This window comes from Hyla sarda, chromosome 1 (genome assembly GCF_029499605.1).
Source record: "Hyla sarda isolate aHylSar1 chromosome 1, aHylSar1.hap1, whole genome shotgun sequence".
NCBI lineage: Eukaryota > Metazoa > Chordata > Amphibia > Anura > Hylidae > Hyla > Hyla sarda.
In genome coordinates this window covers 288,989,971-289,134,149 of record NC_079189.1, presented here as the reverse complement: position 1 = coordinate 289,134,149, position 144,179 = coordinate 288,989,971, and the positions used below count along the sequence as shown (strand labels likewise).

General features: G+C 42.4%; 1 protein-coding gene and 1 long non-coding RNA gene across 3 annotated transcripts; one reads left to right on the top strand and one right to left on the bottom strand.

Annotated features, from left to right (window-relative positions):
- Positions 1-53,459: 53,459 nt before the first annotated feature.
- LOC130369621 (uncharacterized) lies at positions 53,460-64,724 on the bottom strand. Its single transcript, XR_008892842.1, has 3 exons — positions 64,632-64,724; positions 62,353-62,431; positions 53,460-53,844 (listed from the first exon to the last, which is right to left on the bottom strand). It is a non-coding gene; the product is annotated as an uncharacterized LOC130369621 (long non-coding RNA).
- A 757-nt stretch (positions 64,725-65,481) lies between these two features.
- Positions 65,482-137,818, top strand: GNG7 (G protein subunit gamma 7). Of its 2 annotated transcripts, none has more exons than XM_056575047.1 (3): positions 65,482-65,617; positions 127,446-127,566; positions 135,187-137,818. In XM_056575047.1, exons 2-3 carry the CDS (start codon positions 127,486-127,488, stop codon positions 135,310-135,312), a joined length of 207 nt encoding a protein of 68 aa, XP_056431022.1. In that variant the 5' UTR covers positions 65,482-65,617; positions 127,446-127,485; the 3' UTR covers positions 135,313-137,818. The 2 variants fall into 2 exon arrangements, with proteins under 2 accessions (XP_056431022.1, XP_056431028.1); XM_056575053.1 differs by lacking the exon at positions 65,482-65,617 and adding an exon at positions 110,796-110,945.
- The last annotated feature ends 6,361 nt before the right edge of the window (positions 137,819-144,179 follow it).

Genomic DNA, 144,179 nt, shown 5'->3' with positions numbered 1-144,179 from the left:
TATAGTGGTCACACTCTCACGGTTCTTAAGTTGTTCACATGTTCACCGCAGGGTTCATACGGTTCATACGCTCATGGCGGTTGTATTGGTTGCACGGTCATGGTTTTGTTGTTCACGCGTTCACCGCATTCATACACGCAGGTTTTATACGCTCATGGCAGTTACATTGGTCACACGGTTATGTTGTTCACACGTTCATCGCATTCATACAAGCAGGGTTCATACCCTCATGGCAGTTATATGGGTTACACGGTCATGGTTTTGTTGTTCACGCGTTCACCGCATTCATACACGCAGGTTTCATACGCTCATGGCAGTTACATCGGTCACACGATTATGGTTTAGTTGTTCACACGTTCATCGCATTCATACACGCAGGGTTCATACGCTCATGGCAGTTATATTGGTTACACGGTCATTGTTTTTTTGTTCACACGTTCATCGCATTCATACATGCCTAGTTCATACGCTCATGGCAGTTATATTGGTTACACTGTCATTGTTTTGTTGTTCACACGTTCACCGCATTCATACATGCAGGGTTCATACACTCATGGCAGTTATATTGGTTACACGGTCATGGTTTTGTTGTTCACATGTTCACCGCATTCATACACGCAGGTTTCCTATGGTTCTCACACATAGTGACATGCTGTTTCGGGCAGTTGTGGCCACGCGCTCATAGCATGTTCACAGCATTATACTGCTCATAGTACTCATACCTCATAGCGTCATACCACATATTAATTCGTAGCACATATGCTCGACGCTTATACTGCACATGTACTTGTAGCGTTTATACTGCACATACACATGGCCTACATCAGGCACATACGCTCTTAGCATTGATATCGCAAGTATACTCATAGCATTATACTGCTCATAGTATCATATCACTATACGCTCATAGCATTTATACCACATACACGCTCGTTGTATTCATACCACAGACATGTTCACGTCATGTATATTGCACATAGAATTGTAGCAATACACTACACGGACATTCGTAGCATTCATTCTGTACATACGATGGTAGTAATTATTATGCTGACACGTTGTAGTACTTCTGCGTACATGTAGCATTCATTCTGTTATGTTATCTGCACTAACATCCATAGCGTTTACTGTACATGGGTAATGGTATTTATTCTGCATGTTCATCCATAGCGTCTACACTACACACATGCTCCCGTAGCTTTTACTGTGCGTATGTTTATAGCATTCATTCTGTGTATTCGTGCATAGTCTTTTATACGGAAAGTTCACTCAGGTTTGTCAGGATGTAGCCCTATTGCCTGACTCCTCTTCAGGTTAAGGGGTCAATGTCGGTTGCTACTGACTTGTTCAGAGCAATCGCATTGTTGTTTATTGTCATGTCCTGCAAGTTCTCAGGTCAGATACAACCTCCTCTGTTGTATTTCACAACTAAGTTATCAGTTAGTTATAGAACACATATTCAACTATCCGGCACAGGTACTCGTTCAAGGGTGGTCATCATTTTAGTGGCACTAATCGGCTGTGCAATACCCGGTCACCTGACTCGTTCCTTCAGGGGTTGAATCGCGGTTGTTACTGACTCACATTCAGAGCAACCAATTTCAGGAATAGTCACAATGTTAACCTGTCGCCTGACTCCTCTTCAGGTTAAGGGGTAAAGTCGGTTGCTACTGACTCGTATTCAGAGCAATTTTGTCGTTTGTGTATTTGTTATGACCTGACACGTTTTCAGGTCAGATACAACCTCGTCTGTTGTATTTCTCGATTATGTTATTTCGTTATAGTACACAGATTCAACTCTCTGGCATAGTTGCACGTTACGCTCATAGTCTGGTGACGTTCATAGCTTTATTTTGTTGTACTGCACATGGGTAATAGTTTTTCTGCATTTCCATCCTTAGAGTCTACACTACACATATGCTCCCGTAGCTTTACTGTACTCATGCTCATAGCTTTCATACTGCATATTCGTGCATAATGTTTATACGGAAAGGTTATACAGCTTTGTTAGGATGTTGCCCTATTTGCCTGACTCCTTCAGCTTAAGGAGTTAATGTCGGTTGCTACCGACAAATTTTCAGAGCAATTACATTGTGGTTCATTGTCACGACCTGAGACATTCTCAGGACAGATACAGCCTCCTCCGTGGTATTTCATGACCACGTTATCAGTTACTTATAGTAGACATATTCAACTATCCGGCATAGTTGCACGTTGTCTATCTTTTTTAGATATATGTTTACACTTTATTTTCTAGGCATGTATGAGGTACTCATAATGATGTTAGAGCATAAATTCATAACGTTCCTTACGTTTTCACGGTACTTACGCTCCCAGCTTGTGTATGATACATGCACCAGTACACAGCATTTGTTGCATACTACCATAGTTGTATGCGGGTAGGTTATGTGCATTCGTTCCTAGTGTTGAATAGCAGTTGCACCTCTGGCTGTACATATATTTACAAGACACGATTACAGTATTCATATGGTGCTTACATTCATTGCAGATATATCGAGCACATATTCTTAAACCTCCTACGTCTGCAGGGGGGGATGCACCACATAGGTTATTGTTAGACATGTCTCAGAGCAATAACATATTGAGTAGCGACTTGTAGTTGGGTATACTGTTAGCAGGTTATGCCGCACATACGGTTAACATGTTTCATGTGGTGCACACAGGGGAGGTAGATCCTTTGCTTAGGGTATTGGACACAATTGGTCATTTTTGTTACTGACACGCCTTCAGAACAACACGCCAGCTTCATACAGGTATCTTGTCATGAATACTCATGATGTTACCCTGTTGCCTGACTCCTCTTCAGGTTAAAAGGGGTAATGCCAGTTGCTACTGACTCGTTTTCAGAGCAATTTTGTCGTGTGTTATATTTGTTATGACCTGACACGTTTTCAGGTCAGATACAACCTCGTCTGTTGTATTTCTCGATGACGTTATAATTTCGTTATAGTACACAGATTCAACTATCTGGCATAATTGCACGTTCTCTTTTAAGGAGGGCCAGCATTTAGTTGCAGATATATTCTGCATTTAATACACAGTTTCATGACTCATTTCTTTAGGATCGGGGATTGAATCATGGTTGCTGCTGTCTCATTTCAGAGCAATTGATTTGACATGGTTATGTAGGTAATCTGACACGTTTCAGATAGTATACAATCTCAATATGGCATTTCACACTTACGTATTTGAAAAAAAAAAAAAAAGTGGTTTACATAGACCTGTGACGTTTACAGGCACAATGATTTCACAAAGACTTGTCATGTCTACAGGCTCGATGGTTCCGCGGGGACCTGTGACGGGTTCAGGCACGACGGTGTCACAAAGACATGATGGTTCATCTAAACACTGGTCACGTCTACAGATACGTTGCTCTCGCAGGGAGCTGTCATCTGCAATGGGTCATCACTTCCAAGTCCAGTTGGGTCAGTACAGTGGCTAGTTAGGTATGTCTGTTACAGTCTCAATCAGGTAAGGTGCCTTCGTGAACCTTGTCATGCGACATGACCCACACGATCTATCAGGTAGATAGGTATTTCTTGTCATTTACCTGTCAGTTTAGTTTTTGCCTCTTAAATAGCAGGGGATTGGTGCTTGTCAGACCTGCCATGAAGTTAGCCTTTCCGTGTCCATTTGAAGTAATGTCACAAGTAGGGATGGTGATAGGTATAGTTCAGTTAGTATTTGGCAGGGAAGGTTATTCTCAGGTTGATTCTTTACAGATGGACGTTACTACCACGGTTTCAAAGGTATGGTTACCACCTCTAGTAGTCACTAGTTGGTCAGGGCTACTCTTTCAGCACATTAGGTATAGTCTACTTCAGGTATGTGAAGATTGATGCTGGATGTAGGATGTTTTATTTCAGGAATTGTATTCATCCTAGCATGGTTGCTTTTTGCCCTCTATAGGCGTGCCCTCATTGCGCGGTTATGGCACAACTCAGACCGCTATGCTAGGGTAAGATCTTGTATAGGTATGTAGGCAATCTTTCCTGTCACTAGTACACGTATGGAGCCCCGATCACAAGTATAAAGCCTGATGGGCTGTGTTTGTGCGAGGGGCGGAAGTAATTATCGCTCCCTGCACTTCCAGGTGGGGCTTATTGGGAACAGGTGGGGGCGTGTGTATATAACTTCCCCCTCTCCTACAGGGGCGGAGCACATGTCGTTTGTGGAACCCTCCCAACCCTCCCTTATCTTATTCCTTCACTATAGTGCATGCCCTCTATAGGCGTGCCCTCATTGCGCGGTTATGGCACAACTCAGACCGCTATGCTAGGGTAAGATCTTGTATAGGTATGTAGGCAATCTTTCCTGTCACTAGTACACGTATGGAGCCCCGATCACAAATTATATATAATCAGTTACCCAACTATATATATATATATATATATATATATATATATATTGTGATAAGGTGGCAAGGAAAGGGTGTATTTCCTTGGCTCACCCTGGAGAATTCTCTCACCTGCTTCTTAAGTGAGAAGGGAGGTGTATATGAGATGGAGACTCAGTCTAATCTGTGCTCTCCCTGGGAAACAGCGTGTTGCTGTAGGGGGAGACACTCAGACCCTGTTGAGGAAGCACACAGCTGGAATCTGTGAGTGGTCCAAGAAGTGGTGTGAACTGGGAGTAGCAGGTTGCAGGAGTCATATGTTTAACTAGCTGAGGGTAGCTCACCAGTTAGTAGTCAGGGCATGCTGATATGTGTAGTCAGTGACCAGACAGTCTAGGACTTTAATTTTGTTCCTGTTTATGTTTTGTTTTTACCTGCAACCTGTGGAAATAAAGCTGGCAAGGAGCCAGACTTGTATGAAGAACTGTGGTCTGCTGTGTTATTGTGAGGAACGTGTCCTGTGGCAAGTGACCAGGACGATCCTAATCCATGTGACAGTTCGTCACAATATATATATATATATATATATATATATATATTTTATTTTTTTTTCTCTATATTACATATAATCAGTTTTCCAACCTGGGTTCCTCCAGCTGTTGCAAAACTAAAACTCCCAGCATGCCCAGGCAACCAAAGGCTGTCCGGGCATGCTGGAAGTTGTAGTTTTGCAACAGCTAGAGGCACACTGGTTGGGAGTCACATCACAAAGGAGGCCTAGCTTACCAGAGAGATGCTGCAGTAAGCCAGGCACCAGAGCTAGTTGCAGGCTCCGAGGTCCCAGCCTCGGAGGTAGTATGGTCCAGGTCTCAGAGGTAACATAGCTGACTATGGCTCTGTTTCAAAAGAGACACAAACACACAGCTTTGCTCCATAAGAGACACACACACAGCTCTGCTTCATAAGAGACACACACACACAGCTCTGCTTCGAGAGACAGACACGCATAGCTCTGCTTCATGAGAGACAGACACACACACAGCTCTGCTTCATGAGAGACAGACACACACACAGCTCTGCTTCATAAGAGACAGACATACACACAGCTCTGCTTCATAAGAGACAGACACACACACAACTCTGCTTCATGAGACACACACGGCTCTGCTTCATGATACAGAAACACATACACAGCTCTGCTTCATGACACAAAGACACAGCTCTACTTCATGAGACACGCGCACACACACACACTACTTCATAAGAGACACAAGCACTAATACACACAGCTCTGCTTCATAAGACAGACAGACACACCTCTGCTTCATTAGAGACACAGTTTGTCTCATCACACATCAAGATCTCTCCTATTTCCCCCACATTTGACACAGTATTCTCTTCTGTCTCTCCCCTGCTCAGCTAAAGATTTCTGCAGCCAAGTCCCAAGCCTCTAAGCTTCCTCACTCCCTCAGAGTTGTCAGATCTTTCTTCTGTGCAGATGCTTCTAGGGGGCATGGCTTACACTAACCCAGAGACTGAACTGCAAGCCAGACCCCATAGACAGCACAAAAGTCACATGGTCTCTGTCTCCAAGGGTGGGGGCCAGAGGCAGTTAGGGGAAGAAAGGCGAGACAGAATGGATGCAGGATGGATCATTTTGCTGCATTTCACCTGATTAGTGCTTTATAAAGCTCTGCAATGGTGCATTACTTATAAATACTTGCTTGGTAAGATATATTTATCATTTCATGAGGAAATTAAATAAATTATATTTTACTTAACTGGACTACCCCTTTAAGGCCTCCAGTTCCAGAGGTAGCAAAGCATCCCACAACATTATGGATCCTAAGCCATGTTAAACTGTAAGAAGAGAGCCATCTTCTTTATAGGCTTAATTTAATCTTATAGAAACATCTTCTAAAAATACTGGTTTCATTTGCCCATAGAACATTTTTCCAGGAGGACTCTGATTTGTCTATATAACTTTTGGGAAATCCAGCCACTCTACCCAGTACTTATGGCTATGACTAAGGAAAATAATAGCAAACAGAGTTTGTATCAGCTCATCCTCGCATGCAGTGCACGGACCATGCGTGGACTCTGCCCTGGTAGGTATAGATGAGAAGAAAAGTCGTCCAGCACTTGACTCAGAGAACGGTAACTTTATTAATATATGCAAAAAGAAAAACAGCAGCACAGCACTCACCCTTCCAAAAAGGACGTGGTTTATTCGGGGTCCATACAGTACAGTGGGACGGGGAGAGGTGAAGGAAAGAGGGCTCACCTGAGCCCAGAAAGTACTGTATGGACCCCGAATAAACCACGTCCTTTTTGGAAGGGTGAGTGCTGTGCTGCCGCTTTTTGCATATTGTACACACATGTGTCTATAGCGTCCTGCACCACCATTCAATACAGTACAGACATCCCGATTTCTACAAGTGATTGCTCACGGGTTCCAGTGCCGGGTACTCATCTCTATTTTTGCAAAATAACTTTATTAAGATGCCATGGAGAACAAATATTGTATGACTGAGCCTTAGTCATACAATAAAATCCTTACAAATCTTGCTATTTATATGTGGGTTCGACAGGTGGAAAACACGCCCATTTGGGCCGCGGCACCTGTTCTGAACCACATATAATTACAACCGATCCACAGGTGAGTAACAAAGCATGCAGTATAGTGTGTCTTAACACACATGACTAGCGGAAAAAAACCGCAATGAATTTCTCCACTGTGGAACGAATGCTGCAATACAAAATCACAATTTAAAATATGTATACTTCAACACCGCACCAAAAACGTTGGATACAACATCAATATTAACAAGATGTATATAATGCATGTTACTAAGGTGCTATGGGGAAGTTACAATAATAAAAAATGAAGATGTTCTACATGGCATCTTAATAAAGTTACCGTTCCCTGAGTCAAGTGCTGGACGACTTTTCTTCTCATCTAAGGAAAATAATAATATGAAACATGCCAGCTAGCTAGTTAATGTAGCATGGCCCTGATTTACTACTGTAAATGTGCCAGACTTTTGGGTGGCTTTTCATCGCGATTTTTGAAGACTTTTAGGACTTTTCTTCCAAATCTTTAAAAAAGGGGGTGTGGTCTTATGATTCTGATTCTAAAAGTTGGTATAAACATGGAAGTCTACAGATTTATCAAATTTATCAGTCTGCAAAATAGGAATATAATACGTCCATATTTTTATGGCAAATATGTTTTTATTGATTTTAAAGAAAACAACAAACAAAACATACAGTAAAAGCATCAACAAGATGGTACATGGTAAAGCTTGTGTGAAGAGAAGCGTCCGAGTACCCCCCCCCCCCCCCCTAGACTAAGTGATCCTCCTCGGAGAGTCCGACGATGAAATATCCCACCAAGACAGTTGCCCCAGTTCGCAACAGGCACAAGATCAAATAGGATGCAGTACTAATGTGAAGGCAGGTTCTCCTATTAAGGAGATCTTGTGTATCAGATTCTAACACAGTCTTCCACGAAGCTAGAGCACCACGTAGTATTAATGAGACCCAGAGAAAGGACAAACAATAAGTAAGAAGAAAAGTAGAAAGCAAAGAACGAAAGAGGGGAAACACACAAGCCACAAAGGCAACAATAGAGGGAGATAAAGAAGGGTGAGGGGGAGGGAGGAAACAGGGAAGGAAAGAATATGGGAAGGGATAGGGAAAGGAAGTCATTATGGCATGAATACATCAAACTACTGTAGCCACACTAGAAACTCAGCTGATTCCCTATAATAGTCCCAAGACGCCCAAACTGCAGACAAGTTATCTATCTTATCCCTATCCGAGGCCACCATCTCCTCCATTCTGCGGATCTTATTCAAGGTTTCAACCAGCTCAACCCTCGAAGGCGTCACTGTGGTCTTCCAATGACGGGAAATAATTGACCTAGCAGCCCCAAGGAAATGTCTCAGTAGACCCTTTCTAGCTCTAGATAAGGACCCAGGCACTAAAGAAAGAAGAGCTATGGCGGGATCAGAAGAGACGGACCCCGACGTAACCCCATTATAGAGGTCAAAAACCTCCCTCCAGAAACCGTTAATCTGAGGGCAGCTCCACCATATATGCAAATATGTACCAGTCTCCTGTCCACAGCGCCAACATATCTCCGATGCCGAAGGGAAGATCCTATGTAAACGGTCAGGACATCTATACCACCTGGTCAATATTTTAAAAATTACATTCCTGGATCCTGGAAGAGAGGGAGGCCCTGTGGGTTAAAGTATAAATCTTTAAAAGTTCAGGTTCCGAAAAAACCCGAGCTAAGTCGTTCTCCCAATAAACGACATACGCAGGTTTCAGCGGTTCCTCAATAACCCCCCGCAGCATCTCGTAGACTAAAGAAATTGTATGTAGGGGGGAGACGAAAGAGTACATAAGGTTTCAAAGCTGGTTAGAGATCTGTGTATTTGTGTTTTAGGGTGTAAGGAGAGGTAATAGGATCTGAGGCGTTCATACGTGAACCACGCGCCTGGAGAACCAGCATTGAGGGAGTCTAGCGCGACTAGAGTAGAGGAGTCCACCACAGAGTGCAACCTGGGATGTGGATTAGGGCGGTCAGGGAGTAATGCAGCAACTGCAGTGTCCCGGCCCAATGTAAGGTTACTAAAATTGGAGTAAGTGGACCAGAGCGTGAAGAAATGTCCGGAGTTAGTAGGGGGGACTCCCATATGGGCAGCATAAGACGAGTCAGGTAAGGGAGGTCCACGCCCGACGGTCTACAACCCGGGGGTAACCAGGGCAATGCAGCTGGATGGACAGGAGATAAAACTACTTCAAGGGCAACCCACTGCTTCGAGGCGGTATGATGACAGAAATCCAAAATACGCAAACAGATGACCGCCTTGTAGTATAGGCGAAAATCAGGGAGTCCTGCTCCCCCCCTCTCCCTACTCCGGATCAAAATCTGGTGACGCATACGCGGCCCTCCAGAAGACCAAATGAATCGAGTCACCATAGTCGAGTCACGAAGCCGGGAGAAAAAGGAACCAGGAATCCTAAAGGGCAACATCTGCATGAGATATAGTAGACGCGGTAACATGTCCATCTTGATAGCTGCCATTCTACCAAACCACGAGAGCGTGATATTCCCCCAGGAGGACAGATCTCATTCTAGGGATCGCAACAGGGGGAGATAGTTGTGGTCAAATAGAGAGGACAAGTCAGGACCCAGTTGTATCCCCATGTATGAAATAGTAGTGCGTTGTACTTTAAAGGGAAAATGGGAGGAAATGGCGGGAAAGGTGTCGGGAGGGATAGTAATATTGAGGAGCTCCGACTTATGAGAATTAACTTTGAAATGGCTCAGAGCGCCATACTCCTCGAATTCAGATAATATGACAGGGATAGAGACATGGGGAGAGGATACATATAAGAGCAAATCATCAGCAAAAAGAGATAACTTATATGTGGACGAACCTAAGGCCAGTCCTTTGATAGAATCATTCTGTCTCAGTGCCACCGCCAAATACTCCATAGCTATGACATAAAGAAGTGGCGATAAAGGTCAACCTTGTCTGGGGCCGTTCCGAACATCGAATGGAGCAGACAAGGTACCATTAACTTTCACTTGGGCACTCGCACCCTCATACAGTGCCATTACATACCTATGAAATCTCGGACCCATGCCCATGTTTGTCAATGCCAGATCTAGGAAGTCCCACCCCACTCTATCAAAGGCCTTCTCGGCATCTATAGATAGGCACACGGGTAGGCACTTCGATTTGGCAGCAGCAATGAGAGAGAACGATTTCAGGGTGTTATCCCTTGCCTCCCGCCCTTTAACAAAACCCACTTGGTCCGTATGAATAATAGAGGGCAACAATGGGCCTAATCTCAGGGCCAGGATCTTGGAGTACAGTTTCAAATCCAAATTAAGGAGTGAGATAGGTCTATAATTACAGCAGCTAGAGGGATCTTTATTAGGTTTTGGTAACACCGTGATATGGGCAGCCAGAGCCTGGGGAGGGAAGCGAGCACCATCCACAATAGAATTAAAAGAGCAAAGCAGAGGTGGTGCCACCATCGACGCAAATAATTTATAGAAACGAGCCGTGAATCCATCGGGTCCAGGACTCTTACCATTCTTCAAAGCTTTGATGGCGTTGGTTACCTCCCCAAGCTCTACCGGCCGCTCAAGATGCTCCCATAAAGAGGGGGATAACATGGGGAGACTATGGCAGGGTAAGGTAACACTGAATTTTATCATGGAAAATAGAAGTCGGGAGATCCGAATATCTGCCTTTTATGCTGTACAGGGATTGATAATAAGATCGGAACTCCTCAATGATCTGTTGTGTGGTATGTAACTTACCCGAGGAAGAGGATGTCAGGGACAGAATGTAAGGTGTGGATAAACGTGGATGCAAGGCTCTAGACAGCCATGTACCCACCCTGTCAGCACACTCATAATATCCCCTATGTACCCTTTCCTGTAAGCAAAAAGATCGCCTGTCCAGGCAGGTAAGTATTTGCTGTCTAACCGACGAGATTTGAGCTCTGGTAGAATCCGTGTAAGATCTCTTGTTTGACGCTTCCAAGGAGGCTAAGGAGTCAAAGAGATCATGCAACTGTGATGCATGTTCTCTCTTAAGTCGAGCTCCATGAGCAATAAAATACCACAGACTGTACACTTCAGCGCCTCCCATTGGGTGGGCGCCGAGGTACAATCGGAGGCATGGATGTCAAGAAAGTCGGATATCACTTGTCTGACCTCCTGGACACAGAGAACGTCCTTAAGTAGATGATCATTCAGCGTCCAGGAATAAGCTCTGGGTGCACCCGGGGAGAGTTGTATGCTGACAAGGACAGGGGCATGGTCTGACCAAACAATTGGGGCGATAGAGGCCCGGGGTGAGAAGGAAAGGAGGGAGTGACTAATGAATACCATGTCTAGGCGACTATATGATTTATGTGTGGGTGAAAAAAAGTTGAAATCTTTGACCCCCCGGATGAGTCGTGCGCCATACGTCTACCATCCGGCGATCAACGAGCCCCCTTCTCAGTCTATGCAATGCTGCAAACGATAAAGAGGACCTACCGGTCGAAGTATCTACAAGAGGGTCCCAGACCCAGTTGAAGTCTCCACCCAGAATTAACTGTGAGGAACCTGCAAAGTTGTCCAGGAGTCGAAGGACCTTAGTAGCAAAAGAAACTTGTCCCTGGTTCGGAAAATAAACAGATGGAATAGTGAACAAGCAGCAGGAATGTGAAAATTGTAAAAATACATAACGACCCAGAGGGTCACAGGATGATTTCAGGATAGTAGGTTGAAATGATGGATGAAAAGCTATAGACACCCCTTTGGATTTGGAATCGGGAGACATAGAATGATACCAGACCGGATACAGCCGATCATTGATCACCGGGAATTCTGTGGATTTAAAGTGAGTCTCCTGGAAGAGAGCTATTAAAACCTTTTGCTTATGGAGGTATCTAGAGATTTGGCATCTTTTTTCAGGGACATTTAGACCTTTCACATTGAAGGAGCATAAAGACAATGTATCCATAACGACCTAAGGTGGGTAGGGGAAAGGGAAAAGGGAGGGGAGGGTAAGACAGGGAGGGACAGAAGGGGAAGGGAAGGAAGGGAAGGAGAAGAAGGGAGACAAACAGACAAAAGAAACAAAGAGAAAGAAGAGAAAAAACAAACTTAGGAACTGAGAAGACAGGAAACTTAACAAAAATAGGATCACGATGCCTCTAGTAGACACCGACATGCACGCTACCAACAGAGCAGCATTTGGCGGTATCCCACCCACCACCCTTGGCAGGCTAGGGCAATGCCAGCCCATCACAGCTAATGGCATAGGACAATCCAGGACCAAAGTGCAACTTATGAAATATAAACACCCTCCATATGTTGGCCCAGCTGCCGCATGTCCCCCTTAAGAAAATCCATCTCCCTTTTATAACTGACTTCCAGTCTATGCACACAAATATCAAAGTCCTTCTTAGTGGGTAAAGCTTTCAGATAAGACCTTATATCCCACTCACCCTCCTCATCCGATACATCAGAGCGGGAGCCGCGGGAGGCACGGGAAGGAGTAGGAGAGGGAGGACAGCCGAGCGCTGCGAAGATCTTGTACTTGTCACAGCCGTCATCTTAGGCCCCGGAGATCCTCGTCCCGCCGACCTCTGGCTGCCGAAAAAATGGGTAATGGAGCCTCCGTCCGATGGTGTGAGGGTAGGCTGCTTCTTCCCCCTCCTATTAGGCATCAGGGGAGCCGAAAATCAGCGTCAGTGCTTGTAAAGCGGGTCGAGGAGCGGAGACGAGGAGAAGTGTGTCCTCACGCCGCCATGAGCAAGCCATGCCCCTACGTCCATATTTTTACGTAAGTAATGTGCACAATGAAAGTCATCATAAAGGTAGCTGTCATTAAATGCACTGTTTATCAAAGCATCCGTAATACTAAGGTTGGAATTAACCATGAGACCGTTTTTTCGCAACATATTCTACTTTATGTAAGTGGTACATTTTCGTCAATACTTGCATCATTTCATTGTGAAAACTTCCAAAATTTCATGAGAAATTGGAAAATTTTGCATTTTTTTTTTACTTTGAAACTCTCTGCTTGTAAGGAAAATAGCCAATACATATAAATGATGTATTGATTCACATATACAATATGTCTACTTTATCTTTGCATCATGAAGTTGACATGTTTTTACTTTATGAAGATATTAGAGGGCTTTAAAGTTTAGCAGCAATTTTCCAATTTTTCATGAAAATTTCAAAGTCTGAATTTTTCAGGGACCAGTTCAATTTTTAAGTGAATTTAATGGTCTTGATTAGAGATGAGCAAACTTTTCAAAAATTCGATTCGGCCGATTCGCCGAATTTTCCGAAAAAGTTTGTTTCGATCCGAATTTTTTTGCGGCGAATCTATTAAAAAAGGTGGCTGATTTTACAGCGGTTTTGACATAAGCACAAAACAATAAATACCCACATGTGACCCCATTTTGGAAACTACACCCCTCACGGAATGTAACAAGGGGTATAGTGAGCATTTACACCCCACAGGTGTCTGACAGATCTTTGAAACAGGGATCTGTGAAAATGAAAAATAAAATTTTTAATTTGCACAGCCCACTGTTCCAAAGATCCGTCAAATGCCAATGGGGTGTAAATTCTCACTGCACCCCTTATTAAATTCCGTGAGGGGTGCAGTTTTAAAAATGGGGTCACATGTGGGGGGGGGGTCCACTGTTCTGGCACCACGGGGGACTTTGTAAATGCACAAAGGCCAAATTCTCTCTCCAAAAGCTCAATGATGCTCCTTCGCTTCTGAGCATTGTAGTTTGCCCCCAGTGCACTTCACGTCCACTTATGGGGTATTTCCATACTCAGAAGAGATGGGGTTACAAATTTTGGGGGGTATTTTCTGCTATTATCCATTGTAAAAATGTAAAAGTTGGGGGAAAACAAGCATTTTAGTGTAAAAAAAATATATATTTTTTTTACATATGCAAAAGTCGTGAAACACCTGTGGGGTATTAAGGTTCACTTTACCCCTTGTTACGTTCCCCAAGGGGTCTAGTTTCCAAAATTGTATGCCATGTGTTTTTTTTTTGCTGTCCTGGCACCATAGGGGCTTCCTAAATGCGACATGCCCCCCGAGCAAAATTTGCTCTCAAAAAGCCAAATATGACTCCTTCTCTTCTGAGCATTTTAGTTCGCCCGTAGTGCACTTCAGGTCAACTTATGGGGTACCTCCATACTCAGAAGAGATGGGGTTACACATTTTGGGGGGCATTTTCTGCTATTAATCCTTGCAAAAATGTGAAATTTGGGGGGGAAACACATTTTAGTGAAAAAAAATAATTTTTTTTTTACATATGCAAAAGTTGCGAAACACCTGTGGGGTATTAAGGCTCACTTAATTCCTTGTTACGTTCCTCAATGGGTCTAGTTTCCAAAATGGTATGCCATGTGTTTTTTTTTTGCTGTTCTGGCACCACAGGGGCTTCCTAAATGCAACATGCCCCCCAAAAACCATTTCAGAAAAACGTACTCTCCAAAATCCCCTTGTCGCTCCTTCGCTTCTGAGCCCTCCACTGCGCCCACTGAACAATTTACATAGACATATGAGGTATGTGCTCGAGAGAAATTGGGCTACAAATTCAAGTGTAAATTTTATCCTTTCACCACTTGTAAAAATTCAAAAATTGGGTCTACAAGAACGTGCAAGTGTAAAAAATTAATTTTGAATTTTCTCCTTCACTTTGCTGCTTTTCCTGTGAAACACCTAAAGGGTTAAAACACTTACTGAATGTCATTTTGAATACTTTGGGGGTGAAGTTTTTATAATGGGGTATTTATGGGGTATTTCTAATATGAAAACCCTTCAAATCCACTTCAAACCTGAACTGGTCCATGAAAAATAGCGAGTTTGAAAATTTTGTGAAAAATTGTAAAATTGCTGCTGAACTTTGAAGCCCTCTGATGTCTTCCAAAAGTAAAAACATGTCAATTTTATGATGCAATCATAAAGTAGACATTTTGTATATGTGAATCAAAAAAAAAATTATTTGGAATATCCATTTTCCTTACAAGCAGAGAGCTTCAAAGTTAGAAAAATGCTAAATTTTCAATTTTTTCATCAAATTTGGGGATTTTTCACCAAGAAAGGATGCAAGTTACCACAAAAATGTACCACTATGTTAAAGTAGAATATGTCACGAAAAAACAATCTTGGAATCAGATTGATAAGTAAAAGCATTCCAGAGTTATTAATGTTTAAAGTGACAGTGGTCAGATGTGCAAAAAAGGGCTGCGTCCTAGAGGTGAAAATGGGCTGTGTCCTTAAGGGGTTAAGCATGTATTTAGCTACTGCTAAACATCCAAAAATTTAAGGCCCAAGGCCTGAGGGCAGGGAGGCAAGTAGTTCCTGAAAGACACAGAATGAGTATGGAGCAGGCATTCGCAGTACCCAAGAGGGTTTCATAACCCCTTACATTTAAAGATCAATGTTGACATTTGCATTAAGCATATATTTAGCTACTGCTAAACATCCAAAAATTAAAGGCCCAAGACCAGAAGCATCAGTGAGGCAAGTAGTTCCTGAAAGACACAGGATGAGCCAGGAGCAGGCAATTGCAGTACCAAAGAGGGTTTCATAACCCTAATTGATAACCAAAGAGGGTTTCAGAACCAACCATAATTGGGAAATGTTGGTGTAGCAGCATGGTCAATCTACTCAGACCCATCTGTCATTGGTGGCTGGAAATCCTGGCTGATCCATCCCTGATTCATCTTGACAAACGTCAGTCTCTCCACATTTTTAGTGGACAGACTAGTTCGCCTTGGGGTGACTATGGCCCCGGCTGCACTGAACACCCGCTCTGATGGCACACTACTGGCCGGGCAGGACAGCTTTTCCAGGGCAAACTCTGCTAGTTGTGGCAATAAATCAAGTTTGGCTGCCCAGAAGTCCAGCAGATCTTCAATGGTTGTTGGCATGGCCATGTCAAGGTATGCCACCACCTGCTGGTTCAGGTCCTGCTCCATGTCTACCTGCTGCTGATGAGTTGCTTCACTATGCGGGTGAAGAAAGCTACTCATCAGCGACTGTAGACTCAGGCTGCTGGTGATTGAGCTGGTACTGCTCCTCCCACCCCTCCCCTCCCCAGCAGCTATGGCAGTGGAAGGTGAGTGCAGAGGGCCCCCCGAGTCAGACCTGCGAGTGGATGGACCATGTGGCCGATAGGCATCAGCCAACTGACTACGTAGAATCTCTCTGTAGTAGGTCAGTTTGTCCTCCTTCTCAGTGGGTGTAAAAAAGGCCCCCATTTTGGGACGGTAGCGAGGGTCTAATAAGGTGGAGATCCAGAAGTCATCCCGCTGACTAATTTTGACAATTCGGGGGTCACTACGCAAGCAACTGAGCATGCATCGTGCCATTTGCGCCAGCGACTCGGAGGGACTACCTGCCTCCATCTCCACTGCATACTGCCACGGTGTGTCTGGGTCCTCTGTCTCAACTTCCTCATAACCCTCCAGCTCCTCTGGCTGCTCCTGCTCCTCCTCTCCTTTCCAAAGACTAGAAACACCGGCCATCTCATCCAACCTAAACTGTGCTCCGCTCTGCTCCTCATCATCCTCCTGCTCCAGTTCAGCCCCCCACAGGGCTCATGTAGCCTTGAGATGTAGGCGCAACGTCTCCATTGCCGTGACCAGCCATGGTTTCAATCATTTGTTGTAGGAAATGTAGGAGTGGAATTACGTCATTCATGGCGTAATCCGGGCGACTCACAAATAATGTGGCTTCCTTAAAGGGCCTCAGCAAACGGCCACTGGTTCACATTGAAGTTACACAGGGGAGTACTCCTATCTGCTTGGATCATCAAGAAATCGGTGATGGCTTTTCTTTGTTCGTATAGTCTGTCCAACATATGGAGGGTGGAATTCCAACGTGTGGCAACGTCACAAATAAGACTATGTTGTGGGATACCGTTCTGACGCTGCAGCTCAAGGAAGGTGTGCTAGGCGGTGTACGAGTGGCTGAAGTGCATGCACAGTTTCCTTGCCATTTTCAGGATGTTTTGCAAATGGGGTGAAGACTTGAGAAAGTGCTTGACAACCAGATTCAACGCGTGTGCCATGCAGGGCACATGTTTCACACTTCCTTGTCGCAGCGCGGACACGATGTTCTTCCCGTTGTCGGTCACCATGGTTTCCATTTCCAGATTTCGTGGAGTAAGCCATACTCGGATTTCTTTACGAATGAACTTTAGCAGTTCCTCCCCTGTGTGACTCCGTTCACCAAGGCAAACCATGTGAAGAACAGCTTGACAAGAGTGTGCCCTACACACATGGTACGATGAAGGGCCACAGAGATTTGGACATGCAGTGGAGGATGAGGAGGCGGCGTCGCACTCTGTAACAGGACCAACTGCCTGGGAGCGAGAGCGTGGAGGAGGAAGCGGTGTGACCTTTCCAAGTTGCAGTTGTGGCTGTGCAGGAACCACATTTACCCAGTGAGCCGTAAAAGACAAGTATTGTCCCTGCCCGTAGTTACAGATCCACACATCGGCGCTGCCGTGCACTTTTGAACACACCGACAGGCTCAAGGACTGGCCCACCTTCTCTTGTACAAACTTATGCAGGGCTGGTACTGCCTTCTTCGCAAAGAAATGACAGCTTGGGACACTCCACCTCGGCTCGGCACAAGCCATCAATTCTCTGAAAGGTCCAGAGTCCACCACTTGAAAAGGGAGGGACTGCAACACCAGCAACTTGGACAGGAGCACATTCAACTTCTGCGCCGTTGGATGAGTGGGCGCATACTGTTGTCTCTTGGATATGGCTTCGCCGATGGATTGTTGGCGAAATGGCTGACTAAAAGCGGGAGAAGCAGGAGCGACAGAAAGAGGGTTTGACACACAGCCCCCTTCGGGTGAGGTGGTGGAGCCTTGGCTGGATGAAGGAGGGAGCGGATGGCCACTGGGTGATGCAGCAGGCTGGACCACTACATCGGAGCCACGTTTCTCCTAGGCCGCTTTATGGTGGCAAAGCATGTGTTGACGCAGGGCCGTGGTGCCGACATTGGGACCCTGGCCACGCTTCACCTTCTGCCGACAGATCTTGCATGTGGCTACGTGAACCTCCTTCGGATGCCTTATGAAAAACTTCCACACCGCCGAGTAGCTGATTTTCCCACCCGCAGTCCGCACTAATTGACTGCTACTGGCGCCGTCTCCAGGAACCCCTGTTCCACTACCTCCCGGAAAGGTAGGCTGCCGCGAAGCAGGTGGTCTCCCCCAGGCACGTTTGGCTCCTGAATTTCCACTACTGCCACCACGCTGACTGCCAACCGTGCTACCGCCTTGCTGCCTCAAGGGCAACCTGCAACTCTCTTCTCTTGATGATGATGAAGCCCCTTCTGCACCCGGCTCCCGATTGCGATCAGCTTCATCATCATCAACAGTTGTGTGCATGTCACTGATGTCCTCCTCAGGTTCCCCCAACAGTGTCTGCTTCAGGACCCTGAACACTTGCAACACTGCCTACCATGTCACTCTCCACATCACTACTTGGCCGCCTAGCGGAGCAAGCGGCGCATGTCTCCTCCCCTTCTTGGCTGTCCAGTAGCTGCTGACTGTCCTCTATTAGATCGTCCTCAGTAAATAGTGGAGCTGAACCCACAGCATAAGATACTTCTTTAGGAGAGGGAACAGCATAGGACAAAGGCAATGTGAGGACACGGACTGCTCCCGGGCCATGCCATCCGAGGGTTGTGTCTGAGGAACCCACCGACTGTTGACTGGGGGTGTCAGAATTCACTTGTGATGATGTGGATGAGCGTGTTAACCAATCCACGACGGCAGATGGGTTGCTGGTGGAGACACGACCGCTGGCTGATAACGGGAGCTCAGGCCTCTCGCTGCGACTCCTGCTGCCACTCGCCCCAAGTCTGCTGCCAACTCTGCCTGAAGTGTTTAGGCCTCTGCCACTCCTCTGTGCACGTCCTGGCACTTCTCTGCCTGATATACTTAGTGCGTTTATGAGGGTAATACACTACACTACTCTTTAAACAGTATTTGTCTAGAACAGCAGCAGGTGATTACTTACGGCTGTCCTTGAACAGTATGTAGGGCCTTGACAGATTAACAGGTACTAGATGGTACAATACTTGGATGTACCTATGCGGTATGCACTGATGAGGGCAGTAATATGCCTAACTATTAGCAGAAAAAAATCTGTATTTTTGTAAAACACCAGCCGGTGGATACTATTGTTTGGACTTTGACGGTATGGAGCACCTTGACAGCTTAACAGGTACTAAATGGTACAATACTTGGATGTACCTATGCGGTATGCACTGATGAGGGCAGTAATATGCCTAACTATCAGCAGAAAAAACTCTGTATTTTCGTAAAACACCAGCCGGTGGATACTATTGTTTGGACTTTGACGGTATGGAGCACCTTGACAGCTTAACAGGTACTAAATGGTACAATACTTGGATGTACCTATGCGGTATGCACTGATGAGGGCAGCAATATGCCTATTAGCAGAAAAAAATCTGTATTTTTGTAAAACACCAGCCGGTGGATACTATTGTTTGGACTTTGACGGTATGGAGCACCTTGACAGCTTAACAGGTACTAAATGGTACAATACTTGGATGTACCTATGCGGTATGCACTGATGAGGGCAGTAATATGCCTAACTATTAGCAGAAAAAACTCTGTATTTTCGTAAAACACCAGCCGGTGGATACTATTGTTTGGACTTTGATGGTATGGAGCACCTTGACAGCTTAACAGGTACTAAATGGTATAATACTTGCATGTACCTATGCGGTATGCACTGATGAGGCCAGTTATATATGCGTAACTATGCGTACTATAACTATTTTATATATATTTTTTTAAACAGCCAGTGAATAGTATTGTTTGGACTCTCACAGTATGTAGCCAGCCCTTTGACAGATTAACCGGTACAAAATGGTACAAATGCACTCCAGTCCACTGAACAATCACGTATTTCTGAACAGCAACAGGACCCAACAGTGCAGCACCACAAAAAAAAAACTCTGTCACACAATTCTGAGCAGCAGAAGATTTGTGGAGCAAATAAAAATAAACTCAATTGGGCTGAAAAATGAGGAGAGGCAGAAAAATGAGGTTCAGGCAGCTTGGAGATCTGTATGAGGCAGCTGACAGCTATCTGCCCCTCTCTGCTGCAATGCTCAATAACGTGAATAGGAGATTTAGCAATCAATGATCCTTCTCAGTGTTACAGCAAAGCACTCTGCACTCCTGTCTTTCCCTAATGTTGATGTGACTAGCAGTTGCAGTGTAACGCTGTGGTATGAACTATTCACACACACGCAGTCCCGTCCTCTCCATCTGAGAGCATAGATTAAATGAAGAGAGGCAAGATGGCCGCCGATTATATAGGGCCTGTGACATCACAGGGGTCAGTGAACACCAGGGACTTGCACAGACATTTTGGAGGGCAGGGGCTCAAATAAAAAAAAAAAGGGCACTATAAAAAATAGCGTATTTTTTATACCATAATTTTTTTTTCTAAGAAGCGATCAAAACAAAAATGGTATAAAAACTTCAGATCACGGTGCAAAAAATAAGCCCTCATACCGCCCTGTATGCAGAAAAATAAAAAAGTTATAGGGGTCAGAAGATGACAATTTTAAACACAAATTTTGGTGCATGTGGATATAATTTTTTCAAAGTAGAAAAATAAAATAAAACCTATATAAATTAGGTATCTTTGTAACCGTATGGACCCTACAGAATAAAAATAAAGTGTCATTTTTACTGAAAAGTACACTGTGTAGAATCAGAAGCCCCCAAAATTTACAAAATTGCTGTTTTGTTGTTTCAATTTTGCCCCACAAATATTTTTCTGGTTTTGCTATAGAGTTTGTGGTGAAATGATTGAAGTCATTACAAAGTACGATTTCTGATGCAAAAAACAAGCCCTTATATGGGTATATAGGTGGAAAATTGAAAACGTTATGATTTTTAGAATGTGAGGAGGAAAACACGAACGTGAAAAAAATAACTTCTGAAGTTCTATCCTTCTTTTATTTTCTTCTGGGAATGTTTAATTCAGAGTTTCCCAACCAGGGTGCTTTCAGCTGTTGCAAAACTCCCAGCATGCCCAAACAGCCAATGGTTGTCTGGGCATGCTGGGAGATGTAGTTTTGCAACTGCTGGAGACACCCTGGTTGGGAGACACTGGTTTGGTTATAGGCCATTATATGCTTGATCTCCTCAAAATCAACCCCTCCCTCCCAGCTCCACCAAAAAAAAGCTCAACTACAACCACCAGTATGTAAAGGAACATAGCACTACTACAACCACCAGTATGTAAAGGAACATAGCTTTACTACAACCACCAGTATGTAAAGGAACGTAGCTTTACTACAACCACCAGTATGTAAAGGAACATAGCACTACTACAACCAACAGTATATAAAGGAACATAGCACTACTACAACCACCAGTATGTAAAGGAACATAGCACTACTACAACCACCAGTATGTAAAGGAACATAGCACTACTACAACCACCAGTATGTAAAGGAACATAGCACTACTACAACCACCAGTATGTAAAGGAACATAGCACTACTACAACCACCAGTATGTAAAGGAACATAGCTCTACTACAACCACCAGTATGTAAAGGAACATAGCACGACTACAACCACCAGTATGTAAAGGAACATAGCACTACTACAACCACCAGTATGTAAAGGAACATAGCACTACTACAACTACCAGTATGTAAAGGAACATAGCACTACTACAACCAACAGTATGTAAAGGAACATAGCTCTACTACAACCACGAGTATGTAAAGGAACATAGCTCTACTACAACCACCAGTATGTAAAGGAACATAGCACGACTACAACCACCAGTATGTAAAGGAACATAGCTCTACTACAATCACTAGTATATAAAGGAACATAGCTCTACTACAACCAACAGTATGTAAAGGAACATAGCACTACTACAACCACCAGTATGTAAAGGAACATAGCACTACTACAACCACCAGTATGTAAAGGAACATAGCTCTACTACAACCAACAGTATGTAAAGGAACATAGCACTACTACAACCACCAGTATGTAAAGGAACATAGCACTACTACTACAACCACTAGTATGTAAAGGAACATAGCTTTACTACAACCACCAGTATGTAAAGGAACATAGCTCTACTACAACCACCAGTAGTATGTCCCGGGTGTCGGGTGATAGGAGTTCCACATCCCTGAATATAAATATGTATGTGTGAGTGTGTTTTTCCCAACCAGAGTGCTGTCAGCAGTTGCAACAGCTGGTTGTGAGACAATGATAAATACACATACATGCATAAATCAGTGTTTCACAACCAGGGTGACTCTAGATGTTGCAAAACTACAACTCCCAGCATGCCCGGACAGCCTATACAGCTGGCAGCACCCTGGTTGGGAAACACTGATTACAGACAAATATAAAAACGTATATACAAACATGTGTACTTCAGGGGCGCCATGCGATTTGCAACCACCACTGTGATAAGTGCTGTATCAATCCTGAATATCAATTCCTATAGATCACCTGGGTGATCCAAAAAAACAATTTCCCATATATCCCAAAGCTTTATTATTAATTATTATTAACATTATGTGTGTTAATTATTAATAATAAAGCTTTGAAATATATAGGAAATTGTTTGTTTTTTTTGGATCACCCAAGTGATCTATAGGAATTGATATTGAGCATCAACCCGCCATATATTGGTCTTTGTATGGCTGTATCAATCCTGGGCCTTGTTGGCCTAGTGACAGATACAGCACTGCATATAACATACATAAAATACTATACATACACATACATGTGTATATACATGCAGTACATACACACCACACTATACACAAAGGCTAGTAAGTAACAGACATTACACAGACATGTTCACACAATACATCTGCATACACATTACACACACATGTTCACACAATACATCTGCATACACATACACACACATGTTCACACAATACATCTGCATACACATTACATACACATGTTCACACAATACATCTGCATACACATTACACACACATGTTCACACAATACATCTGCATACACATTACACACACATGTTCACACAATACATCTGCATACACATTACACACACATGTTCACACAATACATCTGCATACACATTACACACACATGTTCACACAATACATCTGCATACACATTACACACACGTTCACACAATACATCTGCATACACATTACACACACATGTTCACACAATACATCTGCATACACATTACACACACATGTTCACACAATACATCTGCATACACATTACACACACATGTTCACACAATACATCTGCATACACATACACACACATGTTCACACAACACATCTGCATACACATTACACACACATGTTCACACAATACATCTGCATACACATGTTCACACAATACATCTGCACTCACTTTTATAGGAAGCTGGCTGGTTGCAGGGAATACTTCAGTAAATGGATGTTCAGGCAGGACTGTGCTTCCTGCAGACTCGTTCACTCATCGGCAGACAGGAAGTTACACTGTGCGAGATCGTTCAGCAACAGGAGGAGGAAGACGGAGGAGGAAGACGGAGGAGCTGGGGAGGGGGGTTATTAAAGGAACCGAGCATCTCCAAGAGTGCCAGCGCTATACCAGTGACCCCTGAAGAGAGGATCACTTCTAAATGAAGGGCAGGGAGATGCTCGGCTAAAGGGCAGGGTCAAGGCAGGGGCTGGGCAGGGCAGGGGATGAAGCCCCCTTTGAACCCTGTGTGTGCACGTCCCTGGTGAACACTGATAGGCTGCATCTCACATGTGATTCAGGGTCAGCCCGCCTACCTTCATTCCCGCTGCTGTTTCCCTCCCTCCCATAATCCCCTGCCCCATGTACTCACATGTGGATCAGCCATCTTAGGTCTCCAATAGCCTGGAACGCTGTAAAATGGAGTTTAATGAAACGATTTGCGCGATAGAATCGCAGCGATATTCGTATTCGTTGCGAATCGAATTTTTCATGAAATTTGTAACGAATTCGGGTTCGTCAACTTCGATTCACTTATCTCTAGTCTTGATGTTAGAAATACCCCATAATGCACCCCATAATGAAAACGGCACCCTCAAAGTATTCCGAAAGTTTGTTAACCCTTTAGATGTTTCACAGGAATAGTAGCAAATGGAGGAGAAAACTCAAAATCTAATTTTTTTTACACTAAAATGTTCTTGTAGCCCCATTTTTCCGATTTTTACAATGGGTAAAATGAGAAATAGCCCCCAAAATTTGTAACCCAATTTCTCTTGAGTAAGGAAATACCTCATGTGTGGATGTAAAGGCTCTGCGGACACACTACAGGGCTCAGAAGGGAAGGAGCGACATTGGGCTTTTAGAGAGAGAATTTTGCTGAAATGGTTTTTGGGGGGCATATCACATTAAGGAAGCCCCCATGGTGCCAGAACAGCAAAAAAAAACAAAAAAAAAACACATGGCACACTATTTTGGAAACTACACTCCTCAAGGAACGTAACAAGGGGTACAGTGAGCCCTTTTTTTATCACTAAAAAGCTGTTTTTTTCCCTATTTTTTTTTAAGTTTCACAAGGGGTAACAGGAGAAAATGGCTCCCATTTCTTCTGAGTATGAGCATACCTCATGTTTGGACGTAAAGTGCTCTGCGGGTGCACAACATGGTTCAGAAGAGGAAAATAATTTGGCTGGAATTGAAGTTGGGGGCCATGTGCATTTACAAAGTCTCCATGGTGCCAGAACACTGGAACCCCACACATGTGCCATCATTTTGGAAACTACACCCCTCAAAGAAAATAACAAGGGGCACAGTGAGTATTTACACCTCACAGGTGTTTGGAACTGTGAGCCATGAAAATGAAAAATTTAATTTTTTTTCACAAAAATGCTGGTGTTACACCTAATTTTTCATTTTCCCAAGGGGTAATAGAAAAAAATGCCCCCAAAATTTGTAAACCCATTTCTTCTGAGTATGGACATACCTTATATTTGGATGTAAAGTGCTCTGCGGACGCACAACAGGGCTCAAGACTCAGAGGTCTGTTCGCATTTGAGGCCTATGACATATCAGTAGCTGACAGTTACATACATTCAGAGGAAGAAAAAAAATACCCACATGTGACCCCATTACAGACAGTACACCCTCTGAGGAAAGTGTAGTTTGGGGGAAATGAAAATTGCAATTTTACTACTGATATGCCAATTATTTTCCTAGAATGATGACCCAGAGGGTGCATTCCTTACCATGAATTGTGGTCAGCATAAGGACATCCTTCTTGTCCTTATACCTGACCAGCAACAGGTTTTCACTAGTAAGGGCCCTGCTGTCACCCCTGGGGATAGGTTTCTGGAGGGGATAGGCCGGGAGGCCTTTTTGATTCTTCTGCACCGTCCCACATGCAACCATGGATCTGGCGATGCGGGATTTGAAAAGAGGGATACTGGGACCAAAATAGGCCAGGGCATACTAGACTATGCAGCCAATCATTTCTTGGGTGGGGGTCCCAGCAATCGGACCCCAACCAAAATAAAATTGGCTCCATAGTCTAAAATCCCCTGGGTTCAAATGGCTCTCCAGCTGTTGTAAAGGTACAACTCCCATCATGTCTGGAGAGTCTCAGGAATTATGGGAGTTGTAGCTTTGTAACAGCTAGAGAGCCACAGATTGGGGTACATTGTCACCCATCATTCGTGCAAAACTCACAAGTGACTACAACAGTGATGGGACAGTCAGACAGAACACACAATGAATCAGTGACCTGAGTGACGTCTTCTCTGTTGTTCCAGACCACTGTGACTTCTTCCAGCTACATATTCTCTGCAGAATCTGACACCCAGACATCATTGGCTCCTCACTTTGACAGCAGATCATCATTCTGTATATGAAGACCAATATAATTATAACCCTGCCATAATAATACTGTGCCATTTGAAAATAATACTGCCACACACTGTTTCTTTTGTATGGCAGAATCCCACCCCTGTACTTTCCTCCCCTAGACCCATCTTTCTCCTCCTCCTTCAGACCCCTAAGGGCTCGTCCACAATGCAGGCATTCAGCCGGTGGAATGTCCGCTTGCAGAAGGTGCTGCTGGCAATGCATTCTGTCTGAATTCTGCCAAAGAATGAACATGCTTATGGTTGGTTGGCAGAATTGCCCTGAAAACAATAGGACCCTGCTGCAAGCGGAAATTTGCCGGCAGAATGTCCATAGTGTGGAGGAGCCCTAAGTCCCCCCAGACCCCTTAGTCCTCATCCAGACCCATCTCTACCCTCTTCCTTCAGACCCCTAAGCCTCCCCAGACACCTCTGCCTCCTACAGACCCCTAAGTCCTCCTTTAGACCCCTCTGTCCCCCTCAGACCCCTCTGTCCCCTTCTCCTCCAAACATTTCTTTCCCCCACCCCAAGACCCCTCTGTCCCATTCTCCACACTCCTCTATGCTTCCCCCAGACCCTACTATCCCCTCCTCTTCCACACTTCTCTGCCCCCAGACCCCACTGTCCCCTTCTCCTGTACACTCCTTTGCCCCCCCAAACCCCTCTGTCCCCTTTTCCTTTGCACTGTTCTATCCCTCCTCAGACCCCTTACTTTTAACAAATCTTTGACCGCTAACACCTCAGTCGCACCCAGACCTCTCTGTCCTCTTCTTCTTCACAATCCTTTGTCACCCTACCCCACCACACCCCTGACTCCTGTTTTCCCCAGACCCTTCCTCCCTCACACTCTTCTGTACACTCCTTTTTCTACATCTAGACAACCCCCCCCAATCACCTGTCCTATTCACCTTAGATGAGGCTCGCCGGGCTGCAGGTCCCGGCGGCAGCAGTTAGTATCGTCGAGCTTCCCTCTAGCTCGGAGCAAAGCAGCCGGGAGAGGGACACGTCCATGACGTCAGGGGCATGCCTGCGCACAAACGTCTGCTACTCTTAAAGTGGCAGTGTCCTTTTTGCAGCCCAGGCACAGGAGGAGTTAAAAGTTTTGCGACACATTTCTCCTTTAACTGAACAAATCCATTTCAGTGTACCCAACAATGTCAATCTGGATTCCTGGGTTGCCAAGAGAACTCATCTTGCCACTGTATCCTATCCATGATTTGCTTTGTGTCCTTAATATATGTAGGGGTAATACCCACCAAGTGATGCAGGAAACTGTCAACCCCGTCTCTCAGTCTCTCTCCGAAGGATCCTATGCCTGCTCCTATAGGGAGGAGGGGAGGTGGAAAAATCCCTTTATGGACCTTGAGGAGAGAGTGGAAGACTGGGGTGACAGGACTCTGAACAAACAAATAGTCTCTAATTTTTTGGTTGATTACCCCCAAATGGAGCCCTTCCTCTAAGAGAAGACGTAGCTTCCCTTGACAAACCTTTGTAGGACCCCCGGTAGTCGTCTGTATGTATCTGTATCTTCTAACATGCGCACAGCCGTCATGCCCCCTCCCATAGACTTGCATTGAGGGGGCAGGGAGTGACGTCATGAGTGGGCCATAACGACACGAGCTGCCGGAGCCGGCTCCAGCGTTCGGAACAGTTTGTTTCAAATGCTGAGCAGCGAAGTACCCCTTTAATCTTTTTGATTTGAGCTATTTCCAATTGCCGCATAAGACAGATAAGATTTTGTGGGGCAGCGGGACTCATTCCTTCTATGCTGGATTCAAAAACAGAGAGGGGCTTTTCTTCTCTGTTGAATTCCGGTGGCTTGTCACCATATCCAGAACGGCGGTCCTGCGGCATCCACACACTTCGTATAAGTGCTATCCATGTTGGTCGGCATCTCTGCCACTTGTACCTAGGAGGTGAGTACATCTAAACACTGAACAACACGGTGAAATGGAAGTAGACAGCTCTAAAACCTCCTGCAGATGCACCTGTGCTCGGGCTGGCGGTTGGCATATCCTGCTGTGAACAACAATGCAAGAAAGGAATGTCCGGCACCAGATGTCTGTTACGTCCAGCACTCTGGCCAGACATGCTGGCTGTGAGCACTTTCCTTCTCTGTCCTCCTCAGCCGGTGGGGCTGGGATTCGCATTGCGGGACGCGCGCATACGAATCCCAGCCCGTCACACACCTCTGCTCTCTGCTGTCCCTTTCGTCCTCTCACAGCGCCGGTGCGCGTGCCCTTGCCTCCTAGGGAGTGCGTCGGAGCTCTCAGATTTAAAAGGCCAGTGTGCCCATAATTATGAAATACACCAGCATCTTTTCTATAAGTTATAACATTGCACACACTGATTTCCTACACTAATCACTGCCATGCATTAACATGGCATTGATCAGTGTTATCGCCACTCGACTGCTCCTGTCTGGATGTCAGGCACGGAGCAGTCATTCGGCTATCGGACACGCAGGAAGCAGGTAGGGATCCTCCTGGTGACCTGCAAGCTGTTCGGGATGCCACAATTTCACCGCGGCGGTCCCGAACAGCCCGACTGAGCTGCCGGGATGCTTTCAGTTTCACTTCAGACATGGCGGTCAACTTTGATTGCCGCTTTTGGAGGGTTGATACCGGGCATCACCGCGATCGGTGATGTTCGGTATTAACCGCGGGATCCTGCTGTTGATGGCCCCCGGGACCAACCCGATATGACGCGGGGTCTCCGCGTGACCCCGCGTGTTATCGCGGGAGCTTGCCCAGGATTTAAATATAGGTATTGCGTTAAGGGGTTAATACTAGGTAGTATCCCCTTGTAGGTAGTATAGATAGTTGCAGACATTAGTAGCAGCCCCCTGTAGACCGCAGCCCCCCCCACTTGTAGACAGCAGGCCCCTCCCTTGTAGACAGCATCTCCCCCTTGTAGACAGCAGCCCCCCCCCTTGTAGACAGCTGCCCCCCCCCTTGTAGACAGCGCCCCCCTTGTAGACAGTGCTCCCCCTTGGAGACAGCAGGACCCCCCCTTGTAGACACCCCCCACCAACACACCTTCGGTAGTGCTCCCGGGAGTTGCTCACCTGAGGCTGTCCTCTGTCATATGTTGCCGCTCCGCTGCCCCATTCTCCAGTCCGCATCATGGCGTCTTATGGAGGAGCATGTGACATACAAGTCACTCTGCTTCCTCTGTAGCGTTACACTGGGCGTATTGGAGGAGGTGGAATTACGTGTGTGTCACATGCTCCTCCATGGGATTCCATGATGCGGCCGAGTGAACGGGGCAGTGGGGAGGAGCATTTGACGGGCCGCACTGCAGCAGGTATCGGCCCTGGTATCGGAGACATTAAACGAGTACCCGATACCATGAAAATGCTGGGTATCGGCCCTGATACCGATACTATTATCGTATTGGGACATCCCTAATAGCAGCAAACAGATATTTGAAGCTGCTGGTGCCTCTGGAGTCCCACAGACATCAAGGTGTAGAGTCCTCCAGAGTCTTGCAACTGTGCATAAACCTTCTATTCAGCCACCACTAACCAATGCTCACAAGCAGAAACGGCTGCATTGGGCAGAAAAATACATGAAGACTAATTTTCACACAGTCCTGTTCACTGATGAGTGCTGTGCAAACCTGGATGGTCCAGATGGATGGAGCAGTGGATGGTTGGTGGACGGCCACCCTGTTCCAACAAGGTTGCGATGTCAGCAAGGGGGTGGTGGAGTCATGTTTTGGGCTGGAATCATGGGAAGAGAGCTGGTCGGCCCCAAAGGTGTAAAGATGACCTCTGCAAAGTATGTGGAGTTTCTGACGGACCACTTTCTTCCCTGGTATAGAAGGAATAACTATGCTTTCCGTAATAAAATCATCTTCATGCATGACAATGCACCATCTCATGCTGCAAAGAATACCCCTGCATCAATGGCTGCTATGGGGATAAAAGGAGAGAAAGTCATGGTGTGGCCTCCATCCTCCTCTGACCTCAATCCTATTGAGAACCTTTGCAGTATCCTCAAGCAAAAGATCTATGAGGACGGGAGGCAGTTTACATACAAACAGCAGCTCTGGGAGGCTATTCTGACATCTAGCAAACAAATTCCAGCAGAAACTGTCCAAAAATTCCAAAGTTCAATGGATGCAAGACTTGTGAAGCTGCTTACAAATAAGGGGTTGTACTCTTAATAGTTGATAACATGAGAATTATGCTGAATGTTATTTACATCAATTATTTAAGTAAATGAGAAAATATAATTTGCATAATAATTTGAAACAGGGTGTAAAGGGGTACCCCGGTGGAAAAAACATTTTTTTAAACCAACTGGTGACAGAAAGTTAAACAGATTTGTAAATTACTTCTATTTAAAAATCTCAATCCTTCCAGTACTTATCCACTGCTGTATGCTCCACAGGAAGTTATTTTCTTTTTGATTTTTTAGGTTTGCTATGGGGATTTTCTCCTGCTCTGGACAGTTCCTGACATGGACAGAGGTGTCAGCAGAGAGCACTGTGGTCAGACAGAAAAGAAATGCAAAACAGCAGTTGATAAGTACTGGAAGGATTAAGATTTTTAAAAATAAGTAATTTACAAATTTGCTTAACTTTCTGGCACCAGTTGATTAAAAAAAAAAAAAAAAAAAAAAAAAGGTTCCACTGTAGTACCCCTTTAACCCCTTTAGGATCAAGCCCATTTTGACCAGACCAATTTTATTTTTGCATTTTTGTTTTTTCCTCCTTGCCTTCTAAAATCCATAACTTTTTTATTTTTCGATCCAAAGACACATGTGAGGGCTTTTTTACGTGACCAATTGTACTTTATAATGCTCATTTTACCATTAAATGTACAGTGAACCCCAAAAAATATTTTTTTTGTGAGGAAATTTAAATGTAAACCACAATTTTGCTAATTTTGTAGGGTTTTGTTTTCACACTGTACACTTTACAGTAAAAATTACATGTTTTCTTTATTCTGTAGGTCAATACGATTAACCCCTTGAGGACTCAGGGTTTTTTCCTCTTTACCTTTTAAAAATCATAACCCTTTCAATTTTGCACCTAGAATTCCATATTATACCCTACTTATATAGGTTTGATTTTGTAATCATAACTACATGCACGAAAATGAATAAGTTTAAAATTGTCACCCTTTGACCCCTATAACTTTTTTATTTTTCCGCGTACAGGGCGGTATGCTGGCTCATTTTTTGCACAGTCATCTGAAGTTTTTAGCGGAATCATTTTTGTATTGATCGGACTTTTTTACTTTTTAATCTTTTTTTCATGTTATAAAAAGTGACCAAAAATACGCTATTTTGGACTTTGGAATTTTTTTGCGCATACGCCATTGAACGTGCGGTTTAATTAACAATATATTTTTATAATTTGCACATTTACGCGTTTTTTTTTTTTAAATGGGAAAAGGGGGTGATTTTTACTTTTCTTAGGGAAGGGGTAAAATGATCTTTATTAACCTCTTCAGGACGCCGGGCATATGCCCTGCATCCCGAGTCCTTAAAGATGTGGGGCGCATGCATACGCCCGTGGGAATTCCGGTCCACGCCGCCAGCCGGTTGGGGACATTGCCGAAGGGGGTCCTGAGACCCCCCCCCCCCCCATGTCGGCGATCGCAGAAAATCGCATGTCAATTCAGTGCGATTTTCTGCTATTCCGGGCTGATCGGGTCTCTGGTGACCCGATCACCTGGAAAATAGGGATGATCTGAGCGGTCAGTGACAGCCCCGATCATCCTGAGGGATAGGAGCGAGGTCGCAGTGCTGCGATCTCCTCCTATCCCCTGCCATTGGTCAGAACTGATTCTGACCAATGGCAGCGCAGGACACTGGGTTGCCATGGCAACCCCCTGTTCTGCCCACCCCTGGATTTTGGGCAGAACGGGGGGAGAAGATGGAGGCTGATACCTGGAGGAGAAGATGCGCGGGGACCGCCGATCGTCGCTGGACTCCAGAGACCCTGGCTCAGGTAGGGAAACAACGGTGTTGGGGGGGGGGGGGGGGGGTAGGGAAGGGGGCAGTAAGCGATATTTACTGCTTCCCTTCCTAGTGGATGCCAAACTGCAATTCCCAGCATGCCCAGACAGCCAAAGGCTGTCTGGGCATGCTGGGAGTTGTAGTTTTGCAACATCTGGAGGGTCACAGTTTGGAGACCACTGTTACAGTGGTGCCCAAACGGTAGCCCTACAGATGTTGCAAAACTACAACTCTCAGCATGCCTAGACTTCCCAGGCATGCTGGGAGTTGTAGTTCTGTAACATCTGTCCCTTCAGATTTTGCAATTTTCATGAAATTTTTGAAAATTGCTGCTCTACTTTAAAGCCCTCTAATTTTTTCAAAAAGAAAAAATATGTCCATTTTATGATGCCAACATAAAGTGGACATATTGTATTTGTGAATACAAATAAAATTTATTTGGAATATCCATTTTCCTTACAAGCAGAGAGCTTCAAACTTTTCATGACATTTTTGGATTTTTCACCAAAAAAGGATGCAAGTAACGCCGAAAATTTACCACCAAAATAAAGTAAAATATGTCACGAAAAAACTATCTTCGAATCATAATATTCGGTAAAAGCGTTTTAGAGTTATTAATGCGTAAAGCGACGGTGGTCAGAATTGCGAAAAAGGGCTGCGTCCTTAACTCCTTGGGGACGGAGCCCATTATAACCCTAAGGACGGGAGCATTTTTTGCAATTCTGACCACTGTCACTTTAAGCATTAATAACTCTGGGATGCTTTTACCTTTCATTCTGATTCTGCGATAGTTTTTTCGTGACATATTCTACTTCATGTTAGTGGTAAATTTTTGTCGATACTTGCATCATTTCTTGGTGAAAAATTCCAAAATTTTATGAAAAAATAGAAAATTTAGCATTTTTCGAACTTTGAAGCTCTCTGCTTGTAAGGAAAACAGACATTCCAAATAAATGATATATTGATTCACAAACACAATGGGGGAGATTTATCAAAACCTGTCCAGAGGACAAGTTGCCCAGTTGCCCATAGCAACCAATCAGATCGCTTCTTTCATTTTTAAAAAGGCCTCTGCACAATGAAAGAAGCAATCTGATTGGTTGTAATGGGCAACTGGGCAACTTTTCCTTTGCACAGGTTTTGTTACTCTCCCCCAATATGTCTACTTAATGTTTGCATCATAAAGTTGACATGTTTTTACTTTTGTAAAACAAAGAAAAACAGGTGCTCCCTTGTGGAGAATCAACGGGATCACAGGTGTGTGGGAGGGGAGGGAAAAGGTAAAGGCTCACCCTGCCAAGTTGTGTGCACTCCCACACAACCAGGATATGCGTTTGATAAGAGGATCCCGGTCTGCAGCCTTCCTAAAAACAGTAAGGAGATGTATGGCAAACTTCGAGGAGGATAGGAATTCCGGCGCTGACCAAGGAGGAGACAATGGAGCCAGGTGTGTAACGAACAGATTTAATCCAATGCGACGGGTTTCACCGCGCTTGCGCGGTTTCATCAGGCATTGATGCCTGATGAAACCGCGCAAGCGCGGTGAAACGCGTTGCATTGGATTAAATCTGTTCGTTACACACCTGGCTCCGTTGTCTCCTCCTTGGTCAGCGCCGGAATTTCTATCCTCCTCGAAGTTTGCAAAACATCTCCTTATTGTTTTTACTTTTGGAAGACATCAAAGGGCTTAAAAGTTTAGCAGCAATTTTCCAATTTTTCACAAAATTTTCAAAATCGGAATTTTTCAGGGACCAGTTTTGAAGTGGATTTGAAGGGCCTTCATATTAGAAATACCCCATAAATCACCCCATTATAAAAACTGCACCCCTCAAAGTATTCAAAATGACATTCAGAAAGTTTGTTAACCCTTTAGGTGTTTCACAGGAATAGCAGCAAAGTGAAGGAGAAAATTCAAAATCTTCATTTTTTACACTCGCATGTTCCTGTAGACCCAGTTTTTGAATTTTTACAAGGTGTAATAGGAGAAAAAGCCCCCCAAAATTTGTAACCCAATTTCTCTCGAGTAAGGAAATACCTCATATGTGTATGTCAAGTGTTCGGAGGGCGCAGTAGAGGGCACAGAAGGGAAGGAGCAACAATGGGACTTTGGAGAGTAAATTTTTCTGAAATGGTTTTTGAGCGGCATGTCACATTTAGGAAGCCCCTATGTGCCAGAACAGCAAAAAAAAAAACACATGGAATACTATTTTGGAAACTACACCCCTCAAGGCACGTAACAAGGGGTCCAGTGAGCCTTAATACCCCACAGGTGTTTGACGACTTTTCGTTAAAGTCGGACATGTAAATGAAAAAAAAAATTCCACTAAAGTGCAGTTTTTTTCCCAAATTTACCATTTTTACAAAGGGTAATGGGAGAAAATGCCCCTCAAAATTTGTAACCCCATCTCTTCTGAGTATGGAAATACCCCATGTTAGGGCGTAAAATACTCTGCGGGCGAACTACAATGCTCAGAAGAGAAGGAGTCACATTTGGCTTTAGGAAAGCAAATTTTGCTGAAATGGTTTTTGAGGGGCATGTCGCATTAAGGAAGCCCCTATGGTGCCAGAACAGCACAAAATACCCTTATGGCATACTATTTTGGAAACTACACCCCTAAAGGAACGTAACAAGGGTTACAGTGAGCCTTAACACCCCACAGGTGATTGACAAACTTTCGTTAAAGTGGGACGTGAAAATGAAAAATTTTATTTTTAACACTGAAATGCTGGTGTTACCCAAAATTTTACATTTTCACAAGGAGTAGTAGGAGAAAATGCCCCACAAAATTTGAAACCCCATTTCTCTCAAATAAAGAAATACCTCATATGTATATGTAAGTGATCTGCGGATGCACTAGAGGGCTCAGAAGGGAAGGAGCAACATTGGGCTTTTGGAGAGCGAATTTTGCTGAAATGGTTTTTGGGCGCATGTCGCATTTAGGAAGCCCCCATGATGCCAGAACAGTAGAAAAAAAACACATGCCATACTATTTTGGAAACCACACCCCTCACAGAACTTAATAATGGGTGCAGTGAGCATTTATACCCCACTGGCATTTGACAGATATTTGGAACAGTGGGCTGTGCAAATGAAAAATTACATTTTTCATTTTTACGGACGATTGTTCAAAAATCTGTCAGACCCCTGTGGGGCGTAAATGCTCACTGTACGCCTTGTTACATTCCGTGAGGGTTGTAGTTTCCAAAATGGGGTCACATGTGGAGGGGGTCCACTGTTTTGGCACCATGGGAGCTTTGTAAACACACATAGCCTTCAATTCCAGCCTAATTCTCTCTCAAAAAGCCCAATGGCGCTCCTTCTCTTCTGAGCATTGTAGTTCGCCAGCAGAGCACTTTACTTCCACATATGGGGTATTTATATACTCAGAAGAAATGGGGTTACAAATTTTGGGGGGCTTTTTTCCTATTACCCCTTGCGAAAATGAAAAAATTGTCAGAACTGCTGTAACGATCAGCCAGCCCTGCGCAAATCACCAATTTAGGCCTCAAATGTACATGGAGCTCTCTCAATTCTGAGCCATGTAGTTCGTCCGCAGAGCATTTAACGTACACATATGGGGTATTTCCGTACTCAGAAGAAATTGTGTTACAAATTTTGGGGGTCATTTTCTCCTTTTACCTCTTGTGAAAATGAAAAGTATGGGGCAACACCAGCATGTTAGTGTAAAATTTTTTAATTATTTTTACACTAACATGCTGGTGTAGCCCCCAACTTTACCTTTTCATAAGGGGTAAAAGGAGAAAAATCGCCCCAAAATTTGTAGTGCAATTTCTCCCGAGTACAGAAATACCCCATATGTGGCCCTAAACTATTGCCTTGAAATACGACAGGGCTCTGAAGTGAGAGAGCACCATGCGCATTTGAGGCCTAAATAAGGAATTTGCAATAGGGGCGGACCCGGTTACCTACAGTAAAACCCTACAGCAGTGTTTCCCAAACAGGGTGCCTCCAGCTGTTGCAAGACTCTCAGCCTGCCAGGACAGTCTGTGGCTGTCTGGCAATACTGAGTGTTGTGGTTTTGCAACAGCTGGAGGCTCCCTTCAGGAAACACTGCCGTATGTGACTTTTTTCATTTTTATTTGGGGGGGGGGACGTGTAAGGGGGTGTATATGTAGTGTTTTACTTTTTATTATTTGGTAGTGTCATGTAGTGTAGTGTTTTTAGGGTACATTCACACAGGCGGGGATTCACAGTAAGTTTTCCGCTGGGAGTTTGAGCTGCGGCGGAAAATTTGCCACATCTCAAACTTGTAGGAAACACTGAAACAGTGTTTCCCAACCAGTGTGCCTACAGCTGTTGCAAAACTACAATTCCCAGCATGGCCAGACAGTAAGGGATGCTGGGTGTGTAGTTCTGCAATATCTGGCCCCCCCATTGTGGTTTTGCAACATCTGGAGGGCTAAAGTTTAGAGACCAACTTATAGTGGTCTCCAAACTGTGACTCTTCAGATGTTGCAAAACTACAACTCCCAGCATGCCCAGACAGCCTTTGGCTGTGTGGGCATGCTGGGAATTGTAGTTTTGCAGCTTTTAGAAGGCCACAGTGAAGATCACTTACCGTGATCTTCACTGCAGTCTTCTCCGCTGCACTTTCCGGCCGCCGCTCCTTCTGCTGCCGCCGCTGCTCGTGTATGCCGCCTCCACTGGTCCGGGTAAGTCGGGCCATGTTCCCCCCCTCGCCGCCTAATGGCAGGGGATAGGAGGGGGTGGCAACACTGCCACTTCGCTCCTATGCTTTAGGATGGTTGGAGCTGTCTCTGACAGCTCCGCTCATTCTTATTTTCCGGGCGATCGGGTCACCAGTGACCCGAATGGCCCAGATCGCGGGCAAATCGCAGGTCTGAATTGACCAGCGAATTGCCGCGATCGCCGACATGGGGGGGTCTCAGGACCCCCCTAGGCATTGCCACGGGATGCCTGCTGATAGATATCAGCAGTCATCCTGGTCCGATCACCGCCCGGCGAGCGTAAGTGATCGGAAATGCCGAGAGCGTATGGATACGCCCTCCGTCCTTAATTGACGGGATGTGAGGGCGTATGCATATGCCCTCCATCCCCAAGGAGTTAAGGGGTTAACCCCTTAAGGACTCAGGGTTTTTCCGTTTTTGCACTTTCGTTTTTTCCTCCTTACCTTTTAAAAATCATAACCCTTTCAATTTTCCACCTAAAAATCCATATTATGGCTTATTTTTTGCGTCGCCAATTCTACTTTGCAGTGACATCAGTCATTTTACCCAAAACTTCACGGTGAAACGGAAAAAAAAGTCATTGTGCGACAAAATCGAAAAAAAAAACGCCATTTTGTAACTTTTGGGGGCTTTCGTTTCTACGCAGTGCATATTTCGGTAAAAATGACACCTTATCTTTATTCTGTAGGTCCATACGGTTAAAATGATACCCTACTTATATAGGTTTGATTTTGTCGCACTTCTGGAAAAAATCATAACTACATGCAGGAAAATTTATACGTTTAAAAATGTCATCTTCCGACCCCTATAACTTTTTTATTTTTCCACGTACGGGGCGGTATGAGGACTCATTTTTTGCGCCGTGATCTGAAGTTTTTATCGGTATGATTTTTGTTTTGATAGGACTTTTTGATCACTTTTTATTCATTTTTTAATGATATAAAAAGTGACCAAAATACGCTTTTTTGGACTTTGGAATTTTTTTGCGCGTACGCCATTGACCGTACGGCTTAATTAATGATATATTTTTATAGTTCGGACATTTACGCACGCGGCGATACCACATATGTTTATTTTTTATTTTTTTTACACTGTTTTATTTTTTTTATGGGAAAAGGGGGGTGATTCAAACTTTTATTAGGGAAGGGGTTAAATGACCTTTATTAACACTTTTTTTTTACATTTTTTTTGCAGTGTTATAGGTCCCATAGGGACCTATAACACTGCACACACGGATCTCTAATGCTGATCACTGGCGTGCATTAACACGCCTGTGATCAGCATTATCGGCGCTTGACTGCTCCTGCCTGGATCTCAGGCACGGAGCAGTCATTCGTCGATCGGACACCGGGGAGGCAGGTAAGAGCCCTCCCGGTGTCCGATCAGCTGTTCGGGACGCCGCGATTTCACCGCGGCGGTCCCGAACAGCCCGACTGAGCAGCCGGGTCACTTTCACTTTCACTTTAGAAGCGGCGGTCAGCTTTGACCGCCGCTTCTAAAGGGTTAATACCGCACATCGCCGCGATCGGCGATGTGTGGTATTAGCCGCGGGTCCCGGCCGTTGATTAGCGCCGGGACCGACGCGATATGATGCGGGATCGCGGCGCGATCCCGCTTCATATCGCGGGAGCCGGCGCAGGACGTAAATATACGTCCTGCGTCGTTAAGGGGTTAAAGAGGTACTCCGGTGAAAAACTTTTTTTTTTTTTTTTAAATCAACTGGTGCCAGAAAGTTAAACAGATTTGTAAATTACTTCTATTAAAAAATCTTAATCCTTCCTGTACTTATTAGCTGCTGAATGCTACAGTGGAAATTCTTTTCCATTTGAAACATAGAGCTGTCTGCTGACTACATGAGCACAGTGATCTCTGCTGACATCTCTGTCCATTTTAGGAACTGTCCAGAGTAAAAGGAAATCCCCATAGCAAACATATGCTGTTCTGGACAGTTCCTAAAATGGACAGAGATGTCAGCAGAGAGCTCATGATGTCAGCTGACAGTTCTGTGTTTCAAAAAGAAAATAATTTCCTCTGTAGTATTCAGCAGCTAATAAGTACAGGAAGGATTAAGATTTTTTATAGCGGTAATTTACAAAACTGTTTAACTTTCTGGCACCAGCTGATAAAAAAAAAAAAAAAAAAAAAGAAGTTTTTCACCAGAGTACCCCTTTAACTTTTTTTTCACACTTTTTTTTGCAGTGTTATAGCCCCCTCTAGTGGTTATAGCACTGCTACACAGATCATTGTCGTGCATTAACATGGCAATGATCAGTGTTATCGGCAGTTGATTGCTCAAGCCTGGATTTCAGGCTTGGAGCAATCAATCGCGCAGGAGGCAGGTAAAGCACCCTTCTGCTGCATCCTAGCTGATCGGGACATCGCGATTTCACTGCAATGGTCCCGATCATCCCGACTGAGCTGCCGAGTGTATTTTTGCTACTTTAGACATGGCGATCAACTTTGAACGACGGTGCCGCATGCTATTAGCCCAGGGTCCCGGCTTTCATTATTTCCTGCATCCTGAAGAGGTTAAAATGATACCCATCTTTATATACTTTTCTATTATTGTACTGCTTTTTTAAAAATATCAAACTTTTTGTACAAAATCAGTATGTTTAACACTTTAAGGACCTAGGGCGTATGGATATGCCGTGGCTTTCTGGTACTTATGGACCCAGGACGTATCCATACGCCCGTGGGTATCCATACGCCCATACATACGTACGCACCCCGCACAAATGCCCAGGGGGGTCACCAGACCCCCCCATGTCGGCGATCGGCGCAAATCGCAAGGGAATTCACACTTGCGATTTGCGCCTATTCCGGGTCATACGGGTCTATGGTGACCCGGTGACCCGGAATATAAGGGGGATCTCGGTTGTCTAAAACACCTACGATACCCCTGAAGGGATAGGAGTGAGGTGGCAGGGATACCACCCCTCCTATCCGTGCTATTGGTCGTCAGAAGCGACAACCAATAGCAGATCCGGGGCGGGGGGTTAACTTTCATTTTCCCCGTCCTGCCCACCCACAATAGGCGGGACAGTACGGGGAAACAAAGGGGACCGAATGCCGAAGTCCACTTGTCCGTCCAGTGGCAGCGAGGACGGCTCCCTAGATCCTACGGAATACCCACATGTGACCCCATTTTGGAAACTACACCCCTCATGGAACGTGACAAGGGGTATAGTGAGCCTTAAAACCCCACAGGTGTTTGACAAATTTTCTTTAAAGTTGGATGGGAAAATGAAAAAAATTTCACTAAAATGCTGGTGTTACCCTAAATTTTTAATTTTCACAAGGGAAAATAGGAAAAAATCCCCCCAAAATTTGTAACCCCATTTCTTCTGAGTATGGAAATACCCCATATGTGAATGTAAAGTGCTCTGCTGGCGCACTAAAATGCTCAGAACAGAAGGAGCGCCATTGGGATTTTGAAGAGAAAATTTGTTCGGAATTGAAGGCCACGTGTGTTTACAAAGCCCCCATAGTGCCAGAACAATGGACCCTCCCCCCACATGTGACCCCATTTTGAAAACTACACCCCTCATGTAATGTAATAAGGGGTACAGTGAGCATTTATGCCCCACAGGTGTCTGACAGATTTTTGGAACAGTGGTCTGTGAAAATGAAAAATTTAATTTTTCATTTGCACAGCCCACTGTGCCAAAGATCTGTCAAACGCCAGTGGGGTGTAAATATTCACTGCACCCCTTATTAAATTCTGTGAGGGGTGTAGTTTCCAAAATGCGGTCACATGTGGGGGGTCCACTGTTCTGGCACCACGGGTGGCTTTGTAAACGCACATGGCCCCTGACTACCATTCCAAACAAATTTCTCTACCCAAAAGCTCAATGGCGCTCCTCCTCTTCTGAGCATTGTTGTTCGCCAGCAGAGCACTTGACATCCAAACATGGGGTATTTCCATACTCAGAAGAATGGGGTTACAAATTTGGGGGGTAATTTTCTCCTATTATCCCTTGTAAAAATGTAAAATTTAGGGAAAAAACTGTATTTTAGTAAAAAAAATAATTTTCATTTACACATCCAACTTTAAAAAAAAGTCGTCAAACACCTGTGGGTAGTTAAGGCTCACTGTAACCCTTTTTACGTTCCTCAAGGGGTGTAGTTTCCAAAATGGTATGCCATGTGAGTATTTTTTTGCTGTTCTGGCACCACAGGGGCTTCCTAAATGCGACAGGCCCCCCAAAAACCATTTCAGCAAAATTTGCTTTCAAAAAGCCAAATGTGACTCCTTCTCTTCTGAGCATTGTAGTTTACCAGCAGAGCACTTGACATCCACACATGGGGTATTTCCATACTCAGAAGAAATGGGGTTACAAAATGTTTTGGGGGGGGGGGCATTTTCTCCCATTACCCTTTGTAAAAATGGTAAATTTTGGGGAAAAAATGCTCTTTAGTGAATTTTTTTTTTCCATTTACACATCCAATTTTAACGAAAAGTTGTCAAACACCTGTGGGGTGTTAAGGCTAAATGGACCCCTTGTTAGGTGCCTTGAGGGGTGTAGTTTCCAAAATGGTATGCCATGTGGAGGTTTCTGCTGTTCTGGCACCATAGGGGCTATCTAAATGTGACATGCCCCCCAAAAACCATTTCAGCAAAATTCACTCTCCAAAATCCCATAGTTGCTCCTTCCCTTCTGAGCCCTCTACTGCGCCCGCCGAACACTTGACATACACATATGAGGTATTTCCTTACTCGAGAGAAATTGGGTTACAAATTTTGGGGGGCTTTTTCTCCTATTACTACATGTAAACATTCAAGAACTGGGTCTACAAGAACATGCGAGTGTAAAAAATGAAGATTTTGAATTTTCTCCTTCACTTTGCTGCTATTCCTGTGAAACACCTAAAGGGTAAACACACTTACTGAATGTCATTTTGGATACTTTTTAGGGGTTCAGTTTTTATAATTGGGTAATTTGTGGGGTATTTCTAATATGAAGGCCCTTCAAATCCACTTCAAAACTGAACTGGTCCCTGAAAAATTCAGATTTTGAAAATTTTGTGAAAAATTGGAAAATTGATGCTGAACTTTGAAGCCCTCTGATGTCTTCCAAAAGTAAAAACATGTCAACTTTATGATGCAAACATAAAGTAGACATATTGTGTATGTGAATCAATGTATAATTTATTTGGAATATTCATTTTCCTCATAAGCAGAGAGCTTCAAAGTAAAAAAATTTTTGGAATTTTTCACCATGAAATTAAACAAGTATCGACAAAATGTTACCACAAACATAAAGTAGAATATGCCACGAAAAAACAAACAATCTCGGAAACAGAATGAAAGGTAAAAGCATCCCAGAGTTATTAATGCTTGAAGTGACAGTGGTCAGATGTTCAAAAAATGGCTGGGTCCTTAACTCCTTAAGGACGTAGGGCATACCTGTACGCCCTACGCCTGGTGACCCCGCATCACACCAGGTCGGTCCTGGCTGCTAATCATAGACAGGACCCTGGGCTAACAGCGCGCGGCATCGATCGTTGTGCCGCGCGCTGTTAACCCTTCAGACGCGGCGATCAAAGTTGGCCACCGCATCTGAAAGCGAAAGTAAACGCTTCCCGGCAGCTCAGTCGGGCTGATCGGGACATCGCGATAAAATCGCGATGTTCCGATCAGCTAGGACGCAGGCGGAGGTCTCCTTACCTGTCTCCGCGGTGTCCGATCGTCGATTGATTGCTCCAAGCCTGAGCTACAGGCTTGAGCAATCAAGCCCCTATCTCACTGATCCGTGCAAAGCTATGGCTTTGCAGGGATCAGCATAGGAGATCAGTGTGTGCAGTGTTATAGCTCCCTATGGGAGCTATAACACTGCAAAAAAAAGTGAAAAAATAAAGTTAACAAAGGTCATTTAACCCCTTCCCTAATAAAAGTTTGAATCACCCCCCCTTTTCCCATAAAAAATAAAAAAAAACTGTGTAAATAAAAATAAACATATGTGCTATCGCCGTGTGCGGAAATGTCCGAACTATAAAACTATATCGTTAATTAAATCGCACGGTCAATGGCGTGCGCGCAAAAAAATTCCAAAGTCCAAAATACTGTATTTTTGGTCACTTTATATATCATGAAAAAATGAATAAAAAGTGATCAAAAAGTCCAATCAATACAACAATGTTACCGATAAAAACTTCAGAACACAGCGCAAAAAATTAGCCCTCATACCGGCCCGTACACAGAAAGATAAAAAAGTTATAGGGGTTAGAAGATGAGAATTTTTAACATATACATTTTCCTGCATGTAGCTATGATTTTTTCCAGAAGTACGACAATATCCAACCTATATAAGTAGGGTATCATTTTAACCGTATGGACCTACAGAATAAAGATAAGGTGTTATTGTTACCAAAAATGAACTGCGTAGAACGGAAGCCCCCTCAATTTTGTCGCACAATGAATTTTTTTTCCGTTTCGCCGTGGATTTTTGGGTGAAATGACTAATGTCACTGCAAAGTAGAATTGGTGGCGCAAGAAATAAGCCATCATATGGAATTTTATGTGCAAAATTGAAAGCGTTATGATTTTTAGAAGGTGATGAGGAAAAAATGAAAGGGGTCTTATTCGGCGAATACACGCCTATCGGGTCGTCCCTGCGGCCATCAACGGCCGGGACCCGCGGCTAATACAAGACATCACCGATCGCGGTGATGCCCTGTATTAACCCTTCAGACGCGGCAATCAAAGCTGACCGCCGCTTTGATTTTGCACCTTTAAAATTGGGTGCGTCTTATATGCCGGTGCGTCCTATAGGGCGAAAAATACGGTACTTCAAATTTAACTGGTCCCTGAAAAATTCAGATTTTAAATTTCTCGTGAAAATTTTGAAAACTGCTGCTATACTTTGAAGCCCTTCAAAAAGTAAAAACATGTCAACTTTATTATGCCAACATAAAGTAGACATATTGGGGGAGATTTATCAAAGGATATAGACTGGTTTTTCCTGTCTAAATTTGTCGCACAAAAAGTCGCAGTCTAAAAATGTGCGACTTTTTTGCGACTTTTGCTGTAGAGGATTTTTAGAACATGATGCATGCAAGTCTATTTTAGACAGAAATGCATTGGTGCTGAATTTATCAAGTGCGACTTTTGTGCGACAAGTCGCATCTGCCCAAAATACGCTAAAATGTCAGACGATGTTGGAGCAGGTCTAAATGCAGTTTAAGCTGTAGACCCTGAAGTCTGAGCACAGAATTTATCAAGGACTGTGAGACCTTTGATAAATTAGGAGCACAATAGACAGGAGACTACCCCATACGCTGGTCTATAAGCATACCCAGAATAGACTAGATTAGTAAATGTCCCCCATTGTATTTGTGAATCAACATATAATTTATTTGGAATATCTATTTTCCTTACAAGCAGGAAGTTTCTAAGTTAGAAAAATGCTAAATTTTCATAAAATTTGGGGATTTTTTCACCAAGAAAGGATGCAAGTAACGACAAAAATTTACCAGTATGTTAAAGTAGAATATGTCCTGAAAAAGCAATCTCGGAATTAGAATAAAAGGTAAAAGCATCTCAGAGTTATTAATACATAAAGTAACAGTGGTCAGAATTGAAAAAAAAAACGGCTGAGTCCTTAAGGTGAAAATGGGCTGAGTCCCTAAGGGGTTAAAAGATCCTCACCATTGCTAACAGAAGCGACTATGGTGGCTTTATTTGCTGACCTTAAAGGGGTTATCCACCATAAGGTGATTTTAGTAGGTACCCAGGGCTGCGTTAGGGCAGGGCAAACCAGGCAATTGCATGGCGCCCCCATCCCCCAGGGGGCCCCCTGCCGGCTGCTCAGCATAGGCATGCGCATCAAGCCCAGGGGGAGATCTGCGGCCGCCACTGAGCAGCCCGCAGGGGCCCCTGTCACATTCTGGATATCCCTGTGTCCCGAAAGATCTTTTCGGGACACAAGGATGTCTCGGCGGCCCCAGCGTTAACTTTAAAAACGCAGGGGCCGCCGGGAGCTAGCGCACGCAGGGACGTCATTGACATCCCGTGCGTGTGCCCATAGCAACGGAGCAGCGGAGTAGTGAGGAGGATGCGCACCGGCGGGAATGGTAAGTTACCAGCACCAGCTGGCAGCACGTTGTCTTCGGTGTTCTGACCACTGCTTCTCCGGTCCGGGACCTACTGCTATGGTCTATAGGCCATAGCAGTAGACCAGTGGTCTTCAACCAGCGGGCCTCCAGATGTTGCAAAACTACAACTCCCAGCATGCCCGGACGGCCAACGGCTGTCCAGGCATGCTGGGAGTTGTAGTTTTGCAACATCTGGAGGTCCGCAGGTTGGAGACCACTGCAGTAGATCATGATCCCGGACCGGAGGAGCGGTGGTCGGAACACTGAAGTGGGCAGTACACAGACATACAGCCTCCAGCCATACACCGTATATGGCTGAAGGCTGTATGTCTGTGGGGGAACATACTGCACCTAATGTGGGGAGCTATACTGCACCTAATGTGGGGAGCTATACTGCCCCTAATGTGGGGGAACTATACTGCACCTGATGTGGGGAGCTATACTTGACCTAATGTGGGGGAACTATACTGCAGCTAATGTGAAAAACTATACTGCACATAAGGTGGGGGAACTGTACTGCACCTAATGTGGGGGAACTACACTGCACCTAATGTGGGGGAACTATACTGCACATAATGTGAGGAACTATACTGCACCTAATGTGGGGGAACTATACTGCCAACTGAATGTGGGGAACTATACTGCACCTAATGTGGGGGAACTATACTGCACCTAATGTGGGGGAACTGTACTGCACCTCATGTTGGTGGAACTGTACTGCACCTAATGTGGGGGAACTATACTGCCAACCTAATGTGGGGGAACTATACTGCACCTAATGTGGGGGAAACTATACTGCCAACCTAATGTGGGGGAACTATACTGCACCTAATGTGGGGGAACTGTACTGCACCTAATGTGGGGGAACTATACTGCCAACCTAATGTGGGGGAACTATACTGCCAACCTAATGTGAAGGAATTATACTGCACCTAATGTGGGAAGCTATACTGTACCTAATGTGGAGAACTATACTGCACCTAATGTGGGGGAACTATACTGCACCTAATGTGGGGGAACTATACTGCCAACCTAATGTGGGGGAACTACAACCTAATGTGGGGGAACTATACTGCCAACCTAATGTGGGGGAACTATACGGTCTACCTAATGTGGGGGAACTATACTGCCAACCTAATGTGGGGAAACTATACAGCCTACCTAATGTGGGGGAACTATACTGCCAACCTAATGTGGGGGAACTATACTGCAAACCTAATGTGGGGGAACTATACTGCCAACCTAATGTGGGGGAACTATACTGCCAACCTAATGTAGGGGAACTATCCAAAAATAAAAAATTGTACTATTCTGATCCTTATAACTCTTTTATTTTTCTGTATATGGGGATGTATGAGGGTCATTTTTTGCACTGTGATTTGTAGTTTTTATCGGTACTATTTTTGTTTTGATGGGACTTTTCAATAGCTTTTTAGATATGTTTTATGGTATTTGAAGTGACCAAAAATGTGCAAATCTGGTTAGTGCACTATTACGACTTTTGGGGCCCCTCTTTTGATTTTGCCTAGGGCCACGCTAAGCCTAAAACTGGCCCTGAACGTACCTGGCAGACAGTAATGGACATGCTTAGGAAGGATCTGTGCTTGTCTTGGGGCTAAATGGCTATGTCATGAGATTACCATAACACTGTGGCTAGCTTTTTGTGAACTGGTATTTCCTGTTTGATTTTTCTTCTTTTGCCTACAAATCCCACGATTCCATTTCCCTCCCTCCCACACATCAGCCACCCCACCCATTGAAACATAAATGAGCTGCATCCGTTTAAAAAGACCTGTGGTTTTCAATCAGGGTGCCTACAGCTGTTGCATTAGTTGCAGATTGATCTCTCTTCCACCAAGCGATCCCTCCACCCATTGAAGCAGACAGGTCTCGGCCGAATTGCAACCTGGGAAAAATCTGAGACAAATCATTTTGTATGCTGGTAAAAATAAATATTGGAGTGAAAATCACAGAAGAATTGTGAGAAAACCGTCACACACAGGTAAAGACACTATATTATTAACTACACTAACTTTACAGCCCCTGTAGCATAGTCAAATAAAAAAATTCCTGGAATACCCCTTTAAGGCCTCCATACAAATGGATCTATGCTCTGCTGCAAAAAGTATTGAAACAGAGGTCCCTTCTTTAGGCATAAGAACAGCTCACGTGGAGGAAAAGGTGGAACCTTGCTAAGGAACATAATAAAATGGCAGACGTCATAACCAAAATGGGGAGGGAACTCAAAGCTATGAAAATAAAATTGGTGGATACGGAAGACCGTACCCGACGAAATAACTTACACATAAGAGGAGTTCCAGAAACCATTATAACAGAGAATCTAAACACAATTATTAAGGAATTCTTCTTAACCCTCCTACCAAATACCACTGATATAGATCTCTGCATAGATCGGGCACACCGCCTACCAAAATACCTCCAACAACTGCACGTGATGTTATAGTAAGGGTCCTTTTTTTTATACAAAAGAACAAATTATGACTGCTATGCGTAAACCTTCATTTTTGGCTGAGAGATTAAAAAATGTTACTATATTTGCGGATCTCTCAGTTACAACACTGATGAACAGAAGGGAATTCTCTGAGGGTACTTAAATCCTCAGTGAGAATGCAATACAGTATAGGTGGGGGTTCCCTGTAAAAGATTTGTTAACATACTAAGGAAATAAATATGTAGCAGATACCCCAAGAATTATTCTGTGTCTCTGTCAAGCCTCGGAATTACCAGGCGTTCAGCTTGAAGAAAATTCCTGAGAGATGCGGAAAATAACGGCGGAATGGACGACTATAAATTCATGATGATGCATAATCAACTTTGAGAGGACTCTTTTTTTTCTTCTTTTTTCTCCCTATGTGCCTTCTGGTTCCCACTTTTTATTTTTTTCAATTTTTTTCTTTGATTGTGTATAAGTGTTTGAAGGATGTGTTAGTGTTAGAAAAAATTAGAAGAGGTTGCCATTACTTTACTATGTGTAAAAGGTCGCAGGTGATTAGACTCAATCCATATTATGGGAATTCACATAGTCTCTCTTAATTGTAAAAGCTTAAATTCTCCATATAAACATTCATTGGTATGGACAGAAGCTAATCATATGAAAGCCGATATTATGTGTATCCAGGAAACTCATTTGTTAGAGTCTGATATTTTTAGATTACAACATAAACGTTTGCCTTACATCTTTGCAGCTCCGGCCCCGAGGAAAAAGGGTGGAGTCGCTTTACTATTTAGAGTTTAATTAGCAGTTTTAGAACCAGAGTTGAAAATTGATTCGAAGGTAGGTTCTTATGCCTTAAGTGTAAAATTTATAATGTTCCCTATACAATAATTGGGATTTATGTCCCTAACAAAGGTCAGGTTGCGTTTACGCGCTCACTACTAGCAAAAAAAACTTTTGATCCTAAACATAAAGTAGTTGTACTGGGTGATTTTTATTCAATTTTATCATCTTGAACAACTAGTGAACCTATGGATCTGTTCCTACTCATAGCCAAATATAGACTCCATGACATATGAAGAATACAACACCCAACAGAGCATGATTACTCCTTCTTTTCCCACCGACATAGGGGGAGACTTATCAAAACCTGTGCAAAGGAAAAGTTGCCCAGTTGCCCATAGCAACCAATCAGCTAACTTCTTTCATTTTTTAACTAGGCCGCTACAAAATGAAGGAAGCGATCTGATTGGTTGCTATGGGCAACTGGTCAACTTTTCCTATAGACAAGTTTTGATAAATCTCCCCCATAGAGTGTATACAAGGATTGACTATGTACTGGTTACTGAATCACTCCTGGGAATACGTGATGAGCAGGGGTGTGGAAATAAAAAATAAAAAACTACTTGTCCGAGGAACTAAAGCAGAACACAATACTTGTCCCTCAAGAAAATCCACTTGTCCTGGTAGATAAAATAATTTCAACCAAAATAGTCTGTAAATAAGGTCTGCACTTGCGTTTTTTCCTCCTCGTCCTATAATAGCTATTACTCTTATTTTTCCATCTACAGACCCATATGAGGCTTGTTTTTTGCGGAGCCAAGTACACCTTGTAATGATACCTTTCATTTTTCCATAACTTATTTTCTGAAACAAAAAAATATATTATTTGTGAGGTGAAATTGAAAAAAATTAAAATTTGGGGGTTTTTCTATTTTTTCGCCATTCATCTTGTGGTCAGACTTAGATAATACTTTAGGTCGGCAAAAAAAATTTTTTGTTTCCTTCATGTTTTAATAATACATTTTTTTTAAAGTTTTTAATAAAAAAAAAAATCCTGACCCCTATAACATTTAAATTTTTCCGTATACTGGGCTGTATGAGGGCTCATTTTTTGGGCCGTAATATGCTGTTAGTATCGGTACCAATTTGGACACTTTTTTACTTCATTTTTTCTGGGATATGATGTTATAAACATAAAAAAACTAAATTCTGTGATTTGTTATTTATTTTTATTTTTTACGTTAATGCCATTTACTGTACAGGATATAAAATGTAATTTTTCAATTACGCACGCATCAATACCAAATATGTACACCCCTCTGTCACCCATACACACGCCTCTACACCCCTCTGCCACCCATGTACACTCTTCTACACCCATCTGTCACCCATGTACACCCCTTTTTCACCCCCTACTCCCCTCTGTCACCCATGTACACCCCTCTGCCACCCATGTACACTCATCTACACCCCTCTGCCACCCATGTACACTCTTCTACACCCCTCTGCCACCCATGTACACTCCCCTACACCTCTCTGTCTCCCCCTACACCACCCTGCCACCCATGTACACTTTTCTAAATCCCATCTGTCACCCCCTACGCCCCTCTGTCACCCATGTACACTCCTCTACACCCCTCTGTCACCCATGTACACCCCTCTGTCACCCATGTACACTTCTCTACACCCCTCTGCCACTCTTGTAGACTCTTCTACACCCCTCTGCTACCCATGTACACTCCTCTACACCGCTCTGTCACCCCTACACCACCCTGCCACCCATGTACACTTTTCTACACCCATCTGTCACCCCCTATGCCCCTCTGTCACCCATGTACACTCCTCTACACCCATCTGTCACCCATGTACACCCGTCTGTCACCCCCTATGCCCCTCTGTCACCCATGTACAATCTTCTACACCCCTCATTCACCCATGTACACCCCTCTGCCACCCATGTACACTCCTCTACACCTCTTCGTCACCCCCTACACTCCTTGCCACCCATGTACACTCTTCTACACCCATCTGCCACCCATGTAACCCCCCTCTGTCACCCACTACACCCCTCTGTCACCCATGTACACTCTTCTACACCCCTCGTTCACCCATGTACACCCCTCTGCCACCCATGTACACTCCTATACACACCTCTGTCACTTGAGTACACTATTCTACACCCCTCTGTCACCCTTGTACACCCCTCTGTCACCCATGCACATGCCTCTACACCCCTCTGCCACCCGTCTACACTCTTCTAAATCCATCTGGTAAACCATGTACACCCCTTGGTCACCTCCTTCTACACTCTGCTACACCCCTCTGCCACCCATGTACACTCTTCTACACCCATCTGCCACCCATGTACACCCCTTTACACCTCTCTGTCACCCATGTACACTCTTCTACACCCCTGTCACCCATGTACACTCTTCTACACCCCTCTGTCACCCACGTACACCCCTCTGTCACCCATGTACACTCTTCTACACCCCTCTGTCACCCATGTACACTCTTCTACACCTGTCACCCATGTACACCCCTTTGTCACCCCCTACGCCCCACTGTCTACCATGTACCCTCTTCTACACCCATCTGTCACCCCCTACGGCCCTCTGCCACCCATGCACACTCTTCTACACCCCTCTGTCACTCCCTAAGCCCCTGTCACCCATGTACACTCCTCTACACCCCTCTGCCAATCATGTACACTCCTCTACACACATGTACACTCTTCTACACCCATCTTTCCCCCATGTACACCCCTCTGTCAACCCCTACACCCCTCTGCCAACCATGTACACTCCTCTACACCACCTCTGCCACCCATTTTCACTCTTCTACACCGCTCATTCACCCATGTACACCCCTCTGTCACCCATGTACACTCCTATACACCCCTCTGCCACCCATGTACACTCTTCTACACCCATCTGTTACCCCCTATGCCCCTCAGACACCCATGTACACTCCTATACACCCCTCTGCCACCCATGTACTCTCCTCTACACCCCTCTGCCACCCATGTACACTCTTCTACACGAATTTGTCACCCATGTGCACCCCTCTTTTACCCATGTACACTCCTCTGTCACTCATGTACACTATTCTACACCACTCTGTCACCCATGTACACACTTCTACACCCCTGTCACCCATGTACACTCTTCTACACCCCGCTGTTACCCATGTATACTCCTCTACACTCCTCTGTCACTCATGTACACTCTTCTACACCCCTCTGTCACCCATGTACACTCTTCTACACCCCTATCAACCATGCACACTCTTCTACACCCCTCTGTCACCCTTGGAAAAAAAGTGCAGAGCCTAATAGGTTTGTTTTGCAGGTTTAATGGGGAAGAATTGTGGCTGGAAGAAATTGTCGTGATGGCCGGGCCAGATGGAGAAGAAAAGGGAATGACGCTGATTAGAGAAGACGTCATTTGTGAGTTGCTGTCTAAAGTAGCACTTTAATCTACACAATGTCAGATAAATAGAAATATTTTGTGTATTGCGGCGCTTTTCCCTTTTTTTTGGTAGGGGTGCCCCGAAATTTTTTTTTTCGGAGGGGTGCCCTGTGCTGAAAAAGGTTGGGAAACACTGCTCTACCCTTTGGTGTGCTTTTAAAGTAAATGTGCGGGGTCATATAATAAATCAAAAAGTCTATAATAAGAAAAAAAACAACAGCACATAGGCATAAAATCTATAATAACATATTTAGAAAACCCAGACGGATCTAAGGTTTATAACCCTCAAGCTATAGCAGACTCCTTTACAGCTTATTATTCAAACCTGTATAACATTTCAGATGACCCCCACACTATTCATTCTACACAGGTAGCAATTAAATCCTTTTTATCTGGGATTTCTGTTCCAACCCTCTTATCAGCACCCACAGAGAATCTATCAAAATTAATTACAGAAGTTGAAGTAACACAAGCTATTAAAACCTTGAAGAGTGGGAAAACTCCAGGTCTGGATTGCCTTATTAATGATTTCTTTAAAATTCACATAGAGACTATTGCCCCCCAGCTCACTAAATTATTCCGATAAAGGGAGCATACCTGCTGAAATGTTGGAGGCAGTTGTTATTACTATTCCCAAACCTGGGAAGGCCGTTTCAAATCCGGTAAATTATGGACCAATTTTATTATTTAATATGGACCTCAAAGCGCAACTGTCATGAGGTTTGGGGCATATAACCTAACCACAGTGTATGTATGGTGTGTAGAATATGTCTCCTGCCTTACTTTTATCCCTCTTATTACGGCTGTTATTATCTCAAAAAACACTTTTATATGCAGCCACTGACAGTCGGATAGGCGTGGCCAGGGGTTCGCTATGCCCCGCAGCTGCCACACCTATCTCCGTACACCAGCACTGGGACCGCTGTGTTATTGACACCCAGGTCCCAGCGCATGTGCCCCCTATCATTTATATGTGAGCGCCGACTGACATTACTTTACAGAGCGAGCGTTCACTTCAACTGTCTGACACCTCCGTGCGCCCAGGCAATACTGGAGGCAGGGGGTGAGCACTCTCTGCCTCTATTGAATGCCTCCCACACAGGCATATTGAATGCCTCCCACACAGAGAACAAGAAAGAGAAGGACAGGAAGGTCAGACAGTTGAAGTGAGCGCTTGCGCTTTGTAAAGTAATGTCAGTCGCTCACATATGAATAAGGGGTGCGTGTGCTAAGACCTGTGTGAAGCACACAGCGGTCCCAGCACTGGTGCACAGAGAATAGGCGTGGCAGCCGCGGGGCATAGCAAACCCCTGGCCATGCCTATCCTATTGTCAGTGGCTGCATATAAAAGTGCTTTTTGAGATAATAAAAGCTGTAATAAGAAGGATAAAAGTAAGGCTGGAGACATATTCTACACACCATACACACACCGTGGTTAGGTTATATGCCCCAAACCTCAGGATAGTTGCACTTTAAAATGTATCCAAAAGTTCTGACGCTATGATTAACAGGTGCTCCCCATCTAGATCCACTCTGATCAGGTGGGGTTTGTTAAAGGTCGTCAAACATCAGATGGCACCCGACACTTTGTGTACTTAATTGCAAAGGCGAAGCTCGGTCGAATGCCTTCTCTGCTCCTCTCTCTGGATGCGGAGAAGGCATTCCACCGAGTTCACTGGGCATATTTGAAGGTGGTTTTACATAAATGTAAACTGCCTCCAGAATTCATTCAGTCTGTTACGGCAATGTAGCTGACTGCAAGAGTTTTCATCGGAGGGGCAATGGCTAAAAAATTCTGAATTTATATTGGCAAATTGGTACAAAAATGTGCCTCCAGCTGTTGCATAACTACAACCCCCAGAGTGCACAAACTACCAAAGGGCATGCTGGGAGTTGAAGTTGTGCCTTCTGCTATTGCATAACAGGTCCCAGCATGCCCTTGTGTGCATGCTGGGAGTTGTTGCTAAGCAACAGCAGGAGCAGGAGACCAACCTTACCTCCTGCTGCTGTGCTCTGAAGTTCCTGCCTTCCGTCACCGCCGCAGACTCCGCTGCTTGGGCCCTGATCCCGCTGCCAGGGATCAGGGGCCCCAGCCTCAGGTACACACTCCCAGCACTGTAGCAACAGAAAAGGTCGGCACTCGAGACCTGTAGTGGTGCACGCGGAGGCAGTGTGAACTTGAAGGAAAGAAATCCTGGCACTCATTGTTTTCTACTGCCAAGTGTAACGTGTTTATTAACACAGTGCTAATTACAAGTAATAACGCGTTTCGCCCAAAGCCTTACTCAGACTGACATACAAGTAGATAGTTCCATCACAGTATATATGCACAGAAGCCCCTCCCACTTCCGGTATTGACATCAACGGTTGCTATGGATAACAATTTGTTTACAAACATTAAACATGTCATATTAAAATAATATTGCCTAAAGCATAATTAAAGGTATACATGAAGAAATAAACATATTTATACTGATCTATATCTTGCATGTTTCTGTTGAGATTCCTCCCTTTACTGAAGAATCTATAAACAATGAGAAAAAAATACAAAGATTAAAATTAAAATTAACTATATTATTTACAAAAAAGAAGAGAGCTCGTAGTCCCTATTAAGACCTCTAGGCTCCAGGGTAGACAAGCGATGGATCCAATATGCCTCTTTTTTAAGTAATAAGGTTTTAATATCACCACCCCTCCTAGGTCATTGTACATGATCTATCACCTGGTACCGTAGTTGTGAGATATTATGGCCCATTTTTTCAAAGTGAAATGGAATGGGGTACAAGAGATTCTTACACACAATTGATGATTTATGTCTTTTTATGCGGTCTTCTATACGCTGGGTAGTCTTCCCAATGCATAGTAGACCGCATGGACATTTGATGGTGTAAATCCTATTTTTTGAGTCAAAAGTACTAAAATGTTTGAGTTTGATGACCTCTCCAGTGTGTGGATGCAACAAGCTGTCACTCTTGATAACATTGCTGAACTGTGCGCAGTGTAGACGCACGTAAGTGCCCTTACGGTGGCTTCTCAGGACCGTTTGTTTTAATTCAGTTTTTTGTGATCCACATCTGCCTGGACAAGTTTGTCCCTCAAGTTTGGGGCTCTCTTATTGCAGATCAATGGGGGACTCTCAAATTCCTGAATTTTGGGGTTAGACCCTCTCAACACGTGCCAATGTTTTTTGACAATAGAATTGATTTTATGGACCAATGGGTGAAATTGTCTCACAAAAGGGATTCTAGGTTGTTTAATTAATTCCCTATCTCTGTTAGAAGGGGCCCTAGCTTCCTCCAATACTCGTTACGGATAGCCTTTGACAGAATTTTTCATCCAACTCACTTGAACCTGCTCTCTCTGTACCCTAGGGATAGATTTTTTAACCGACATTGGGTGGAAGCTAGTATAGTGCAATATGGTATTTTGATCCATTTCTTTTAGGAATTTTTTTTTTAACCTTTTTTACCATTGCGTCCAGGAAGCTCACCTAAGCCTGGTCACTGACCAATGTAAATTTGAGTTCTGGTTTGAGATTGTTTAGGTGTTCCATTAATTGCAAGAGGTGGGAATGTGTCCCCTCCCATATGCAGAAAACATAATCTATAAACCTTTTCCAGGTTCTGATGTATCGTTGGAAAAGGTGATGAGGTAGTGCTGGCCGATATACCAGTTCATACCGAATACCGGTGTGTTTTTTCTGTACGGTCTGAATTTTTCCCTATACCACAATACCGGTCAGGCCCCTACCCCCTCGAATGAATTATCAGCCGCAGTGTGCTTGGGAACCAATCACATAAGACCCGCGGGTGCAGCCCTGCTTTTCCTGCCTCCCACCGAATGAATGAACTATCAGCCATAGCGCTGTCCCCACATCGGGGGACCAATCATGTTACCCGCAGGCGCTGATCTCCTTTTCCTCCTGTGAGCCACGGTGCTGGAAATGAATGAGTTGTGAGCCGCGGGCAAAGGACGGAGAACGGAAGCTGTCACCTCCCACTGCAAGCGCTGAAAGCCAGTGGGCCACGGGTGCTGCAGAACTTCTGATCAGAAGTTCAGCAGTGCCCGCGGGCCACTGTCTTTCAGCGCTTGCCTCTGTATATAAAAAGCATTTTCTTTGAGTACAATACGTAGTAGACCCAGTAATAATTATTTCTGTGCCATTGTGTAATCACTGGAATTCAATAACCAACTTGTTGACTCAATACCACTCTCATGTACTATTGAAGTGTATAAACTTGACACGTCAATAGGTACAAGCCATCTATCTCCTGTGATTTTATTGACCCTTGATAATACCTATAAGAAATCAGAGGTGTCCAGGAGGAATGCTGTAATGGTATTTCTGAGGAGGGTCAACACTGTCACGATTCGGCTGGCTGGAGGTGGATCCTCTGTGCCAGAGAGGGATTGGCGTGGACCGTGTTGGTGGACCGGTTCTAAGTTGCTACTGGTATTCACCAGAGCCCACCGCAAAGCGGGATGGTCTTGCAGCGGCGGTAGCAACCAGGTCGTATCCACCAGCAACGGCTCAACCTCTCTGACTGCTGAAGATAGGCGCGGTACAAGGGAGTAGACAAGAGCAAGGTCGGACGTAGCAGAAGGTCAGGGCAGGCAGCAAGGATCGTAGTCAGGGGCAACGGCAGGAGGTCTGGAACACAGGCTAGGAACACACAAGGAAACGCTTTCACTGGCACAATGGCAACAAGATCCGGCGAGGGAGTGCAGGGGAAGTGAGGTATAAGTAGGGAGTGCACAGGTGAACACACTGATTAAGCCTGCTGCGCCAATCAGTGGCGCAGTGGCCCTTTAAATTGCAGAGACCCGGCGCGCGCGCGCCCTAAGGAGCGGGGCCGCGCGCGCCGGGACAAGACAGACGGGGAACGAGTCAGATACGGGAGCCGGGATGCGCATCGCGAGCGGGCGCCTTCCGCATCGCGAATCACATCCCGGCTGAGAGAGATATTGCAGCGCACCCGGTCAGCAGGTCTGACCGGGGCGCTGCAATTGCGAGGATGCTGCGAGCGCTCCGGGGAGGAGCGGGGACCCGGAGCGCTCGGCATAACAAACACTTTTTCTAGCAAAATACTTAAGGGGGACAGGACAGAGTCCACTGAGGCCACAATGGGCCTCCCTGGAGGGTTGGATAAATCCTTATAGATTTTTGGGACCGTATAAAATACCAGGGTGATTTTTTTTTACAAGTAACTATACATTTTCTTATCAATGACGTATTGTACTAGAGGAAAATTATTTTTTGTATGAGGATGCTTTTTACTAACAGAGGCAAGGATCGGCAATGGGGGCCCCTATACCCTAATGCCTATATGGCCTATTTTGAGAAGGTCCATGTATACTCCCATTACCTGGAAAAGGTTTATAGATGACGTTTTCTGCGTATGGGAGGGGTCACATTCCCACCTCTTACAATTCATGGAACACCTAAACAATGTCAGACCAGAGCTCAAATTTACATTGGTCAGTGACCAGACTCAGGTGACCTTCCAGGACACAATGGTACAAAAGGATGGTAGAGGCTGAGGTGCTGGTCCTGACTCTTGCATTGATAAAGCCTGGCTGATCAATTATCAATCGAGCACAGAGCACATAGATCAATGTAGTTCTATGGAATTACATTGATCTGTATGAGGAATCTAATGATTCCTCCTAAAAGTCCCCTGAGGGAACTAATAAAGTGTAAAAATTTAAATAAAAAAAAGTTTAATAATAGTTTAAAAAAAACACACACATATTAGCCCCTTCCTTATTAAAAGCTTAACCTCTTAACGTGCGGGATGCACGTTCCTGCACCTGGATGAGTATACACGTCCATTGATCTCGTGGGTACTGCCCAGTGTATCACACAGCCTGGACCCTGCCGCACTGCTGGGACCAAAGTAAACTCCGGTCCCAGCAGTTTTAACCCTTACAACAACGGTCGGTATTGACCGCAGGCTGTAAGTGTTTTGACAGAGGTAGTCTCTCTCCAGCAGCACCCTGCAACGATTGTGGGGTGCTGCATGTTACCTGGGCAACTGGCGGTCTTACAAAGACCCCTCAGGCCTGCCCCAGTAAGTGCTTGTCAGAAAGTGTAAAAAAAAGATGTAAAAAAAAATAAAAGTGTTAAAAATTAAAGTGTAAAAAAAAAGTGTAAAAATTAATAAAATAAAAATACATTACATTTATTACATACATAAAAATTTAAAATACACAATGTGTAAGGTCACAGGGGGCGGATGCCCCGCCAGCAATCAGAATAGTGAGCTCCCTGCCACAGCTGGGTAGCTCTGTGTGTCCACTTATCGCAGCGGATTTTCCGCTGGCAGTCACAAGCCGACACACTGAGCTACCCATCTGCAGCAGTGAGGTCACCCATGTGACGGCCAGCTGGACATCAGCAGTGTAAAATACGCTGCTGATGCGCTTCGTGTGACCCTTACCTTATAAAAATGTTTTTTTTACAAAGGCCCCATTCAAACTGCGTTTCTACAGTATGTTAGAGGTATCCGTCAGCATTACGTCAAAAAAGTGATGCCAACGTATACTGTAGCAACCCCATTCATTTCCGAATGAGACTGCTCCAGTATATGGTGGCATCCCTTTTTTGGCACAACAACGGACACCTCTAACATACTGCAGAGAAAGCAGCGGGTGCTTATTCCCACAACATGACGGATATATCCATCAGGAACTGCAGATGTTGGCTGACAACTTTGCGTCACTGCTAGCCGACCAAGAAGTGATCAGAGGGGTCCCTGGTCCAGCTAATACATATTTCTTTCTAAGACAAAAACCTTGTGGTCCATGTGGGGGTGCGGTGTAATAAAATAGGGGGCGGTTTCCGCCATTTCAAAAGCAATGTACCAAAATGATGTCCCACAAATAAAGCATTTGTGGGGGAAAAATGATTTTGAAATAATTCCAGCCACACAATAAGGTCTCAGCTTACTCACTTTTGCCCTAGTTGAATACTTTAGGTCCTGGGTTCTCAACCGGTGGTACCCATACCTCTAGGGGTACGCCACCGGTTGTTTGGGGGTACGCGAAAGCGCAGACAAATACCGGCCATGTATTACTGTAAGGGAGCTGCGTAGTTGCCGGGGAGATGTGTGACCTCCCCTGACGTGCGGAGGTGCAGCATAGCGCAGGAGGAAGTCACACGCAGGAGGCCTGGTAAAGTGAAAAAACAAAGTGAAAAATATGTGTATGGGACGGAGGGAGGGTTTTTGTATGTTTAAATATATATATATATATATATATACGCTGACAAATACTAATATTTAGATATATTAGCCCAGGGGGATCGGGGGAAGGGAGGGGGGGCGGTGTGAGAAATAATAGCACAAGGCATTAAGATGGGGGGGGGGGGGATAGGAATAATGCCACATGAGATTAAGATGGAGGGGAGGGGGTTAATCATTACTCTCCCCCCCACCTCCATATTAATCCCCTTCTGCCAATACTCCCCCCTCCATCTAAATCCACTAGTGCTATTATTATCGGATATGGCAAAAGGGGATCAGAGGGGGGGAATAATGGCACAAGGGGATTAATATGGAGGGGGGGGGAGTGATGATTATCCCCCCCTCCCCCATCTTTATCCCCCCATCTAGATTTGGGGGTGTAGTTTTTAAAAAGGAATCACTTGTGGGCATGCGGTATGGATCTACCAGCTTCAATCCTTTGCAGGCATGGAGGGGGGCCTATAATTTTTTATAATGATGTCCTGAAATCCAAATGGTGCTCCTCTCCTTTTGGGTCCCACCATGTAGCAAAGCGACCAAATATGGGTTAAGTGGTGGTATTTCCAAACACGGGACAAGCAGCTCAATAAAATATGGGGCGCACTTCCTCCATTTCAGATGGAATGAACAAAAATATGTCCCACAAATGATGAATTTGTGAAAAAAAAGCTAATTTTAATTTTTTCCACTGACTCTGTATACCTCACCTCGACCTATGTTCTACCACTTCAAAGTTTCTGCAAATCTTGCATAGCACATAAAAAATATTTCCAAAATTTTAAAAATTTCTAGGCTAATTAATTTAAAATGTTAATGAAAAAATATATATTTTCAAAATAAAGTAGACATCGGAAAGTATAAGTTTCATAAACTATTTACTCAGTAAGCATAAATATATGCAACATATTAGTGTTTAACCTCTTAAGGACTCAGGGTGTACCTGTACGCCCTGAGCCCGGTGTTTGAAACGGGGTCGCGCCATGACCCCGTATCACATCGCCAGGACCTTGGGCTAACAGCGCGCGGCACCGATCTTGTGCCGCGCGCTATTAACCCTTCAGACGCGGCGATCAAAGTTGACTGCCGTGTCTGAAAGTAAACGCGTCCTGGCAGCTCAGTAGGGATGATCGGGACAGCGCGATAAAATCGCCATGTCCCGATCAGCTATGACGCAAGCGGAGGTCTCCTTACCTGTCTCCGCGGCATCCAATCTGGGTTTGATTGCTCCAAGCCTGAGCTACAGGCTTGAGCAATCGAGCCCCTATCTCGCTGATCCATGGAAAGCTTTGCAGGGATCAGCATAAGAGATCAGTGTAAGCAGTGTTATAGGTCCCTATGGGAGCTATAACACTGCAAAAAAAAGGGGGGAAAAAGTTAACAAAGGTCATTTAACCCCTTCCCTAATAAAAGTTTGAATCACCCCCTTTTTCCCATAAAAAAGTGTAAATAAAAATAAACATATGTGGTATCGCCACATGCGGAAATGTCCGGACTATAAAAATATATTGTTAATTAAATCGCACAGTCAATGGCGTACGCGCAAAAAAATAAAAAATTCCAAAATAGCATATTTTTGGTCACTTTTTATATAATGAAAAATGAATAAAAAGTGATCAAAAAGTCCGATCAATACAAAAATGGTACCGCTAAAAACTTCAGAACACAGCGCAAAAAATGAGCCCTCATACTGCCCCATATGCAGAAAAATAAAAAAGTTATAGGGGTGAGAAGATGAGAATTTTTAACATATAAATATTCCTGCAAGTAGTTATGATTTTTTTCCGAAGTACGACAATATCCAACCGATATAAGTAGGGTATCATTTTAACCGTATGGACTTACAGAATAAAGATAAGGTATTATTTTTACCAAAAAATGCACTGCGTAGAAACAGAAGCCCCCAAAAATTACAAAATAAAACTTTTTCTTCAATTTTGTCGCACAATGAATTTTTTTTCCGTTTCGCCGTGGATTTTTGGGTAAAATGACTAATGTCACTGCAAAGTAGAATTGGTGGCGCAAAAAATAAGCCATCATATGGAATTTTATGTGCAAAATTGAAAGCGTTATGATTTTTAGATGGTGATGAGGAAAAAATTAAAGTGCAAAAACGGAAAAACGCTGAGTCCTTAAGGGGATAAACAGCAAAAAAAAAAACATAATAAAAATAAACATATGTGGTATCGCCGCATGTATAAATGTCCGAACTATAAAAATATGTTAATTAAACTGCATGGTCAACGGCGTACACGTAAAAAAATACAAAAGTCTTTATACTTTATTAAAAAAAATGTATAAAAAGCGATCAAAAAGTCCCATCAAACCAAAAATTATATTGATGAAAACTTCAGCCTATGGCGCAAAAAATTAGCCCTTAATGCCACCCCGTATTTGGAAAAATAATAAAGTTATAGGAGTCAGAAGAGGAAATTTTAAACCTAATTTTCGTGCACAACAAGATAATTTTTTAACAGAAGTAAAACAAAATCAAACCTATATAAGTTGGGTATCATTTTAATTGTATGGACCAACAGAATAAAGATAAGGTGTCGCTTTTACAGAAATGTGCGCTGCGTAGAAACAGAAGCCCCCAAAAGTTACAAAATTCAGTTTTATTTTCAATTTAGCCACACAAATATTTTTTTCTGGTTTTGCCCAGTGGCGTTGCTAGGGTTGGTGTCACCCGGTGCGGTAGAAAATGGTGTCACCCCATACCTACCCCCCCCCCCCCCCACTCCACATAATAAAGTTTTTAGCCTGTTGTGACGGATGCCACTGGTGTAGCGCATTGTGAAAAATTCCAGTATAATAATTAAATATACCAATTGCCACAGAATGGAAAAGCGGTAAAGAGGTTTTCACCATTTAAAACTACAACTCCCAGAATTACTTAAATGGGTACTCCACTGGAAATGATTTTCTTTTGAATCAACTGGTGCCAGGAAGTTAAAATCTGAATCCTTCAAGTAAGTAATTTACAAACCTGTTTATCTTTCTGGCACCAGTTGATTCAAAAGAAAATGTTTTGCAGCTGAGTACCCCTTTAAGCAGTGGTGAGGTTATGCTGGGAGTTGTAGTTTCACTCATCTTAACTGCAGAACTTACAAGTGACTACAGCTCTGATAGGACATAGTGAGGAGAATACACAATGATATCAGTGATTACAGGTGACGTCTTCTCTATAGTGAGGAGAATACACAATGATATCAGTGACTACAGGTGACGTCTTCTCTATAGTGAGGAGAATACACAATGATATCAGTGACTACAGGTGACGTCTTCTCTATAGTGAGGAGAATACACAATGATATCAGTGATTACAGGTGACAGCTTCTCTATAGTGAGGACAATACACAATAATATCAGTGACTACAGGTGACAGCTTCTCTATAGTAAGGAGAATAAAAAATAATATCAGTGATTACAGGTGACGTCTTCTCTATAGTGAGGAGAATACAGAATGATATCAGTGATTACAGGTGACGTCTTCTCTATAGTGAGGAGAATGTACAATGATATCAGTGACTACAGGTGACGTCTTCTCTATAGTGAGGAGAATACACAATGATATCAGTGACTACAGGTGACGTCTTCTCTATAGTGAGGAGAATACACAATGATATCAGTGACTACAGGTGACATCTTCTCTATAGTGAGGAGAATACACAATGATATCAGTGATTACAGGTGATGTCTTCTCTATAGTGAGGAGAATACACAATGATATCAGTGACTACAGGTGACGTCTTCTCTATAGTCTCCCCTTATCTAATTCAGATGGAACATACCACCAGGTCCAGCTAAATGTTCTCTCTGCAGAACGTGACGCCCAGACGGCTCCTCACTAAGTCAGCGCATTCTGATCCTCTATATGAAAATAATAATTATTATTATAAACCTGCCAGACACTGTATTCTCTAAATATAATAAATTAGTATACACTAGGGCTGCACAATATATCGCAAAAACAATCGAATTGCGATTTTTGTTTTTTTGCCATATATCGATATGGCTCCCGGGAAAATTTGCGATTATCTGCCCGGGCGGATCCCGTGTGTGGCTGCAGCGCGGGCCGGCCAGGGCAGATAAAAACAAATTTAAATATTAAAAGTCTGTGTTTCCCAACCAGGGTGCCTCCAGCTGTTATGAAACTACAACTCCCAGAATGCCCGGACAGCCAAAAGCTGTCCGGGCATGCTGGGAGTTGTAGTTTCACAACAGCTGGAGGCACCCTGGTAGAGAAACACTGATCTAAGTAAAGGGCGCAGGGATAAAAAATATTAAAAACATTATGCTCACCTCTTCCCGATCCCTGCATCTGTACACCTCCGTCCGGTCCCGGTATCTCTATACAAGCTGTAGGACCTTTACCTTCAGCCAATCACTGGCCGCAACGGTGTCACATGTCAAGCCAGTGATTGGCTGAAAGGTAAAAGTCCTCAAAGGTCTGCAAACACACACAAACCTAGAGTGTGTGCTGCCGGGGAGGAGGAATGTGACGGGAATATGTGACAAGGGGTGGAGGGGGCAGAATGTTAAAGGGGGGGAAAGGGGGAATGTGACAGGGGGGCAGATTGTGATGGGGGGGGAATATGTGACAGGGGGAGCAGAATGTGACAAGGGGGGGGAATATGTAACAAGGGGGGGGATTTGTAACAGGGGGGGCAGAATGTGACAAGGGGGGGAATGTGACAAGGGGGGGGGAATATGTGACAAGGGGGGGGGAGGGTGAATATGTGACAAGGGGGGGGAATATGTGACAAGTGGGGGGAATATGCGATAAGGGGAGGAGGGGGAATATGTGACAAGGGGGGAGGGGGAATATGTAACAAGGGGGAGCAGAATGTGACAAGGGGGGGAGATGTGAAATGGGCGAGGGCATAAAATGGGTGAATAGTTGTAAAATTGAGGAGATTGGACATGACATAAGGGGATTTCACTATTTATTTATTACATTGCATCACATATCGAAATCACAATATTTAGGCCCATAATCACAATCGCACATTTTTCCCATATCATGCAGCCCTAGTATACACTACACTCTATGAATATAAACCTCACACACCGTGCCCCCAGCAGTAGCACCCCCATCATCCACCAGCTGATGCTATTACCACAGAACAGGGGGGTAGGGGGAATGGGGGGGCGGGGGGGGGGCCCTGGCAACACCCCCCAGCAGTAGCACCCCATCATCCACCAACACCCCCCCATTCCCCCTATGGTAATAGAATCAGCTGCTGGATTATGGGGGTGCTACTGCTGGGGGAGGGTGCTGGTGGATGATGGGGGTGTTACTGCTGGGGGGACGGGTGCTGGTGCATGATGGTGGTGCTACTGATGGGGGGGTGCTGGTGGATGACGGGGTGCAGCCTCATCATCCACCAGCAACACCTCCTCCCCCAGAAATAGCACCCCCATCATCCACCATGATCAGCAACACCTCCCCTCAGAAATAGCACCCCCATCATCCACCATGATCAGCAACACCTCCCCCCAGAAATAGCACCCCCATCATCCACCAGCACCCCTTCCCCCATTCCCCCTATGGTAATAGAATCAGCTGCCGGATTATGGGGGTGCTACTGCTGGCGGAGGGTGTTGGTGGATGATGGGGGTGTTACTTCTGGGGGGTGCTACTGCTGGGGGGTGCTGGTTGATGATAGGAGTGCTACTGCTGGGGGGGGGGGGCTGGTGCACGATGGTGGTGCTACTACTGGGGGGTGCTAGTGGATGATGGGGTGCAGCCTCATCATCCACCAGCAACACCTCCCCCCAGAAATAGCACCCCCATCATCCACAAGCACCCCCCCCCCTTTCTGGTTGATGGTGGTGCTACTGCTGGAGGGAGTGCTGGTGTATGATGGGGTGCAGCCTCATCATTAACCAGCAACACCTCCCCCCCCCCAGCAGTAGCACCCTCATCATCCACCAGCACCCCCCCCCCTTTCTGGATGATGGTGGTGCTACTGCTGGGGGGGGGGTGCTGGGGGATGATGGGGTGCAGCCTCATAATCCACTAGCAACAACCCCCCAGAACTCCCACAGCACCCCTTTTTCTCTCTACCTGGCTGACTGGTGCAGACTGGTTGCTGGCTCGGCTGCTCCAGCTGTCCCCGGGCTTACTAGTGTGGGTGGCGGCGCGTCATGTTAGCGCCGTGTCATGTTAGCGCCGTCCATCTAGCTCCGCCCGCTGACGTCCCGTCACAAGCCGGGACGTGTGCCGGAGCTAGGGTGGGGGTGGAGTTTGGTGCTGTCAGACGGGGGCACTGTCAGTGCTGAAAACGGGGGGGGGGGGGGGGGGGGTTGGGTGCTGTCAGCGGCTGAGGACCGGGGGGGGGGGGGGGGCTAGGTGCTGTCAGCGGCTGAGGACCGGGGAGGGGTGCTGGCAGAGTGGTGTCACCCCATCAGCCTGGTGTCACCCGGTCGCAACGCCACTGGTTTTGCCATAGGTTTTGTGGTAAAAATATTGATGTGATTACAAAGTAAAATTGGTGGCGCAAAAAACAAGCCCTTATATGGGTCTGTAGGTGGCAAATTTAAAGCGTTATGATTTTTAGAAGGTGAGGAGGAAAAAACGAAAGTTCAAAAATGAAAAACCTAAGGGGTTAAAGTCTATTTGGCTTGTCTTCTACGCGCCACAGAAGGCACACTAGTTAATAGTTGAATGCACCATTACTAGTAACTATTGAGACAATCCCTGGTGGCATCGAATGCCACCATGGACCTACAACCTAAAAAAAAAAAATTTAAAAAAAATAAAAAGAAATACACTTTTATGTAAAAATTTTTTTTTTGCTATAAGAAAAACTTATCCTCTTGATCAGGATATATGGAAATTTAGTGAGAAATTGTGCTAGCTCTGCCCTGGTGCCCAATACTTCGGAACACCCCACACTCCATGTCCTCCTCATGAACTCCACGCTAACAATCTGCCGCTCGCTCACGTACCCCCGGGCATGCGCACTGCCCTCCCACCGCGCGTTCCCGGCCCCGCCTCTTGCGCTCATCTTGGATAGTAGAGGCGGCTGATGCTGCGCCCGGAGCCCGCGGGTGAGAGGTCATGTGACCGGGGAAGAGGGCGGGAGGGGGGACCCGGAATTACTCACCCTGTGTTCAGCATTGCACGGCAAGCTGTGTGCCGCCGTACGGTGTCCTTGCACAGCGTCGGTACTCACCGGAGCGCTATATGTGTGTGGGGCCTTGCTGTGTGAGCTGGAAGGTGATGCTCGCCCGCTGCTGTACACTGTGAGCCATGTCCTGCTCTCTGTCACCCACAGCCCTGTCTGCACGGCTTGTCATGTTCTCCCTCACTCAGACTGCTCCTAGCCGCAGCTCTGGGGCCGGTAGACCTTGGCATCTACTTCATGGCTTCTAGCTGAGGTGGGGCTACTACTCTCATTAGAAGGCAGGGTTCATAGTGCATCAAAACGGTATTTCCATCTCTCTCTCAAGTTATGGAAAATAACAAGCTGATCATTGGTGCCCAACTACTGATCCTATGAATAAATGAAGCCGAGCTTTTTGGTTGTCTATGGGTCCATAGAAGGTGTGCTGTGCTCAGTGGCTCCTTAGATGAATGAAGCACTGGCCAGTCAAGCAGGTTGTATACCATTTATTTGGGGGATAATTTTGTCCCCATTCTCGAGATCAGCAGTTAGGCCCCCTAATGATCAGCTTGCTATCACTTATCTTGTGTATAGGGGAGAACTTCATGAAATGAAAATACCCCTTTAATTCATTGTTTCCAAGTTATACATTGGCATCCTGTCAAAAAAAGGATACACATACAGTGATCCCTCAACATACAATAGTTTCAACATACAATGGTCTTTTCTGGACACTTGAAACCAGACTCAACATACAATGCAACGGACAGTCCAGATCTGTGAAACGTGTCGCAACTGGAGGAACTGACCAATCAGAATGGGCATTTTACTGGTAAATCACCTCTATTACTGAAGTGCCTGCACTGATTGGCTGTCTGATAGCGCCCCCTACAGTACAGGGAGGAACTACAAGTTCTGTACTACTCCTTACCGGTGCCAGGGTTAGCTGCTCCTTTTGGACACAAAGTAAGGGTGGCTCCATTTGGGACACTGTGTACTCTATAGGACCCTGAAGAAGCTCCTGTTCTCTACATAAACCATTGTTTCCCAACCAGGGTGCCTCCAGCTGTTGCAAAACTACAACTCCCAGCATGCCCGGACAGCCAACGGCTGTCCGGGCATGCTGGGAGTTGTAGTTTTGCAACAGCTGGAGGCACCCTGGTTGGGAAACACTGACATAGACAGTTATTTACAGCTCCCAGCAGATCTTTCTTACTTTTATAGCTAAGGATTTGCTTTATCTATATTAGTTATCTACTTATTTTTCTCTAACTCTCACTTTTTCCTATTTTTTGGATGACATTTTGGTGGCTTCAGAACCAATTACCAGGTTTCCATTGAGTTATGGTCTCAACCTACAATGGTTTCGACATACAATGGTCATCCTGGAACCAATTAATATTGTAACTTGAGGGACCACTGTACTGTGGTGCACTGCAGGGACACCTTTCACTTTAATACAGCACTAGGGTCACAGTATATGTGGAGAGCATAAGTGCAGATACACTAGGGGAGATTTATCAAAACTTGTGCAGAGAAACATTTGACCAGTTGCCCATTGCAACCAATCAGATTGCTTCTTTAATTAGGCCTCTAAAAATGAAAGAAGCAATCTGGTTGCTATGGGCAACTGGTCAATTTTCTCTTTGCAAAAGTTTTAATAAATCCCTACTGTCTCTCTATACTTATGTCTAAACAGAAGCAAAGCCTTATGTGTAGGATGGCCAAACACAAAACAGGCATAAAGCATTGGCAAACATCACACTTACTACGACGCACTCACTATTAAAAGTATTTAGGAACCATTTAATGTTAAAGGGGTACTCCACCCCTAGTGATCTTATCCCCTATCCAAAGGGATCCCCCGGGATCTCCGCAGCGGCACCCTGCTATCATTACTGCACAGAGCACACTCCCTGCAGGGGCCGGAGCATCGTGACGTCACGGCCCGCCCCCTTAATGCAAGTCTACGGGAGGGGGAGTGATGGCCGCCACACCCCTTCACATAGACTTGTATTGAGGGGTGGGCCGTGACGTCATGAGGGGGCGGAGTCATGATGTAACAATGCTCCGGCCCCTGTATTGCCCGTTATTACGCACAGAGCGAGTTTGCTCTGTGCTGTAATGATAGTGCGGTGCCGCAGCGGAGATCCCAGGCGTCCCCAGCAGCGGGACCCCGGTGATCTGACATCTTATCCCCTATCCTTTGGATAGGGGATAAGATGCTAGGGGCAGAGTACCCCTTTAAAGGGGTTCTCCGGTGCATACACATCTTTTCCCCTATCCAAAGGATAGGGGATAAGATGCCTGATCGCGGGAGTCCTGCCGCTGGGGACCCCCGGGATCATGCACGCGGCACCCCGTTTGCTATCAGTCCCCGGAGCGTGTTCGCTCCGGGACTGATTACAGACGACCACCGGGCCGGCGGTGTGTGATAGCTGTCACGCCCCCTCCCGTTGGCTTGCATTGAGGGGCGGAGCGTGACGTCACACGGGGGCGGAGGCGTGACGCCACACGCCGCCGGCCCGGTGGTCGCCTTTAATCAGTCCCGGAGCGAACGCACTCCGGGGACTAATTGCAAACGGGGTGCCGCGTGCATGATCCCGGGGGTCCCCAGCGGCGGGACTCCCGCGATCAGGCATCTTATCCCCTATCCTTTGGATAGGGGAAAAGATGTGTAAGCACCGGAGAACCCCTTTAAAGACACCTAACAATTAACACAGAAAAATCTGTATTTGATAATTTGCTTTGGATTTTATCTCAAAAAACCTGTGGGGGGGGGGGGGGAAGAGTTACCAAAACCCTTGTAGAGGAAAAGTTGCCCAACCAATCAGCTTCTTTTATTTTTTAGACGCCTTTTCAAATCTGATTGGTTGCTCCAGGCAACTGGTCAACGTTCCCTCAACAGGTTTTGATAAATCTCCCTGCTGAAGTGTATTTACCATGTACATACCCATAGGGCACATTCACGGGGGCGTACAAATCTGCAGCAAAAAAAAATCCTCACTGGTTTGGGAAGATTTAGGTGTGGATTATGTTAATATTTGAAGAAATAAATCAATATATTTGAAATCTGCAGTTGCAGGTTTTGCTGCTCTCTATAAACATTGTTGTAAACACTTATCAAAATACAGCTGTGAAATAGACGCCTTATGTTACATTGGCACTTTGAGGTAAAATACCCAGTAAAACTCCTTTGCCACTGGTTTTGCAGTGCATTTATTGGTCATGCACTTTTTACTAGTAAAATGTGTAGGAAAAATGTGCCTCACCTTTAAAAACCACTATGCAAAAGTGTGGCAAATTTCAAATTAGATTTTTTATTATAAACAGTTATAAATGTATAATATGATGTCTAATACTATGTGTGGCAGCATACCCAGAATGCTGGTATAATATAATAAAATACAGCACAACCACCTTGTGAAGTTCAGTGCCTCAGTGCTCTAGTCCGCCACAGTGCCTCTGTATACTTTCCTTTTGTTCTGAACACACTGCAGCCAATCACTTAGGCTTCGTTCAAACAGTGGAATGTCTGCACGGAAAACAGTGGAGCGCTGGCAGAACATGCCGGCGCTAGGATTTCTCGGAAGTGCATTTCCATGCGGACTTCGCAGAAAGAAAAGACATGACTATTCTTTCTGCAGATGACGGAATCAGAATTTTTGAAAATTCTGCCATGTGGACAGTGCTGTAAAATCCCATTAAAATGAATTTCAGCATGTAAATTCCATTGTGTAAACATAGTCTTAGGCTGGGCTTAGTGGAAAACTGTCTAAACCCAGAACACTTGGTTATACAATGGGTGACCAGGAGTTCACAGAGGGGTAACTTACAAAATTTTGTCCACTTGTTACAGAGATACGGGCTTGAGAAGATCTGTTGCTCAATCCAGTGAATTGCGCGCTGGAGGCGGGGCTCTACTGAATTTGCATATTCATTATCTTCGACTCCACGTTCTAATGACGTTAAGTCACAGGTCATGTGAGTTCTGCGCTCTGTCGGCAGAGCGCATGCGCTGGAAGATTACGTCCAGCTCTCAGTCCTAATGACGTGAGAGCTCTCCCTGCTGCGAGTGCTCTGCATGGTGTCAGTGTGCTTGCGCTGATTCTCGCTGCACCCAGCAGTCATCAGGACGTAAGAGCTGGATGTAATTTTGCAAATTGCGGGGGAGGTATTATGAGCTGACTGACGGAGAAAGAGGCGGACAGCCGGCAGAGCCCCGCCTCCAGCTCGCAATTCACTGGATTGAGCAACTTACGGATTTAGTAAGTGACCCCTCTGTGCACTCCTGGTCATCCATTCTATTACCCAGTGTTCTTGGTTTAGGGTGGGTGATCAGGCTGACAGTTTCCCTTTAAAATATGTTCATCAGAGCCAAGAAAAGCCCATCATGCAGGGAAGTAAACCAGGGAGTTCTGTATGCTGTATTTACACTTTTAGCAGGTTGTTATATTTTATTTATCTTATATTTTCCTATGTATTATTTTCTATATTCCTCATATTAATCTTATTATGATATTAATTTTAAATAATTTACTTGCTTCTGTAATACTTTTAACTACATAGTATTTCAGAGCATTATTGTCAGTGTAAGGGTACATTCACACGAGTGAACCCACAACGTATTTTACACTGCAGATCCGCCGCTGAAGGACCGCTGCATGGGGGCTTTACATATGCCTGCTCGGAGTGGCAATACGCCGCTACGAGCAGTAACACTCGCACACATCGCGGCCGCTCCCCCTGCTCCATGAGCTAGGCCGAGAGCTGCCGCGATGTGCGAGTATACTGCGCATGCATGCTGCGACTCGCACATCGCAGTGTGTCTGCTCATATCGGTGTATTACCGCTCTGAGCAGGCACATGTAAAGCCACCATGCAGGGGTCCTTCAGCGGCGGATCTGCAGCGTAAAATATCTGCAGGAAAACTATAAAGACTACAAGCTGAAGCACAGGCAGGGACAAAGTCCAGTAAGTGAGGGTGGCACTAGGACTCCTCTGTGCTCACTCCTGTCCTTTCAGACTGTAGCATGAAAGCAGAGATGAGGGGGTTACAGAGCAGCGTGCATTGATTGGATGAAGAGACCCAGCTTTCATGGAGAAAGATGAGTCATGCAGATTGAGGACACACCCTTTCTAAAGCACAGAATGACAATCATGTGAGGAACAGCAATATTTGTGAGAGAAATATAGGTGCTAGACACATAAAATTATGTGTACATGATCAGGATTAGGCACTGAGGAACATATAACATTTTTGTGGGGTATGAAAGGTATTTTTAAGGGGACAAAAAAGTTTAAAAATAAATAAGTGCCCTATATTATTACAAAAAAAGTGAAAACCCATACACAAAAGGTACTGCCGCATTCAGGACAACTTGTACTATAAAACTTTGTTATTTATCCCACCTGGTGAACACCATTAAAATAAAAATAGTTAAAGAATTCTAATTTTGTACATCTTGTCTTCAAAAAAGGGGAATACAAATAATTAAATGGCAGCATGTATTGCAAGAGTTGTAGCAATAAAAAGTACATCTTGTTCCCCGAAGCTGGATGCTTTTGCTGTACTTATCCTGAAAGAAAACCAGAGGAGCAGGACGAATGCGGAATACAAGATGCGCAACCCTAATAGGAAAGGCTACAAGTTCCATCCCTCTTCAGTGTCCTCTTTACTTACTGTCACCAGAGATCATACTGGATCAGGCATTGTGGCTATAGCTCTGCATTTAACAATAAGAAAGAGTCATATTAGATGTGAGATGATGATGGAGGAGAGTAACCACACCTACTCTTTTTACTATCTGTATGCTAGACTAAGTTCTTCCACATAAATTTTATAAGAATTATATGTCTTCACTCTCTCCACATATTTAATATGCATTTTGTACAGTAGTTAGGATGATAGTTGTAATAGTACAGTCATGGCCGTAAATGTTGTCACCCCTGAAATGTTTCTAGAAAATGAAATATTTCTCACAGAAAAGGATTGCAGTAACTCATGTTTTGCTATACACATGTTTATTCCCTTTGTGTGTATTGGAACTAAACCAAAAAAGGGTGGAAAAAAAGCAAATTGGACATAATGTCACACCAAACTCCAAAAATGGGCTGGACAAAATTATTGGCACCCTTAACTTAATATTAGGTTGCGCACCCTTTGGAAAAGATAACTGAAATCAGTCGCTTCCTATAACCATCAATAAGCTTCTTACACGCTCCGCCCCTCAATGCAAGCCTATGGGAGGGGCGTGATAGCTGTCACGCCCCCTCCCGTAGGCTTGCATTGAGGGGAGGAGCGTGGTGTCACACGGGGGCGCAGACGTGACGTCACACGCCGCCCGCCCTGTGATCGCCCGTAATCAGACCCGGATCAGACCTTTGGATAGGGGATAAGATGTCTAAGCACCGGCGTACCCCTTTAATGAGACCAAAGTAGGGCTGGAATTTGGGGTGCTATTATCTCTGTGAGAAAATAGTTGCTGAAACTGCAATTAACCCCTTAACGACTCCTTAAGGGTTTTTCCGTTTTTGCACTTTCGTTTTTCCTCCTTACCTTTTAAAAAGCATAACCCTTTCAATTTTCCACCTAAAATCCATATTATGGCTTATTTTTTGCATCACCAATTCTACTTTGCAGTGACAACAGTAATTTTACCCAAAAATTCACGACGAAACGGAAAAAAAAATCATTGTGCGACAAAATTGAAGAAAAAACGCCATTTTGTAAATTTTGGGGGCTTCCGCTTCTACACAGTGCATATTTCGGTAAAAATGACACCTTATCATTATTCTGTAGGTCCATACGGTTAAAATGATACCCTACTTATATAGGTTTGATTTTGTCGTACTTCTGGAAAAAATCATAACTACATGCAGGAAAATTTATATGTTTAAAATTGTCATCTTCTGACCCCTATAACTTTTTTATTTTTCCACATATAGGGAGGTATGAGGGCTCATTTTTTGCACCGTTATCTGAAGTTTTTATCGGTACGATTTTTGTTTTGATCTGACTTTTTTATCACTTTTTATTCATTTTTTAATGGTATAAAAAGTGACCAAAATACGCTTTTTTGGACTTTGGAAATTTTTTGCGCGTACGCCATTGACCGTGCGGTTTAATTAATTATATATTTTTATAGTTCGGACATTTCCGCACGCGGCGATACCACGTATGTTTATTTTTATTTACACTGTTTTATTTTTTTTATGGGAAAAGGGGGGTGATTCAAATTTTTATTAGGGAAGGGGTTAAATGACCTTTATTAACACTTTTATAGGGACCTATAACACTGCACACACTGATCTCCTATGCTGATCACTGGCGTGTATTAACACCCTGTGATCAGCGTTATCGGCGCTAGACTGCTCCTGCCTGGATCTCAGGCACAGAGCAGTCATTCGCCGATCAGACACCGAGGAGGCAGGTAAGGGCCCTCCCGGTGTCCTGCAAGCTGTTCGGGACGCCGCGATTTCACTGCGGCGGTCCCGAACAGCCCGACTGACTAGCCGGGATACTTTCACTTTCACTTTAGAAGCGGCGGTCAGCTTTCACCGCCGCTTCTAAAGGGTTAATACCGTACATCGCCGCGATCGGCGATGTGTGGTATTAGCTGCGGGTCCCGGCCGTTGATGAGCGCCGGGACCGACGCGATGTGATACGGGGTCGCAGCGCGACCCCGCTTCATATCGCGGGAGCCGGAGCAGGACGTAAATATACGTCCTGCGTCGTTAAAGGGTTAATGCATGCAAATTTAAAATTCAATTTTCACGGGCTAATGCAAAAAACTTTAGTCACACACCTGAAAATTTGTTACCACCCTAGATGAATTCTTTTAGGTGTGTAATTTTCAAAATTGGTATATATCTAAGGCCATAAGAAGCAGAGCTGTAAATATAGGAGATGGGAGACAAAATTGGGTCACTTGGGGGGGGGGGGGGGGGGTTCACTGTACTGGTACCACACTGGACACTGCATAGGTACATAATGTCAGAAAACAGAGTCTACATTTAAAATGCAAAAATAGCGCCCCTTACTTAGCACTGCTTTGTGCTCAAACAGCTGCCTATGACAACATATGGGTTACTGCATTGTTCTGGAGGAATTGATTAACAAAGGGTTAATGTCATTCTGAATAATATGGGTGGTGTAGATTTTTCATTTTTGCACATTCGATTTTTCTTTCTCGTCTTCTTATAGTCATAACTCTTTAAATCATCTCTTAAAGACCCATTTGAGGCAGCCCACTGTTCCAAAGATCTGTCATAAACCAGTGGGGTGTAAATGTTCACTGCACCCCTTATTAAATTCCTTGATGGGTGTAGTTTCCAAAATGAGGTCACTTTTCTGGCACCACAGGGGCCTTGTCAACAACGCACATGGCCCCCGACTTCTATTCCAAACAAATTCTTTCTCCAAAAGATCAATGGCGCTCCTCTTCTGAGCATTGTAGTGCGCCAGCAGAGCACTTGATTTCCACACATGGGGTATTTCCATACTCAGAAGAAATGGAGTTAGAAATTTTGGGGAGCATTTTCTCCTTGTTTTATTATCCCTTGTAAAAATGTAAAATTTGGGGAAAAAACAGTATTTTACTGGAAAACATTTTTTTTTTTCATTTACACATCTGAGTTTTACGAAAAGTCGTCAAACACCTGTGGGGTGTTAAAGGCTCACTGTACCCCTTGTTACATTCCTTGAGGGGTGTAGTTTCCAAAACTTTATGCCATGTGGGTATTTTTTGCTGTTCTGGCACCATAGGGGCTTCCTAAATGCGACATGCCCTCCCAAAAACCATTTTAGCAAAATTTGTTTTCCAAAAGCCAAATGTGACTCCTCTTCTGAGCATTGTAGTTCGCCCACAGAGCATTTTACATCCTAACATGGGGTATTTCCATACTCTAAAGAAATGGGGCTACAAATTTTGGGGGGGCATTTTCTCCCATTACCCTTTGTAAAACTGGTGAATTTGAGAGAAAAAACTGCACTTTAGTGCAAATTTTTTTTTTTTTCATTTACACATCCGACGGAAAGTCGTCAAACACGTGTGGGGTGTTAAGGCTCACTGGACCCCTTGTTACGTGCCTTGAGGGGTGTATTTTCCAAAATAGTTTGCCATGTGTTTTTTTTTTCTTGCTGTTATGGAACCATAGGGGCTTCCTAAATGCGACATGCCCGCCAAAAAATATTTCAGCAAAATTCACTCTCTAAAATCCCATTGTAACTTCTTCTCTTCTGAGCCCTCTAGTGCACCCACAGAGCACTTTACATCCACATTGGGTTACAAATTTTGGGGGGATTTTTCTCCTATTACTCCTTTTAAAAATTCAAAAACTGGGTCTACAAGAACATGCAAGTGTAAAAAATGAAGATTTTGAATTTTCTCCTTCACCTTGCTGCTATTCCTGTAAAACACCTAAAGGTTTAACACACTTACTGAATGTCATTTTGAATACCTTGAGGGGTGTAGTTTCTATAATGGGGTCATTTGTGGGGTATTTCTAATATGAATGCCCCTCAAATCCACTTCAAAACTGAACTGGTCCTGAAAAATTCAGATTTTGAAAATTTTGTGAAAAATTGGAAAATTGCTGCTGAACTTTGAAGCCCTCTGATGTCTTCCAAAAGTAAAAACATGTCAACTTTATGATGCAAACATAAAGTAGACATATTGTATATGTGAATCAATGTATAATTTATTTGGAATATCCATTTTCCTTACAAGCAGAGAGCTTCAAAGTTAGAAAAATGTCAAATTTTAAATTTTGTCATCAAATTTAGGAATTTTTCCCCAAGAAGTGATGCAAGTATCGATGAAAATTTATCACTATAAAATATAACTATAAATCACTATAAAATATGTCACGAAAAAACAATCTCTGAATCAAATTCATAAGTAAAAGCATCCCAGAGTTATTAATGCTTAAAGTGACAGTGGTCAGATGTGCAAAAAATGCTCTGGTCCTTAAGGTGCAAATGGGCTAGGTCCTTAAGGGGTTAAATGGGTACTCTGGTGAAAAGCAAATGTTTTTCAAATCCACTGGTACCAGAAATTTATACAAATGTGTAAATTACTTCTATTTAAAAATCTTAATCCTTCCAGTACTTATCGGCGGCTATATGCTACAGAAAAAGTTGTAGGAGAGAGATAAGGTCAGGATAACCTTGGAAAATGGAACATCAATGGTGGCGCAGACCTTTTGTGTGTCTCAGATCCTAAGACACACAAGAGGTCTGCACCACCATTGGTGTTCCATTTTCCTAGGTTATCCTGACCTTATCTCTCTCCTACTACATACCGGACTCTCCTGCAGAAAATCCAGAGGAACTGGGAGGCTGCGACTGATCATCACCTATCACAAGCCATCATAGATGTTATGCTCTCAGCATAACATCCCAAGGTAAGAGTCCAACCAGTTGGCCCTATTATGCTTACTTGCTCTTGTTATACCCCTGGTTGATCTGCACGAGGTGTGCACTGGCCTTTTTTCCCTTTTGTATCTACTACAGAGAAAGTTGAGTTGTTCTTTTCTGTCTGACCACAGTGCTCTCTGCTGACACCTCTGTCTGTGTCAGGAACTGTCCAGAATAAATGCAAATCCCCATAGCAAACCTCTCCTGACATGGACAGAGGTGTCAGCAGAGAGCACTGTGGTCAGACTGGAAAGAACTACACAACTTCCTCTGGAGCTTACAGCATTTGATCAGTATTGGAAGAATAAAGATTTTTAAACAGATGTAATTTACAAATCTGTTTAACTTTCTGGCACCAGTTGATTTGAAAACATTTGTTTTCCACTGGAGTAACCCTTTAAGTACACTTAACCCCTTAAGGACCGGGGTTTTTTCCGTTTTTGCATTTTCGTTTTTTGCTCCTTGCCTTTAAAAAATCATAACTCTTTCAATTTTGCACCTAAAAATCCATATGATGGCTTATTTTTTGCGCCACCAATTCTACTTTGTAATGACGTCAGTCATTTTGCCCAAAAATCTATGGTGAAACGGAAAGAAAAATCATTGTGCGACAAAATTGAAAAAGAAACGCTGTTTTGTAAATTTTGGGGGCTTCCGTTTCTACGTAGTACATTTTTCGGTAAAAATGACACCTTATCTTTATTCTGTAGGTCCATACGATTAAAATGATACCCTACTTATATAGGTTGGATTTTGTCGGACTTCTGGAAAAAATCATAACTACATGCAGGAAAATTAATACGTTTAAAATTGTCATCTTCTGACCCCTATAACTTTTTTATTTTTCCGTGTATGGGGCGGTATGAGGGCTCATTTTTTGCGCCGTGATCTGAAGTTTTTAACGGTACAATTTTTGCATTGATAGGACTTATTGATAGGACTTATTATTTTATTCATTTTTTCATGATATAAAAAGTGACCAAAAATGCACTATTTTGGACTTTGGAATTTTTTTGCGCGCACGCCATTGACCGAGCGGTTTAATTAATGATATATTTTTATAATTTATCATTCGGTGATACCATATATGTTTATTTTTATTTACACTGTGGTTTTTTTTTTTATGGGAAAAGGGGGGTGATTCAAACTTTTAATAGGGGAGGAGTTAAATGATCTTTATTCACTTTTTTTTTGCAGTTTTATAGCTCCCATAGGGACCTATAACACTGCACACACTGATCTTCATCATTGATCACTGGTTTCTCATAAGAAACCAGTGATCAACGATTCTGCCGCATGACTGCTCATGCCCGGATCTCAGGCACTGAGCAGTCATTCAGCGATCGGACAGCAAGGAGGCAGGTAGGGGCCCTCCCGCTGTCCTGTCAGCTGTTCGGGATGCCGTGATTAGCCGCGGCTATCCCAAACAGCCCGACTGAGCTAGCCGGCAACTTTCACTTTTAGCCGCGCGGCTCAGCTCTGAGCGCGTGGCTAAAGGGTTAATAGCGCGCTGCGCCGCGATCGGCGCTGCGCGCTATTAGAGGCGGGTCCCGACTTCACTATGACGCCGGGCCCGCCGTGATATGACGCGGGGTTACTGTGTAACCCCGCGTTATATCAGGACCAAGGACGTACCGGTACGTCCTTGGTCCTTAAGGGGTTAAAAACTGAGGCGGTACCTAAATAAAATCTGATTTTAAAATGTAATTGCAAATTTGGAAAATGTTAGCTGGAGTTCTCCTTTAAGAATGCTTACCAGTTCCACATGGTATGGGTCTGTAGTAGGTGACTTTCAAGGTTTCTGTATACATTCACAAAAAAAATGTATGTGTGTGTGGCTGTAATCCTTGTTTTGTTTCTTCCATCCAAGTCAAATTATTTTTTTTTATTTGTGAAGCATTGAAATCGTCAGTAAATTGCCCAATGGCGGACAACGTTGGGTACATTGAGTGGTGTAGCATATGATTTAAATTGACATGTTTGCTCTGAGGCTGTGTTTACTGCAATTATCCAAATTGTGAAAAAATGTGCAATTTTTGTCAGGATTTCTGTCATTTACCGCAAAAATTAATGCGGTAATTAGCTGCAATGTGTGAACACAGCCCAAAGGGCAATTTTATTCAGTGATTGTTGACTTAACAGGGTGATTTGGGCAATTTAAAAAATGACCCAGTGATCAGCCAAAGACCAAGCAATTAATTCATTGGCTGATCGCTAGGATTGTGTGACACTTAAAGGGGTATTCCAGGCAAAAACATTTTTTTATATATCAACTGGCTCTGGAAAGTTAAACAGATTTGTAAATTACTTCTATTAAAAAAAATCTTAATCCTTCCAATAGTTATTAGCTTCTGAAGTTGAGTTGCTGTTTTCTGTCTAACTGCTTTCTGATGACTCACGTCCTGGGAGCTGTCCAGCTCCTATGGGGATATTCTCCCATCATGCAAGGGATATTCTCCCATCATGCACAGCTCCCGTGACGTGACATCATCATTGAGCAGTTAGACAGAAAACTTCAGAAGCTAATAACTATTGGAAGGATTAAGATTTTTTAATAGAAGTAATTTACAAATCTCTTTAACTTTCCGGAGCCAGTTGATATATAAAAAAAAGTTTTTGCCTGGAATACCCCTTTAAAATCATTGTTGGTGTGGTGCACATCTTCCTGTGTAAACAGTATGTGCAGCCAACAATGATGTAAGTGAAGGACCACGCAATCACTGACCTGTGTAAAAGGTTATTAAACAAGTGTCAATCTGCTAGATTGGCATTCTATTGAGTCATGGGTCTATCTGTCTAAAATGACCATAAGTAGGGGAGACTGTAATGTGTGAGGGGATATGTGTTATATGTATAATTATTTGTGATGATTTTTACTCGTGAAGCTATAAGTTAAGCTTCATTCACACATATCTAGTTGTAAATGTTAGAGAGAGATTCATGATACATAAAAATAGATTCTGCTCTGAATAATGTGCCCTATAGCTCAATACCATACATGGTAATTATGGTGACATGGCCACCAGAGGGCACCAGAAGCTAAGTCTAAAATTGTTGTGCTGCAGCACAGATCTTGAAGCTGTATGAATGATATGACGTATGAGTCCATGCGTACTATCATTTGCTATTTATATCATGAAAATATCATGTATTAGAAGAAGAGCAGCTGTTTTCTTAGACTTCTGTCTAAGAAACCTTACTTGAAGTGTAAATGTTAGCCACTGTATAGTTCCCATCCCAAGCAAGGATTACCTTGAAAATAGAGGGACATTTGATCAGTTCTGTGACTATTATTATTTATTCCTCTCAGGCCTGTGTAAAAGTTTGGAATCAGAGCATTTGCCTGCCGCAGTACTGCAGGAGAGATCAAAAGCTTTAGTGTGTATTCACGCATACAGTATCCTACGCATATTTGATGCGCAGGATTTGAGGTTGCAGACCTGATGCTATTAGTTTACATTGAAATCTGCAGCATAAAATGTACAGTTTAAAATCCTGAACATCAAATATGTGCAGGATACTGTACGTGTGAATAGACCCTTAAAAAGAAAGCAAAGAAATCAAGTGTGCACATTTTAACAATGTATGGGGAGACTGCAGTAATAAACATAATAAGACACTTACTAATAACAAAACCTTTTACTCCAGTCCTGTTCTTTATAATAATGCAGTGTCACCCCTGACCCTTTCCCAGTCCTTCTATGTAGCCGATGGCTCCTCTGTCCATTCATGGAATCATGTGGAGGAACATGTGATGTTACAGATCACTCTGCCTTCTCTAATGTGCATGTGCTCTTTGCCACGGAGCTAAACGGTCCTAAATTTTAGGAAGGCCAATTTTCTACAACTAAGAGAAGACCTTAGAGGCATAATGTGGGAGAATGTCAGGCTATGTTCACACAACGTAATTTCCGCACTGAAAATCTCTGTGTGGGCATTCTGCAGACTGCAGGCGCCAACATAACACGCCAGGACTGAACAGGATAGCGCCGGCTCATAGACAGCAATGCATTCTGTGCGGAGTCTGTCTAAAGAATGGATAGGTTAATTTTTTCTGCGGACACTGGAATTGGAATCTCCACACCAGAAACATATTTTTTCTTATATACTTCCTTTATTTCCTTTTTATAAAATCATGGCTTATAAAAAAAAAAAAAAAAAAAAAAAAACACCACTAGGGGTCCCCATACCATCCAGAACATAATTCTGTCTGGCTGCAGCATCATCTTTGTCCAATCTAAAGGACAGGCAGAGGCAAAGTCCAGTAAGTGCAGGGTGGACTAGCTCTCCTCTGTGCTTTCTCCTGTCTTATCAGACTGCAGCATGAAAACAAAGTGGAGGGGCTAACAGGTATTTGTGAGAGAAATATAGGAGCTAGAAACATAAAATTAGGTACATGATCAGGATTAGGCACGGAGTAACATATGACAGGTACTCTTTAATGGCTGCTGAGATAAATGAGAGCCAATGCACTGCCGTTCTTAAAGGAAATGTCTCACCATTAAATTTTTTTTTTATATAAAATTGTTCTATCAAGATAAAGCATTTCATTTATGTATTCAGTTTTAGGACAATGTAGTTTTAATGTTATTTATTAGTGTGTACTGGGGGCTGCCATTACTGTAGCTTTTGTATCACTTCACAAAACCTACACAGATGGTTTATGGCAGGCACAGGGCATAAGAAAGTTTAGACTGAGAGTGTCCCATAGAAAAGCATGGACTGCTTTCTGCACATGTGCATAGCACAGATTAGGTGAAATTAAAGGGGGAGCCAGCACCATTTTCTTTGAAGTCCCTGAGGAGTGGTGACCTATCAAGAGACATCTCGTCTGTTCTTTACCACTTTTCAGACGCCAACAAAATGGTGACAGTGGAATTGAAAAAACTACAAAAATCCCTCTCCTTTTGCACACAATCAAAAGAGGAAGGTAGACGGGTGAGGTCAAATTTGCAGCAGTCAGACAAGTTGCTTTCTTTCACCAGATTCCTCATGTTAGCTTCCTCTGCTGGTCAAGAGTGGGAGCTATGTCAAGTTATTATAACATTTTTCATATTTTGTTAAAATGTCTTTAAATATTTCCAAAGCTATCTAAAAAATGATTTAACCACTAAAAAAATAAAAAAACTCACATTTGGTGACACATTCCCTTTTAAGGACACAGGTAACCTGCCACTGAACAAAAATAGAGCACTATGGGGTTTCTAATATTGCTGAGTTCAGTGCTCAGAAATGTTTGGCTGCCCCATATAGAAAGAATGGAGTGCTGGCTGTGCAGGCAAGGTGCGCTCCTTTCATTTACTGGAATATTGTCCCAGTTCTCGGAATTGGTGGGGGTCCCAGCAGTCAGACCTCCACTAATCAGCTTGTTATCCCCTATCCTGTAGATAAATAGAAATAACCTTTTAGCGATTTTTGTTAGGTTACCTTTAAATTAGCTGTATCTCATCCAGTCAGGTTTTTTTCCTCCCAAAAAATAAAACATATTCCTTTAGATAAAAGTTGCTAAAACTAGTAGATAAAAGAATAAATAAATAAACAAAAATGGAAAGGCAGTATGACTTCAACCTGGAGGACTGAGATATCAGAAACTGAACCATATTTTGAGGGATTGTGCCTTCTGCAAAAAAATACAGTAAGCATGACAATTTTTACTTCTTGTATTAGCAAGAGAAGCAGCTTTTAATGACATCAAAGGAGTCTGACTCAGGAGTTATATTTATAGAAAATCTAATTTCTTGATAGTTCCATTATTCATCATCACATCAATGCTGCATATCATTTCACTATACAATATGCCTTATGAGAAGAGCAGTTATCCATAGCAACCAAGGAGCCATATGGGACTCCATGTGTCACCATCCAGCATTCACAGTAGCATTGGGGTACCCCGCCCCTAGACATCTTATCCCCTATTTAAAGGGCGGTCACTGCAGTCAGACATCTTATACCTTATCCTTTGGATAGAGGATAAGATGTCTAGGGCTGGAGTACCTAGCTTTAGCGGTTCCAGAGAAGAAGGTTTTTGAATAGTGTCAAAAATTGTCACAAAAACCAAGATGGTGGCATTACCATGTGTCCTATGACCTTTATATTGCATACCATTATGCACAGCTCACAGGTCTACCACTATACAAAGTCATGTGTGTTTTGGAGATATAACACCCTGCTGCACTGTCTATACAGAAAGTTAGTATGTATCTATAAAATGGTTATCTAGACAGATTTTCCAAATTACAAAATAGTTATGACAGTATTTTTTTTTTAAATTAGGATTAGGAAATGGTAAATAAAAGAAAAAGAAAACATATAAAGGGCATAATATCACAGGCCCACTCAACCAATCAATGGCTGAGGTAGGATATCCCCTCTGCGGTCATTGATTGGCTGAGCAGGCCTATAATGTCACATCCCAGAAGTGTGGCACAGCAGGGACTGGTGCTCTTTAATATTGTTGGCAATGGGGAAGCGAGGATGGTAAGTATTTGTTTTTAGCTGTGTTTTTGTTGCACAATGTTTCATTTTATTTATTGTGAAAAAAAAGCAATATTGTTCAATAAATCAACTGAAACTTATTTTTATTATGTGAAGCACACAAATTTACATTACCTTGCCATCTAGGTCACATGGTTTATAGCCGGGTCTGAACACCCCGATCGATCAAAACTTTTAATATGTCTCTAGAATCTAGCAAAAGTTTTTTTTTTTTTCTGTTAGTGCCCATATAAAGTGCCCATTTTTGATACTTTTTAGGACAGTATTTAATATTCTGAAACATTGCTGACTGTAAGTGATGCATTCTATTAAATAATACCTCTGCATGGTGTAATGGTTACCCTGTGGTGGTATCCGGGGGTGCTGATAAATGGACAGGATCAAAGGGTACTCTGCTCTCAGCTTTCATAAAAAGTAACCCATTAAGTAATGTTAAGCTGCACCACTGGGTTAAGATCACCTATCTTACAGCTGTTGCAGACATGGCTAAGTTATGTCTAGGCCTGTATTTTAGATTGTTTCATTAGCTCAGTTCCCCTTTAAATGAGGTGATAGAGTAGGGCTACAAACCAATAGCTGCAGCAGTTTTCTGTCTTTCTCATATGGTTACCATTAGTAAATGAGATAATCTGCTTCTATTTATAGTTGTTCTTTTACAAGACACTCTGTTTCAGAGTTTGATAAAAGAAGAAAAAAATGCAAATAATCCAGCAATTTTTTTTTAAATAGTCATGGATCCAGTTATTCTTTATTCAGAAAGAAGAAAGTTTTTTTTTAACCCATAGCTAGAATTTCATGTCCTCTTAAAGTCTGTATTAGTAATGGCATTGTTTCCAGGTCTGGATGTCCTTCTGATGGCATAGCCAGGTATGGTACCAATACTTCTTCCTGTTCTTTATGCTGATTGGGCTGCCAGGTCACAGTCACATAGTATGAATCTGATCATAGTTCTGTGTGCATACAGATATCACCAGAATGTATAGAACTACCGTAATATTGAATGCAGGTACCTTTAAAAGGAAAAGAGCCAGCTCTTTAGTGCCACTAGGTTGCCTCACTGTCACTTAATCCCTTAGGCTTGGTTTATGTGTAGTATTTTAGTGAGTACATTTAGCCAATACCAGGAGTGGAATCGACACAGTGAAAAACCTATGAGGCTGTCCTCTCACACAGAATTTTTTTGCAAGTGTGCCACTCCTAAAAATGTTTGACACCAGCATAATAAAACGTTTTGCATTTATTCATGTGTTTTGGACACAATCCAGATTTTAGCCAAAAATATGGATTAAAATGAGCTCTAAATACTATGGAGGAGATTTACAAATTTACTGTAAAAGTTTTGTATGAAAATAAGTATTGCCCTATTCTGACTACTATAATTTTTTTAATTTTCAGTATACAGAGCTGTATGTGGGGTAACTTTTTTGTGCCATGAACTGTTCTGCACATTTGCAAATTTATATGTTTATGCCGTTTTTAATCATATATATATATATATATATATATATATATATATATATAGCTTATCGTTGATCAGTACTATCGGCACTCTACTTGTACAGTCAGCCTGAGAAAGACAGTACAAGTACAGCAATGATCGGCAGCTGCACGGAGATAAGCGGAAGTCCCCCGAATACCTTTAATATCTGTGATTACATTATTAGGGCTTTTTGAGGAATGATTTTTTGTGTTTGGGGCTTAATGCACTGGGAATGCAGTCTGATCCCTGTAAAGGAAAGTTTTTTTTCCTACTTCATTCTGCTGGGATCCACTGACCTCAGTCCAACAATGTAACCAAGTCTATGGGGGAATCATTTAGCTTATAGTTATTTGTACCATTTATTTTCAGGTTTGGTTTAATTACTGTCTCCATAATGAATATTGACATGAAATTCTTGGCTTGCTTTATTTGGCACCTTTGTAACAGGCTTTAGTATATTCAGTTCAGTGTGGGGACAGCATTCCTTTGTGATGTGACCTATATAATTTGCTTGTATAGGGCACGTGTGTGGCTGGCAGGCTGGGTGTCACCAAGCACTGGCAGGTCATATAAACTAAGCCTCAAATTCCACTCAAAATAATAACAAGCTGCCTCTCTGCTATGCTAAGGAGAAATATGAGCACATGGCCCTTAATATGGAAGCCGGTGCCAGCAATATTTGGTACTGCATTGTTTAATAATTATACAAAAATCATCAGGTTAGCTTTTAAAATAAAGATTTCTCGGTCAGTTCTTTGCTTGATACCTGATGCTCCGAAAGGGAAATTTTGGTCCGAAACCGAAAATTTAGACTGTGCTTGGCCGAAAACCGAAAATGGATTGCCCTGCCCCCTTTTTTAAATATAGTTTTTGTTACATTGTATTACTTTTTTGGGGATGTGATGTGACCAAAATCAGCAATTTTTTGCGTTTGGGATATTTTAGGGTTTACGCCGTTCATAGTGCAGGATCAGAAACATAATACGGTAATTTAATAGTATCTGCATTCACATTATACACAGTTATTGCCCCCTATAGTACAGATCTTTATACATGCTGCACATACACAGTTATTACCCCCTATAGTACAGATCTTATACATGTTGCACACACACCATACAGTTATTGCTCCCTATAGTACAGATCTTCATACATGCTGCACATACACAGTTATTACCCCCTATAGTACAGATCTTATACATGTTGCACACACACCATACAGTTATTGCTCCCTATAGTATAGATCTTCATACATGCTGCACATACACAGTTATTACCCCCTATTGTACAGATCTTCATAAATGCTGCACATACACATCATACAGTTATTGCCCCCTAGAGTACAGATCTTCATACATGCTGCACATACACAGTTATTACCCCCTATTGTACAGATCTTTATACATGCTGCACACACACCATACAGTTATTGCTCCCTATAGTACAGATCTTCATACATGCTGCACATACACAGTTATTACTCCCTATTGTACAGATCTTCATACGTGCTGCACACACACCATACAGTTATTGCTCCCTATAGTACAGATCTTCATACATGCTGCACATACACAGTTATTACTCCCTATTGTACAGATCTTATACATGCTGCACACACACCATACAGTTATTGCTCCCTATATTATAGATCTTCATACATGCTGCATATACACAGTTATTACCCCCTATTGTGCAGATCTTCATACATGCTGCACACACACCATACAGTTATTGCTCCCTATAGTACAGATCTTCATACATGCTGCATATACACAGTTATTACCCCCTATTGTTCAGATCTTCATACATGCTGCACACACACCATACAGTTATTGCTCCCTATAGTACAGATCTTCATACATGCTGCTCATACACAGTTATTCCCCCCTACAGTACAGATCTTCATACATGCTGCACACACATCATAGTTATTACCTCCTATAGTACAGATATTATACATGTTGCACACATATCATACAGTTATTACCTTCTATAGTACAGATATTATACATGTTGCACACATATCATACAGTTATTGCTCCCTATAGTACAGATATTATACATGTTGCACACAAATCATACAGTTATTGCTCCCTATAGTACAGATCTTTATACATGCTGCACATACACATCATACAGTTATTACCTCCTATAGTACAGATCTTCATACATGCAGCACATACACAGTTATTACCCCCTACAGTACAGATCTTCATACATGCTGCACACACATCATACAGTTATTACCTCCTATAGTACAGATATTATACATTTTGCACACATATCATACAGTTATTGCTCCCTATAGTACAGATCTTCATACATGCTGCACATACACAGTTATTACCCCCTATAGTACAGATCTCCATAAATGCTGCACATACACATCATACAGTTATTGCTCCCTATAGTACAGATCTTCATACATGCTGCATATACACAGTTATTACCCCCTATTGTACAGATCTCCATACATGCTGCACATACACATGATACAGTTATTGCTCCCTATAGTACAGATCTCCATACATGCTGCACATACACATCATACAGTTATTGCTCCCTATAGTACAGATCTTCATACATGCTGCATATACACAGTTATTACCCCCTATTGTACAGATCTCCATACATGCTGCACATACACATGATACAGTTATTGCTCCCTATAGTACAGATCTTCATACATGCTGCACATACACATCATACAGTTATTACCTCCTATAATACAGATCTTATACATGTTGCACACACATCATACAGTTATGGCTCCCTATAGTAAAGATCTTCATTAATGCTGCACATACACATCATACAGTTATTACCTCCTATAATACAGATCTTATACATGTTGCACACACATCATACAGTTATGGCTCCCTATAGTACAGATCTTCATACATGCAGCACATACACAGTTATTACCCCATACAGTACAGATCTTCATACATGCTGCACACACATCATACAGTTATTACCTCCTATAGTACATCTATTATACATTTTGCACACATATCATACAGTTATTGCTCCCTATAGTACAGATCTTCATACATGCTGCACATACACAGTTATTACCGCCTATAGTACAGATCTCCATACATGCTGCACATACACATCATACAGTTATTGCTCCCTATAGTACAGATCTTCATACATGCTGCATATACACAGTTATTACCCCCTATTGTACAGATCTCCATACATGCTGCACATACACATGATACAGTTATTGCTCCCTATAGTACAGATCTTCATACATGCTGCACATACACATCATACAGTTATTACCTCCTATAATACAGATCTTATACATGTTGCACACACATCATACAGTTATGGCTCCCTATAGTACAGATCTTCATACATGCTGCACATACACATCATATAGTTATTACCTCCTATAATACAGATCTTATACATGTTGCACACACAACATACAGTTATGGCTCCCTATAGTACAGATCTTCATACATGCTGCACATACACAGTTATTACCCCCTATTGTACAGATCTTTATACATGCTGCACACACACCATACAGTTATTGCTCCCTATAGTACAGATCTTCATACATGCTGCACATACACAGTTATTACCCCCTATAGTACAGATCTCCATACATGCTGCACATACACATCATACAGTTATTGCTCCCTATAGTACAGATCTTCATACATGCTGCATATACACAGTTATTACCCCCTATTGTACAGATCTCCATACATGCTGCACATACACATGATACAGTTATTGCTCCCTATAGTAAAGATCTTCATACATGCTGCACATACACATCATACAGTTATTACCTCCTATAATACAGATCTTATACATGTTGCACACACATCATACAGTTATGGCTCCCTATAGTACAGATCTTCATACATGCTGCACATACAGATCATACAGTTATTACCTCCTATAATACAGATCTTATACATGTTGCACACACAACATACAGTTATGGCTCCCTATAGTACAGATCTTCATACATGCTGCACATACACAGTTATTACCCCCTATTGTACAGATCTTTATACATGCTGCACACACACCATACAGTTATTGCTCCCTATAGTACAGATCTTCATACATGCTGCACATACACAGTTATTACCCCCTATAGTACAGATCTCCATACATGCTGCACATACACATCATACAGTTATTGCTCCCTATAGTACAGATCTTCATACATGCTGCATATACACAGTTATTACCCCCTATTGTACAGATCTCCATACATGCTGCACATACACATGATACAGTTATTGCTCCCTATAGTAAAGATCTTCATACATGCTGCACATACACATCATACAGTTATTACCTCCTATAATACAGATCTTATACATGTTGCACACACATCATACAGTTATGGCTCCCTATAGTACAGATCTTCATACATGCTGCACATACACATCATACAGTTATTACCTCCTATAATACAGATCTTATACATGTTGCACACACAACATACAGTTATGGCTCCCTATAGTACAGATCTTCATACATGCTGCACATACACAGTTATTACCCCCTATTGTACAGATCTTTATACATGCTGCACACACACCATACAGTTATTGCTCCCTATAGTACAGATCTTCATACATGCTGCACATACACAGTTATTACCCCCTATAGTACAGATCTCCATACATGCTGCACATACACATCATACAGTTATTGCTCCCTATAGTACAGATCTTCATACATGCTGCATATACACAGTTATTACCCCCTATTGTACAGATCTCCATACATGCTGCACATACACATGATACAGTTATTGCTCCCTATAGTACAGATCTCCATACATGCTGCACATACACATCATACAGTTATTGCTCCCTATAGTACAGATCTTCATACATGCTGCATATACACAGTTATTACCCCCTATTGTACAGATCTCCATACATGCTGCACATACACATGATACAGTTATTGCTCCCTATAGTAAAGATCTTCATACATGCTGCACATACACATCATACAGTTATTACCTCCTATAATACAGATCTTATACATGTTGCACACACATCATACAGTTATGGCTCCCTATAGTACAGATCTTCATACATGCTGCACATACACAGTTATTACCCCCTATTGTACAGATCTTTATACATGCTGCACACACACCATACAGTTATTGCTCCCTATAGTACAGATCTTCATACATGCTGCACATACACAGTTATTACCCCCTATAGTACAGATCTCCATACATGCTGCACATACACATCATACAGTTATTGCTCCCTATAGTACAGATCTTCATACATGCTGCATATACACAGTTATTACCCCCTATTGTACAGATCTCCATACATGCTGCACATACACATGATACAGTTATTGCTCCCTATAGTACAGATCTCCATACATGCTGCACATACACATCATACAGTTATTGCTCCCTATAGTACAGATCTTCATACATGCTGCATATACACAGTTATTACCCCCTATTGTACAGATCTCCATACATGCTGCACATACACATGATACAGTTATTGCTCCCTATAGTACAGATCTCCATACATGCTGCACATACACATCATACAGTTATTGCTCCCTATAGTACAGATCTTCATACATGCTGCATATACACAGTTATTACCCCCTATTGTACAGATCTCCATACATGCTGCACATACACATGATACAGTTATTGCTCCCTATAGTAAAGATCTTCATACATGCTGCACATACACATCATACAGTTATTACCTCCTATAATACAGATCTTATACATGTTGCACACACATCATACAGTTATGGCTCCCTATAGTACAGATCTTCATACATGCTGCACATACACATCATACAGTTATTACCTCCTATAATACAGATCTTATACATGTTGCACACACAACATACAGTTATGGCTCCCTATAGTACAGATCTTCATACATGCTGCACATACACAGTTATTACTCCCTATTGTACAGATCTTTATACATGCTGCACACACACCATACAGTTATTGCTCCCTATAGTACAGATCTTCATACATGCTGCACATACACAGTTATTACCCCCTATTGTACAGATCTCCATACATGCTGCACATACACATGATACAGTTATTGCTCCCTATAGTACAGATCTCCATACATGCTGCACATACACATCATACAGTTATTGCTCCCTATAGTACAGATCTTCATACATGCTGCATATACACAGTTATTACCCCCTATTGTACAGATCTCCATACATGCTGCACATACACATGATACAGTTATTGCTCCCTATAGTACAGATCTTCATACATGCTGCACATACACATCATACAGTTATTACCTCCTATAATACAGATCTTATACATGTTGCACACACATCATACAGTTATGGCTCCCTATAGTACAGATCTTCATACATGCTGCACATACACATCATATAGTTATTACCTCCTATAATACAGATCTTATACATGTTGCACACACAACATACAGTTATGGCTCCCTATAGTACAGATCTTCATACATGCTGCACATACACAGTTATTACCCCCTATTGTACAGATCTTTATACATGCTGCACACACACCATACAGTTATTGCTCCCTATAGTACAGATCTTCATACATGCTGCATATACACAGTTATTACCCCCTATTGTACAGATCTCCATACATGCTGCACATACACATGATACAGTTATTGCTCCATATAGTAAAGATTTTCATACATGCTGCACATACACATCATACAGTTATTACCTCCTATAATACAGATCTTATACATGTTGCACACACATCATACAGTTATGGCTCCCTATAGTACAGATCTTCATACATGCTGCACATACACATCATACAGTTATTACCTCCTATAATACAGATCTTATACATGTTGCACACACAACATACAGTTATGGCTCCCTATAGTACAGATCTTCATACATGCTGCACATACACAGTTATTACCCCCTATTGTACAGATCTTTATACATGCTGCACACACACCATAAAGTTATTGCTCCCTATAGTACAGATCTTCATACATGCTGCACATACACAGTTATTACCCCCTATAGTACAGATCTCCATACATGCTGCACATACACATCATACAGTTATTGCTCCCTATAGTACAGATCTTCATACATGCTGCATATACACAGTTATTACCCCCTATTGTACAGATCTCCATACATGCTGCACATACACATGATACAGTTATTGCTCCCTATAGTAAAGATCTTCATACATGCTGCACATACACATCATACAGTTATTACCTCCTATAATACAGATCTTATACATGTTGCACACACATCATACAGTTATGGCTCCCTATAGTACAGATCTTCATACATGCTGCACATACACATCATACAGTTATTACCTCCTATAATACAGATCTTATACATGTTGCACACACAACATACAGTTATGGCTCCCTATAGTACAGATCTTCATACATGCTGCACATACACAGTTATTACCCCCTATTGTACAGATCTTTATACATGCTGCACACACACCATACAGTTATTGCTCCCTATAGTACAGATCTTCATACATGCTGCATATACACAGTTATTGCTCCCTATAGTACAGATCTTCATACATGCTGCACATACACAGTTATTACCTCCTATAGTACAGATCTTATACATGTTGCACACACACCATACAGTTATTGCTCCCTATATTATAGATCTTCATACATGCTGCATATACACAGTTATTAACCCCTATTGTGCAGATCTTCATACATGCTGCACACACACCATACAGTTATTGCTCCCTATAGTACAGATCTTCATACATGCTGCACATACACAGTTATTACTCCCTATTGTACAGATCTTCATACGTGCTGCACACACACCATACAGTTATTGCTCCCTATAGTACAGATCTTCATACATGCTGCACATACACAGTTATTACCTTCTATAGTACAGATATTATACATGCTGCACACACATCATACAGTTATTACCTCCTATAGTACAGATATTATACATTTTGCACACATATCATACAGTTATTGCTCCCTATAGTACAGATCTTCATACATGCAGCACATACACAGTTATTACCTCCTATAGTACAGATCTTATACATGTTGCACACACACCATACAGTTATTGCTCCCTATATTATAGATCTTCATACATGCTGCATATACACAGTTATTACCCCCTATTGTGCAGATATTCATACATGCTGCACACACACCATACAGTTATTGCTCCCTATAGTACAGATCTTCATACATGCTGCACATACACAGTTATTCCCCCCTACAGTACAGATCTTCATACATGCTGCACACACATCATAGTTATTACCTCCTATAGTACAGATATTATACATGTTGCACACATATCATACAGTTATTGCTCCCTATAGTACAGATATTATACATGTTGCACACATATCATACAGTTATTGCTCCCTATAGTACAGATCTTTATACATGCTGCACATACACATCATACAGTTATTGTTCCCTATAGTACAGATCTTCATACATGCAGCACATACACAGTTATTACCCCCTACAGTACAGATCTTCATACATGCTGCACACACATCATACAGTTATTACCTCCTATAGTACAGATATTATACATTTTGCACACATATCATACAGTTATTGCTCCCTATAGTACAGATCTTCATACATGCAGCACATACACAGTTATTACCCCCTATAGTACAGATCTCCATACATGCTGCACATACACATCATACAGTTATTGCTCCCTATAGTACAGATCTTCATACATGCTGCACATACACAGTTATTACCTCCTATAGTACAGATCTTATACATGTTGCACACACACCATACAGTTATTGCTCCCTATATTATAGATCTTCATACATGCTGCATATACACAGTTATTAACCCCTATTGTGCAGATCTTCATACATGTTGCACACACATCATACAGTTATTGCTCCCTATAGCACAGATCTTCATACATGCTGCACATACACAGTTATTACCTCCTATAGTATAGATCTTATACATGTTGCACACACACACCATACAGTTATGGCTCCCTATAGTACAGATCTTCATACATGCTGCACATACACAGTTATTACCCCCTATTGTACAGATCTTTATACATGCTGCACACACACCATACAGTTATTGCTCCCTATAGTACAGATCTTCATACATGCTGCATATACACAGTTATTGCTCCCTATAGTACAGATCTTCATACATGCTGCACATACACAGTTATTACCTCCTATAGTACAGATCTTATACATGTTGCACACACACCATACAGTTATTGCTCCCTATATTATAGATCTTCATACATGCTGCATATACACAGTTATTAACCCCTATTGTGCAGATCTTCATACATGCTGCACACACACCATACAGTTATTGCTCCCTATAGTACAGATCTTCATACATGCTGCACATACACAGTTATTACTCCCTATTGTACAGATCTTCATACGTGCTGCACACACACCATACAGTTATTGCTCCCTATAGTACAGATCTTCATACATGCTGCACATACACAGTTATTACCTTCTATAGTACAGATATTATACATGCTGCACACACATCATACAGTTATTACCTCCTATAGTACAGATATTATACATTTTGCACACATATCATACAGTTATTGCTCCCTATAGTACAGATCTTCATACATGCAGCACATACACAGTTATTACCTCCTATAGTACAGATCTTATACATGTTGCACACACACCATACAGTTATTGCTCCCTATATTATAGATCTTCATACATGCTGCATATACACAGTTATTACCCCCTATTGTGCAGATATTCATACATGCTGCACACACACCATACAGTTATTGCTCCCTATAGTACAGATCTTCATACATGCTGCACATACACAGTTATTCCCCCCTACAGTACAGATCTTCATACATGCTGCACACACATCATAGTTATTACCTCCTATAGTACAGATATTATACATGTTGCACACATATCATACAGTTATTGCTCCCTATAGTACAGATATTATACATGTTGCACACATATCATACAGTTATTGTTCCCTATAGTACAGATCTTCATACATGCAGCACATACACAGTTATTACCCCCTACAGTACAGATCTTCATACATGCTGCACACACATCATACAGTTATTACCTCCTATAGTACAGATATTATACATTTTGCACACATATCATACAGTTATTGCTCCCTATAGTACAGATCTTCATACATGCAGCACATACACAGTTATTACCCCCTATAGTACAGATCTCCATACATGCTGCACATACACATCATACAGTTATTGCTCCCTATAGTACAGATCTTCATACATGCTGCACATACACAGTTATTACCTCCTATAGTATAGATCTTATACATGTTGCACACACACCATACAGTTATTGCTCCCTATATTATAGATCTTCATACATGCTGCATATAGACAGTTATTAACCCCTATTGTGCAGATCTTCATACATGTTGCACACACATCATACAGTTATTGCTCCCTATAGCACAGATCTTCATACATGCTGCACATACACAGTTATTACCTCCTATAGTATAGATCTTATACATGTTGCACACACACACCATACAGTTATTGCTCCCTATATTATAGATCTTCATACATGCTGCATATACACAGTTATTAACCCCTATTGTGCAGATCTTCATACATGTTGCACACACATCATACAGTTATTGCTCCCTATAGCACAGATCTTCATACATGCTGCACATACACAGTTATTACCCCCTATTGTACAGATCTTCATACATGCTGCACACACATCATACAGTTATTACCTCCTATAGTACAGATATTATACATTTTGCACACATATCATACAGTTATTGCTCCCTATAGTACAGATCTTCATACATGCAGCACATACACAGTTATTACCTCCTATAGTACAGATCTTATACATGTTGCACACACACCATACAGTTATTGCTCCCTATATTATAGATCTTCATACATGCTGCATATACACAGTTATTACCCCCTATTGTGCAGATATTCATACATGCTGCACACACACCATACAGTTATTGCTCCCTATAGTACAGATCTTCATACATGCTGCACATACACAGTTATTCCCCCCTACAGTACAGATCTTCATACATGCTGCACACACATCATAGTTATTACCTCCTATAGTACAGATATTATACATGTTGCACACATATCATACAGTTATTACCTTCTATAGTACAGATATTATACATGTTGCACACATCATACAGTTATTGCTCCCTATAGTACAGATATTATACATGTTGCACACATATCATACAGTTATTGCTCCCTATAGTACAGATCTTTATACATGCTGCACATACACATCATACAGTTATTGCTCCCTATAGTACAGATCTTCATACATGAAGCACATACACAGTTATTACCCCCTACAGTACAGATCTTCATACATGCTGCACACACATCATACAGTTATTACCTCCTATAGTACAGATATTATACATTTTGCACACATATCATACAGTTATTGCTCCCTATAGTACAGATCTTCATACATGCAGCACATACACAGTTATTACCCCCTATAGTACAGATCTCCATACATGCTGCACATACACATCATACAGTTATTGCTCCCTATAGTACAGATCTTCATACATGCTGCATATACACAGTTATTACCCCCTATAGTACAGATCTCCATACATGCTGCACATACACATCATACAGTTATTGCTCCCTATAGTACAGATCTTCATACATGCTGCATATACACAGTTATTACCCCCTATAGTACAGATCTCCATACATGCTGCACATACACATCATACAGTTATTGCTCCCTACAGTACAGATCTTCATACATGCTGCATATACACAGTTATTACCCCCTATTGTACAGATCTCCATACATGCTGCACATACACATGATACAGTTATTGCTCCCTATAGTACAGATTTTCATACATGCTGCACATACACATCATACAGTTATTACCTCCTATAATACAGATCTTATACATGTTGCACACACATCATACAGTTATGGCTCCCTATAGTACAGATCTTCATACATGCTGCACATACACATCATAAAGTTATTGTTTCCTAAAGTACAGATCTTATACATGCAGCACACACTTGATACAGTTATTGCCCCCTATAATACGGATCTTATACACACGGCTCTGGACACGCGATGGGTACGGACTCTGGCTCAGCCAGCCTTTACAGTCTGGCTTTGTCAGTCTGTACACAAGACCGGGGTGACTGCTGATATCTATCATCAGGCACCCCGCGCAAATGCCCAATCTTCAGACCCCCCCCCCCCCCCACATGTTGGCGATCAACGCAAATCACTGGTGAATTCACACCAGCGATTTGCGCCGATTCTGGGTCATTATGGGTCTATGGTGACCCAGAATATAAGGGGGATCGCGGTTGTCCAAGACACCCACAATCCCCCTGAAGGGATAAAAGTGAGGTGGCAGGGGTGCCACCCCTCCTATCCCTGCTATTGGTCGTCAAGGAGCCACAACCAATAGAAGATCGGGGGTGGGGGGGGGGTTAACATTCGATTTCCCCATTCTGCCCACCCACAATAGGCAGGCTGCGGGCGATGGTGATTGGCGGTTTGGTCTCTATAAACTGTAGCCCTCCAGATGTTGCAAAACTACAACTCCCAGCATGCTCAAACAGCTGTTTGCTGTGTGGGCATGCTGAGATTTGTAGTTTTGCAACAGCTTGAGGGCTGCAGTTTGGAGATCACTGTGCAGCGGTCTCTAAACTGTAGCCCTCCAGTTGTTGCAAAACTGCAAATCCCAGCATGCCCAAACAGCAAACAGCTGTCTCGGCATGCTGGGAGTTGTAGTTGCGTACCTCCAGCTGTTGCATAACGACATCTCCCAGCATGCCCTTCAGCGCTCAGTACATGTCGGGAGTTGTAGTTTTGCAACAGCTGGTTGGAAAATACTGAGTTAGGTAATTGAACCTAACTGAAGGTTTTCCAACCAGTGTGCCTCCAGCTGTTTCAAAAGTACAACTCCCAGCATGCACGGTCTGTCAGTACATGCTGGGAGTTGTAGTTTTTAAACAGCTGGAGGTTTGCCCCCAAATGTGAATGTACAGGGTACATTCACACGGGCGAGTTTACAGTGAGTTTTCTGCTTCAAGTTTGGGCTGCGGCATATTTTTTGCTGCAGCACAAACTCACCGTAACCTGCCAGTGCAAATGTACCCTAAAAACACTACACTACACTAACACAAAATAAAGGGTAAACCACAACATATACACCGCTTACACTGTCCCCCACAATAAAAAAGAAAAACGTATTGTACGGCAGTGTTTCCAAAACGGAGCCTCCAACAACTCCCAGCATTTCCGGACAGCCACTGACCGTCCAGGCATGCTGGGAGTTTAGCAACAGCTGGAGGCACCCTGTTTGGGAATCACTGGCATAGAATACCCCTATATCCACCCCTATGCAATCCCTAATGTAGTTCTCAAATGCGCATCTCTCACTTCGGAGCCCTGTCGTATTTCAAGGAAACAGTTTAGGACCACATATGGGGTATTTCTGTACTCGGGAGAAATTGCACTACAAATTTTGGGGGGCTTTTTCTCCTTTTACCCCTTATGAAAGGGAAAAGTTTGGGGCTACACCAGCCTGTTAGTGTAAAAAAATAAAAAAAATGTTACACTAACATGCTGGTGTTGCCCCATACTTTTTATTTTCACAAGAGGTAAAAGCAAAAAAAGACCCCCAAAATTTGTAACGCAATTTCTCCTGAGTACGGAAATACCCCATATGTGGGTGTATAATGCTCTGCGGGTGCACAACAAGGCTCAGAAGTGAGAGGGCACCATGTACATTTGAGGCCTAAATTGGTGATTTGCACAGGGGTGGCTGATTTTACAGTGGTTCTGACATAAACGCAAAAAAATAAATACCCACATGTAACCCCATTTTGGAAACTACACCCCTCACGGAACGTAACAAGGGGTATAGTGAGCCTTAAAACCCCACAAGTGTTTGAATAATTTTCATTAAAGTTGGATGGGAAAATTAAAAAAAAATGTTTTCCACTAAAAAGCTGGTGTTACCCTAAATTTTTACATTTTCACAAGGGAAAATAGGAAAAAAGCCCCCCAAAATTTTTAACCCCTTTCTTCTGAGTAAGAAAATACCCCATATGAGGATGTAAAGTGCTTTGTGGGTACACTACAATGCTCAGAAGAGATGGAGCGCCATTGGGATTTTGAAGAGAAAATTTGTCTGGAATTGACAGCCACGTGTGTTTACAAAGCCCCCATAGTGCCAGAACAATGGACACATGTGACCCCATTTTGGAAACTACACCCCTCACGTAATGTAATAAGGGGTGCAGTGAGCATTTACCCCCACAGGTAACAGATTTTTGGAACAGTGGTCCGTGAAAATGAAAAAATTTTATCTTTCATTTGCACAACCCACTGTTCCAAAGATCTGTCAAACGCCAGTGGGATGTAAATACTCACTGCACCCCTTATTAAATTCTGTGAGAGGTGTAGTTTCCAAAATGGGGTCACGTGGGGGGGGTCCACTGTTCTGGCACCACGGGGGGCTTTGTAAACGCACATGGCCCCTGACTTCCTTCCAAACAAATTCTCTTTTCAAAAGCTCAGTGGTGCTCCTCCTCTTCTGAACATTCTACTGCGCCAGCAGAGCACCTGACATCCACACATGGGGTATTTCCATACTCAGAAGAAATGGGGTTAAAAATTTTGGGGGTCATTTTCTCCTATTACCCCTTGTATGCGATCATAAGTTATTACGCAGGGGAGTGGTCCATAACCCTGCAATGTATCATGTGTTTTTACTTTCATTCATTCATTTCATTCATTTCATTTTTAAAGCCCCCGTGGGGAGCCCTGAATGGCCGGTAGCAAGGAGCCATTCAGGGCTCCCAGCGGGGTTTTTAAAATGAACATTGTGAATGGCAGGGGGAGCCATATGTATATTAAAAGTGCTGTGGGAGGCAAGATATATAGTGCTGCATGGGGGGGGGGGGGGGGGGGGCAGACATATAGCCCTATATATCTAGCCCCCTAGTCCTTATTCATGACGGGCTATAACGGGTCAAAATGGATAATGAAAAATTCCCATAGACTTGAATGGGATTTTGTAACGGACATTTAACATCCGTTTTTAAGGCTTTTCTAACAGATGTTTATAACGGATCTTTTAACGGAACAACTTTATAGTGTGAAAGGGGCCTTTGAAGGAGGGGTCCCGTATAGGAGATCGTGGGGGGGGGGGGGGCAGCGGTCGGACCTCCACAATCTGACACTTTTCCCCTATCCTTACATGTTTTTATATCTTGGAGTACTCCTTTAATGGCATAGGGTCTGAATACTTATATTTATGCTAAAATATTAATGATGTTGCTGCATTCAATTGCTTTTCAAGGTTTGCATCGGACAGTATAGATTTAGTCCTCCCTGTATGTAGGACCACCTTGTAGGTTGTTTGTCCTCTGTATATAGTTTTCCTATGGTATGTAGCTACCCCCCCATTGGTAGTTTGTTCCCATATATGGGACTTCCCTGTAGATAGTTTGCTCCTGTATATAGGACCCCCTGTAAGTAGTTTGCCCCTTTTATGTGGGGGCAAACCCTTGTAAATAGTTTCCTTGTATAATGGACATTCATGTAGGTAGTTTACCCCTGTATATATTCAAATACAGATAAGCATGCATGAGATAGACATGAGGCTATCCTCGATATAAGAGGTAGACCCTTTTTCTTCTTTATTCAGTCTTGCTTGAATCATTGCATTGCTCTACTTATCATAGAATTTTTGCCAACAATAAATCAGTGTATTGTGCAGATTAACCTGTTTGGATATCAGCACTCCGCCCACGTAATAGCTGCCACAGAAGTACTTTCTTTTACTATATACATACTTCTAAATGTGTTAGGAATATAGAGCACACTATGGAAGACTCATTATTGTCAATGGGTGGGATTGAACATCAGCATAGTGGTTTTGTAAATAACCGTATGTGCTTTTATTTTTTATTTAATGCTCCAGAAATCGTCCTATGTAGGGTAGAAATAATGCTGATGATAAAGATTTATCTACCACTGGCTGTACAAACACCGCAGTCTAGTTACTCCTTCTTTTTCAAGGTTTCCCTGCAGTTGTGCCCTTTATGAAAGTATATCTAGCAAATTCCTCTTTACTTATGCTCTTTTCACACTGAGCCTTACAGTGTCTGTCAGAGGTATATGTCAGAATCCATCATACATAGGGGGAGATTTATCAATACCTGTGCAGAGGATAAGTTGTCCAGTTGCCCCTAGAAACCAATTAAATTGCTCATTTAATTTTGAACTGCAGAACAGAGAACTGCAGAGCCTTTTTTTCTGTCGTGGATTAAAAATTTGTGCTATGGAAAAAAAAGTTAGTAACATTATTGAATGCTGCAAATCAGTGTCTAAAACTGTGGAAAAATCTATGACAATAGAATGTAAAGCATGTAGCAGAAATCCAAGGCATACCCTTTAATTTCTGCTGCAAATTTTGATGCATATTTTTTCAATGAAAAGATATGGCATACTACCATATACTAAAAGGGGCATTTACATGATATAGTGGAAATTTTTTTTTTTTCCATGATTACTGCAAAATGCTGCTTTTTGTCACACTTAACTGCAGTTAAGTGCAAAGGCTAAGGGTATGTTCACGTGGAGGAATAGCCACAATTCCACAGAAATTCCATTCAGAAATTGTTGAACTAAATTGTGAAATTGCGGCAGAATTATGTGTTATCTAACCACAGAATTCTGCTGAAATTGAAGCCCCATTGAAATTTCAATGGGATTCCACTGCGGTATTCCGCAAATTATAAGACTAGTCTTATATTTTGATGGAATGCGGAAAGCAGAATTTCCACAGTGGAATTCCGTAGAAATTCTGCTGTCTGAATGGGACTACAGAATGCCATTTAAATTGATTTGAGGTAAATTCCAGCTGGATTCCGTCAAAATTCTTATTCAGAATTCTGCACAGAAATTCCACCGTGTAAACATACCCCCAATGTACCCATGTAGATAAACCTAGGCTAAACACGTCAGAGATTTAGTTGGGGGAACATACATTAGGCCCCCGCACCAGCACTTTGTATTGCTGTTATACAGTGGGGATCAAAAGTTTGGGCACCCCAGGTAAAAATTTGTATTAATGTGCATAAAGAAGCCAAGGAAAGATGGAAAAATCTCCAAAAGGCATAAATTTACAGATTAGACATTCTAATAATATGTCAATAAAAGTTAGATTTTATTTCCATCATTTACACTTTCAAAATAACAAAAAACAAAAAAATGTGGGCACCCTGCAGAGTAAATATCTTGTACTGCCCCCTTTGGCAAGTATAACAGCTTTTTGTAGGCAGCCAAGAGTCTTTCAATTCTTGTTTGAGGTATCTTTGCCCATTCTTCCTTACAAAAGTCTTCCAGTTCTTTGAGATTTCTGGGCTGTCTGTCACGCACTGCTCTTTTAAGGTCTATCCATAGATTTTCAATTATGTTGATGTCAGGAGATTTTGAAGGCCATGGCAAAACCTTCAGTTTACGCCTCTTGATGTAATCCCCCTTGGATTTCGAGGTGTGTTTAGGATCACTATCCATTTGTAGAAGCCATCCTTTCTTTAACTTTAGCTTTTTCAAAGATGGCATCAAGTTAGCATCCAAAATTTGCTGAAATTTTATTGAATCTATTTTTCCTTCTACTCGTGAGATGTTCCCTCTACCACTGGCTGCAATACAACCCCAAAGCATGATTGATCCACCCCCATGCTTAACAGTTGGACAGAGGTTCTTTTCATTAAATTCTGTTCCCCTTCTTCTCCAAACGTACCTTTACTCATTCCGGCCAAAAAGTTCAATTTTAACCTCATCGGTCCACAGAACTTGTTTCCAAAATGCATCAGGCTTGTCTATATGTTCAAACGCTGATTTTTGTGGTGAGGACCTAGAAGAGATTTTCTTCTGATGACTCTTCCATGAAGACCATATTTGTACAAGTATCTCTTTATAGTGGAATAGTTTACCACAACTCCAGTGTCTGCTAGATCTTTCTGGAGGGATTATGCAGTCAAACGTGGGTTTTGAATTAATTTTCTCACAATCCTGCGAGCTGTTCTATCTGATATTTTTCATGGTCTTCCAGATCTTGATTTAACTTCCACTGTTCCTGGTGACTGCCATTTCTTAATTACATTCCGAACAGAGGATATTGACATCTGAAAATATTTTGCTATCTTCTTATAGCCTTCTCCAGCTTTGTGAGCGTCAACTATTTTCAGTTTCAGATTTCTAGACAACTGCTTAGAAGAACCCATGGTGCTGATTGTTGGGGCAAGGTCAGATGAGTCTGGGCATTTCAAACCTTTGAGATTGACATCACCTGGTCTTCCCAGATGATGATTGAGAACAATCCATGACACTGGCAGGTCTCAGCTTTGCAAAGGGGGCAGTGCATGCTATAAATTCTGCAGGGTGCCCAATCTTTTGCAGATGCCATTTTTTTGTTTTCTGTTATTTTGAAAGTGTAAATGATGGAAATAAAATCTAACTTTTGTTGACATATTATAAGAATCCAAAAATCCAAATTACCCATAGGTATTCCTTGGGATTTGTGTGTACAATTTTAACAGCAGAATTGGGCCAGAGCATATAAACAATTACCAGAGTTGCAATAATAGGGATTTAACCCACAGTAATAAAGGTGGCTTATGTGGAAAACACATACTGTATCCAATTACTGGTAACTGGAATGATTTATAACAACCCCAATCTGACCCAAGATCTGTGGTTTTAATTCACTATTTTTTTTGATTTCTCACTCATTTTAATAGAGAAATAAAAGTTACATTTTAATTAATTTGGTTAGGGTTCCTGAGTTTTGGGAATTTAGTCCCAGGAAGGCGTAAGCCTGAATGGGAATTTGAGATAGTATATTATAAAATGTCTAATCTGTAATTTGATGCCTTTTGGAGATTTTTCCATCTTTCCTTGGCTTCTTTATGCACATTAATAAACATTTTTACCTGGGGTGCCCAAACTTTTGATCCCCACTGTACATGCCACAATAGCACTTAGAGTGTTTTGCGGTATCTGGCTGCTTACAATGTTTGCTTTGGTACTTTACTATGTATAGCAGATATCATTTGTCATTTCCATAGACTGCGTTGGTGTGGCACACATGATTGGTTAATCCTTCTTGTCTCCTACATTATATGTAGGCTTTTTACATTAGCTACATATCGGGGGCTTGTGTATTTACTGTTCACTGTGATTTTTTATTTTTAATGTGTCCCATCTGTATATGTTTGGGGGGGAGGTATTGTTTATACATATGACTTTTTGTACTAAGTTATTCATATTACTTCATGTTCATATAACATTTTATGTGTATATTTTTTTAGCAGGATTTTTGCAGGAGCATATTATTTTATCATTACATTGGATCATGAAATGTTGGAAATTTTACTGAAATTTGCACCAAGCCATTGCAACAGTTTACGCTGAAAGCTAGAGTAAGCTGCTTAGTGAATGTGGGCCATTGTGTGGAGGCCATCAGTGAGTCCCTCCACCCACTGTTGCTGTCCCTTTCATGTGCTGATGCTCTGCTCCTCAGCCCAAGACTCATGTCAGTAATTACCCAATAAACAGGCGCTGAACAATCATGGCTCTATTTGGCCTGACTCTCTGGTACACTAAGAGATTCTCGCCCGCTGCACAAACTCACATGACTATGATGTCACATAAACAGGCTCAAATCCGGGAAATCACAGGCTTCCCTTCAGTTTGCTGCCTGTGGCTGAAACGTGGGCAAATGTAAAAGAGACATCAGCCGACAAACATACTGTAATACAAGGTCAGTCCTTTGTCTCCTAATGTTTTCCCAGATGACCTATATCTAATGTGGGCTACTATTATTGGGATGTTTGAGCCTATTTTTAGTTGCCATATTTAAACTGTTTATGCAAATGATTCATGTAGCTGTGACCATGACCCGAGGATGATCATTTCTGCTGTGCACAATAGTGCCCAGATAAAGAGCAGTGTATTCTGGAGTCATACTACAAGGATGTATCAGTCTGTTATTAATGGAATAGGGAATTGTTCCTGGAAAAATAGATGAATTATGAAGAAAATGCACAGGCCATATGAATCCCAGAGGTGTGCAGTCATTTCATTTTAGCTGTGTATCCACAATATCTGCTGCTCTGCCACAATCTGTTGTAGTTGTCTTTATGCTGGAAAGCTTAGCTTTTAGCTATTTATATTAGAAATACTTTAATATTTGCAGAATTGGAGCTCAAATTCTTTTTGACATGGTGTTTGTCTGTTCTTTGGTATGAAAGCACCACTCTGTTGCCAAACTATATTTATCTTTATGGCAACACATTCTAAACAAGGATTTAAGGATTTTTGGATGCTATGGGCACTTTGGTCAAGGTTTTGAAGCCTGAGGATTCATTCTTAGCAGTGATAAGCAATTATAATGTGGTATCAATTAAATAGGTGACATGTTCTGCTAATACAACGAAGATTTGTTGCCTACATACATAAATTAAGAAAATGCATGTAGAAAACACAGTAAACAAACCCCACCCAATATGTTGTGTATAATAATGTTGTGAATCTCTAGTAGAAAAAAAATGCAACGCATCCATTTGCATGACATACTATAAACAACAATCTAGCGCTTGTTTGTTGGCTGATTGGTGGGATTGTGCAGCACTAAAATCATTGTTAGGCTGGGTTCACACCACGTTTTGTTAAATACGGTTCCCGTATACGGCTGGGAGGAGGGGGGCGGGGCTTAATTGTGGCGCCCGCACTCAGCCGTATTCGGGAACCGTATTTAATGTATGTCTATGAGCCAACCGGTCGACCACGTTTTTGGCTTCGGTCGGGAAACCGCATATGGCTGAAGCCGACCGGAGGCTGCGATTCACTCCGGTTGGCTCATAGACATACATTAAATACGGTTCCCGAATACGGCTGAGTGCGGGCGCCGCGATTAAGCCCCGCCCCCTCCTCCCAGCCGTATACGGGAACCGTATTTAACAAAACGTCGTGTGAACCCAGCCTTAGTCGGTTGTACATATCCAGCCATTGTTCATGTGGCTCTTTACTAATAATACAATTATTATGCCTTATAAATGCTCCTTTCATTGGCATAACTTGAAGATGCTGTGCCCTAAAGTTACAGGACCCACAGCTATACTGCTTTATTGATAGCACTGGTCTACTCCTATAGGAAAGGCTCTTTTTGGCTCCTGAGCCCTCAACACCCTGTAAAGTTACTCCCCTGGCTGCTTTTTACAAGCGCCAATTGGTACTTGTATTGGGCAGCGGTGTATTCGTGTAAAAGGAGCATTAGTAGGAACTGTGCCATTCTAATCTGGTATTGCTGTCATAAAAGAAGGTACAGTTTACAGTGGAGTCTTACTGACCTGTGGCTCTTGGTTGTGCCATTTCTTGCTAGAAGTGATTAAATTGCCATCTGGGTTTTACTAGACTGTCCTTTAAAAGCTGAAAGTCCCAGACAGTGTGGACGCACACACACCAACTGGTAACTCCCAGTTGGCTATTTAGTCATTCATTTTTAGTAAGAATAATAAGTCAACACATCAGGAATTTCTGCCTTCAGAACTGCCTTCACTTTTCATGACATACTTTTTACAAGGTGCTGGAAACATTCCTCATCACGCAGTTGCTGCAGATTTGTCGGCTGCATGTCCATGGTGTAAATCTCCCATTCCACCACATCCCAAATGTGCTCTATTGCATTGAGATCTGGTGACTGTGGAAGGCATTGGAGTACAGTGAACTCATTGTAATGTTCAAGAAACCAGTTTGAGAAGATGTGAGCTTTGGCATGGTGCATTATCCTTCTGAAAGTAGCCACCAGAAGATGGTACACTGTGGTCATAAAAAAATGGACATGGTCAGAAATTATATTCAGGTTGTTGAGTTTAAAGATGATCTGTTGATATTAACTGGTCTAGTTGCATAACAACAATCCCCAGTATGCACGGATAGCCAAAGGGCATGCTGGGAGTTATAGAGGTGTGTCTCCAGCTGTTGCATAACTACAAATCCCAGCATGCCATTTGACTTTCAGTGTATTTACACCCCACTGGTGCTGACTGATTTTTTGAACAGTGGTCCATGAAAATGAAAAATAAAATTTTTCATTTGCACAGCCCACTGTTCCAAAGATCTGTCAAACACCGGTGGGGTGTAAATGCTCACTGCACCTCACAAATTCTCTTTCCAAAAGCCCAATGGCGCTCCTCCTCTTCTGCGCATTGTAGTTCGCCCACAGAGCCCTTTACATCCACATATGGGGTATTTCCATACTCAGAAGAAATGGTGTTACAAATTTTGGGGGGCTTTTTCTCTTATTACCCCTTGGGAAAATGAAAAATTTGGAGTAACACCAGCATTTTAGTAAAAACACCCCCATTTTTCATTTTCATGTCCAAATTTAGCGGAAATTTGTCAAACACCTGTGGGGTGTAAAGGCTCACTGTACCCCTTGTTATGTTCCATGAGGGGTGTTGTTTCCCAAAAAGTATGCCATGCAGGGTTTTTTTGTTTTGTTTTTTTGCTGTTCTGGCACCATAGGGGCTTCCTAAATGCTACATGCCCCCCCCCCCCCATAAACAATTTCAGCAAAATTTGCTTTCATAAAGCCAAATATGGCTCCTCTTCTGAGCATTGTAGTGCGCCCGCAGAGCACTTTACATCCACGCATGGGGTATTTCCATACTCAGAAGAAATGGGGTTACCAATTGGGGGGGGGGCATTTTCTCCTATTAGCTCTTGTAAAAATTGAAAATTTGGGTAGAAAATGCATTTTTGTGAATTTTATTTTATTTTATTTACACATCCAACTTTAGCGAACAGTTGTCAAACACCTGTAGGGTGTTAAGGCTCACTGTACTCCTTGTTACGTGCCATAAGGGGAGTACCGGTAGTTTCCAAAATAGTATGCCATGTGTTTGTTTTATTTTTTAATTTTTTTTGCTGTTCTGGCACCATAAGGGCTTCTAAATGTGACATGCCCCCCCAAAAAATTCACTCTCCAAAATCCCACTGTCACTCCTTCGCCTTCTAGTGCACCCACAAAGCACTTTACGTTCACATATGAGGTATTTCCTTACTCGAGAGAAAGTGGGTTACACATTTTGGGGGGCTTTTTCTCTTTTTACCCCTTGTAAAAAGTCAAAAACTGGGTCTACAAAAACAGTGTAAAAGATTGTAAAAAATCTGTAAAAGAGTGTAAAAAATTTAGATTTTTTATTTTCTCCTTCACTTTGCTGCTTTTCCTGTGAAACACACTTATTCTACACACTACACACTATTCCTGGGTTAACACACTTTCTGAATGTCATTTTGAGAGATACAGTTTCTTTAATGGGGTCATTTATGGGGTATTTCTTATATGAAGACCCTTCAAATCCACTTCAAAACTGAACTGGTCCCTGAAAAAATCTAATTTTGACAGTTTTTTGAAAAATTGGAAAATTGCTGCTGAACTTTAAAGCCCTCTGATGTCTTCCAAAAGTAAAAACATGGCAACTTTATGATGCAAACAGAAACTAGACATATTGTATTTGTGAATCAATATATAATTTATTTGGAATGTCCACTTTCCTTACAAACAGAGAGCTTCAAAGTTAGAAAAATGCTACATTTTCAAATTTTTCATGACATTTTGGAATTTTTCACCAAGAAATGATGCAAGTATCGATGAAAATTTACCACTATGTTAAAGTAGAATATGTCATGAAAAAACAATCTCTGAATCAAATTCATAAGTAAAAGCATCCCAGAGTTATTAATGCTGAAAGTGACAGTGGTCAGATGTGCAAAAAATGCTCTGGTCCTTAAAGGGGTATTCCAGGAAAAAACTTTTTTTTATATATATCAACTGGATCCAGAAATGTAAACAGATTTGTAAATTACTTCTATCAGCTGCTGAAGTTGATTTGTTGTTTTCTGTCTGGCAACAGTGCTCTCTGCTGACATCTCTGCTTGTCTCATAGTTACATAGTTAGTATGGTTGAAAAAAGACATACGTCCATCAAGTCCAACCAGGGGATTGAAGGGAAGGATGTAAGGGGATAAGGGAAAGGGATGTAGTTTTATAATTCTGCATAAGCTTTAATGTTATTTTGTTCCAGGAATGTATCTAACCCTGTTTTAAAGCTGATAATTGTTCCTGCTGTGACCAGTTCCTGAGGTAGACCGTTCCATAAATTCACAGTCCTCACGGTAAAGAAGGCGTGCCTCCCCTTTAGACTAAACCTTTTCTTCTCCAGACGGAGGGAGTGCCCCCTCGTCCTTTGGGGGGGTTTAACCTGGAACAGTTTTTCTCCATATCTTTTGTATGGGCCATTAATATACTTATATACGTTTATCATATCCCCCCTTAAACGTCTCTTCTCAAGACTAAACAATTGTAACTCCTTTAATCGCTCCTCATAGCTAAGATGTTCCATGCCCCATATTAGTTTAGTCGCGCGTCTCTGCACCCTTTCCAACTCTGCAGTGTCCCTTTTATGAACAGGCGACCAAAACTGAACAGCATATTCCAGGTGAGGCCGTACCAATGCTTTATAAAGGGGGAGTATTATGTCCCTGTCCCTTGAGTCCATGCCTCTTTTGATACATGACAATATCCTGCCGGCTTTGGAAGCAGCAGCCTGACATTGCATGCTATTTTGTAGTCTGTGATCTACAAGTACACCCAGATCCTTCTCTACCAGTGACTCTGCCAGTTTAATCCCCCCTAAGACATACGACGCATGCAGGTTATTAGTACCCAGATGCATAACTTTACATTTATCCACATTGAACCTCATTTGCCAAGTGGATGCCCAGACACTTAGTCTATCCAAGTCATCTTGTAACTTATGCACATCCTCTATAGACTGTACCGTGCTACAAAGCTTGGTGTCATCTGCAAAGATAGAAACAGAGCTGTTAATACCATCCTCTATATCATTGATAAATAAATTAAACAGCAGCGGGCCCAGTACTGAACCTTGGGGTACACCACTAATAACCGGGGACCAATCAGAGTACGAATCATTTACCACCACTCTCTGGGTACGATCCATGAGCCAGTGTTCAATCCAGTTACAAACTAAAGTTTCCAAGCCCAAGGACCTTAACTTACCTGTCAGATGTCTGTGAGGGACAGTATCAAACGCTTTGGCAAAATCCAGAAACACTATATCCACAGCCATTCCTCTGTCAAGGCTTCTACTCACCTCTTCATAAAAGCAAATTAGATTGGTTTGACAACTTCTATCCTTAGTAAACCCATGCTGGCTATCACTTATAATACTATTATCCCCTATGTATTCCTGTATGTAATCCCTTATAAGTCCTTCAAACAATTTACCCACAATGCACGTTAGACTTACCGGTCTATAATTGCCTGGCGAAGACCTAGAGCCCTTCTTGAAGATTGGTACCACATTAGCCTTGCGCCAGTCTCGGGAACTGCACAGAGTAGAAGAGGTTTGCTATGGGCATTTGCTTCTAAACTGGGCGATTCCCGAGACACACGTCATCAGAGAGCACAGAAAAGAATCTGTTTAACTTTCTAGGGCCAGTTGATATATATATAAAAAAAAGAAGTTTTTTCCTGGATAACCCCTTTAAGGTGAAAATGGGCCTCAAAGGGGTATTCTGCCCCTGGCATCTTATCCCCTATCCAAAGGATAGGGGATAAGATGTTCGATCGCCGCGGTCCCGCTGCTGGGGCCCCCGGGGATCGCTGCTGCAGCACCCCGCCATCATTACTGCACAGAGGGAGGTCGCTCTGTGCGTAATGACGGGCGATACAGGGGCCGGAGCAGCGTGACGTCATGGCTCCGCCCCTCATGACATCACGGCCCGTCCCCTAATGCAAGTCTATGGCAGGGGGCGTGACGACCGCCATGCCTCCTTCCCATAGACTTGTATTGACGGGGGCGGGCCGTGACGTCACGAGGGGCGGAGCCGTGACATAACGATGCTCCGGCCCCTGTATTGCCCGTCATTACGTGCAGAGCGATCTTGCTCTGCGCAGTAATAATAGCGGGGTGCTGCAGCAGCGATCCCCGGGGTCCCCAGCAGCGGGACCCCGGCGATCTGACATCTTATCCCCTATCCTTTGGATAGGGGATAAGATGTCTAGGGGCGGAGTACCCCTTTAAGTGGCAACTGTAGTTATAGCCTGTAACAGTCTGCAACCTACCCCTGTCCTCCTGTTCCATATTAGAAGTGTCAGTATGCCAGTGTTTCCCACCCAGGGTGCCTCCAACTGTTGCAAACCTACAACTCCCAGCATGCCTGGACAGCCTTCGGCTGTCCAGGCATGCTGGGAGTTGTAGTTTTGCAACAGCTGGAGGCAGCCTGGTTGGGAAGCACTGCAGTATGCCGTGATAGTCTGCAGCTTGCTAAATACACCAGTGATCTGCTGTTATTGCTATGCAAGGAAAATGTAGTAGAACACGATATCCCTTCATAGAAATGAGTGAAGTTTTAAAACAGCTAGTGCTGCAATTCTGAAAGTGTTTGAAAGAGTTGTCCTGAGCCAGAATGCAGTCAGGTTATATGTCCAGAAGTTGTCCTAATGTTATATAAGGTTCCTCACTGTATTATGCTTTGTTATTGTGCAGTTCAGCTCGGATGCACCACACTATTCTTTACTATAGTGCCTCCTCTGAGGTGCAGTGACCTTCTTCAGAGGAACACTTTGACCTGTTTATGCACGAGCAGCCATAAGATCTGGGCCTTCAGTTTCCTGAATTCACTTGACCCACTTTAAAGTAAGCTGTTGCAGTTTATACAAGTAATAGTTAAATGAATGCAGTGGAATGTGCTTCTTTGTTCCCTATTATTAGAAGAGAAAGATGCTTTATTGTTCCTTTAAAGTAATAGTAACATCTTCCTATGGTTCCCAGCCACAGGAATGTTTTGAAATCCCCATTTTATTGTAATTATTGGTTACGAAGCAGTCCTGCAGGTGAAACTGCTGAGAGGCTACACATACCGGAGGCTTGACTCATCGCCTGATGCAGCAAGTGCACTGTGTTGGATAGAAGCAGACATCAAGTGACTACCAATAACCTCTCCCTGTGAAATGAGTTGCTTTGGTACATGAATATGTAACATACAGATAAGGATCCATGTGAGCATTCATTAAGATCTTGGTTTTACTGAGCGAGCATTCCTGGTGACATGGGAAAGCAACCCCTGCCATGTGCGTGTTGCTATGTACTGTTGTTTGGGTCTTTCACTGCCGTTGTGCCCTTGTGCCGTTGGAAAACGCCCATTAGGTTCTTTAAAAAAAAAAAAAGTTATGCCTTTAACGTCCGTTATCCGGACCGGGCGCAATTGGCAACAACGGATCCCGACAGATTCCATTAACTGTTATGGGGTCCATTGGGCGCTGTTGTTTTTTTAACGGGAGTAGCTGGAGAAAAAGATGTTGCATGATGTATTTTTTCTCGTGCTATTCTCCCGTTTCTTTGACGTGCATTGCACTGCTGTGTCAAAACGGCAGTATGAAAGAAGCCTAACTCACCTAAACAATAGTTGACACCTTGCTCTGTATGGAAAGGTAAACCCCATAATGATGAACCATCCTATAAGGAGTCAGGTAGCTGACATACCCTACTAGCCTTCTACATCTGGCACCTATGTTCATGTTCTCTTGAAAAGTTCATAATTAGAGGGCTGTCACTTTAAAAAACTTTTCACAAAAAGGAAGGGGGCAGTATGCTGTGTGCTCACATCTCCCCTAGCATTAGCAAAACTACAACTCCCAGCTTGTCCTCACTGACAGTAGCGGGACACAAGCTGGCAGTGGGAGGATTTTTCCTCCAGTGTGAGCCCTGCACTCACAGCTGTAAATCAAGGAAGTGTGTCCATGACATAGGTGATGATGCATGGACACAGCAGGACTAGTATGTGTCCAAGCAGGCAGGGGGGGGGGGGCAGTTGTTTGACTTGGCTTTTTCAGTATTAAAAACAAAAGTTTTTGTATCTGACAGTACCCATTTAAGTACCCGGACATTAGGGCGTACCTGTACGCCCTTGTTCTTTAAGTATTTAAGGAACAAGGGCGTACAGGTACACCCTGACGTCCAAGTACTTAAATGGGCACTGTCAGGTACAAAAACTCTTGATATGTTGTAAAGCATGCAAACCAATAGGTTTTGCAATTGCTTACATTAGAAAATTGCACTTGTCCCCTGGCCTTAAGTTAGATGGTGAACATTACCAGGGAAAATGTGAGGTCAGCCACAGATTTTCCAGTTAGGATGCCAGGATTTTCAGAAGCCAGACCTGCAGAAATCAGCTGAGCACCTGGAAGGTTTCCTTATTTACATAACTGCAGCTGAAAAAAAAAAAAATCAGTTCACTGTTGCCACCACTAGAAGGCTAGTTTGTATACCTCTGTGCACAACTCATATTAACCTCAATAGGATCCATTTACATATAGAGTGTTGTGGTAATATTAAGTTGTGATCGAGGGATCTCACCTAATTGTGTGCTTCCAAATTTGTTAGTATCCTTTTGAGTGTGAAGAACAGACACAAATAGTGTGGTGTGTGGAAGTCTTCTGACTGTGCATTACCTAACACTGTAGATGTGGTGGTATATTTTGGATTTGTAGCCTCCAACTCCTCTGCCTTTTGGGAACTGAGTGTTTTAACTTGCATAACTTTACCATGCCACTCCACCTTCCCTGAGTGGGTATAAGTGACCTTCATTGCCCAGTTGTCATCCAGACAGTATATACGCCCTGCGCCTGCTACCAGTTTATAAAGCCATCAGCAGGTTGGACCCTATTAATGCTGGACATCACCCACCACGCTGATGTCCAGCATTAACACTTTAGTTAATGCGGCATCTAAAACCGCCAAAATGCTGTTGATTGACTTCACTACTGCAAAATTGCTGGGTGCCTGTCAGCTGATATGGCGACTGGAGGGTCCCTACCTGCCTCTATGTCATCTGGTGCATTAAAGGGGTACTCTGCCCCTAGACATCTTATCCCCTATCCAAAGGATGGGGATAAGATGTCTGATCACGAGGGTCCCGCCCCTGGGAACCCCTGCGATCTCTCCTGCAGCACCCCTGTCATCTGGTGCATGGAGCGAGCAGGGGCCAGAGTATTGTAATGTCACAGCCCGCCCCTTCGTCACGCGTCATCCCCATAGTGCAAGTCTATGGGGGGGTGGGGGATGGCGGCTGTCATGCCCTCTCCCATAGACTTGCATTGAGGGGCGGGGCGTGACATCACAAGTGGGCGGGATAGAGGAATAAATGTCTAAGGGCGGAGTACTCCTTTAAAGCACTAATCAGACAACATAGAGGCAGGTTGGGACCCTCCAGTCTCCATATTTTATGGTAAAATAAGTGATGTCATTACAAAGTACAATTTGCGGGGTAAAAAGAGCTTTTTGCAGGTTACCTAATTATACATATATAACACCAGGTTGTCATTTTTACTATACCATGGTCACCATTGATAGTGGGAGAAATTCCATACAGAAACAATTGTGAATGTTCCGAGCCAATTCTATAAAGTGAAAGGCTAGTGTAGCACTTTCAATGCTGTGTGTGCTATAGTATGACATCTAAAAACATAATAACAACCTAGGGTAACAAAAACACTATTCATGTAAGACCAGTGTGCTTTTTCAATTATTGGTGAAAACTCAGGCACACTTTAAAACCCAAAGCAGGTTGACAAGGAATTCTTACAAGGAATGCACTTTCCATTGTAGCAGGTGAAATCTGCTGTGGATTGTTTTCAGCTGCATTGTGAATGGGTTTTTGTAATAGAATTGTACTGCAAATGTTCTTAATAGAGATGAGCGAACTTACGGTAAATTCGATTCGTCACAATCTTTTCGGCTCGGCAGTTGATGACTTTTCCTGCATAAATTAGTTCAGCTTTCAGGTGCTCCCGTGGGCTGGAAAAGGTGGATACAGTCTTAGGAGACTCTTTCCTAGGAATGTATCCACCTTTTCCAGCCCACCGGAGCACCTGAAGGCTGAACTAATTTACGCAGAAAAATACATCAACTGCCGAGCCGAGAAGTTCGTGACGAATCGAATTTACTGTTAAGTTCGCTCATCTCTAGTTCTTAACTAGCAGTACATGTAGTAGCCTAGATTTAATTATAAATACATTTTAACCTTCAAGACTAATGGCCCTATATCAGATTTAACCCCTTAAGGACCACGGGTTTTTCCGTTTTTGCACTTACGTTTTTTCCTCCTCACCTTTTAAAAATCATAACCCTTTCAATTTTACACCTAAAAATCCATATGATGGCTTATTTTTTACGCCACCAATTCTACTTTTCAGTGACATCAGTCATTTTACCCAAAAATCTACGGCGAAACGGAAAAAAAATCATTGTGCGACGAAATTGAAAAAAAAACGCCATTTTGTAACTTTTGGGGGCTTCCGTTTCTACGCAGTACATTTTTTCGGTAAAAATGACACCTCATCTTTATTCTGTAGGTCCATACGATTAAAATGATACCCTACTTATATCGGTTTGATTTTGTCGTACTTCTGTAAAAAATCATAACTACATGCAGGAAAATGTATACGTTTAAAATTGTCATCTTCTGACCCCTATAACTTTTTTATTTTTCCGCATATGGGGGGGTATGAGGGCTTTTTTGCGCTGTGATCTGAAGTTTTTAGCGGTACCATTTTTGGATTGATCGGACTTGTTGATCGCTTTTTATTCATTTTTTCATTATATAAAAAGCGACCAAAAATACGTTACTTTGGAATCTGGAATTTTTTTTGCGCGTACGCCATTGACCGTGTGGTTTAATTAATGATATTTTTTTTTAGTTCGGACATTTACGCACGCGGCAATACCACATATGTTTATATTTATTTTTATTTACATGGTGTTTTTTTTTATGGGAAAAGGGGGGTGATTTGAACTTTTATTAAGGAAAGGGTTAAATCACATTTATTAACTTTTTTTTTACACTTTTTTTTTTTTTTTTGCAGTGTTATAGCTCCCATAGGGACCTATAACACTGCACACACTGATCTTATACCCTGTTCACTGCAAAGCCATAGCTTTGCAGTGATCAGGATTATCGGCGGTCGATTGCTCAAGCCTGAATCTCAGGCTTGGAGCAATCAATCACTGAGGGGACACGCCGGAGGCAGGTAAGAGGACCTCTGCTCGTGTCCCAGCTGATCGGGAGACCGCATTTTCACTGCGTTAGTCCCGATCAGCCCCGCTGAGAAGCCGGGCAACTTCCACTTTCGGTTTAGACGCGGCGTTCAACTTTGAACGCCGCGTCTAAAGGGTTAATAGCGCGCGGCACCGCAATCCCTGCCGCGCTCTATTAACCCCCGGGTCCCGGCATCAGATACATGCCGGGACCGACCCGATATGACGTGGGGTCACCGCGTTACCCCGCGTTATATTGCGGGAGCTGGCCAAGGACGTAGATATACGTCCTTGGTCGTTAAGGGTTTAAAGAGGCTGGTACAAGGCTTGATCAACAAGCGAGAAGGGCCACATAAATGAATGGCTTCCACCATGCATACGCTGCGCGTCCCCATATTACATAGGGAATGCATTTACTTGTTCATATGCTAATCGCTGGCCTTTTTACACGGCCAATAATCACCCTGTGACACGGGTCAGATTTTACTCTAAGGCAAGGTTTCCACTTTTTTTTTTTTTTTTTTTTTTTAAACGCCAGGGTGTTTTTCCCTTTGAGTGGAAATTTTTTGTCTTTTTGGTGTTTTTTTCAAAATGTGTTGGGTACCTAAATAAATAAATAAAAAGGATGCTGTAGGAATGGAAAAATATAACAAAATTTAGATTAATTTTTAAACGGGGATCAATTTATGTGGGCTGGCAAGGGACTAAAATGTAGCCTACAATAATTAAAATGTGTGTGTGTGTATTTTTCACTTTTTTTTTAATATTTTTTTAAGTACTACTACTACTCCCAGCATGGAACACCTTGTTCCATGATGGGAGTAGTAGTTCCTTTACTAATAGACAGATCGCCCTGGATGTTACTTCTGACACTCGATGCGATTGTCCATAATATAGCAGAGATGCGGAGCGGCTCTATACAGCGCTCACATCTCTGCTCTATACTCCGGCCGGCCAGTGATGTGAATAGAAATTCACATCACTCATTCATATTTTTCGCCCAGAGTGGGGATTGGCCGGATGGTGGCAGCCAATCACCGTTCTCTGAGGGAAATATGAATGAGTGAGTGGCCGGCCAGAGTACAGAGCAGAGATGCGAGCACAAGAGAATGCCGCTCCGCATCTCAGGGATAAAGGATGCTTGCAGTGGGTGTCAGGAGTGACACCCGCTGTGATCTGTCCTTAACTGCAGGTACTATTGTTCCCAACATGGAGTACACTCTGCTCAATGCTGGGAGCTGTAGTACCTGCATTAATAGACAGATCTCAGCAAGTGTCACTCCTGGCACGCGATCGTCCTGTATAATGTATAGATGCAGACGGACGCTCTTCTGTGGTCCCCTGCACTGCCATATATATACACCTATTCATATTTCCTACAGAGTGTCGTGGTTGGCTGGAACCATCTGGCCAATCACAACTCTCTGCGGGAAATATGAATAGGTGTATATATACGTCAGTGCAGGGGACCATAGAAGAGCGTCTATAAATTATACAGAAGGATCGCAATGGGTGTCAGAAGTGAAATGGGCGATCTGTCAATTAGTACAGGTACTACTACTCCCATCATGGAACAGTGTTCCATGCTGCGAATTGTAGTACTACATAAAAAAAAGGTAAAAGTGAAAAACACATACGCACTACATTTTTATTATTGTTGACTACATTTTTAGTGCCCTACCCTCCCACATAAATTGATCCCTGTTTAAAAATTAATTAAAATGTTGTTATAAAAAAGATAACATTTCGTTAAATACTATTTGTTCCATTACTACTGTATCTTTTTTATTATTATTTTTAATGGTACCCTACGAAATTTTTATAAAAAAGGTATCTCCATCACTTTTTTGGATCGCTAAAGTCCAAAAAATAATAAAAACAGCCTGTAAAAACGCCAAAGTTAAAACCCACATGGTGTTTACCTTGGTGTTTTTTCACTCCCGTAGACTTCTATGGGAGGAAAACGCTAAGATTATCCCGCAAAAAAGTCTCAACAAAAGGTCATTTTTTAAAAACGTCAAAAGGATTTAAAAAAAATGGATATGGCATTTTGCAGTTCCCTATTGGCTTGCAGCTAACATCTGGCCACAGCGTTTTTTCACAAAATCAGAATCAGCGTTTTTATCTGCATTTTTGCAAAAAAAAAAAAAATGGAAACCCAACCTAAATCTGCAGGGAAATCTGCCAGAGAATGCATTCCATATCATGGCTATATAAAACCTTAAACATTTTTATATTCACAATCTGCCACTCTCATGGTCAGGCTTCCCTCACCACAGAAGTAGGTAATCCACAGCAAAAGCTGCAACACAAAGGGTTTGACTGCAGATTTTTACTTCCTCTTTGAAGTCAGTGGGCAAAACTGCAGCTCTTTGCAGCCAAAAATGTACATGGACTTTTTTTTTTAACACACAGAATATTCCTGCAGCGTGTAGATGAATTTTCTTTGTATGTCTTTAATTTTATTTTTTATTGAAAGATTTTATAATAACCATAAAGCAGAGAAAAAGAAAAACATAACAAAGTGAATAAAAATACCATGTCATCAATGAAAACATCCAAACTAAGATATCACTTTACATAACGCAATATACTATACTGAAATAATATATATACAGTGGGGATCAAAAGATTGAGAACCCCAGGTAAAAATTTGTATTAATGTGCATAAAGAAGCCAAGGAAAGATGTAAGAATCTCCAAAAGGCATCAAATTACAAATTAGACTTTCTATAATTTGTCAACAAAAGTTAGATTTTATTTCTATAATTTACACTTTCAAAATAACAGAAAACTAAAAAATGGCGTCTGCAAAAATTTGGGCACCCTGCAGAATTTATAGCATGCACTGCCCCCTTTGCAAAGCTGAGACCTGCCAGTGTCATGGATTGTTCTTAATCATCATCTGGGAAGACCAGGTGATGTCAATCTCAAAGGTTTTAAATGCCCAGACTCATCTGACCTTACCCCAACAATCAGCACCATGGGTTCTTCTAAGCAGTTGTCTAGAAATCTGAAACTGAAAATAGTTGACGCTCACACAGCTGGAGAAGGCTACAAAAAGATAGCAAAACGTTTTCAGATGTCAATATCCTCTGTTCAGAATGTAATTAAGAAATGGCAGTCATCAGGAACAGTGGAATTTAAAGCAAGATCTGGAAGACCAAGAAAAATATCAGACAGAACAGCTCGCAGGAAAAACAATTCAAAACCCACGTTTGACTGCACAATCCCTCCTGAAAGATCTGGCAGACACTGGAGTTGTGGTACACTATTCCACTATAAAGAGATACTTGTACAAATATGGTCTTCATGGAAGAGTCATCAGAAGAAAACCTCTTCTACGTCCTCGCCACAAAAATCAGCATTTGAACTTTGCAAATGAACATATAGACAAGCCTGATGCATTTTGGAAACAAGTTCTGTGGACCGATGAGGTGAAAATTGAACTTTTTGGCCTGAATGAGCAAAGCTACATTTGGAGAAGAAGGGGAACAGAATTTAATGAAAAGAACCTCTGTCCAACTGTTAAGCATGGGGGCGGATCAATCATGCTTTGGGGTTGTATTGCAGCCAGTGGCACAGGGAACATCTCACGAGTAGAAGGAAAAATGGATTCAATAAAATGTCAGCAAATTTTGGATGCTAACTTGACGCCATCTGTGAAAAAGCTGAAGTTAAAGAGAGGATGGCTTCTACAAATGGATAATGATCCTAAACACACCTTGTAAATCCACGGGGGATTACATCAAGAGGTGTAAACTGAAGGTTTTGCCATGGCCTTCACAATCTCCTGACCTCAACATAATTGAAAATCTATGGATAGACCTTAAAAGAGCAGTGTGTGACAGACAGCCCAGAAATCTCAAAGAACTGGAAGACTTTTGTCTTATATATTTGTATATATATAAGATACTATACAGTACACTGTACAAGTGTACAGCACTACACTCTGCAGGGTGCCCAAACTTTTGCAGACGCCATTTTTTTTGTTTTCTGTTATTTTGAAAGTGTAAATGATGGAAATAAAATCTAACTTATGTTGACATATTATAAGAAAGTCTAATCTGTAATTTGATGCCTTTTGGAGATTTTTCCATCTTTCCTTGGCTTCTTTATGCGCATTAATACAAATTTTTACCTGGGGTGCCCAAACTTTTGATCCCCACTGTAGCACAGAATGGATCTGCAACACTCCAAGTAAGGTGAAAAAAATGTGTACTTTATTCACCCATGTTTTAAGATGAAATGTTTCAATGACCTCTCGCCATCTTTCTCAAGCATGCAGTGCATTACAAGTGTCACGTATTTATGTTATTTCACATCAATTACAAATCATTGCAAATCGTTATCATCAATCAGTGTACAGTATATATCAAAACAGTGAAAAAGCAATACAAATCATGCATTCAAAAAATTAATCAAAACACTTCTCTGATATATATATCATCCATATGTACAAAATAGTGTATATTGCTCTTTGTATATATTTTTTATAATCTGTAAACATCATCATACCCAAGTGTATCAAATGCACTATTTGTATTGATTTTCCACAGTTTTGATATTTGATTGATGATAATGATTTGTAATTGATGTGAAACCACATAAATATGTGACACTTGTAATGCACTGCATGCTTGAGAAAGATGGCAAGAGTCCATTGAAACCTTGCCTCTTGAAACATGGGTAAATAAAGTACACAAAAAAAGCACTTTGTTCAGTGGTTAGTGATTTATTATGTGTTTCTTTGGCACAATGCCCATTATTTATCTCTGGCTAACTCCTACTAGCCCTAAAAAGTCATCTAATTTGACAGCATGACTTGCCATGCAAAAAAATTCATCAAATACTGTTTGACACTTGATGAATTTGTTGCACGCACGCCAAACCTGCCAAACCTTTTTTGAGCTAAAATAGAGCGGACACTAGGACACCTAATTAATTCTCCCCTATGTGTGAACTTAGCTGTGTGGACTTTTAGGCTTTAAAGTGGTACTTCGGTGGAATAATTTCTTTTAAAGAACTGGTGCCAGAAAGTTCCATTTAAAAATCTTAATCCTTCCAGCACTCATCAGCTGCTGTATACTACAGAGGAAATTCTTTTCTTTTTGATTTTTTTTTTCTCTCTGACCACAGTGAACTCTGCTGACACCTCTGTCCATGTCAGGAACTGTCCAGAGCAAAAGTAAATCCCCATAGCAAACCTCTCCTGCTCTGGACAGTTTCTGACATGGACAGATGTGTCAGCAGAGAGCACTGTGGTCAGACAGAAAAGAAATTCAAAAAGAAAAGAATTTCCTGTGGAGAATACAGCAGCTGACAAGTACTGGAAGGATTAAGATTTTTAAATAGAAATCATTTACGAATCTGTTAAACTTTCTGGTACCAGTTGATATAAAAAAAAAAATAATGTTTACACCGGAGTACCCCTTTTAACCTCAGGCCATTGTGCACTTACAATGCAATGGAGCAGGCTAGGTGGTTGGCTGTCATAGATAGCTGAACACTCTAAAAAAGAGTTGTTTTATATAATATGCTTGACAGTTTGGCATGAAGAGATGCAGTTCAGGTTGGGTTGCCAGGGTGACATAACTTGGTTTTCTTCTTGTCATACACCCCCAAATGTATGGCACAATAATAAGAAAACTGACACAAAATAGCACTAAAAGATATTAACCCCTTAACGACGCAGGACATAAATGTACGTCCTGGTGATGTGGTACTTAGCGCACCAGGACGTACATTTACATCCTGTGCATAACCGCGGGCATCGGAGCGATGCCGGCATCATGCGCGGCAGGTCCCGGCTGTGGATCGCAGCCAGGGACCCGCCGGTAATGGCGGACACCTGCGATCCCGCGGATGTCCGCCATTAGCCCCTCAGATGCCGTGATCAATACAGATCACGGCATCTGCAGCATCGCGGTCACTTAAAAGGATGATCGGATCGCCCGCAGCGATCCGATCATCCTGCACGGCAGACGGAGGTCCTCTCACCTGGCTCTGCTGCCTTCCGGGAGTCTTCCGCTCTAATCTGCCTTACCGCAGACCAGAGCAGAAGATGACCGATAATGCTGATCAGTGCTGTGTCCTATACATAGCACTGAACAGTATTGGCAATCGAGTGATTGCAATAAATAGTCCCCTATGGGGACTATAAGAGTGTAAAAATAAAAGTAAAAAAAAGTAGAAAAATAATGTTAAAAAAATGTGAAAAACCCCCTCCCCCAATAAAAACGTAAATTGTCCCATTTTCCCTATTTTACCCCATAAAGTGTAAAAAAATTATCTTATATACATATTTGGTATTTCCGCGTGCGTAAATATCCGAACTATTAAAATAAAGTGTAAATGATCCCGTACGGTGAACGGCGTGAACGTAAAAAAAAAAAAAAAAAAAAAAAGTCCAAAATAGCAGCTTTTTTAGAACATTTTATTCCCCCAAAAATTTATAAAAAAATGTAATAAAAGTTTTGTATAAGCAAATATGGTATTAATAAAAAGTACAGATCACGGCGCAAAAAATTAGCCCTCATACCACTGCTTATACAGAAAAATTAAGTTATAGGTCTTCAAAATAGGGGGATTTTAAACGTACTAATTTGGTTAAAAAGTTTGCGATTTTTTTAAGCGCAACAGTAATAGAAAAGTGTATAATCATGGGTATCATTTTAATCGTATTGACCCAGAGAATAAAAAACACATGTCACTTTTACTGTAAATTGTACGGCGTGAATACAAAACCTTCCAAAATTTGCAAAATTGCGGTTTTCTTTTAAATTTCCCCACACAAATAGTATTTTTTGGGTTGCGCCATACATTTTATGGTAAAGTGAGTGACGGCATTACAACGAACAACTTGTCATGCAAAAAACAAGCCACATACTAGTCTGTGGATGAAAATATAAAAGAGTTATGATTTTTTGAAGGCGAGGAGGAAAAAACGAAAACGTAAAAATAAAATTGTCTTAGTCTTAAGGTCCAAATGGGCTGAGTCCTTAAGGGGTTAAAGAAAGCCACCCCCCTCCATAAGTACTGAGCAGCCCCCTTTTTCCCTGCAGTCGGGAACCAGAGCTGCAGATTAGTTTGTAGGACTATTTCTTCTGGGCAGCTATAATCCTGAGCATTTGCATCGCCTTAAAATATCTGTGTGCACAAAGTGCTATATTGTTGTTGTCTGTGCACATGTACATTATAAATATATTCTCACGTGTCAGAGCAGGTATTAATTTGTTTATCTGCTGCGTAGCACTGAGAACTATGTGTGGCATTCAGCTGCAGCACATCTTTACAAAACTTCCTGTCATTAGAAAATGAGAAAAGAGAAAGCCTACAAGGTGGCATTTTACTGTCACATAGCTATGTGACCACGTCATTATTTCTAGGCGTTGATGCCACTGCAGCCCCAGCATGTCTCGGCAAGTTTTTTCTTTATTTAACTTCAGCGCATGCAAATGACTAACTAACATTTACAGTTTGTTTGGAAAGGTGGAGAATGTGTAAAAAGTATGTTGGATCAGATTCCATTGACAATGTTGTGAGGCAAGTCTTCCCAATTGTGCATCACAGTAATAAAGCCCACACCTGTTCATCTATGCCAATATCCAAACCACAGGTTGCTTTATACATCAGTCTGACTGGAAAAGTGAGACCGTGCAGTGCTGTGTGGATAAAATACTGTACATGTTGTACCTTGGAAAAGTGGGGAGTTGCCTATCCTTTTGCATTAGTTCTAATGATTTAACCCATTGGGGGTCATTAACTAATGTGATCTGACTGTTGTTCCTCTGGTTTTGCGCCCAAATTGTGTCGCATGCACTGTGCACCAAAATTTGTGGACAAAAGAAATCTAAAAACCCGACCAACTTTCTATTTTACTCAGAAAACCCGAAAAAGATGTGTGACTGTCGGGGAAAGGGGCATGGCCCCAACACTTTTGAAAAATCCCCATAAATTTACTAATGTGGTGGATTTGAGCTCTAAAAACCCGACAGCTCAGCAGTTATGGAAGAAAAAAAAGCCCAAATTTAGGGAAAAGTTTGTAAATACCATGGGAAAATACCTGTCAGGGAAAAAAAATTACAAAGAAAACTATTCTCCACTCTTAGTAAATCAGGGCCATTGTATGGTTCCTCCATTTCACTAAATTGATAATTTCTGCTTTGAACTGATTTAGTTTTAGTGTTGCATTTGCCGTTACTTTTTTGCAGTTATGCAACTATATCAATAGAATAGGGCTCTGTTTACATTACTGTTATGACTATTTGAGATGAATCCACATTGGCTCATGATAGAGTCCTTCAGGAATTATAACTAACGCCACAGGCGCTATTTTTCTTGCAGTGAAATAAATCAGAACCCCTAACAGAAATATAAAAACGCTATTGTAATCAGAACCTTATTTAGAAAGAGTTTAAAATATGGTATAGGTGTAACGTGCCACAGATCTCCTCTCCAGGTTCTCAGTATATAGCTAATCCTTTCCAAAAAAAAAGCTCCTCTTTGAGAATTTACTTGACTGGGAGAGATTTTATTTGATAGCTTTTTATTTATGTACATTTATATTGTGAATACTGGCCCTCTTTTGTAGGAACTCCACCTTTCTAGCAAACCATTTTCAACCTGTTCCTGTTTTAACCTTTCAACATTTACGCCCTTGCGCTCGAGTCCTTAAGAACGCAGGGCGTACTTGCACGCCCTGGTCCCATTACCAGCATTTAAAACATGCTCACGGGCTGAGCGTACATTAAACCCATCATATATCAGCAGCCAGGACCCAAGGTTAAAGCCGGGAATCATCGATCTGGCCGATACCTGGCATTAACCCTTTAGACGCCGCAATCAAAGTTGATTGCGGTGTCTAAAGTGAAGGTGAAAGCATCCCGGCAGTTCAGCATAGCAGAAAGAACGGTGGGAGGGCCCTTACCTGCCTCCTCTCCGTCCGATCTGTCTTCTGCTGCTCCCAGCCAGCCATGCAGGCTAGAACAGCAGAGCACCGATAACACTGATCAATGCTATGCTATGGCACTATTTCAGTGTATGCAATCAAGAGATTGCAGGGGGGCTAAAAAATAAAGTAAAAAGTGTTAAAAAAAATAAATGTGAATAAGCTTCCGTTTCTACACAGTACATTTTTGGGTGAAAATGACACCTTCTCTTTATTCTGTAGGTCCATACGGTTAAAATGATATCCTACTTATATAGGTTTGATTTTGTCGTGCTTCTGGAAAAAATCATAACTACACGCAGGAAAATTAATACGTTTAAAATTGGCATCTTCTGACCCCTATAACTTTTTTATTTTTCCGCGTATGGGGCGATATGAGGGCTCATTTTTTGCGCCGTGATCTGAAGTTTTTAGCAGTACCATTTGTACTGATCGGACTTATTAATTGCTTTTTTTTCATGATGTAAGAAGTGACCAAAAATACGCAATTTTGGACTTTGGAATTTTTTTGCACCTATTCCATTGACCATGCGGTTTAACTAATGATATATTTTTATAGTTCAGACATTTATGCATGTGGCGATGCTACATATGTTTATTATCGGCCGATATTCACGATTTTTGACGTTATCGGTACTGGCAATTACTTTGCCGAAAATCCGATATTGTCCCGCACCGCCCCCTGCCCCCCCACCGCACATAGCATCCCCCCACCGCACCGCACGCCGCCCCCATTGCCTCCCCTATCCCCGGTTTTATAATTACCTCTTCCCGGGGTCTGGGGCCCGCGCTACTTCTGGCTCCTGCTGCGTCCTGCGTTACGCTGAGCAGTGACGTCCTCAACGTGACGTCACCTTCAGTGCGCACAGTGACAGCTCAGGACGGGAGCCAGAAGTAACGGGGACCCCTGACCCCGGGAACAGGTAATTATAAAATCGTGGATAGGGGAGGCAATGGGGCAGGGGCGGTGTGCGGGGGTAGGGGGGGATGGCTGGGGGGCAGCGGCTGTGGTTGGGAGGACCCCCGGACAGGCAGGGGGAGAGAAGCGGGTGGCGGCGGTGGTCTCTGATTTAGCCAAAGCTGCTGCAGTTCATTGAATTAAAGCGCCCGCTCTAAATCAATGATCTGCAGCGGCTTCTTGGGGGGTGGAGAAATAGCCGATAACTTATACCGGCCCTAAAAAAACTTATACCGATCAGCTATCGGCCTGAAAGGCCACAGATTATCGGTATCGGCCCTAAAAAACCGACATCGGTCGATCCCTAGTTACATATTTTTTATATGGAATTTGGGAAAAGGGGGGTGATTTAAACTTTTAATAAGGAAGGGGTTAATGGGTGTTTTTTAAAACACCCCACTGGACCACCAGGGATGGTTTAAATGTCCCTTTAGACGCCAATGTCAACTTTGACAGTGGCGATCTAAAGGGTTAATAGCCAGCCGCGGCAATCACCGCATGTCGGCTATTAACGCCAACCCCCAGCTACAGGAATCAGCTGTGGGCCGGCCGGTATGATGCGGGCTCGAGTTGGGAGCCCGCGCCATACAACGGTTGCCGTCTCAGGATGAGCCAGCTCGTCCTTAGACGGCAACCGGTAAAACAAAAATGGTACCGATAAAAACTACAAACCACTGTGCAAAAAATGAGCCTTCATATAGCCCTGTATGCAGAAAAATAAAAAAGTTATAGGGGTCAGAAGATGACCATTTTAAATATATAAATTTTGGTGCATGTAGTTATGATTTATTTAAGAAGTAAAATAAAAATCAAACCTATATAAATCGTGTATCCTTGTAACCATATGGACCTACTGAATAATGATAAGGTGTCATTTTTACCAAAAAGTGCACTGCGTAGAATCGAAAGTCCTAAAAATCTAAATGTTTTTTTTTTTTTATTTCACCCCACAAATAAGTTTTTTTTTTGTTTTGCCACAAATCATGTTATATAATAAGTAATGTCACTACAAAGTACAATTGGTGATGCAAAAAACAAGCCCTCAAATGGTCTGTAGGTGCACAATTGAATGCGTTATGATTTCTAGAATGGGAAGAGGTAAGAATGAAAATTGGCTGGGTCCTTAAAGGGGTACTCCACTGGCCAGTGTTCAGAACATTTAGTTCTGAACGCTGTGTGCGCTGTGGGGGTCGGCAACGCCTCCTCATGACGTCAGACCACGCCCCCTCAATGCAAGTCTATGGGAGGTGCAATGCAGTTGCCGAGGCAACCTTGCCATGCTCAGCAAAGTTCTGTGCACAAGTTCATAAGGAAAGGGCTTGTGCACAGAGCTTTGCTGGGCTTTCACCCACGCTAGAGCTGAAGATCACAAGGAACTCACAATCTTACGCTTTATGAGGCCTCCTAATAAATATGGTGCATCTTTGACTGTTTTTGCTCCACAATTTATGCCATCCATGAACTGGCAGAGATTTCTGCTATACTCTATGAAAATTATTTTCTATTATTTACACCCGTGTTGAGCTTTGGTAGGCCTCTTCCCTTCACCTCCTCGATTGAACTGGATGGACGTATGTCTTTTTTCAACCATACTAACTATGTAACACTGCTCACTTTTTAGGAAAATGGCACGATCAGTATGAAATTGGAAAAAGTTGCAACTTGTTGGGCAAAAGGGGCCTAACAATTATCAAGTTTTTCATGCTAGAAGATGGTATTGCACCATATAAAATTTTATATATTCAGATATATGTAGTTAGCAACCATATAACTAGTTCACATATCCAGTTGAAAAGTGTTACGATAAACTTGGATTTGTTTCAATGCATCCATTGCAAAATATTGTCCTTTAACCCAACTTTAGAAAATAATTATTGTTCATGTGTATTTTTGTCTGTAATAAAATTCAGTTGTATGTCACCTGTTGCGACTTACTATTTATCCTCTTGGTACAGTATTCATTCATTATAATAGATCTAAATGTCTAAAAACTCCAGAGAGAGGTCTCTTTCCTATGTGTACATGTAGTCGATTTGTAAGAATTTCTTGTCTGACTACAGAACCCAACTAGCACTGGTACTTTTTTTCTTTCTGCAATCAAAATTGGCCACAAATGCTGTATTAGTCCGTAGTCTACATTAAACTGCCTGTCTGTGGTCATTTGGAGATTTATCAATATCCCATTCTTCTTACAGACATTTCTTCAATTTGTGGATAAAGATCTGATGGCAGATAATGTCAACCTCTAACAACATAGCGCAAGCTCGGAAGCTGGTGGAGCAACTCCGTATTGAGGCTGGTATAGAGAGAATCAAGGTATACTTAACACCTTTATTATCTTTTTGTTCGGGCTGAATGTCAGCTGAGATGATCCTACTGTTATAAGCCTCAGTATTGCAGGGTTAAGGGATTTTGCCGGTTTAATCATATTTGATCTTGACGGATTAACTGGCCATCTGGGAGACCTTACAAGTCCTGTTTGCACAGTAACCTCTATTGGATAACTGTAACTGTATGACAAGAATGCCAGTGATGAACACTAGTAGATATGTTTCTTTACTCCTGTCCTCAGTCACCAGTGCATTTCCTTGTGGAGGTACTGTACACTGAGTTCTGTGTGTGTCATCTTGTGCTTCTTTATGTTCAGTATTTTATATGAGTAATGGACAACCTGTACAGAAAAAGAGACACTGGCTACTAGAAGAAGGTGATCTTTACCACTCTATTACACTCATACCAGAGATAAAGCTCAACTCTTATTGTGGTTGACATGAAAGTACACATGTGATGTACTGCAGTGGGAACATGTAAGCACATATTGACTACTAGACCCATACAATGCTTTTTAAATACGGAAATTACAGACAGATTTCATCAGCAGGTTTCCCCACGATAGGGGACAATTATCATTGTTGCTTTGGTAAGCGAGTTCTGTAGTAATTTTTTTTTTTTTTTTGGTTTTGCTTATGTGTGCATACTATCACAGGGGGTTGATAAATTTGGCTTACATAAGCAAAAAACAATAAATCACTTTTGAATACCATTTTTTACCAAGCAAAAACCAAAAAATTACTTCAGAACACCACTTTGCAATCCCACCTCAAGTCGCAGCTCTGAAAAAATGTGATATATATATATATATATATATATATATGTTTATTACATTTTATTTACCACTTTTTCCCCCTAAATGTACTAACCCATTTTTGTTTGTTTGTTTTTCTTCTTATTTCAGATCCGTGTATGCAAAAGATTACTTAATATTTGGTGGAGTACAATGACCAGCGTCTTTTGGTTTAATATTATTTAAATGGTTAACGAGGGCTTGTTGGGGAGTGTTTTTTGAAATAAAAGCTTTTTTAACATGTGTTTATTTTTTATTTTTTTACTTTACAGGCTTAGTAGTGGAAGCTGTCTTATAGACGGAGTCCATTACTAAGCTGGGGTTCAGTGTTAGCCCCCAAAACAGCTAGCGCTAACCCCCAATCATTACCCCGGTACCCACCGCCACAGGGGTGCTGGGAAGAGCCAGTACCAACAGGCCCGAAGCATCAAAAATCGCTCTCCTGGCCTACGTGTTAACAGGCTGGTGTTATTTAGGCAGGGGAGGGCCAGTAACAATGGTCCTCGCCCACCCTGGTAACGTCAGGCTGTTGCTGCTTGGTTGGTATCTGGCTGAGAATGAAAATATAAGGAGCCCTATGTGTTTTTTTCATAAATAATTAAATATATATATAAAAAAAAACGCATAAGGTTCCCCGTATTTTTATTCACAGCCAGATAACAACCAAGCAGCAACAGCCTGACGTTACCAGGGTGGGCGAGGACCATTGTTACTTGCCCTCCCCAGCCTAAATAAAGCCAGCCTGTTAACGCCTAGGCGCGCCATTTTTGTACCTGTTGGTACAGGCTCTTCCCGCCACCCCTGTGGCAGTGGGTACCGGGGTAATAATTGTGGGTTAGCGCTAGCTGTCTTGGGGGCTAAGGCTAAGCCCTGACTTAGTAATGGACTCCGTCTATAAGACAGCTTCCACTACTAAGCCTGTAAAGTACATTTTTTTTAAAACTCACGTTTAATAAAACTTTTATTCCAAAAAACACTCCCCCACAAGCCCTGTTTAACTATTTTATTAACATTAAACAAACAAACGCTGGTCATCGACGTAGTCCACCGAATCCAAAGTAGTCCACAAGAAATACGGATCTGAAATGAGAAGAAAAAAAACACGGAAAATAGGTTAGTACTTTTATTGTCACCCACCCGCATATCTCCAGCCTGTGCTGCATGACTACAACTCCCAGCATGTCCTCACGGTAAGGGCATGCTGGGAGTCATAGTCGTGCAGCAGGGGCAGATGAAAAGCTTGTCACCCACCCCCTCTGCAGGACTACAACTGCCTGCATGTCCTTACTGCAAGGGCATGCTGGGAGTCGTAGTTGTGTAGCAGGGGCAGGTGGCAGATGCGGGTGGGTGGTGGGGAGTGAAGCCGGCCGGCTCACAGAAATGTGAAAGTACGGCAATGTAATTTCATATTTCACGCCAGAGCCGTGATCAGGGCTCCAGGTAAGAAATATGAAATTACATTGCCGTACTTTCATATTTCTGTGAGTGAGCCGGCTTTGCTCCCTAGCCACCCACCCACATCTGCCACCTGCCTGCTAGCTGTTGGAGGACTACAACTCCTAGCATGCCCCTACAGTGAGGACATGCTGGGAGTTGTGGGGGCACCAGCTAGCAGGCGGGAAGTAGATGCAGGCGGGTGGCCGTGGGAGCGGAGCGGCACAAAAAGTCGCACAAAAGTCGCAATTGACTTTTCAAAAATGCTGTCAAAAGCAAGTTTTTTTAAGCCAGGTCTGACCTGGCTTACACTTGAGACTTTTTAAAGGGGGTTTGCGACTTTTTTTTTTGCCTACATGCGGCTTTCGCACTTGATAAATTCCCGACCACTGCAAAGTGAAAAGTGAAAATTGCTTAGGTAGGGCTGATATTTTTTGCTTACCCTCAAAAGTTTTCTAAGCAAAAAAAAAAAAACTTCTAAATCCCTTGATAAATTTCCCCCAATGTTTTTAGGGATCAAGTGTATTTTACTGCTAAAATTCTAGACAATTGGACGTTTTCATAGATTTTCACAACACTCATTGTATTACGTATTCTTAATGAGTTTAGATTACATACATAATGCATCTATTCTACAGTGGCATTAAGACAAGCTGCGAAGTAGTGATCTGCAGTGCAGGCTGGTGATTTCAACCAAATGTGGACACTTTTCCTATGGGGAATTCAGATTCATTGCCATGCAGATGACATCGGCAAAGTATAGCGCCATTGTGCACTTGCTTGTATTATACTGCTCTGAGAGACTATCGTGACACATTAGTCTATAAATAACACTATATTAGGGAATATAATGTAGTTGGATGATAATGCTATTTCTAAATATAATCTTTAACCTGTTGGGGACGAAGGGCGTATGCATACGCCCTTGCGTCCTGGTACTTAAGGACGAAGGGCGTATCCATACGCCCGTGGGAATTTCAGTCCCCGCCGCGCGCCGGGCGGGGACCGGGCCGGGGTGACTGCTGATATCTATCAGCAGGCATCCCGTGCAAATGCCCAGGGGGGTCATTAGACACCCCCCCCCCCCATGTCGGCGATCGGCGCAAATCGCAAGTGAATTCACACTTGCGATTTGCGCCGATTCCGGATCATTACGGGTCTATGGTGACCCGGTGACCCGGAACAGAAGGGGGATCGCGGGTGTCTAAGACAACCACAATCCCCCTGTAGTGATAGGAGTGAGGTGGCACGGGTGCCACCCCTCCTATCCCTGCTATTGGTGGTCTAGACGCGACCACCAATAGCAGATCAGGGGCGGAGGGGTTTACTTTGGTTTTCCCCGTCCTGCCCACCCACAATAGGCGGGGCAGAACGGGGAAAACGAAGAGGAGCGGCGCCGGAGTCCACTTACCCCTCCAGAGGCAGCGGAGCGACGGCGATCGGCAGGCGGCGACGGAGATCTGCAGCGGCGTGCGGCAGAAGAGGACGGCTCCCGGATGCGAAGGAAGTCGGTGAGTAGTTGCATAGCAACATCTAGAGGGCTACAGTCTGAGACCACTATAGTGGTATCTAGACTGTAGCCCTCCAGATGTTGCAAAACTACAACTCCCAGCATGCCCAGACAGCTGTTTGCTGTGTGGGCATGCTGGAATTTGTAGTTTTGCAACAGCTGGAGGTCTGCAGTTTAGAGACCACTGCACAGTGATCTCTATACTGCCCTCTAGATCTTGCAAAACTACAACTCCTAGCATGCCCACACAGCTGTTTGCTGTCTGGGCATGCTGGGAGTTGTAGTTTTGCAACATCTGGAGGTCCACAGTTTGGAGATCACTGTTCAGTGGTCTCTAAATTGTAGCACTCCAGATGTTGCAAAACTACAAATTCCAGCATGCCCACACAGAAAACAGCTGTCTCGGCATGCTGGGAGTTGTAGTTGCGTACCTCCAGCTGTTGCATAACTACATCTCCCAGCATGCCCTTCTGTGATCAGTCATGCTGGGAATTGTAGTTTTGCAACAGCTGGAGGCACACTGGTTGGAAAATACTGAGTTAGGTAACAGAACCTAACTGAAGGTTTTCCAACCAGTGTGCCTCCAGCTGTTGCAAAACTACAACTCCCAGCATGTACTGACAGACCGTGCATGCTGGGAGTTGTAGTTTTGCAACAGCTGGAGGCTCACTGGTTGGAAAATACTGAGTTAGGTAACAGAACCTAACTGAAGGTTTTCCAACCAGTGTGCCTCCAGCTGTTGCAAAACTACAACTCCCAGCATGCCCAGACAGCTGTTGGGGTATTTCCATACTCAGAAGAAATGGGGTTACAAATTTTGGGGGCATTTTCTCCTATTTGTAAAAAGGTAAAATTTGGGGAAAAACCAGCATTTTAGTGGAAAAATATTTTTTTTCATTTACACATCCGACTTTAACAAAAAGTTGTCAAACACCTGTGGGGTGTTAAGGCTCACCGTACCCCTTGTTACGTTCCTTGAGGGGTGTCGTTTCCATAATAGTGTGCGATGTGGGGGTTTTTGCTTTCCTGGCACCATAGGGGCTTCCTAAATGTGACATGCCCCCCAAAAACCATTTCAGAAAAACTCACTCTCCTAAATCCCATTGTTGCTCCTTCGCTTCTGAGCCCTCTACTGCACCCGACGAACACTTGACATACACATATGAGGTATTTTCTTACTCGAGAGAAATTGGGTTACAAATTTTGAGAGGATTTTTTTCCTTTTACCCCTTGTAAAAATTAAAAAACTGGGTCTACAAGAACATGCGAGTGTAAAAAATGAAGATTTAGAAATTTCTCCTTCACTTTGCTGCTATTCCTGTGAAACACCTAAAGGGTTAACACACTGACTGAATGTCATTTTGAATACTTTGAGGGGTGCAGTTTTTATAATGGGGTCATTTATGGGGTATTTCTAACCAGAAGACCCTTCAAATCCACTTCAAACCTGAACTGGTCCCTGAAAAATTCCGATTTTGAAAATTTTGCGAAAAATTGGAAAATTGTTGCTGAACTTTTAAGCCCTCTGATGTTTTCCAAAAGTAAAAACTCATCAATTTTCTGATGCAAACATAAAATAGACATATTGTATATGTGAATCAATATATAATTTATTTGGAATATCCATATTCCTTATAAGCAGAGAGCTTCAAAGTTAGAAAAATGGTAAATTTTCTAATTTTTCATGAAATTTTTGAATTTTTCACCAAGAAAGGATGCAAGTATCGCCGAAAATTTACCACTAACATAAAGTAGAATATGTCACGAAAAAACAGTCTCGGAATCAAATTTATAAGTAAAAGCATTCCAGAGTTATTAATGCTTAAAGTGACAGTGGTCAGATGTGCAAAAAATGCTCCCGTCCTTAGGGTCATAATGGGCTCCGTCCCCAAGGGGTTAAAGTGGTTTCAAACTGAAAAGCACAATTTTAACAAACCCCTGTTTGAAAACAATTCAGCAGGTTTCAGGTATAGGGTTCAAGGAAATGTAAGAATTGTATACATGACTCAAGGTCAAAAAATGGGAACAATAAGCCTTGAAGTATAAAATGCTGCATTATATTATTAAAAAGGCACTCTCATTATGTAAAACATTTTATATGTTTTAGTACTACTGATAAGATGACTTTTTAAATATACATTTATTTTAAAATAACGTAAATTTTACTAAAAACTCTAAAATGAGAATAGCTGCCACTAGGGGGTCATCTGTCTTTATGCAGACAGACAACTCTGTATTTTGCAGCATACTGGATACTGGCCGTAAAGTGTGTTGGTATCCAGTATAGGAGATCACCATTGCACCATTACAGCCTTCAGCTGTTCCTAAACTACAACTCCCATGATGGGAGTTGTAGTTTTTCAACAGCTGGGGATACAATCTTTGTAAAACTCTGTTTTAGAGCTGTGTATTCTCCAGCTGTTTGCCTCCAGCTCTTGCAAAACTACAGAAAAGGATGTGTGGGCATGCTGGGAGTTTTAGTTTTGCAACAACTTAAGGCAACACTGCTCTACTACAACTCCCAGCATGCTTGAACAGCCAAAGCTTTCTGTCTCACAAATGACAAAGAAGTTGATCAGACATTCAGGAGTATGTGAAAGCTGAATCAAGAACCAACGACCTCCAGAGTAGGTGGAATAACTTTGGCCGCTGAGAGACCACAGGTAGCAACGCGTTGCACGTCTTAGCGCTTCATCAGGCTGAGTTGCATATTGGGAATAAACGGTTTGCACACATACTTGCTACCTGTGGTCTTTCAGCGCCTGAAGTTATTCCACCTACTCTGGAGGTCGTTGGTTCTTGGTTATCTACTGTAGAAAATAAAAGAGAGAGAGATACCCATGCTAAGGTGCTTAGTGGGATATTGTTTAGCCTCTTGGAAGGTAAAGGTATTGGGAGGTTTAAAGCTCCCCTTGGTAGTGGCTGCTCACCTGGAGCAAGTGAAAAACTTGCAAATCAACCTAAATAGTGGGTTACAAATGGTGGTACCGCTGCTGTGCCCGGGGTCCCAGGAGGAGGAGAACCAGTCCTGATAAATGCAACATGGTGTAGAAGACAGAAAGAAGACCCTTAAAGTGGCGCTGCGAGTAACCAGAAGATGAATAAAAAATTGAACCAGAGATTCTTGTAATGCAAAAACACTGGAGGATTTTATTGGAGATAAAACAATAAAACAGATGACGTGTTTTGGGGGTGCCACCCCCTTCTTCAGATCAGTATCAAACTGTCATCAGTTTCACCCACATTATCCTGTTTTTACAGGTATGTAGTGCAGGTGACACTGATGATTACGATACTTACCTTTCCCCGTTTCGTAGTCCTGTTGGTCCATTATTTTTCTTGTTCAGGTGGCAGGCTTGGTGCACGGGCAGAGCTTCAGCAGCATGCTGACATCACCGCTGCTGCTTCCTTGCTGGGTCCGGTTGCAAGCAGGCCTGGGGGAAGCAGCAGTAGTGACGTCAGAGTAATCCTGAAGCTTCGCCCACACACCAAGCCTGCTGCCCAACCAATGGGAATACAGATCAGGGACAGGTATATATCGTTATCAGTACCAAGATGTTAGTGCGGGTGAAACTGATTATAGTTTCCCTTTAAGGAATTTTTAAACTGGGACTTATTTGATCTAAGACAGAGTTTGCTGAAAAGCTCAGGCCAGCACTGCTGGCCACATTCACCATTGTCTCTGCAGTCTCCTATCTGACCCATTAATGTTTCTGTCAATTAATAGGCAAAATAATTTAGGTCTCCCATACTATAGGTATATAGTGAAATAGGTGCTGAAGTTGATGTTTTCGTTGTTGTTAATCTGTTGTATGAATGAAACAACTTAAATAATTGTCTGTTTTGTACATTTTATGTATTTATTTAGGTTTCTAAAGCGGCAGCAGATCTTATGAACTACTGTGAGCAGCATGCCAAAAATGATCCGCTGCTGGTTGGAGTGCCAACTTCAGAGAATCCATTCAAGGACAAAAAGCCATGTTCTATTCTATAATTTTCCTCTTCCAAGCGTTTCAGCAGTTTCTTGACCAGCTGATGGTATCTGAGACAGATAGTCAGGTCATTTTCAAGATTACAATGATCTGCAGATAACTCAGATAGCTAAATATTTTGCCAGCTGCAAAATAAAAGAACACAGTCATGCACATTATATGAGAGACACTTAGATTTCAAATGTAACGTTGATACATTCAGATGACTGCAATGGTAGGTTTTATTATTTTCTTCTGTGTGTATTTTGGGGAAGAAACATTAGTGCCAGTAGTGTTTTCAGAGAGGATTTACTGTACATATAAGTGTCAGGACTGCGCTGAACAGCTGTAGTTTGTATTCCAGACTGAGCCATCATAAGCATTGTTGGAGAACTCTGTCTAATCCATTATCATTTACCCCCCCCCCTTGTAATTTCACCCTCACACAGTATCTATAGTTCCCTGTATGATGGACGCATCATACAATTTCCCACTTTTTCTTTATGCTTATTTTAGTGAATTTGTTGGAGCTTTTTAACAGTTTTCACTAGGAGACTGCAGGCATTGTCTACCCAACCTATATTTTCAGGGTATGGGTTGCTGCAACACACATAGAAATTTAAAACATGAATTACAGAAATGATCAAGCCTTTATGGAGTAAACATTGAGATTGTACAGCCAGTTATGAATGAAGAAGTTCCAACAACTCAATTTTACCCATGTAATTTAAGATATTTTTTCCCTCTGGATGTCTAAAAAGAATTAAACACAGCCTAGGTGTCACATGAAATATACATTTCGGGATTGTTTTACAAAAGGTAAACCATTTCCTTTGTGGTTATGTAAATGGGATTTGTATGAAGGTACTGTACTCCATGTGGTAGATTACATTCCGACCTGTGTTCTTTTCTGTGAAGATATAGTAAAGGAAAATTCGTGGGATGAGTATGATCTTTTGTAAGACAGTTTAAGATCTTCAGGAATTTCCTTACATGTTTTGTATAGGTTATACATAATTCCTAATGGAATGAAATAAACGGCTATTCCTGTTGTGTGGTGCCATTCATTTTCTATATGATTGGTCAACTGGTATTATGTTTTAAACATAAAAAAATCTGTAGTTTTCCTATGACCCCTTTATATTCTCTGGTATATTGTTTTGTAAAATACCATTGATACTTGAACTGCTACAACAATAAGACTTTTTCTGTTACATGAAACATATATGTTAGACCTTATGCGAAGATTGTGACATCATAGAGAATAATCTTGTGCCATCATAAAAGTGATTGACTTTTAATGTACAGTAATAATGAAACCAGCACCTCTCATGTCTCCTGCTAGTGGGCCACTTGCAGGATTGTAGCAAATTGTATTATTGACTGCGAGTATATGAAATGTTTCCTAGCCAAGAGCCAACAACACGTAACCAGCATCAAACACTGTCTGCCAATGCACCATTAACATATAGATATGTTGTATTTTCATCTGGCAATGCAATTTGTGTAGCTATAAAAGAAACATTTATAAGCTAATGTTCTTTCCTGGGGCCAAAATGGGCATTACTCACCCAAAACTATTAGGAACCAAGCAAGTGGTGGTTCATCTCTTAATATTAAGCAACTGCATACAAAGTCATTCCTAAAAGGGGTATTCCAATCCTAGTCTGAGGACCCCTTCCCCCATGAAAACAGCCCAGCCAGCTGTTTTACTAAATTTGACACCCATTGACTTTAATATAATTTAATTGAAACAATGTAGCTCATGGTGCCATGTTGTTTGTGCAACTCCCAATAAAGTCAATGGGTATTATGCAAATAAAACAACCAACTTGGTTGGTTTCAGCTTCTCTACCACCTTTAGCATTTGCAAGCAGGCCGGACAGGGCCATGGCGTCCTAGTAGCGAGAGGGGAATTCCCCCTTAATGTATACCTCTTTTAGGAATCAGCCTTAGAGCTGTGAGCAAATCAGGTTCCCAACTGCCATGTGAATCTGTTACCAAATACAGGCTCCCATCAGTAGCTTGTCCATCTATTATTTCATTGCTATTAGAATTCAGATCATGTACAGAAAACCTCATCTCCAGATTTAGATCACAGGAGCAATGCACACGTTCCACCTTTTCTTTGTGTTTTGTGGTGTGCCCTGAATATGTCCGCAGTATTCTAATACAGAAATTGTACCTATAGCGGCTCCCTTTGTAATGAATGGTATACATTGTTGGTGTGATATTCTATTCTATGCTGTATTTTACTAAGCCACAGTGATCTGCTCAGTGTTCTTAAGTGTTTGAAAGTTCCTTTCCTTTTCTTCGTGTATACAATATTTTCCAACCTTGGTATTCTTTTGCCTGTTTAACCAGTTGATAACTCACTAAATATCTGTACGGTGTTTATCTTCACACTAATCCTTGCAACTTTATTGTAAACTTTTCTCATGTGCCAAATAATTTTGCACTGTAACTATATTTTGTGGTGTAGCTGTTATAATGTTTACTTAAATAAAGATTCACTACACTTTACTTATAGGTTTGGTTATGTGTTTTTTATTGGTGCATAGATTGCATGTAACATAAATTTTAAGGTGATCCTATATGTCGCCTGCATGGAGGATCATAGGCTTATACTTATCTGTACTTTATTTGCACTTTATACTCACCATGTCTTTGCAACCCATGGCAATTCACTATAAAAACGTTTACAATGAGATGCTGAGGATTCAATACAAATAATATACAGATACTCGTACTTCAATAATATACAGATACTCATAATCCAATGTGGGCAGCCCGCATTAGGCTGGGTTCACATCACGTTTTTGCCATACTGTTTTCAATCCGTTTTTTTCTAAAGAAAACCGCATGGCAAAAAAACGGATGGAACAGTATGGAAAAAAGTAAACCGTATGCGTTTTTAAACAGTATACGGTTTTTAAAAGTGCATACAGTTCTGTCAGTTTTTATGGAAAAAAAAAACCATACGTTTTTGAAAATTTTGTCCATTTTTAATGGGAGGGGTCTTGGGTGGGGACTTTAGGATTCAAATGCGTATGTGCAAAGTAAAAACTTATAAGTTTTTCCCGTATGGAACCGTATACATGTGCGTTTCCCATTGACGTCTCCATGTTAAAAAAAAAATGTATGCGGTTGCAGTATGGTTTTTAAACCGGAGATAAAATTGTGGTTGACCACGGTTTTGACTCCGGTTTAAAAACCGTACTGCAACCGCATACGTTTTTTTTTTTAACATGGATGTCAATGGGAAACGCACATGTGTACGGTTCCATACGGGAAAAAGTATACGTTTTTATGCGCACATGCACATGCGCATTTGAATCCTAAAGTCCCCACCCAAGACCCCTCCCATTAAAAATTGACAACATTTTCAAAAAAGTATGGTTTTTTTTTCTATAAAAACTGACGGAACTGTATGCACTTTTAAAAACAGTATACTGTTTAAAAACGCATACGGTTTACTTTTATCCATACTGGTCCATCCGTTTTTTTTGCCATACGGTTTTCTTAAAAAAACGGATTGAAAACAGTATGGCAAAAACGTGATGTGAACCCAGCCTTAGATTATTGTGAACCTACCCTTCAATGCAATGCACGCCCCCTCAATGCAAGTCTATGGGAGGGGGCGTGACGGCTGTCACGCCCCCTCCCATAGACTTGCATTGAGGGGGCGTGGCTGTGACATTACAAGGGGTGTGTCCTACCCCTGCAGCGCTAAAAAAGCGTTTGGAACTTTTACTTCCGAATGCCGGCCAGTGGAGTACCCATTTTAAGAGCTGCAGTGTTTCCAAACCAGTGGGCCTCCAGCTGTTGCAAAACTGCAACTTCTGGAGACCCAGTGTATGGGAAACACTGGTGTAAAGCATGGAGGACAAAGGGATAAGAACAAAGGGGGAGATTAATCAAAACTTGTGCTTGTTTCATGTTTAAAAAAAGGCCTCTTAAAAGTAAAGAAGCAATCTTGTTGCTAAGGGCAACTGGTCAATTTTTCCTCACCACATGAGGTTCAATGTGGATAAATGTAAAGTTATGCATCTGGGTACTAATAACCTGCATGCATCGTATGTCTTAGGGGGGATTAAACTGGCAGAGTCACTGGTAGAGAAGGATCTGGGTGTACTTGTAGATCACAGACTACAGAATAGCATGCAATGTCAGGCTGCTGCTTCCAAAGCCAGCAGGATATTGTCATGTATAAAAAGAGGCATGGACTCAAGGGACAGGGACATAATACTCCCCCTTTATAAAGCATTGGTACGGCCTCACCTGGAATATGCTGTTCAGTTTTGGTCGCCTGTTCATAAAAGGGACACTGCGGAGTTGGAAAGGGTGCAGAGACGTGCGACTAAACTAATATGGGGCATGGAACATCTTAGCTATGAGGAGCGATTAAAGGAGTTACAATTGTTTAGTCTTGAGAAGAGACGTTTAAGGGGGGATATGATAAACGTATATAAGTATATAAATGGCCCATACAAAAAATATGGAGAAAAACTGTTCCAGGTTAAACCCCCCCCCCCCCCAAAGGACGAGGGGGCAGTCTCTCCGTCTGGAGAAGAAAAAGTTTAGTCTAAAGGGGCGACACGCCTTCTTTACCGTGAGGACTGTGAATTTATGGAACGGTCTACCTCAGGAACTGGTCACAGCAGGAACAATTAACAGCTTTAAAACAGGGTTAGATACATTCCTGGAACAAAATAACTAATGCTTATGCAGAATTATAAAACTACATCCCTTTCCCTTATCCCCTTACACCCTTCCCTTCAATTCCCTGGTTGGACTTGATGGACGTATGTCTTTTTTCAACCATACTAACTATGTAACTATGTAACAGGTTTTGATGAATCTCCTCCATTGAGCCTATGATTTCATTAAAAAAAATACACGGGACACAGATTTTTGAAAATCACATATTCCAAAAACCTGTTGGTAACATAAAATTGCTGATCATGGCCGTGCCCTAAGGAAACAGAGTTAAAGAGTAGCTTAGAGACTACAGACTAAAGAAATTAAGTAGCAGGTAAGCGAAGCTTAGTGGCTTATCATTTTTAAGACCACACCTACAATTGCAATTTACGCTTTTAATACAGTTCTTTGTAAAATTCTTTAAGTGTTTTGTAATAAGGAGTCTAAACAAGAAAACAAAATGTACTGTATATAGTAGTGATTTGCTGTTGCCAAAAAAAACTGGCATACATGCATGTTTGTGCCGTACTCAACAAGAAAGGGACTTGGCTTTAAACATGCATGCAATATTGTGAGCAAAACATTGTACCAAAGTTTGTGCACAAACTTTTTGGTGTAAAGTAAGCCAAGACAACAGTGTCTGAAATGCACCAAATGAGCCACTATGATAAAGTTGCCGTATTCTTGGGCTATGTTTACACGCAACCTGCAGAGTGACAAAATTGTGCCAAATTTTTGAATATTGAGTGCCATTGAACTCAATGGAAAATTGTCTGGCAATTCTCATTCAGTAAAATTTACAGCCATACAGTCCTTCTGTACAGCCATTTACAGTTCAAAAAGTAGATGTTTAGGGAAAATATCTAAAAAAAAGGCTTTAAAAATTACATTCAAAAATTAAAAAAAGGATGCTGATTGATTTTAAAGGGGTATTCTGGTGTTTTACACAAATTCATATATTGCTCGGGCCTCAGTACTCACTTGCCTGCAGCTTCTGTTCTGCTGGTCTTCCGATGCTACTGTCTTCTGCCTGGTTTCGAGATGAGCGCTAGGAGTGGGACCTGCCTGCTTAACCAATTACTGACAGAGATAGGACACCGCTGTGGCCAGGTTCCACTCCTGAGTGCTCGTTTTGGAAGCAAGCAACCATCGGGGGACCATAAAGAGCGGCGGTGGGACCTAGGGTAGGTAAGTTTTGTTTTGTTATTTCTGCTTCTAAGGTCCCAGCAAAATATGAGTTTTTGTAAAATGCCAGAATACCCCTTTAACTATCGAGCTGTAATTGCAGTTCAAAGCAATACACTGAGTTGTCTGCTGTCTTGTGGAATGCAGTTATCACTGAACTTTACTCCATAAAAAATAGTTAAATAAGCACTGTAAAAACTTTTTATATGTTGTACATCTTTGCAAAACCTTTCTTATATATTTCTTTTTTATAGAAATCATGGCTTGTAAAAAAATAAAAATAAAAAAAACACCAGGGGTTCCCATACCATTTAGAACATAATCCTGTCTGGCTGCAGTATAATCTTTGTCCAAGCTAAAGCACAGGCAGTGATAAAGTCCAGTTAGTGAGGGTGGGACTAGCATTTATCTGAGCTCCCTCCTTTCCTATCAAACTGCAACATGAAAACAGTGAAGAGGGGGGGGGTAACAAAGCAGCCTGCAGTCATTAGCATCACAGCAGACTCGGGGAGGAAGATGCAGAGTGAGGGACACGCCCCCTGCAAAGAATGACAAACAAAGTAAAGCAACAGAAAGAAAGTATTTGTGAGAGAAATATAGATGCTAGCAGCAAGGTGGTGTGGTGAGCTGCTTTGCATATTCCTTCTCCCAGAAAGCCTGTGGTGTGCTAATGGACTTTTTTGAATCTCCATACACCAGTAGTGGTGCTCTTCCCTAAGGAGAATACGTATATATATTCAGGATTAGGTACTGAGTAACCTATAACTTTCTTTTTGTGGGAAGTACTCTTTAAAAAGAACTTTTCACAATAAAAAAAATTGCAATATAGCATTTTTTTATTTTAAACACCAATAAAGGTGTGGTAAAATTGACATGTTACGGGTTTAAGCTCTATTTTGATAAACCAAGCTATGGGTATGTTTGCACATTTCAGGTTTTTAATTACAAATGCTGAATACAAAGCCGTGAATAGACTTTAAAATAGAGGTCTCTCAGTCTTTTTTTTATACGTGTCCCCAATTCATGATCTGTTCCTGGCTTTGTGTTCAATAATTACAATGAAAAACCTCAAAGTGTCAGCACATCCTGAATGTTTAGCCAGGATAACACACAATAAAGTAGTGATGGTCATGCTCAGTGTTACATATCTTGTGCCATTCAGATTCACTTGCTTTAACTGCAGCAGAAGCTGTCTTTCTAAACAAAATGTTATATCCTTGTTGCTATATGTAAAATGCAATTCTGCACCTTTCAGCCCACTTACTTTATGTGGCAGACACACAGTAACTTTAGGGTGTCACCTCTCAGCAGGGAAATTCTCATTCCATGTATTGTTGTTATTATTATCTTGTTATTAAATGAATTCCTGAAGTCGCCTCCACCTTTATAGTTATGTTAGGAATGCTGTGAGCAGTTTCACGTTTATCATTATGTTCAACCAATTGCTTAATGGCTGTGTGCATCACCTGTAGGAGAAAACATAGCTTGACAGAGAAGTGTCACAATATGTATGAGATTGCGCACAGCAGCTACGGCACGTTGTGGAAAACCTGATCTGTAAAGTGCCGTCTGCAGCCTCTGGGAAATTCTTTTATACAAGTTTTATTTTCCAAGTTTAGTCTTATTCCCAGACAGATCAATATAGCTGATACAGTAGTATTACCATTGCTGGAAAATGCATTATTTATTTCATGTATGAAGTGACATACTTTTTTAAGTTAAAGAAAAACTGACAGCTAGTATACTGAGTTATAGTGTGAGTGAAGAGCTTTAACCCTCTAAGGACCAAGCCCATTTTGACCTTAAGGACCAGGCCAATTTTCGTTTTTGCACTTTCGTTTTTTCCTCCTTTCTTTCTAAAAATCATTCCGCTTTCAAATTTGCACCTACAGACCCATATAAGGGCTTGTTTTTGCGACACCAATTGTACTTTGTAATGACATCAATCATTTAATAACAAAATGTACAGCAAAACCCCAAAAAATTGTGGGGTGAAATAAAAAAACTAAACGCCATTTTGGGGGCTTCTGTTTCTACACGGTGTAATTTTCGGCAAAAATGTCACCTTATCTTTATTCTGTAGGTCCATATGGTTACAAGGATATCACATTTATGTAGGTTTTATTTTATTTTACTACTTAAAAAAAATTCTAACTACATGCACCAATATTAATATGTTTAAAATTGTCATCTTCTGACCCCTATAACTTTTTTTTTTCCGCATACAGGGCTATTTGAGGGCTCATTTTTTGCATCGTGTTCTCTAGTTTTTATCTGTACCATTTTTCTTTTAACGGGACTTTTTGATCGCTTTTTATTAGTTTTTTATGGTATATGAATTGACCAAAAAAAGCACAATTTTGGAATTTGGTATTTTTTTACATGTACACCATCAACCATGCGGTTTAGCTAACCATATATTTTAATAGTTCAGAAATTTACGCACACGGCTGTATCACATATGATTATTTTTATTACATTATTTTATTTAAAAAATGGGAAAAGGGGGTGATTTAAAATTTTAATAGGGAATGGGTTAATTCACTTTAATTAACTTTTTATTTTTACACTTAATTTTTTTTTGCCCCCATAGGGGACTATAATATGCAATCTTCTGATTGCATGCACTCATCAATGCTATGCCATAGAATAGCATTGATCAGTGTCATCAGCACTCTGCTGCTCTAGCCTGCATAGCAGGCTAGGAGCAGCAGATGGCAGATTGGACAATGCAGAGGTAGGTGAGGACCCTCCAGTTGTTCACTCAGCTAATCGTGACCTGCGATGTCGCCATGGATATCCCAATCACTCCACTGAGCTACCGGCACGGAGCAGTCATTCGGTGATCGGACGCGCAGGAGGCAGGTAGGGATCCTCCTTGCCCCCTGCAAGCTGTTCGGGATGCCACAATTTCACTGCGGCGATCCCTAACAGCACCACTGAGCTGCCGGGAAGCTTTCACCTCAGATGCGGCGATCAACTTTGATCGCCGCTTCTGAAGGGT

What these genes read in the sequence shown, in the direction of transcription:
- GNG7 (XM_056575047.1), top strand. Translation starts at nt 127,486, where the DNA reads ATGTCAACCTCTAACAACATAGCGCAAGCTCGGAAGCTGGTGGAGCAA. An exon ending in CTGGTATAGAGAGAATCAAG is followed by an intron (nt 127,567 to 135,186) that starts GTATACTTAACA and finishes GTATTTATTTAG; the next exon opens with GTTTCTAAAGCGGCAGCAGA.